The 115,163-nt window shown below is 43.8% G+C and overlaps 2 protein-coding genes across 2 annotated transcripts; one reads left to right on the top strand and one right to left on the bottom strand.

Moving 5' to 3' along the window:
• The first annotated feature begins 14,462 nt into the window (after positions 1–14,462).
• Positions 14,463–18,893, top strand: LOC147905584 (protein phosphatase 2C 50-like). The gene is made up of 4 exons (XM_087373517.1): positions 14,463–16,705; positions 16,777–17,109; positions 17,415–17,520; positions 17,871–18,893. Exons 1-4 carry the CDS (start codon positions 15,716–15,718, stop codon positions 18,179–18,181), a joined length of 1,740 nt encoding a protein of 579 aa, XP_087229643.1. The 5' UTR covers positions 14,463–15,715; the 3' UTR covers positions 18,182–18,893.
• Positions 18,894–42,298: 23,405 nt separating this feature from the next.
• LOC147905583 (neuroblastoma-amplified sequence protein) lies at positions 42,299–114,019 on the bottom strand. Its single transcript, XM_087373504.1, has 11 exons — positions 113,860–114,019; positions 113,726–113,768; positions 113,487–113,648; positions 99,090–99,294; positions 98,694–98,914; positions 83,776–84,904; positions 80,852–82,085; positions 68,804–69,163; positions 65,424–66,696; positions 64,009–64,268; positions 42,299–44,671 (listed from the first exon to the last, which is right to left on the bottom strand). Exons 1-11 carry the CDS (start codon positions 113,968–113,970, stop codon positions 42,299–42,301), a joined length of 7,371 nt encoding a protein of 2,456 aa, XP_087229630.1. The 5' UTR covers positions 113,971–114,019.
• Between the last annotated feature and the right edge of the window lie 1,144 nt (positions 114,020–115,163).

Below are 115,163 nucleotides of genomic sequence, written 5' to 3'. Positions count from 1 at the left end.
GCATATCACAGCTAAGTATCTCTAAAATCTGCATTGCCCAAAAAACCTTGTAATTGTTCCACATTCTTTGGTGGGTTTGCCTTTTGAATGACATAGAATTTCTTAGGATCAATTTCCATCCCTCTTGTGATATGATATGTCCTAGTAGTACTCCTCTTTTGACAGCAAATGCACATTTTATAGGGTTAAGGCTGAGCCTAGCCAACCTGCATTTTTCAAAGCATAGTCTTAATTGATCAAGGTGTTCATGCCTTTTTCCAAACACTAAAAAATCATCCAAAAATACTCTCATGAAAGTTGTTAAGTATTCTGCAAATACATTTTGGATGTACTTTTGGAAAGTAGGTGGTGCATTTTTTAGTCCAAATGTCATCACATTAGATGCAAAGACTTCTCACTCAGTTACAAATGTTGTTTTATCTTTGTCCTCAGGATTCATTGTAATCCTATTGTAGCCACTAAATCCATCAAGGAAATTATAAAGTTCATGGCCTATAACAACATCTAGTAATGAGTCACAAAATGGGAGTGGAAATGGATCAGTGATTGTGGAAGCATTCAATTTCCTATAATCCACACATATTCTAAGTTTTCCATTCTTTTTTGGTACAATGACAATTGGTGATAACCATGTTACATGGTCCAAGGGATGTATGAATCCAACTTTGAGTAGTTTGTCTAGTTCCTCCTTCACTTGTCTGGCATAATGGGGGCCCATCTTGTATCTATGTTGTATCATTGGGGTTGCATCTTTTTTGAGATTGATTCTATGTTGGCAAAATCTTGGGTCTACACCCTTCATGTCTCTATAGTTCCATGCAAACACATCTTTGTATTCGACCAACAATTTCTAGAGTTCTTCGAATGAACTATTGAGGCCAGTGCTTACAAGCACTGTTTTAGGGTTATCATAGTCTCCAAGATTCATTTCTTCTCGATCATCTTCTTTTGAACTTTTGCTTACCTTTTCTAATCGTGATTCTCTCAGCTCCCCAGTCTTATTTCACTCTTGCAACTCTCGAGTCTCAGCCAAGGCCTTCCTAATAGCACGGAGTAGGAACTGTCTTTTTCTTCCATTATGAGTACAACAAATGTCACAATGAAACTTAATCCCCATATGCTAATTTCTTGGCCTTTGAGGATACCAAGTAGCTCGATTCTTCTTTGATCAACCATTCTCACTTGAAATGGTGTTGGAGCTAACTCATTGTAGCATAATTTCTAGAATAACTCCTTAAATAATATGTTAACACCACATCCTCCATCAATTAGGACATCTCATATTCTTTGCCTTTTGTACTCAACATTAATTGTTGGAACTCTATAATCAACCTCTTCTATTGTTGATGTATAGATTTCTGGAGATTCCTCTTCATCCTCTTCAAGCATAGCTTGTGGTGCTTTTTTTTGTTTGTCTCCTTCCAAACCTTGAAACAATTGTTCCTTGAAAGCTCGTACAAGATTTAATAGTTGGTCCAATGTGATTTTTCACTTTTGAGTGTAATAGCTCTTTAAACAAAGTATCAAGATGCCCTAGGCTTTTTGCCTTTTGGATGGTCTCCTTCCTCAGTATTAGGTGTTATCATACATATTAGATACATCCTCTTCCACATTATGTTGTAATTGCCCTTTGCTACTGCATTCTGGTTGTTGGACGGAATCCGATTGGATTTTGACATGAATTTTGATATCTGCTTTAGGAGGATCTGCTTTGGTGGTCCAGACTCTTGCTTTCTTGTTGTGCATCAAATGTATCAGCTACTACTGATCTCCTATGGTTTGTCTTTTTTGCATATCTATCATCATTTCCATCCTTTTGTATTTCTATAATTCCTTGCAACACATCTTTCTGATTGCAGTCAAACTATTTTGCTGTTGTAGTCATATCTGCTCTTGCTTTGCCTTTTCTGTGTTATTGAGCCTCTTTTGCCTCTTTTGCTATGCATCTAGCAAAGGGAATGAATAATTGAAAGAAAGATCCAAGGATTAGAAAAACATCCCATGAAGGTAAAAAAGACTTCTAAATAGAGGTAGCAGAAGTAGAATTGGATTTCCAACAAAGGCTCCAAGCAAAAGATGCGGAGGTTGAAGCCTACAATAGAGAACTATAAGAAAAATTCCAAGCCACCATCAAGTAAAAGCAAAGTATAAAAGAACTTGATGACAAAGTGAAAGCATTGGATGAGGAGACAAATAACCCAACAAGTGCCCCACCCGAGAACATATGAGAAAAGGAGTGGAGTACATAGGAGGGCATTTTTCACTTCACTAATGTCAATGCAAATGGTCTAACTAACGGTTCTAACAACAATTATCCCACAAGAAAATAGACATTATTAGAAAAGGGCACTAGACCTTGCACTTACAAGGCCACCCCACCTCCATTTTTTCACACACCAAGCAGTCTGTCCTAACCACCTTCCACTTTTGCTTCACAATTTTCCATAATAACCACATCTTTTGATATTCCACACACTAGCACCCCTGAAGTCATAAAAATGTAGGGAGGAGTGTTAAAAGAGGTGATTAAATCAATATTTTTGGATATGTGTTTCTCTGTTCGAACAAATGGTGGATATAGTTTACCTGGAAACTAAACAAAAATTGTATGGTGCCAAGGCTATACCGCAGGATTGACTGGCACGACACAAGTTCCACAGCCACTGGACTGCATGCATGGCAACCCAAGTACGTACTCACAATAAGCCAGAACCCAAGGATGGGTAATAAAATGGATCTAGGAGTATGTTGTCTCAGTGCCAACATGGACTTAGGTAGTACAGAATGTGTGTGTAGAGTAGCGACAAAGCTCCGCTTGTACTAGGATCCTCCTTCTAACCCTGGAACCTCTTCTAAACTCTGGAACCTCCTTCTAAACTTTGGAACCTCTTCTAAACTGTGGAACCTCCTTCTAAAACTTGGAACCTCCTTCTAAACCCTAAACCTCCCTCTAACCCTTAAACTTCTCCTAAACCCTGCAACCCCCAATGAAGGCAAAAGCCTTCATTACCTCAACCATGATGATGCACGTTCCTTTCACACATGCATGCACTATGTTTGGTTACCACACTTAAGCCTACATCTCTCACCGAAAAACGACTCGAGGTCCTAAGCTACACGTATACTACAAATGACAATCCCGATATATCTGTAGGTGACAAAAAGCCTTGGAACCTTGCATATTGAGAATATCCTGCTCTTTCTACGGAAGCCGTGGGAAAGAGCCAACAACAACTTCCCCCACATTCTAGGTGATGAGGTAGTAGTAGTCATCACCATGTGTGAGAGAATGGATGATTTTATCATGAAGCATTGTAAAGTTTTTGATGTAGCAATGATGCCCACTATGAGGTTTATTTGGATCATCATAATTTGGATAAAAGGAAGCCCACTGACAAGAAAAGAGATCAAGCATATCGACAGATGCCTAAGACTAAAGCAAATGGTGCGGCTTTACTTCTGACTTTGGAATCTCAATGGGCATCATATCATCAACTTTGAAGACATTCTAGAGACCTCCTTGAGACTCAATTTTGGAATCCACACTGAGTCCACACTACACAATTTTGTAGAATTGTTCACATGCTATTGGCATGGCACATGTTTATAATAAGACGACAATCCACTCCAATGGACATGAGTGATCCAAGGGACTAGATTGACCTTAGGAAGGGGAGCATGTTAGCCACATTGATTGACATTGCTAAATACAGTGTATATTTGTGAAAATTTCTTGTAATATCATTTATTGAAAGAGCCAACTACATTCTTCCCTCCACTAGAACTAGCTAGGATGAAGCTACAAGCCCACATTGGACTTAGTGAGTGAGATTAAGGCTTAGTGGAGAATCAAGGTTAAAGATTCCTATGTATAAAAGCTAAGTATTAAAGCTTTTGGCTCATTACACATTTTGGTAGAACACAAGAAACCTTGCTTGCCAACTTGGTCTTGTTTTCTTTCTTCCTTTTTCCTCTTCTTCCAGCCTCAAAACTAGGAGGTAGGCTTCTCACCTCTTCAAAAATTCTTCATGAGTGATGTAGTCAATATTGCCCACTTATATCTAAGTACATTGGTCTGCTTTACATCCTAAACCTTTGTAAGACCTTCCAAAAAAGTTGGAAGAACCTATAGCCACCTGTCCTCCATATGTAGGTTTAAAGTTACACATCAATGTTTCAATGCCAAAGAAATTGGAAGAACCTACAACCACCTATCCTCCATGAGCAAATTCAAAGATACACATTAATGCTTGAATGCCAAAAGATAATATTGAGAGTTCTTATCCATGTGCCCACAAACATGGGAATATCCACTATATTAAAAGAAATTTCAAAAACAACAAGAAGGTGTGAAAAATCAACAAGTATCTCTTATGATCAGGGATGTCGTTACCGTATAGTTGAGATCACTCCCCAGGGGTCATGCCGAATAGCCACCCTTGATGGAACAAAAATGGATGGCTACCTAAACGAGAGAAAATTAAAAAATACTACTGACCACTCACTCTCTCCACCCTTCAAGCCATGCATAAAGAAAAAGAACTCAAGGCAGAGTTGGCTAGGATGGAGCACCAGGCCATCGAGGAAGCCAGAATTCATAATGCTAAGATCCGGCAGCATAGACAAATGACCCTACATAAGGCAACGATTGAATAGATGCAACTAAGAGATGAGCTAATAGTAGAGCTAGCCAGGTTGCTTGTTTAGCTACAGGTTCCACGCATGCACATCAAAGCACTCATGGACCGAGGAGCAAGCCACAACTTCATCTCTCGAGAGGTAAGGGAAAAGCTACAGGTACCCCCTAACCCTCACCGTCTCTTCAATAAGCGCTATAAATGGCCAACTTCTACAAACCTTGGGTTATGCAAATCTAAGTCTAATGGTTGTTCAGCAAGCTGTGGATATACGCTTTTATGTTCTCCCTACAAAAGCAACCAAAGAATTGATTATTCTTGGAAGAACTTGGTGCTACGCCATCAACTGTCAAATCCACTGGCATTCCTGAAATACTTCACTTACTAATGGTGGTGAAATGGAGGTAGTTCCATTGTGCAGACCAAGCCCCCCCTCCTTGGCTCCAACCTCTCTAATCAAAGCAAAGGAACCTAGAAAAAAATCAAAAACTAAAATAGGACAACACCATGGAGATACTCTTAACGACATATTAAACCCACAAGTAAGAAGGAAACACACATGGGGAAGAATGACACTCAAAAGGTGGGTCCTACGTTCTCGAGTTGAATCAAGTGTGAAAGACATAATTTTATCATTGCTTTTGGTGATCTTTAAGATGGGTGGAAGTATAGCTTCACTCATGTTAAAGAAACACATGACAGAGCTAGCTTCACAAGTCAGTGTGGCACTTTTGATGTCCCACTCGCACCTTTAACTAACCAAATTGACTTGAGAAGGAGAAAGGAGAAGTATGCAAGTTGGCATGTTGAGGGAAACCCAAGGATTCAATATTTGAAGTAGATGCCCATGAGACTAAGTTGTAAATAGATTTTGTGCACTTTATAGACCTTGAGTAAGGACTACAGCAAGCCCCTCCTCTAAAATACTCCAAGCTAGAATTTGAAGGGTGGAAACAGAGGAATGGCTTTCACCATGTCCATTATATTTGGGAGCTTAAGCTTGAACTGAAAGGCTCAAATTTGTGGAAGAACATGTGGAAAATTTCAAGGAGCATATGTGCTAAATGGCATTGATGACATCAAGATTTTGGGACTTTGCTAGGATGGGGACTACAAGACATGTATCGCTAACAAGTTGGGGGAGTTGTTTACCTTGCACCATATGCTTGATGAGAGACGACTTTCATGATTCTGTCTCACATATGCTCAATACCAAATGTCACTCATAGGCTCTAGAGAATTGATAGGAACGTTTTTGTGGGAGGAAGGGCTTGGAAGGTGTCCTACATGGCATGTGGGTAGTGTTCACGAAAGACAAAGGTTTACTCTCATGTGAATGGAAAATTTTAGAAATTAACCTTCAAATTTGAAAATAGAAGGTTTTTAAAAGCCAAGGCATTTTACATATACTTTTGCTTAAAACCTGCAAAATTTCAAATGAAAATCCTTAATATTTAGGTTTTTATATAAGGAAGCCTATAGAAGGTTTTTTGTTTTCTCAACACTCATGAAGTCACTGTTGAGATATGGTGCCATGAGCACATAGATTAAAGGCTAAGGTATGGTATAGGAATGTATTAAAGTAGCCACCCTAAGATGTGGACTACATGATGTGGAGATGTGGATCAAGGATATCCACAAGAAGAGATGTGGATCAGAGGATCCCACAAGTGTTGACTATTCCAAGGGCACTCTCTATATAAGAGGCCTATCATGTATTGTTGAGTAGAGAAATGAGTCCAAGCTAATCTATCTTGGAACCTAATTGACTTGAGGTACATGTCATGAGCACTCTCTTCATCATGTTTCCACACAGGTTCCATCCACCTTAGAGTGCTCCATAGGTCCTGAGGCACACATGTTTTCTCATTGTATCAGAGCTTAGGTCTAGTATCCTAGATTAGTTATATGCACGCCTTAGGAACTCATGAGTTCTCCCAGGTTGGTTTTAGTTTTAGAGTGAGAGATTTATGTTCTCTTCATGATTGAGAGATTCGTGAGGAGTTCTTCTTCTTCTTAGGGAGAGAGAGATAGTTTTGTCCTATACTTCTCAAAAGAGGGAGAGGGATTCATCGCCTATCTACACAAAGCTTGCCTCACAAACAAAGCGGCAGACTTTGACAACTTCAACAAGCAAGCAGTGCTACTAGCAAAGCACCTACAACACTAGCAGCCACCAATCAAGCAAGCAAGCGAGCAGCGAGCTCAGCAACATCAGAAGCCGTCAACTTACTAAGACGAACAATGGCTCCCGCGATGCCATCAACACCCGTGAGCAGTGCTATCCCTTGCTTTGGGCATCAAAAGCCAAAAACAGCCAAGACTGGCTGCTCCTTCATGCTCGATGGCCCTTTTATAGCCTCTCCTCCAAAGGTGCAATGCCATCCACAAGCCACCTCAACGAGCCAAGTGCTACTCCATCTGCCTCACGAGATGACCTTGAAGCCTCTAAGTCCTACAGACCGCTAGTCACGACCTCCATCTATGACGCGTGAGCAGTATCTACACGGACTGCCTCTACAACAACCACCAAACGTATAAGCCCTTCTATAAGCTCCACCTCCTGCAACGACCTCTCCAACAATGGGCGGCTACACAGCTAGCTTCTATGACCCGGGAAGGCTTAGCCTAGCTCCATCGACGCCCATGCTTTGTCCCACAACAGAGGCACCTCTAGCCCGCAAAGCTTAGCGCCAACTACATGTGACCGTGGACGCACGGGCACCTCCATTGCTCCAAGTCCCATAGAATTGCAACAAAGCTATGCCCATCAACTATCTCATAGCAGCTTCAGCGAGTGACGCCTCTCCACAACCTTCAGTAGCAGAACTTCAGCTATGTAGCAAAGGCACTCCAAGGCTCCAAGACTCTCGACTATTGGCTCCAACGAGCCACAACGCCATAGCCAACGACCACCTACAAGCTTTCGTCAACAAGTAGCATCTCCAAGCGTAATTGCGCTCCCAAGCTCTTCTAGACCTTACGTTCCTGCTACTCCAACAGTGCTCGTAGCGCTCGAGACTTTACAAGCATGGAGATCTTGACAGTAGGGTCATTGTAACTCATCATTGTCGTCGCCCCGACGTCCCTGTTACAAACAAGTTTCCTTCAAAAAGGTTGACTTGACACAGGTAGATAGGGCTAGTTAGATAAATAAGGCTAGGTTTGGTTAGTGGTCAATGCATTGACATGTGGCAGATAAGCCAGTCAACATGACCTCTGGGTTAAGTTACCCCACCCTTATTTGCCATGTCATCCATGACACGTGTCAAGATATGAAGTGACCATGGTTAGGTTTGTTTTTAACTTGGATAAACTCATTTGGGATTGAAGATTACCATGTGGCATAAGTGCTACCTAAGAACATAGCCCCTACCAAGCACAATTTCGAATTCAACATATGAATCCCTGTGCCACATCATCATCAAAAGCCTCTTCTCAAATAAAATCTTCAACAAGCCGTAACTTCCAATCCAGGAAGAATTCGCACGCACTCCAAAAATGAAAAGTGATCGTCTTTTTGAGATCTATGTGCCTGTCAAATCAAAATCATTGTTAGTAATTAGACACTACCAATATTAAAAGAAATCAATTGGTAAAACCTTTGCAACAAATGACAAATCAAAGCATGAATGCACAAAGCATGCCAAAAGCACAAGTGCATGAGATGACCATAGCATAGAACGTGGCATCCACACATAAAGCATCATGCATCAAGCTACATCAAGTGAAGAAGACAACGACATCAACAACATGTATTGAGAAGCAACATCCTTGCCACCTTCAGCCCATATGTTTTGTAAATCAAACCTGACCACCTGAGAGTAGCCATGTAAACACCCAGGGGAGCATTTGATCTTGTAATACCCACACTTGACCACCTTAAGTAGCAATGTATGCACTAAGGGGAGGTGATGGAATTTAACTCACATCTGACCACCTTGCAGTAGCCAAAGGATCATGGCACCAAGGGGAGGTGTTGAGATATGGTGCCATGAGCACATAGATTAAAGGCTAAGGTATGGTATAGGAATGTATTAAAGTAGCCACCCTAAGATGTGGACTACATGATGTGGAGATGTGGATCAAGGATATCCACAAGAAGAGATGTGGATCAGAGGATCCCACAAGTGTTGACTATTCCAAGGGCACTCTCTATATAAGAGGCCTATCATGTATTGTTGAGTAGAGAAATGAGTCCAAGCTAATCTATCTTGGAACCTAATTGACTTGAGGTACATGTCATGAGCACTCTCTTCATCATGTTTCCACACAGGTTCCATCCACCTTAGAGTGCTCCATAGGTCTTGAGGCACACATGTTTTCTCAGCCACTTGGCACCTGCACTTTCAATTAAAGCCTTGGCTCCAAATTTGCAATCTCCAAGTCACCCCAGCTTTTCACACGAGAAGAAACTGTTTCTGGTAGTTGAAGCTTCGAGCTGCTTTTGAGCAATAGCCCCTTGCATGGAAAGGCAAGAATCGATGTGCTATAAGGCATCCAATATGGATGCAGATGCATAGCCACTTTTGTCAAGCGAGCGTCAAGCCGCCAGACGGTTTGCTACATTGGGCAAGAGCAAGCGATTGCTGTGAGCTTACTAGGAATTATTAACACTTGCCACCATAGCCAAGCTTGGTATCTCGGAGATTCGCTACTGCAGCTTGTTGCTCTTTGGATGCTATCTCAGCCATTCGATAAGTTTCTTTCTAGTTGCTCTGGTCCTAAGTGAATCCAACGCTAGAGATTCGAGCGGTTGGAGTGATTGGCATACTAGCATCAACACAGATTTCTTTAACACCTAGCCAACTTGTAGGAAGCCTTGATGACCCTCTCAATCTAAGGTCATAGGAAGCCAGCTTGATCAACCTCCGTGTGAGGGAAAGAGAGAATGCCCAAGAGACGAGAAAAGTTCCAGAGGCACGCCTCTTATCACTTCCTTTTATTTTGCACATCACTTCCATGGCACGTATAGCTTCATAAAAGGATAATCACTTCCCTAGTGTCTCAGAGCTACATCTCTTGCCATGATCCTATGCCTTTCTAGCTAGAGCTTTAGTTGCATCGATTTGAAACAAGTCTGGTTGACATGGATCTCAAGAAGGTAAGCATAAAGCCTCTAGTTACGACCAAGCACATATGCGACAATTGGTCCTAAACAAAGTATCAGATGATGACAAGCTCGTCGAGTATGACATGCTACTTAGAGTATTGTTGTGACAATCCCTTATTCTTGAAGATCTCCATGGCAAAAACGTGAAGGAGATGGTAATTTGTGTATTCATCTTGGATGTTTGAGAAAGTTGCGACGTTCACCTAAAAAAGTAGCTTGGCTTGACCCGCCTGTCTTGAAGGCTCTTGTTACCACTCATCAGTTCTATGTCTTTTCCAAGTTCAAAAGTGTTATGAGGTTGCAGGAGAGTACAATAGCCCCGAGGGTCACTTTGTTCGATCTGGAAAGACAGAGGAGTTACAAAAGGTCCTGATCAGCATGGATGAGGGAATGAATTGTCACCTCCTTGCCCTTAGAAGTGCTACCTAAACTATGTGGTGCCTCTACTTGATGTTGGGCTCCTTCCATCGAGCCTAGAGGAGTACATTCCAAGCCCACGTGTTGCAAGGAAATGCTTCCTGAAGTTGCCAACACTAAAAATTTGCTAACCAAGTAAGTTGGGAGGCTACTTCAAATTGTGTCATTGGAGCTTTCGTGTTCATATAAAGAAGAACCAACTTTTGAGATTGAATTTGCGCACAGAGTAGTTTGTGTACTAGTGTCGTGTGGGTGTACTTTGGATTTAGCAGCCATGTTAACGGCAGTGGAGGTTATTGAATGGTTTGACGTGCATGAAAAGCTTGCTAAATGGTTTCCGTTATTGGAGTGGAGTTGAAGTGGTGCGTTCAAAATTATACAAAGATCGAAGTTACTTCAAGTGAGGTTAATGTTTTCGTCTCTTCTTTTAAATGACAATTCCATTGCTCTAAGTTAATGTTGGGTGGTGCTCTAAGTTATACTTCGGTGGTTATCTAGGCATTGGTTTATATGGTAGAACTCTGGAGGGAAGAACTTTGGTGAAGCAGTAGTTATAGGTAAGAGGCACAACACTATACTCCGGCCATTCAACCCATTGAGTAGTTTTGACAACTACAAGATTCAACACTAGGGGTAGGGGGGGACCACTAGGGAGAATATGTACGTGGGTAGTGCATGGAGAGATTTGAGTCTAGAAGCAGTAGTGCAGGCGTGGGTGCATGGGTGGAGGTCAAAGAGCACTATTCACATGTGAGCAATCCTTGTATGGACAGAACCTCGAAGTGTAGTCACTATACACAAGTCATATGGCGAGATTCAACAAAGGTAGCCTACGTCCCAATTGTCGTAAGCTACCAGCAGCCTCTCTTAGAATCATAGACTTCGCTCCAGGCATGATCAGTGGTAGGCAATAAGATAACATAAAAGGAATGGGCAGCAAAATCAACGTCCATGGAGATGGTCGTGTCGCTACACAATGTGCATTCTAGCTTGAGACAACATAATCTGATGAAGCATGTGTTGAGACGAAGTGCGTAATTTTTGTTTGTCATGGTAAATAGATGAAACTATGAAAGAATCTAGTCAATTAGATGCTCCCTAGTTCATGAAGCATGATATTGATACAGTAGGCTTATTGTGTTATTTCTTATTATATTTATTCGTAAGTTTCTAATGCTATCCTTTGTTCACAGATTAGGACCGAACTAGACATCATCAGTCCTGTCTCACAATGCTTGCTCATACCTTTCATCACGTGACAAACATTCGAAAAGGTAATCTACTTTCCTCAGCTATTCCACTAGTTTAACAATTCAAACCGATGGACCAAAACCAATGGACTGATGGATCATTACATCGATACATCATGAGGAAAGGGCCCATTCCTGGTTTTTTTAGCTCTCGAAGAGGAAGCGCCCAACCTCTTCAACCAGACTATGTGTGGCTATATAATACTACATAAATAAACTCATATTAATTTATATATATTTAATACTAAGAAATATTTAATACTAATAAACTCATATTAATTTAGATATATTTAATACTAAGAAACTACACTCAATTATCCAATCTCAGCTCTATCTTATGTTGATTACTTTATTCTTGCTACTTTAACATGGAGATTGTAACAATAAGTGGAATTTTTGTGCTAGAGTGAACCATTGCAGGACCGTTGCACAGATCGCATCTCTCTTCAAGATGAATCTCGGTATGGAAGAGGTATTTCTCTATGGCTATCTTTGAACTTCAAAGATCGCACATCATTTCCTCTCATAATCCTCCGCTTATCCCCCCGCCATCCATAGCCCCAAATCCTCGAAAACAAAATACAAAAAATCAAAATTCATTTCACGTTTATGAAGGACACCTTGATGAATGTCAAAAACTAATTTAAACAGGTGTCAAGTACTACTTGATAAGGACCAAACTTGCAAACTATATACAATGAACTTAAACCATTCTCATTTTCACATGTAAAAAATATTTTCTCAATTTTGTAAAATCTGCAAAATATTAAGCAATGTAGTTATATATATATATATATATATATATATATATTTTTTTTTTGCCGAAAAAACAGTGCTAATTATATTACTTCGAAAACAAGATACAAGAGGTCAGCATTGTAGCTGACGGGCTGCGTTCACAAATTGGACGCAGCCCAAAAGGTAACAAAAAGTAAAGCTCTCTCTCACGGAGGGATCAAGCGAGTGTGAATGAACAGCCAGAGAGGTGGTGAGTAGCGCCACTGAAGGCCCTACGAAGCCTGCTCGAAGAAGAGGCCCTGTGTGTCCCAAACCCGGAGGAAACGTCTCCGCTTCTCCCGACCGGCCCGGGAGTCCCCCTGTATCTGGTCCCACTGGCCTCTGAGGGTGTGTATAATCTCACTCCAGATGTCAGTCATGATCTGGGCAGTCGATAAGGAGGTGCCACCGAGGATCTGCGCGCAGCGCGAGGTCCAAATGTGCCATCTTGCGATGCTGCTAATAATCTCCCAGACTGGCTGCCTCTCCTGAGCTCCTGGGCCAGCCTCTGCCAGGTGCGGCGGGATGCTCTCGAGTGGCCCCCACGTCCCCTGTGTGATAAGGAATGTGGGGTCCTGCTGACATGCCTCGAATAAGTGATGAAAACTAGGTGCGATGCTGCACCAGCAGAATGCGCCTCAAGTGATCAATCCTAGCTCTGGTGCTGCGCGCGAGTAAGGATCCCGAAAGTCCACGTCCACACTTCCTGGGCGCGAGTGCAACTCCATAGGCAGTGTTTTGGTGACTCCTCGTCCTCATGACAGATCTGACAACGTCCGTCCTGGCCTATCTGCCGCAACCAGCTCCCCACTGGAAGACCTTTGTGGGCAAGAAGCCACAGGAAGTAGGAGATCTTCCGCGGCCGCCAGCTCTACCACAAGGCCTTCCAGAAGGCCTGCAAAAAGAACCTGGAGATACCCTGTGCATACCAACTGGGCCGCTGGGTGGGAGGGCGGCTCTGCATCCTCCCGAGAACTCGCCTGCCCAATGTTGTGCTGTAGGCAAAGAAAGAGGTCGGCCCCTAACCTGTCATAATCTCTGATCATCTCCACTCTCCTAGGTCCCAATCAAGCTCTGACAAGGCCCGCCCCTCCCAGAGCCAGAGTCGCCAAAGCTGCAGCTGATCCTGCTCTATGCTAGGATCGGTCCGCCAAACCTTCCCCACGAGGCCTACGACCCGAACCCTCTGCCATGGGAGTAGGGGGTCGATGAGCACATCCTCTCTCCTGAGTCGGCCATCCCCCATAACCGCGAAGAAGGAAACAGAGGAGTCGTCCATCCGCCCTGCGACCACCAGTGGGATGCCACGGGGGGTGAACTGTCCCAGCCAACGGTCATCACCAGGCATGAGGATCTGAAGCTCGGGTGGAACCAACCAATCAGCTGGAATCGCGCCGTCGATCTCCGTACGTCTCGCCTGGGCTCCACGGGCACCTCCAGCTGCGTCTGCAAGATCAGCCGTCTCCAAATGTCTGTACGTGTCCCTCCAAACTCGAAGGGACTGGGCTAGCCCCCGCATCCAGCCGTCCCACCTGATGTGTGATCTCTCCCCCAACTGAAGGCCCTCGGCATCTCTGACCTGATCGTTCTAGATAAGCGGGTGGCGATCGATCTTCTCCTGGCAGCTAGGAGGGGACTGTATGAGACTGAGGTGGAGCCGCCTGCAAACCATGAGGAGGCTACGAACGAGTGGGGAGCGGGGCTGAGTGAGCGGGGCAGAAGTGAAGATCCACCTGAGGGACGGTAGCCACTCTCCACCTCGGCGCGGGACACAAGAACCGACCCCCTACTGAAGTAACATCTTCCACGTTTGCCCCCCCAGGGTCAAACCGCGGATAACTAGCTTGCCCAACAGGGCTTGACTCTGAAGCTCTGGATCGATGACCCCCAGGCCACCCTCAGCCTGCGGAAGAATGACTGTCTGCCAAGCAACCCTGGCTCTGGTATCTCTGAGGCCATCCTCCCCTGACCATAGGAAGTTCCGAACCAACCTCCTAAGCTGTGCCACGCTGGATCTCGAGAAACACCAACAGGAAGCCACATACCAAGCCGTGGCTAGGAGGACCTGGTTGGCTACCAGGGCACGACCAATGTAGTTATATTTTAGCTGAAACATCCGCAAATTCTGAAGAGAAACCTTCGAAATTTTGAAACCCAAGTTTTGTGATTTGTTGAGAAAAATGTTTTCTTGTGAACATTGTAAGGACCCTCGACTTTTACATTTACATGAATGTCAACAACTGATGTAAACACGTGTCAAGCACAAGGACTACTTTAGATGGATGCAACCTTGAAATTCAAACGATGCGTTGGGCCATTCAGGTTCTTGTGTGAAGAATTGTTTTTGGGTAGAAATCGACCTTCAAATGCGAAAATAGGTGGTGGTAAAATGAAAGGCATGTTGTGCAAAATGTGAAAAGGAAAAACTTGATAAAATGCAAGCTGTGGGTTGAGAAAATTGTATTGTGAGGGAGGCTGTGGGATGTTGCCAAATATGAATGAATGAAGCAAAGGGGAAGCCGCCAAAGGCTTCCACGGCACTTACAAGAAAAGCAAAAGTTTTTAGTATAATACGGGAAAGCGGGCAGAAATCCGGCAGATGGCGAGCTTGGAGACGTGGTATTCTGTCGCGTGGAAGTTGCATAGACGTAGTCTGTTTTTGGGAGTAGCTGGTTTGCGAGGTAAAGGTGCTGCTTTGCGACAGCGACCCGGCTGAGAAGACGGAAGGCGTGCTGGAGTAGAATGTAGCGTGGAGGACGAAGAATTGCTTGTGAGTTACCCATAGCCTTTTAGAGAGCAGTGGGATCTTGAGAAGTTTACACTTGCCGTTCATTCTTCGCGACTTCGCCTGTTTGGTAGCGGAATTTTGGAAATGAGGCACATGGCGGGCGTCGAGACGTGGTGCGTACGAACTATGTAGCGTGGAGGGTGCAGAGAAGGGTAGCGAAGAGGGGTTTGTAGTCTGTTTCCGAGGCAGGAGGACTGTAGAGTAGTTGGTTTTTTTGGGGGGTTAAAGCTGAAGCTGCTGCGTCTGCGTCTGCTGCTTTGAGACAGCGACAAGGCTGATGAGAAGGCGGGAGGCGTGCTGGGGTAGGATGCAGCGTGGAAGCTGTGCAGAAGAGGAGGAGCGACTTGGAAGAAGGAGAGCTACGGCCGCTGCTGCTACTGCTGCTGGGGTGAGACAGCGACAAGGCTGATGAGAAGGCGGGAGGAGGATGTAGAGAGGAAGCGGTGCAGAAGAGGAGGAGGAGGAGGAGGAGCGACTTGGAAGGAGAGGTGTTGCTTGTGCTATCGGAAGACAGCTGGGGCGAGAGACGTCCAGGACTCAAGCAGAGGAGGTGTAGTGCTCGGTGATGGAAGGCCGATCACGTCCTGTCCGATGATGGCGATGACACAAAGCCCACGGGAGGTAGAAGAAGAAGGGTAGATCAACAGAAACCAGCAGAGAAAGAGAAGAGAAGCAAGAGTGCAACGAGAGAGAGAGAGAGACACAGAAACCTGCTGCTTGAATTCTTTGCGACATGGATCCGGAGTATGCTTCCGATTCATGTGGAACCTCCACCGCTCGACTCATCTTCGATGCAGCAGTGGTTTCCCGACGCACGCCCATTTTTTCCTTCTCCCACAGCTCGCAGCTCAAGCGCTCTCGCCCCCTCAGCACTGGCCTCGGCGACAGTGAGCTCCACAATCGCCCTCGCCTTTCCAAGGCCAAGACTGACGGAGACTTGGCCCTCGCATGCCAGTTCCTCGCTGATATCACGACCCAGGATGTCTTCGCCCACATCTCGTTGGGCAATGATACCCTCCCACGGCGTGCAGCAGCAGGTGCTGGCCTGGTCAGGTCGAAGTCCGTTCCCCTTGAGGGCTGGAAGAGCAGGCAGTGCATTCTCCAGATCAACAGCAAGGCGAGCACATCGTGTTCTGCTGCTGGAGTCGAGGGCCGCTGCGTTACTGTGGTCAATGAGGAGCATGACAGCCTCTCGAAGGACGTCCCGGCAGGCTTCGGGGAGGCGTGGATGGCTGAAGCCACAACTACGTTTGTAGAAGAAAAAGAGCGACTCGAAAAAAATCAAGAGACAGCAGAGAGCACTTTTCACGCTGTAGTTAAGCCTTCGGAGCTCATTCCAGAGATTTCTTCAGCTGTCTCCAAATTCTCCAATCAAGTAGTTGTTGAGGTTGTGCCCAGTGATGTCTTGCCGGAGGATCTTCAAACAAGCGAGGTAGCCCCGAAGGCTACTCCCAATACTGTGATCGAAGGGGTCTCGTCCACCGCTTCTGATAGTAAACCCTCTTTCGGTCGTTGTTTGAGAGCTAAGAAATGCCCTCCCAGTGGAAAACTGCTCTTGTGTGGCAGGCGCAGAGAAATGGAAGATACAGCTGCGATCGTCCCATCTTTTGCAGTTCTCCCTGGCTCTTGGATGGGAGGCTGTCCGTGTGACAAGGAGCCACAGACTCGAACATCTCCCGACTTGCACTTTTTTGCTGTGTACGATGGCCATGGCGGTTCTCAGGTGAGAATTTGTTCAAAGTCCCTTCAGAATTGCCTGTATGCCTACAGCTTACGGTTTTACAAAAAATGCAGGCATCCAAATACTGTGTACAGAGGCTTCACAAGGCCCTTGCCGATGAGATTAGAATTTCAGGAGAGAACGCTGGCTCCAATTGGGAGAAGGTGCTGACAGAATGCTTCTACAGAATGGACAAAGAAGTAGGTGGGGTATGTCCAAATGGCGAGTGTGTCGACGTAGATAGCACCTCTACTTGCTGTGGGAATGCCATTGCCCCAGAGAATGTTGGAACAACTGCTACAGTGGCAGTGATAAGCTCCTGTCAGATCATCGTTGCAAACTGTGGAGATTCTAGAGCCATTCTGTCACGACGTGGGAAGACTATCCCCCTCTCCAAGGATCACAAGGTGCATATTATCATGTGCTTGAGTATGTTTGCTATCTTAGTTGTATAGGAGTTCTGCTACCGCATAGGTTCATGTGCTTGAGCATGTATGCTATCTTCGTTGTATAGGAATTCTGTTACTGCAGGCCTTTTCCCAATCTCTGAATTGAGCTGCACGGAATAAGCTAGCCTTTATAGATGGGAATAGATGGGTAGATTGGTTAAACTAGTCGGTGACTTATAGCTATTCAGATACGTGAAGCTCTTGAGCTCCTTCTTCATTGATCCCATGAACGTTTCTTATTTTCTTTCTTTGTTGTTGCTCAGCCAGAGAGAGATGATGAGACTAGCCGCATCGAGGCTGCTGGTGGGCGTGTTATATACTGGGATGGCTACAGAGTGGGAGGCCTTCTTGCACTGTCCAGGGCAATAGGTTCATTCTCATTCCCCGAGTGCTATGTTTTTGTCCCTGCTATAAGGGATTATGGGAAGATGGTTGGTTTTTTGTTCCAAAGGGCCTTCTATGTTTTGTGCTATGTTTTTGTCCCTGCTATATGGGATTATGGGAACACGGTTGATTTTTTGGTCCAAAGGGCCTTCCATGTTTTTCGTTTGTATTTGGTCAAGCTGAGTTTGTTAAGGAGGCCATTAGTGTTTTCTTCTGGCTATCCATGTACTCGTCCTTTTAGGTTAAACGCTTTATTAAAAGCAGGGCAATAGTGGTTTTGCCACCTTGGTTTTTGCAGATTTTTTACAATTGTGGATTATTGATGTACAATGCAGGGGATCGTTATTTGAAGCGTTACGTTGTGTCAGAACCTGAGGTAACCTGCCTACAACGGACAGAAGAGGATGAGTGCTTGATTCTGGCAACTGATGGTTTATGGGATGTTCTCAGTAACGATTTTGCTTGTAAAGTTGCAAGGAAATGCTTGGCCTCTGCTGCAAAGAAGTCTGTTTCGGGAGATGCGTCCCCTCCTGAGGACCAAGCATCTGCTTCAGCTGCTGCACTTCTAGTGAAGCTGGCCTATGGCAGGGGAAGCAAAGATAATATCAGTGTGGTAGTTGTTGACTTAAGGGCCAGGCATACATAACTGATTCAAATGACAGTAGCTCTTGCATTTGGAAGTTCTGATGAAGCGAAGGAGCTCTCAACTTCCGAGAGACTCTCTCTCCCAAGTGCTTTGCTAGAATGGTGGTAGCCTGTTGGCAATTGGGGGAGGTTTGTAAAGGTGACTAGTGCTTCAGAAAAAAGGGAGGCACTTCGCACAAGGATTGGAGTGTTACCCTGGAGTGCACAGTGTCACAAAGAAATTGCTCTAATCGATGTCTTATTTGTCCCAAACATGCAAGAAGTTGCGTGTTTGCTATTCAGCCTTCTGAGCTCTCCCAACTCGTCTCCTTTAGATATTTTAAATGTTTTCCTTTTAAAAGAACAGATCACCTTTCGAGTTTTCTGGACTGTTTGTAGATGAAGGTACTTGTCTTCTCCTCATTGTTGGCTAATGGTATTCTCATAAGGCTTCCATTTGTTGACAATGTAAAAAACGTATCTCATTTTCTTTGGGGAGAGATTTGGAGCCCGATCTCCACTACTGTTTGACCTCTCCGAGGCATTTTGTGTTGTGTTCTTGACTAAGAATGGCGATGTTCTTATCTAGATAATGTAGGGACATGCGTGAATGTGTAAGCACCCATGTTGGCAAAGCTCCAAACGACAGCAAGGGATGGGAGCCTCAATATCTTTTGGCAGCAAGCTGTTGACAGGTTGTTGAATTTGTTATCTACCGTTGGACAATGCATCCTCTAATGGTTCTATGGGCAGGCTACAAATGTAGAAAAACTTACCTCAAGTTTCATGACCTTCTGCACATACAGTCTAAGGATTCTAGGAAAGGTTTCAAGTTTTATGATTTTCTACACGTGATAAAAAACCTTAAAGGGCCCTAAGGAAGGAAGATCCCTTTCTAGACGAGATCAAGGTCTGAATGGAAGATTCTTTTCACATAATATTTGAACTAGTAGATGTGATTTTCCAATTAATGATAGGCTTTTCCTTAAAATGCCACACCCTTCCAAGAGTTGAATGACCTAGTTTGGTCACTCAAATTTTGCTTTTTTGCATATTCTAGAATCTAAATTTCCAATGTTGTAACCCTGTCATCCCATAGATTGTTAAACTTGCATCTACTATCATAGTTGTATACATTACATCAGCTTTTTGCTAGCTTAGAATTAACAACATTTGTGTTAGCTCTAGGTCAACAACACAAGTACATTATGATTGGCCACTTGGCCTTTCATTTTGTATACTTCTATCTCAATGAAGTGCATCTTCTACCTTCTTCTTCACATAAGCATACGAGTTGGATAGAGTTCAAGCTCAATGAAGTTCATGTTGACTAGTTTGTAACTCATTTGCACCAAGGCTAACTTTCCTATTAGTATCTATAATACTATCTCAACCAAGTGAAGGTCTTTTTTCTTTGGCCAATATTTTGATCAATGAGGTTGAAGGCATCTAAAGCAGAAGCCTCATTTTTTCTCTCCTTCACTCAAAAAGTAAGACTTTATCCATGCTCATGTTATTTTAACTGCAACTTCTTTGTTATTTTGATAGCTGGATGCTTACATGCTATGTTGTTATTGTCCTAACCTAGGCGCTTGGCTACTTCCTAACGATCTTCTTTACATGTTTTCATTGATATTGGTTTCTTTGAAATCACTTGCAAAGTGAGGTGTAAATTGCTACACTTGAATCTAACCTCCTCATAATTGAAAGCTATAGTGACAGCTCCATCCAAAGTGGTGCCACAAACATGTCGTCTTTGAATTATTATCACTTAACAAAGTTTAAGTGGGTATTCCATGAATTCTATGCTTATGTTTAACAAAGATCTTTACTCATCTAAAGCACAAAGCTTATTAATTAGGTCGGCGAAACTATGTCAATGTTTTGCTTTAGTGGTCCAAAGTTGGTGGTGCTATGCCATCGTTCTTTGCTTAAGGAGATACAAAATTTCATTTGAGATTCATTAAGAATCCTCAAACAATTGTGCACAGGACCAAGTGTTGGGGTCAATTGGCACTTGGAGTTGGCATTAATCAGACAATCTCGATCCCATACGTGACATAAATTTAATACCTAAAATTACTTTCCACGATTATGCTAGCATAGCTCTAGTGTGTGTCTAGGATCATAATTGAGGGTAGGTTTATTGGTGGTAAATCATCAATTATAGTTCTAATGAGGATGGTAAACCACCACTTAGATTCTAGTTCTAATGAGGAAGAATGATTGCGTACACACCAAGAACTAAAATAATATTTCTAACATCATCAACATCATGATAGAAAATCACATACTTCAAAACGAGGAACAAGAAATAACACAAAGTATGTACACCATAAGCTGCCTCTTTATTCATGAGAACAGAGCATAGAGCTCTCTACTATAAACAATGCTTTCTCTCATACATAGACTCACTGCACACAAAATGCTTATTGCATTGTTTTGCTTCCAAGTATAGAGACAACACGGCCTTTTTTCTATGCATTCTAATGGTTGAAGATGCTACTCTATTTCTCCGACTAAACTTTGTTAAAACATTTCATATCTAAAGAATGCTTATGCAGATTTTCCCCCTGTGGCAATTATGCAGATTTGTACCCCTTTGGCGATTAAGAGTTATGTCCATCAAAATTATTGATGCTTTTACCCCTTTGGCAATTATGAGGGTTATCTCCTTTTGAATTAATGACGCTTTTACCACTCCCAGTGTTTTTAGGTGGGTATAAAGATGTAAGTGTTGACTATGCTATCAACACTTTTGGTACTTTCAGTGGATTGGATGTAATGAAGTATGAACCCCTTATTGGCAAAGTAGTATGCGGCCATCAAAAGCCCAAACTTTCATTGATTCCTTTGAGTTGAAGAGTGTTAAAGTGGGAGCTTGGATGTTTCTATGAATATTAAGTCTAAAGCCAAAGAATAGAATGGGATCAATAATCAGCCCAAGTAGACATACTAAAAGATAAATCAAATGAAAAAGCATCAAAAGGTGTTAGGGGAGTTATGTAGGAAAAATGAGAGAAAGGCTTGCCTTGGATAGAATTTCATGCACCATGTACAACCAAGTTCAACCTCAAAACCACAAAGTAAAGTGAACTCTATACATATTGCATCCCAAAAATAGTGAGCTGGTATAAAATGATCCTCTATAGGGTTCCGACAAAGTGGAGGAAACACTACTACACTAGAACTCTTACTCCACACACCTCAATGAGAGGTCTTAATAGGTAGAGGCAGGCAAGAACAAAGGGGATAGGCATTGGAAGTGGGGGGGAGAAGTGGCAGAAGAGGCAAGCGTGGAGAATTATTTATAGGGGCTAGAACAACCCCTTAGTTGGCCAACTAGACTAGTTCAAGGCTGACCCTACTTGGGGTTTGGCCAACCTATTTAGCCAACCAAAAGATGACCAACTAGTCTATTGCTAGCCGACTGCTCACTTGCCTATGAAAGGCCTACTGCTGGGTTAGTTTCCGTCACAGTGGGGGCTGTTATACTATAGCTTCCAAGATCTACTATTGCAACTGAATTTGGGCTAATAGCCTTGAAAACTAATCCTAATAAGGATCTCTTTGTAGCCCTAGTGCCTATCCCAAAACAGAACATAATAACACCAATATAGAATTTCCCAAGCAAGCCTAATCTCCTCTCTTGAGACTCACAAGCAAGCATTGTTGTTTTCAATACCCCTCTCAGTGCTTGGTTGTGGGACTATACCCACACGCAGAAGAAGCTACTCAAGCCTCTCTTGAAAAAGTGCCTACTTAAGAAGATCAGCCACATTCTCCTTCGATTAACAATGAATAAGCTCCACCATGCCATCCTAAGTCCATCTCAATATCGTTTATGCGTTCATGGAACAATGGATTGTGAGCTATAGCAATGCAACTCTTGCCATCACACTGGATCAATGAAGGATCATCTTGTGTGTGCCCCAAGCTTACCAACAATTGACTAGAGCCAAACAACCTTGCAAGAAGATAACCTTGCTATTGGTTCTTGCTTAACTACCAAGAAATGAGTTTTGATCCAAGCAAAAATAGTATCATGTAGTAGATTCTCACAAATTGACATCTCCCCACCAATTTGAGTTAGTGTATCTTTGAATCTAAGGGTCCCTAGCGATTTTAATTCTTTTAATATTTTTCTTAGGGATGTGACTGTTTGGAGTGTTCATTATCATTCTTTAGCAAAAGATGGGACGTCCGCTCTACAATGAGCAGTTTTGTGCTCAATTTTTGTTAAATCTGTGGTGGAAGGCTTCAAGGTCTATTATTCCTTGGGAGATTTTTTACTTTTACCAATTTTTGGGCACCTTTTTAAATGCCAACTTAAGAAGGTGCAAGTAGTGAAAGAGCCTTTTCTATTTCCTTGAGCATGTGCTGCTTAATGTAATATTCTTGCTCTTTACAAGAATATTTTGGTAAAGATACCAGACCAGACTGTCACAACACTAGAACTGGCAATTTCTCTAATACTAAAACTAGCACCCACTTTGCCTCGCACAATAATAGTTGTTGGAGGTTGCTAAACAACAAGCCCCATTGTGAGGGAAAGCATGCCTTGTATAGGCTAATGAGCCAATTGGCCACCAATAGACTAGTTGGTTGTCTTTGTTTGGTTGAATAAGTTATCCAAGCCCTCAGCTCAGAATAGGGTTAGTCATGTGCTTTAGGGGCTCTTCCAAGCCCTATAAATATTGCTCCATTGAAGCCTCTCCTATGACTTCTCCCCCCAGTTCCAATGCTTATCCTCTTTTGCTTTTACCTAACTCTGCCTATTGAGACCTCTCCCTAAGGTGTGTGGAGTAGGAGTTTTGGTGCTACAATATTTTACCACTTTGTGGGAACCCTATAGTAAATCATTGTTTATAGCTTCACTATTTTGGTGCTGCAATTTGTTGCTACAATCCATATGTAGTACAGTTCACAATGTGCTTTAAGAGTCAATTGTTGAGTTGAACTTGTGTATTGAATGGTGTGTGAACATTCTATCTTGTGAAAGTCTTTCTTTCTATTTTTCTACATGGTATTAGAGCCAAGAGTGTTCATGTAGCACTTAGTCCAGCACTCAGTCCAACTAGTTTCGCAAAGCTAGCCCCTCTTTCCTCTTTTCTCTATCTTGGAGCTTTATGTGGAGTGTAGGGTATTTTGTGGTAGCTCTGACATCATCTCTTGCAAGTATGAACATCATAGAAGCAAGCAAGACTAGTGGAACAAACTATCCTTGGTGGAAGTTCAAGGTAAAGACTTCGTTCATAGCAAAGAAGCTATAGAAGGTGGTGGTCAATGAGGATAAGGCTCCTTCCCCTACTTCCATTACTCCAAAGAAGGAGATTCTCAACTATAAAGATGAAGATGACACTGAGGTGTTGGATTGGCAAGACAAGGATGCAAAAAGTTTTGGTTATCATTGGGATGAAGTAGATAGTGTATATACTTATTTTTCATGAGTGAATTCATCTTTGATTGCATAGCATACTCCCACTTGCGCTGATCCTCGCACATCATAGCCTCCCTATAGCAAGAAGGCTCCTCGCAATTAGTAAGCATCACATAGTCTGCCCCTCAAACAAATCTCTCAGGCGGTCTAGACACTCTAGTTGATCTTCTCAAGGGAATTTCAGCTTGTTGTCCCACCTGCATATTAGCCACATTTGGTCATCATTTCCAGCAATAGATGATCCATCATCTGCCCTTAATTGTGTACCTATGGGAGTACCAGATGGCACCATTTCTTGCACATTCGGTGCATGGGCAGCTTGTTGTCTATCAACATATGCAAGTCGATTCACATCCTAGAAAGTGATTCTCTTCATTTTCACATCCCTCATGGGTGTCTTATGCATCTTCTTCTCATTGAAGACCACATCATGGCTTTGTATGATCTTCTTTTCTTCTGAATCCCAGAGACGATGACCCATCTCTCCACTTTCACCATAACCCAAAAAGATGCATTTCCTAGACTTCGGATCTAGCTTCTTCCAAAGCTCATGTGCATATGCCTCACACCCAAATATACGCAAATGAGAGCAAGAGGGCTTCTTGCCACTCCATGCCTCTTAAGGAATACCACCATCCAAACTCTTACTAGGTGATCTACTGATCACATGCACTGCAGTCTTCAGTGCCTCAGCCCAAAAACCACCAGAAGATTTGCTTTGGAAAGCATACATTGCAACCTTGTCTGAATGGTGCGGCTCATTTGTTCCGCAACTGGATTTTGGTATGGAGTACGAGGGGACGTGAGCTCCCTCTTGATCCCACATGTATCACAGAAATGCTGAAAGTCATGAGAGAGATACTCTCTACCATTCTTAGTTCGTAGGCATTTAAGCGTTTTACCTGACTGATTTTCAACCAAAGCCAACCATTTCTAAAATACCTGGAACACATTGCTCTTCTGAGCTATAGCATAAGCCCACACTTTCCTAGTTGCATCATCAAATGTCACATAGTATTCAGCCCCGCCTAATGACCGTGTAGGCATGGGACCACATACATCTGAATGCACCAAATCAAAGCCTTTCAAGCTCTTTCTTTCCCCTTCTTTTATGGGCTGATTTAGTCTTCTTCCCATAGAGACAATGCTCACAAAATTCAAAATAAAAAAAAACTCAAATGTGGTACATAACCCATACGGCATAAGAGTTTCATTCCATTATGGCTCATGGGGCAATGCCACAAAGAAGTACTTGGATGTTCGGTTATTGCAACAACATGATCAGACACCCTTGATACATGTAAGGGATACAATCTCCCACACTAAGCACCCCTTGCCAAAACCATAGAGCCCTTTTGAATTTTCCAACTTTGAAAGCCAAAGGTGAGCTAAACGTGGACTGAAAACCAGCATCATCTAGCCGGCCCACTGAAATGAGACTCTTGCTTAGCTTAAGCATATGTCTCACATTTTTCAAAACAAATGCGGACCCATTTGCAAAAGAAAACATTATGTCGCATGCTCCCACTATGTCACATGCATAGTTATTTCCAAGATGCACACAACCTGTCTTTCCACTATCATAAGTGTAGAACCATTCCCTATGGGGTGCAACATGGAATGAAGCACTAGAATCCAAAATCCAATCCTAGGAATATGCATCATCTGAACTGGTAAGCAACTCTGCAGGTAGACTGGACATGAAGAGAATGTCATTGTCACTATCATTAGTGACTGCATTGATCTCCTCGATCTTCACTTTTCCTTTGTCCTCACTGGGACTCTCTTACTTCTTATTTGTACCCCAATTTGCATTCTTTTCTTATCCTTTTGCTCTCTTTTTAGCTTGTAGCAATCCTTTTTCATGTGGCCCTTCTTGCCACAATGGTAACACTCAATGTTCCGTGCCCTAGATTTGCTACGAGACTTCCCTCTTTCTTGCGACTTCCCCTAAACTATGATCTACCCCTTTGCACATTTAAGACTACATCCTTCTTGTTGCCATCCATACACTTTCGTCTAATCTCCTCGGCCAACAAGCTACCCACAACATCGTCAAACTTCAGTACTCCACCCGCTGTAGATTATTGACAGCTATACGGAAGGTATCCCATGAGGATGATGGCAATGAACATAATAGGAATATTGCGTTTGTCTCTGTGTCAAAATTCAGCTTTTGAGCCTGGCTAAAAATAATATTGAATTCATTCAAGTGAGAAGCAATGGAGACTGCTTCCTTGAATTGAAGCTCAAACAATCTCTCTTTTTTTTTCCCAAAGAAAGCAACCTTCTATTAATGCATGAAAGACTTCATACAAAACAGCAGCCCCGAAGGTGCTGAGTATGGAAAAACTAGAAAATGGATGAAAGAAGATAAAACCAACCTGTTCCATAGAAACCTAGCTCACTACCTAGGGGATCTCTGGTACAAAGTGCTAACAAGAAGGTGGGAGGACTATACAACCAGCGAGTCCATCATAGAGTGAATATGTAAAAAATTCCTGCAGGCCAAGCCTTGTAGAATCGAGCATGCCTCGCGACAGTCGCCCTAGAACTTGGGGTCCCATGCCCCCAAGTGGAGCGGAGGATGTAGATGATATCCTGCGAGATGGCGACCAAGGTAGCTGAGGGTGGAACCGAATGCTCACCCATCACCAGACTATAGCGAGCAACCCAAATGTTCTACGCTGTGATACTGGCTACTACCTCCCATACGCTGTCCTCTGGAGGAGAATGAGGAACGAGGCTATCAAGAGGGACCACCTCATGGAGCTCTATCCTCTGAATGCTTTCATCAACCTAGAATGTGTCTCCTTCCTCAGTCAACCAGGCCACCATCCCCCATGTGTAGTCCCTCTGAAGGCTTTGCATACGAGTCATAATCTTGAGGGCTCCCATCCAAATCTTGGTTGTGCTACAATAGCTCCAGAGGGAGTGAGGGGTTATCTCCAGAAAACTAGCAGAGCAACAATGACACTACCCCTCCACCCGCATTTGCTCCAACCATGGGCTGATGGGCAAGCCTCCATGGGCTTCCAGCTAGAATAAGTAGGAGATCTTCCTAGGCGACACACTAGACCATAACTGCATCCAATACCTAGAACGAACCTCCTAGGCCACTTTCTAGTCCACCCAATGCCTCTCCCTCTGAGGGGTCCAAATTGAAGAGTCCATCTGAAGCTTGCTACCAATCCATATGGTGTAGGAAAAGAAGGGCATTGCATCCACCTGCTCGACAAGGTCGCCCCTGGAGGGCCAAAACCACTTTCCCAGATCCCACTGGAACTCCCTCAAGGGCCTACCCTCCCAAAGCTAGAGGTGCCATCTGGGGGCATCCTGCTTTGGGATACTAGGAGGATCAATGTGCCACTCCCTCCCCAAACGTCCCACCACTCTAATCATCTACCAATGAATCCCATCCAGACTCCCATCCATCTCTGGGTCTCTCTGACTGAGTGCCTAGAGTAGGCCTCTAGGTCCTACATGAAAAAAATGAGGCTGCGTGCTGCCTTGGTGCATCATCATCCTCAAGGGGACCTCGGTTTGAGAAAATTAACCAATCATTTGCTGTCCATCCACACACAAAGTACCTCCCACAAGGACTCAGGGATGGCTAGGTCAATCTCTCTCATCCGCTACCTTGCCCCTCGTAAATGCGCTAAGGTGCCAAGCATCGCCTCTTCCTTCATGGGTAATCTACTCCATTTGCCAATGGAACCAGCCAGTCCACTGTCCCACTATGACCAAACAATGTGAGTCCGTTGCTCGAGTATATGTCCATCCTGATCCCTAATCGCCAGGTGCCAAATAAGGGGTTGACGCTTGAACTCCTCTCTGCATTGGGTCCGAGCACGAATGAGGCCCCTTGCTAATCTCTGCTAGACCCTATGGAGGCTCCTGAGTCAAGGGGGAACCCTTCCCCGTGAGGGGGGCCTTTGAGAAGATCCATTTGTGTGAATGCTGCCATTGCCCCCTAGTGTGTGGGGTATTCTTGAGACGCCCTCACTATAAGAGGAGCTTCCAAGGCTTTACACCTAGGGTGAGTTTGAGATCATATTTCATGTTCTCTAACGTTATTCCATTTCATTGAAAGCAATTGTTTGAATATCACCATTAATTTTCAAGTTTTCAAAAGACCAAAATGATTATCTCAACATTTCATTCCCTCCAAAGCTGAATTACTAGCACCAATTTCATGGTATTTTCTTCTTTTGATTTCTCCTTCTTTATAGTAAAGGGATTTAGCCTTTGAAATCTTTCTCTTTGGGCATTGAGTCATCTTTATCTCAAAATTTTCTATATCTACTTTTAATCTGTTTTGAAATTTAATGCTTTTTAATGTTTATACTTTCTTTCCTTCTTTGGATTTACTTTTGTTTTGTTAGGATAGGGTGACCTAAATGGGTGGTTTGATAAAGTTTAGGGTTTCTTTTTGTTATGTATGATTTGATTACCATAATTCATTTGTATGAATGTTTTATTTGTAAGTAGTAGGCCTAAAGCTATTTTGCACCTCAATGATTTTAGGCACTAGGGAGTAGAATAGTTTTAGAGGGAGTATTTTCATTTTTACTTTGTGAGAAAAGTGTGATGGGAAAGAGCTCTGTGATTGGTGTTTAGAATCTTTGTTTAAAGAGTAATCTTGTTTGTTTAAAGAGTATTATTATTTGTAAAGTTTAGAGCAAAGTAAGGCACACTATCATAAGCTTCTACATAGACTCAAAAATTCGCCTCCACATAGACCAAGATGTCATTTGGTTCCTTCAATATAAGGTACAATAGAAGAGAGGAATTGATATTTGCAAAAAAGACTCATGTGGAAGTTGAAGAAGGTAAGACTAGGGACATAAGCAGTCACACTTGTGGAAGTTGGAGGGATTGAGATGGCAATTATGACAGTAGCATGTCCACCATCTTGATGGACCTTATAACCCCAGATGTTGCATCATAGCATCTTCTTTTTTAAGGGTGAGGTCCAATAACTTAAATGGCATGCTAGATCTAGTCCTCATTTGGATTATTCAACTACATGCTAAATGAGGACTACCTGCCAAATGTAGTCCTCATTCTAATTTGGTGCACTATTATCAACTCTACATAGACTCACATATTTGCCTCCACATAGATCAAGATGCCATTTTGTACCTTTAACACTATTTTTAATCAAGAAGAGGCCATTGTGATTTGCAAGAGATACTCATATGAAAGTTACAAAGGATGAGATTTAGGACATAAGCGTGGAAGTTGGAGAGATGGAGATGGAAATTCTTGATAGTAGCACACCCACCATCTCGACAGCCCTTACAAAGGTAGATGCATCAAAACATGGCCACAACACACCATTACCATTTGCATTTTTCAGGGTGAAGTCAAAAAAGTTAAATGAGGACTACATACCAGATGTTCCATTGGTATCATAATAGGATAGGTAAGGCCTTTTATTTTAGTATTTATATGTTGCACTTTTTCCTTTCAAGAGAAATTATTGGTTTCATGGTGGGATCATCAAGGATGGAAAATGGTTTTGTTATGGGTAAGTTGAGTTTTGTATGGTACATTTTGGCATAGTTTATGGCAGGTATATCCAAGAGAAAACACTTTTTATAGCAATGAGATATGTGCTCTCTTTTCATGAATAAAGAGGAAGTTTTAGGGTAAAGGATTTGTGTTATTTATTCTTTCTAGTTCTAAAGTTTCATTGGTTGATGATGTTATATCCTTCTAGATCTTTGTGCATACACAATGGTCCTTTCTTGTTAGAGCTAGAATCTAAGAGGTGGTTTACTGCCACCAACACTTCTTAGCAAGCCTCCTAAGGAAAAAAATTTGCAAAATTTTTGAGGCACCAAAGACGGAATGAAAGTTGATGGAAAAGTTTCACCCTCGAAGCATATGACTACCAACCCTACAAATATTGACTAGAATGGAATGTTTGAAATAATGCGATCAAAGAGTGAGAATGATAAGAATTCCTACAACTAAGTTTGTAGTTCTACGAAACAAAGAAATTCAAGCAAGAAGCTAATCATACTTATAATATGGTGAATTTACCTCTAGAAGCTCATAATATTTGTAATATGGTGAATTTTCCTCAACATAATGGGACAATCAAGGTGTCCTTATCTCACGACAAAAAGATTTATTGAATGGGATGCCCTCAAAAATTCATTTCTTGAGGGCCTTGAGCTAATAAGACAACAATTATTGCAAAAGTTATATACCATAACAAAATTAGAACAAACAAGTCACTAGGGTACATTATGCCAAGAGACTCAAAATTCTTTCAAACCAAATTGACAAGTATTCTCGACCCCATAACACCTTGATGTTGAATTGAGTCATGCTTTATCTTTTAAAGGTATCCTAGTGACCGTAGATATAGAGAAGATTGATGACATCACCTCCCACATAGAAATCACGAAGACTATGGAGTGGGAAACTGTTGTTACAAGGCTTGTAGAAAAAGATGCCGGGAATAGCCAAGAGGCTTTACAAGGCTCAATTTGAGTGCACAATGCTAGAAAAATAGCCGATAGGCTTTACAATGATGGCATATGTGTAAACTCAAACCATGTGCAATATGCCCACTGTGATCAATTGGCCAATGCCTCTAAACACTTTGAATTCTGCTCATCGAAATGATCGTAGTTGGGTTTCAAGAAATGTAATGATGGAATATAATGGTGTGAAACTGCATGTGAGCGAAGGGCTGACTTCGAGTAGGGACTATTTGGAAATTTTAGGGCATGGCTTCGAGTCGCTTCTTTGGAGTTCTCTCCTCTTAGGATGATCTAATCTACTATGATCTAGATTTAGACCAATTGTTGAGCAATGAAAAAGCATCAAATAATTCATTTTCTTTGTTTGTTTCATTTGTTGGGTCAGATCCGTAGATGTAGAGGCTGATAGTGGCTTTGGATGGCCTTGCTCCAGTTGCTTCAATGGCGCATTCATCACATTGATAGCTAGTGGGTCCTTGCCTTTGTCTTTAAGCTATGATTGACGAGATCGCTAAGAGAGTCTTGGAGCTTCTTGTCCCTTACATTGTTGTTGGCCTTGCTCTACTAGTTTGGCTAGAGGCTTTGATCTCTTGGGGTTTGATCAAGGGATTTATAAAACAAACCCTCTAGTACATTCATCTTCAGGTCATTGGCTTGGGGTTTCATCATCCCTCCATGTAAGGAGGCACATATGTGTCCCAACCCAATCTGCTCATTACTTCCCTATCTTTATCTACATCATTTGGTCATTAATTTGTGTCACCATAAGCTTGGCCTATTATACAGTTTCTCTATTTACCACTTTGAGTATTGTTTACACTAACATCCTCGGCATGTTAGTGTCCACGGTCTTTAGTTGGATTCGCATTGAGAGAAATCAAAAGAATCCTTATTTTTGTTCATAACATGTCCTTACGCTAGCATCCATGCATTATTATTGAATAGTAGGTCACATTCGATTGCCAAGGGGTCATGCTCATTGGGCACCTTAAAGATTGATGCGACTTTCGCATTATTGATCATCACCTACTTACCCTATGTGTGGATTATGTTCATAATATAAGTTGATTGCTTCAATTTTCACTTTGTGGTTGAAGGTTGCATTCCATGGGAGCTCAAAGAAGTAGTTGAGGGTCATGAGATGAAGCCAATTGATAGCTACTAGTGCTAGGTTAATCTCTGGATCTTTTAGCTTTTCAGCATTCATATTTTAGTAGTGGCCCTTCACCCTTATCAATGCCCCTTATCTTTGATTGGGTGGAAGCCATTCGATCTAGTAGTTGAAGGCTATGGGACTTGGAGGTGATGAGAGTTGAAGAGGCAAGAGCATGTGTCGGGCTAAGAATTTGAATGAGAAAAGTGAGCCCAAATTTTCTAGAATCCTTATGTATTAAGGAATTTAGGGTTTCTTGCAACATGTTCTCATTAATTGCCAGCTCACTGCTTGCTTCACATCCCTCCTTTCCATCATTATATTCTCCCTCAATATGGAATCACAGACATTTAATGTTGCATGTTTTTGGGAATACGTGGATCTATTTTGCACTTCTCTTAGTCATGATTCCACCTAATTCCACCTAATTGAACCATTAATCTTGATTTTATGCGTAACGATCATTGGGACTGGTGCTCATCAGATACTCTTCATTGGTACCTCGGTTAATTCTATCCCAACAAACTATGCCTAGGGCAAAAATAATTCTTCATCCTATTGATCCATTTTGGCTATTCATTTCCTTCTAGATCTACCAAAGTGATGGTCCCATTATTGAAGCACTCCTTGATTTGGTATATGACCCACACCTATGGAAGTTTTCTTCATTGCTCATAGTGGGACACTATATAGCAACACGAATATCCTCCTATCTTTGAATGCTCTCTTTTTATGCGGTAACAATGCCATGCCTTTCTCCTCCATTGGTTTATGCTTTTCATGCAAGATGCCCTTAGTTACAAGTTCAACTATCTTGGATAATTCATTCAATCATGTTTGGAGTGCTTCCCCTCAACCATTCATATGTCGAATGACCACTCTTATACTCAGCACAAGGAGTTTCACAAGTATGGTTGCATTAAGACCAACTGCTAGCCAGAAAGGAGTGCACTTCATGGTGACTTTGAATGATGTTCAGTATACCCATACCATCGTCTAGATCTTGCAATACCAATCATTTCATTGCTCAAATACCATCTTCTGAAGAATTGTTTTGAACACTTTGTTGGTTGCTTTGGCTTGACCATTCGCTTGGAGATTGTACATACTCAATTTCTTTGTTGAATCAAGAATTCCTTCATTATGATTTAATCACCGAAATGATAAAGTGAATTACTTGGTTGGACATGATTTCAATAGGACACCTAAATCTACATATGATTCACATAGGTTTTTTTTTCAAGCCATTTCGTGACATAAATCAATCGCCACCACAATGTAGTTGTCTTTTCTAGAATGCATGGAAACTTTGAATGAATCAATGAAATCCAATCCCGCTTCGAAAAAGGTTCCCATGAGCAGGTTGGCGATAATGGCATTTGATATTGAAAGGTGGTCCTTTTGACTCATTAGCATGCATCACAATTCTTGTAGTGTTTTGCGACATCTATGTAGAGGGTACTCCAACATAGCCATACACTTAAAAATTACACTTAGGATATTTTTGACTAAGAATTTGGTGGGAAAACGACACTGGCCACACGTTGGTGTGCTTCATGCGTGACAATTGGTCTATTGTGTGGAAAGACACATCGTCGGAGGACCATGTCCCCCCTTTGCAATATAAGTGGCCATCGATTGCATGTACTTCTAGGATTTAAGTGCTATCCTCATCATTTATTTACGGTCACATCTTTGAGGAATGTTGCCATAGAGAGGTACTATATGATCTCCTCATGTTATATTAACACTGCAAGCAATCTAGCAATAGATAGACTATCATCCATCCCTTTGATATCTTTCATGTCTTTGGTGCAAGATAAGTAATTCGTGCCACAATGAGATGAACGAGGGATTGTGGATGATTTTGAAGTTTAATTCCCATAACGGTAGCATCCGTCTGCTCAATTGTGGCTTCATGATTGATTTCTTGATTAGATAGAGCAACGCTTGGATGTCCACATGGAAACAAAGGGGTTGCCCATCATTCGAGGCATAATTGTTTTGAGGTAGCTTTCCTGAGCGTATATCACCCTGCTTTTTTCTGCATTCATATGCATGTCCTGCGATTCCACAATAGTTGCAAGACCCATGCTTTCTACCTTGTCCACGGCCTCCACCATGGCCTTGAGTGCTCCCCCTTCCTCTTACAAATCCGCCACGATTTTGCTGATTTTGGAGCTGATTTTGCTGCCCTTGGAAGCCACCACGGCCTTGACGTTGGCCTCTATCTGCATTGCCGCCACCACGGCCTCTTCCACAACCACCTGTGGCCAATGTTCCTGCTTGCTCGAAGTACTACTGATGTTGGGAATGGTTCCTTCCTTGATAAGCCTTGTCTCTTCACTTATCAACAAGGGGATAAGATCATTAAATGATAGAATATTCTCTCTTACAGAAATGCTGGTCACAAAGGACTGGTACTCTCTACCGAGCCCATGTAAGCATGCAGCCACTAAATCGTCATCATCTACTTTTGCACCAATGCTTCCCAACTGATCACAAATGCTGCGAATCTTGAGCACATAGTCCTGGACACTAGAAGACTTTCTCTCTACATCCTGTGCAGTTGTCTTACACTGTCCTCGATCGTGATGGAAATATAATGAATTGCTTGATGTGTTTTCTTCTTCCAGGCATTAACATCTGCATCTCCATCATACCCTCGGGTTTTTCTTCAGTCCCATCGACAATATTCCACAGATCCTTGCCTATTAGAAAATTCTTAATGCGAAAACACCATGATGGATAGTTGTTCTTGCCCAACTTCTCACCAGTAATAACTGAAACATTTGCATTATCAGTAGCCATCTCTAAACAATTACTGCAAGAGCACACAATTTCCCAAATGCAACACCAATAATAGCATCAAAATCTGAATCTTATTTGTGAATGTATGGCATCAACATTGTCCACATTATGGCATTAACCAAGCATCAACAACGATTCTGAAATATACTGTCACTGTGTATGCAGGCCACTTTCCAATGAGAGCATTTACTTCACTAAATGCTTCCAAAGCTGAAAAAACATGTATCACAATCTGCCTATCTTAGGCATAAGGCATATGAGATCCTGCTTTCACTGAGCATAAGAAATGCAAACATGACTGCTCCAACTTTGGGCATATATTGTCTGCAATTTTCAGCGAGTACCCTCTCAAATAACAAATTCAATAAGTAGTCAAATGTATCTAGTAGCTGCTCTTGCTGAGCATATATACAGCATGTACCTCTGCCTCAACACATGCATACGCAGGCATAAATCTTACTTCTAAAGGTTGTCCACTGTGTGTTCGAATATATTTTGATGTACCTGCAAAAACAACCTCACTCCCCCACTTTCCTTGCCCTTATGGAAATCGATGTTTCATCAAGAGATAAATAAGCAAAAGTAAGGTTATGTACCTGCTGTATATTACAGCATATGTAGCCTCAAGGTAAGTCGCCTCTGTTGTGGACTGTACAGAGACCTGTTACACTTCGAAAGTCAGATCTGTAGTCACATGAACTTAAAGAGCTTGTTTTGCTCTTCGATTTGAGCACTAGAACTCCCCAAGCGGACATCAGGTGCAAAACTTATGAAGAAAACAATGTACTGTTGTCAAGCTGCCTAGTGCTGCCTTATGTATCTTGATTCTACTGCTTCCAAGTGATCAGAAAAGGAGAGCGACCACCAATCTTGAGCTGAAGCTACTCTAGTACTCTCTCTTGAAAGGACGAATTCAAAGAAATCTATGTTTCTGAAGTAGTAGTGGTGAGGATGCTTTCTGCATACAGCTCATTTTCCTGCCCCAAGAGTTATGGTAACACAGAAACCGCTCAATGAGCTTGTGGAGTGACAGATTAGAAGCTCTGGAGTCTTCCTAGAACTGCTACAATGAAAAACGACCTGCTCTTGTAGAAAAGATATTTCACAAGCTTTACATATCTCCCAACGAAACTGCTATAGAAGGTGTAGCATGAAGTGTCTCCACCAACACTATCTGTTGAAGTGGATGTAGTGTGGCAGCTTCCTCTCACCAAGGGATTGCTCCAAATGCCTAGATGAAGTCTCCACCGACGCAAGAGGTCAATGTGAAAGGGGTGAGGGAGACAATGTAGAACCTAGAAGCTCTGATACCATATCAAGAGAATGGAAGAGAAAGGTAACTTGCACACTCAAACAACAAGCAGCAGGAGTGGTGGAAGAGAGCTTCTCGAGCTATTCTAACTTACTCTAAGTGTGCTACAATGGGAAAAGACCAAGTGTGCCATATATACATGGGCACTGAAAAGAAACAATAACACTATCTAGAAAGGGGGTTAAGATGCGTGTCCCCTTTATTGGTCACCGGTGTGCTATGTATCTCCACACATCTCAACAATTCCAACACAACTCTATTGTCTTTCTCCATGATTTGGTCCAATGACCACTCCAATTTCTTGAAGATGATTATTATTGTATCTTCACTATTTCCTTTTCCCAAAACTAGTACCCTACACCAATCTTTGAAGGTTTACCTGCATAAGCAATAATTTGTTTGACTTCGAATAGTGTTGAAATTCCTAAGAATCCATGTATTCATGGATCCTCCAACTAAACATTTTAAAATTGACCTTGCAAGCTCGAGAAGGGACAAGGATTGGATCCTCATAGTCGACTTTGATGAGTTTCTACCTACGAAGGACCATGCAATAGCATCAATCATAAGATTTTTGAGATCTTATAATGATCCTACAAGAGTGTGTGTTGCCTATCGTTTCAAAAGTGGTATTCTTCCATCATCTGGATGCCCAGCGGAATTCAATCCAAAGCTTAAACTATCAAAAAATTGTACTAAATCAATCATCAAGATCCTCACGCCTTGTTCTTCGTCTTAAAATCTAAATCTATTTAGTATCCCATTTTTCTTTTACTTCATTTTCAATATTTTTTCAGAGATTTTTTATGCGAGAAAAAGTAAATTCTTCTTGCAAGCAACTTGTAGTAGAATACTTCCCCAAGGAAAGTGCTTGATAAGGGATAAGCCAATTTTTCACGAAAACTTTTCTTTTCTTTAAATCTTCAAGGAAACTTTTATGTACAAAGTGCTTTTTAAGGGGAAGCAAAAATCAACTAATTTTATAAAGCAAGGAAAATGCAATTCTTTTTCTTCTCAAACATTAAGATAAATTTCATAGGATTTTCCTAGTTTCCAAAAGATTACCTTTTTGAGATCACTCATCAATAAACCATCATAAAAGTAAGAAATTATAGATGAGAGTCTCCAAAGGACAATTACATAGATAAAAAGTTTTATATTCCAAAAATTGTAAAGATGATGCATTCCTTTTAGTTTGTTGGACAATGATATAAAAAATCCAAATAGTTTCCAAAGTGGTACCAAAATATCCAAAAAACCAAAAGCCTTTTTTTTTAACTTAGACTTTAAGGGAGAAATAAATTGCACATAAGTAGGGCCAACAATACACAAAATCCTTCTATAAGACCTTGATAAGCATCCTCAAAAGGCAAAGCATTGGGAGAAGCACATAGACTCACTTACATCCATCCAAATAAGGACAAGTTAGAACAAAAATCCTAAGAAATTAATAATAAATTACTAATTAATAAATAGTAAGTAATATAAATTAATTATTACTTAACTAAATATTTAATTAGTAGTAGTTAATTAATCAATTTGGTACTAGTAAAAATTAAGTAATAATCAATTAAAGTGTGTGGTTGTTATCCTTGCCACTTTTATTAGCCAAACTTAAAGAGGACAAGTTCTAAAAGGATCCATTAATGATGAAACTATTCTAAAAAGAAAAGTGAGTAGTTTTTAGGGGCACTAGAAATGTGGGAGTTAAAACCTTTCTTGATCCAAAAGGCCTTGACCTTAGAAGCAAATATGTGCTTATGAAAGGAAAAGTTCATAAAATAAGATCAATTAAACTAAAACTTCTCATTAGTTTATAGGGTTTGTTGCTTAAATGTACATAGGAAAGGATATGTAAAAAACACTAATTTTTTGGAGTTGCAGTACCCCTTGTTTACAAAAAGAGAAAATTTCTATTAATGTTTGGAAAAATCAACCATACAAGTCAGCTATCCCCGAGGCACTGATAATGGGAAACATAATTAAGAAACACCAGCTGAAAGAAGGCCAGCCTGATTAAGTTCTGTTGGGTCCCTTGCATCCAAGCAACAATCAGTAGGGATCCCAGCCAAACTCTCTAAGCATTGGGATAGCTCCATAAGCAATGTGGGATCATCTCCAAACCTCCATCCACAGAGCATGGCACCTCCCATCCACCCGCATCTTCTCTAGCCAAGGGCTTGTGGGAAAACCCTAATGGGTGACCTGTTAGAAGATGTACAAGATCTTCCCTAGCCATAGGCTGGACCATAATCATGTCCAGGATCTGGATTTCACCTCTTGGGGCACCCGCTACTCAGCCAAGTGATGCTCTTTCGAAGAAGTCTGTGCCGATGCCTCCATTTGGAGCTACTGTCCTATCCATATTGTGTATGAAAAGAATGCCACCTCCTCCACTCATTCTAAATGGCCTACTCTAGATGGCCAAAACTACTCTCCTAGATCCCAGTGGACCTCTCAAAGGGGCAAGCCTTCCCAGGCCAAAGGCGCCATCAAGGGATAGCCCTCCTCTAGCACTTTTTAAATCTCGAACAGGAGATACAGATGCCCAAAAGGACTTTATTACTGCTAAAAAGGATCTCAAGAGACAAGAGCCTAGTTGGCCATGAGAGCGCTACCCACTAAGCATAATTTGGTCAAGATCTAGTACAGAATCTTGCACCAAACACTCACTAGAATGGGGTGCTATGTTATATCTATATTCACCTGATAGCCGAGGTACCTCACTGTCTGCTCTCAAAGAATCCACCAAAAGCCAAAGATAGCCGCCAAGTTCCGGATCTCCTGGGCCTCCTCTGTCCCTATGAAGAAGCCAATAGATTTGGTCTAGTTGATCTGGGCTCCTAGGCCTCACAATACACAGCCAATGGTCCCCTGACCATCTCTATGCTCACTGCTTTGCCCTCCACACATAGGGCCGCATCATCTATGAACTCAAAGTCCAACAGTTCCTCCTGTTTTGATCAAAAGTGTCATCCCAGTGAGGCTATAGCCTGTGAGGGAAAAAAATTGCCAAGCGCCTCTGCTACAAAAAGAAAGATTTACCTGTCTTAGAAGCCCAATCTATGCATGGTTCCTTCTAGGAAGGACCTCTCCAACCTATCATAAGCCTCCTCAAATTCCAAGAAAATAATAGCTAGAGGCTGTGACTACTCTTGATCCCAATCCACTACCTCCCAAAAGGTAAAAAAATGTTGTCCAAGATGCACTGCTCTTGAACAAAACTTGTTTGTGTGTTGTGAATAATATTTGAGAGCTAGGGTCTCCATTGCAAGATCAGGACCTTGGCTAAGATTTTGTATGCAGTGTCCACTAAGGTGATCAGTCTCCACTACTGGATGCATGCCTTGTCCCTCCCCCCCTTCAAGATTAAGCAAATCTAGCCCTGACTCCATGACCGAGGAAGTGAGCCTGAGTCGAAAATCTCCTAACAAGCCTGCTACATTAGTGGGTGAGAAGTCTCCCAGAAGCTCCAATCCATCCCTTGCAGGGCACTTTCTGGGGTGAGAGGGCCTTGAGGGCCTCCCCGATCTCCTCATCAATGAACAGAGCCTCTAGCTTCCTGCTCAATCTTGCTAGGACCCCTATCAAAATCTAATTCCACACTACCTCTAGGGCTACCAAAACCACAAGGGATGACTCCTCGGATTGGAACAACAATTGATAGAAGTTCTTGATCATCTCTAGAATCTCATGAGGGCCCGTGTTTGCCTACCTATAGGGCTACCAGAACCATGAGGGATGACTCCTCGGACTAGAGCAATAACCGATATAAGTTCATGATCAACTCTAGAATCTCTTGAGGGTTTGTGTTCATCTTCCTTTGTGTGTTTTCAGCCACTAAAGCTACGATTGAGCATGACCCAACTACCTAAAAGAACTATCTGGTCATCCCCATTTGGATCTAGAGTGGTTCTCCATTGTTAATTGTGCATTGTCCTTAGAGTGTGCACACATTCAAGTCCCCAATAAGAATGATAAAAAACCTTACAAACTTAAGTCCCTTGATCATCCAATTCATCCAAAAGAGTTAATTATGATTAAGCTACTATGCTCCTTTGATATTGAGCTACCATCCTGACTCTTTGATGCGTACATCGCCCAAATTCATCCATTTTAACCACCTCTCTTTGCATCTTGTCGTTATCCTACACCATAAATGTCAATGAGGATCAGACTTGGGTACCCACCACCAAAAGTAAGATCTCATGTCTTGTAAAATACCCAAACATGAATGAGCATATGCAACATGTGGCTCTTGAATTGCTCTGCAATCCTCAAAGACTCCACTCTCAATCTCCTCTATCATGAGCTTAGATCCTCAAGTCCGTGAACTCTCTACCTTTAAGCAAGTGGGGGCAACTTTGTGAAAGAAAACCACTCTCCCACAGTGTTGGCCGCTGTTCGAGCAAAACCTCCCCAAGAGAGGTTGGGTGTTTTCTCAATGGTGTGTCTCGTCATTGATCTAATAAAATTGTTGAAAAGGAGGGGTGTCGGCTCCTCTCTTCAAACAATGTGGGATGCCTTTGATAAAGTGTCACATTTCATCCCAAGCCTTGAGAATAGATGCAACAAATTTCAACTCTGAACTCCTACCCAAGCAAGTACCTCATCCTAGAAAAAATCCACCTAGTATAAGGGCCTCCCATGGAGTTTGTGAGGGAGTATCTACTTCCATAGCTCACTGGCAGGCAACATGCCTCTGCCAATAAGCTTCACGAGCAACTCTGTGCTTTGGCACTCTACGTCCACAATGCCTAGCCCTCCTCTAGATTGTGGCTAAATAATGACGTCCCAATCCACCTTCGCCCTAGCTGGGCAGCCATCGCCTCTTGAATGCATCTACTCTTCATAAAGTATCACTCCTAAAATTTGTAATTTTCTCATGCACTCTAGATGATGATCAGTCCTTGCTGTTGTTACTCATGCAAGTCCTACCTATTTCATGTACAATTTGTAGCAACAAGATTTAAGTCCAATTGGCATCTTTTGTAGCCTTCAAGTTCAATTCGAATCATCGTGATTGGAGGTGTTTAGAGTCGAGTGCTTGACTCTAGCATGCTTGCTTTGTTCTTTGGAGTCATGTATTGGCCATGTAGAGCCAGGGGGTTCTCTATCTGGATCAGTAGCTCAAAATGAATGGAATAAAAGTCTGCATGTTTGAATAAGTTGCTCTGCCTTGGAGCTTGAGATTGTCAAGAGTAAGAGAGGGCCTTATAGTCAAGATATCCTAACTCTAAGCTGCGCGTGACCGTTGGGAATGGGGTCTTGGTATAGAAGCTAGGAATCTTGACGTCCAAGACCACATTTTCTACTTGAGAAAGAGTCTAAAGTTGGCCTCACGGATTCGATCTGCTAGAGGTATAGGAATCCACGCCAAGGTGATCTAGTCCATCTGTTGCTGTTTAAAATGGGGGTTGTTAACATTGAGCTCTTGGTCGTGTGTATTTGTGTGAGTGTGGTTAAAGAGTGATGTTTGCTTAAGTGAGCTTTGTGAAGTTCATTGGGGGTGAGAGATAATGTAATTAGGAGAGACTAGATTCACAATAATACACTAAATGATGTGTGGTTGCATGACCTAAGGGATGATGTTAAAGAAAGGAAGCCCATAGGGCTATAAATGCATATATGTAGGTCCTACTAAACAAATTGGAAAGAGAGCATTTGTGTACGAAGCATTTTGCTCATTCTCTCCCCCTCGTTGAGATGTTTCCTTTCAATCTCCTTGAGCCTTCCCCTTTTTAAACACCGTCCATAAGGATTTTATATACCCTATATGGAACTTGAATTGTGAAAGTATTGTCCTCTCATTTCTTAAGGTGTGCCACTAATGTGGATATGATCCTTAACGTTTTAATTAGATCTCAAACTAGAAGATCATTGTTTCTACTATATCATATAAGTAGTCTAGTATGTCGCCACGTTGCATCATTGAAAGTTGGATATTGGTTACACAAGTGACACTCAACAACAGGTCAACTTGGTAAAGTAATTTGCTCATTTTGGCTGCCAATGTAATGCATAGTATCCTCTTTTCCTTACTTTTAGCATGCCACCTTATCTTTTTGCATTTAGGCTCCCGATGGCCTTCAACCCCTTTAAACAAAAGATTGAGATCTACTATTTACTTTAAATCATAGTGGAATCAAACAATCATCCAATTAGGACATGAAAGGTATGACTTTGGCAAAATAACAGCTTTTCTACCATTTTGAAAAAGTGCACCCAAATTTGATTTAAAAAACTACACCAAGGTCATAACAAAACACTGCACACTGGTAGCATTCCAACCAACTTCTTTGTAAGCTTCTCCATCATTCATCGATTATTTCTCATGCATAATAAATGGGGGCATGCATGCCTGCATGAAGTAATGCCTACACAAACACACCCACATGTAATCACGAGCATACGCATGTGCCTACACAAACACACCCATACATCCACATGAAAACCTGCACACGCACATGCACACAATGATAAACATAAACGTACACACGTGTGTAGTCACACACACACACATTTTAACTAGCACATAATACTATTATACATTAAGCTTCTACAAACATAATACAGACCTCGTTATGTTCAATGAAGCAATATGGTTTTTAACTAAGATGCAATGTTTTGACTAAAGGTATCATGATAATGTGACCACACAAAAGAATATCCTTTCTCATGATAATGTCCTTCTATGTGCCCGCCTATGCATGTATTATGTGTCCTTCTATGTGCACACCTATGCACATGTGCATATGCATGTGTGTGCAAATGAGTGGGTGCGTGGGGCCGTGTGTGTGTGGGTGGGTGGGTGGGTAGGGGGGGGGGGTGTGTGGTTGTGGGTGTGGGTGTGGGTGTGGGTGCGCGTGCATGCGTGCGTGCATGAGAGAGAGAGAGAGAGAGAGAGAGAGAGAGACCAGTTTCTACATAACATTTATTGAAAGAAAATTTGAAGCTGAGCTTAAGGTATCTCTCAGCCGGCTTTGGAGGCACTGTACAGTGTTAATGATGCAGGAAAGAGATCCTTCTCCTTGTTCTATTTTACAAGAGCTATCATGGAACCTATTGTCCAACAGTGATAGTTTAGCATTCAGAAAGTGATAAAGTGCTGCATTTGAAGCATTCCATGTGATTAGAGCAGGATGAACCTGCATGAATTGCATTATCAAGGCACTTGCAACAGTTTGATAACCTGTCTGTGTTAAGGTCGCCACAAAAAATGGGAAAATGAGTTCTTGTACAGTACTTTTCTCCTCCATCTGAAACCTATTTGGTTCAGAATAGAAAAGTGCAACCTCCCGAACAGAAGATGCCATTTGCGCACAGAGCAATGAGAATGTAAGTGAAAATTTTGGGTCAACGGCTATTGTAGAAAGGCAGCCCGACCCTAACACCAGAGTCAAAAGACAATAATCAACCGCCACAACATCATTAGTTTCTGAGCTGCCTTCAGTTTTACTAGTGATATCCCGTCCTTCAAATTCTCTTGTTTTGTTTTGTTGTACATTTGTGGAGCTTGAGGATCTTATTCTCATCTCAAAAGACTCTAGAGCCAGATTATGCACGTCTACGTATGGTAGTAGAAGAGAGAGTTTGAAAGCCGACATGGGGCTTTTTTGTGCAAGAGAAGAAACAAGCTCAATACTCTCCTCCTTCGACAAGAGTGTCTTCCCGTTTCTTGGTGACATTTTGTCAAGTACAGTGAGTATTTCTTCTAAACTGCCATACAACTCCAGTTTTTCAAAAGCAATTTTCCAGCATGCATGAAGTGCATGCACAGTGCAACCAGCATCCCTAATAATTGGGCTACTCTTGTCTGTGGTCTCTTCAGTCTCTTCCCAAACATCATCCCAATCATCTTGGCCCCATCCATCTTGGTCCGTATTCTCCAGTGTAGGATTGGTCCTTGTGGAAAACTCTACAGATTCATCCAAAGTTAGATCATTTTGAGATCCAAAAATACCTTCCCATTCTTCCAACAGGCTTTTCAGCAAAGCTGCATGCCGTGGGAGATTTACCCTAGCTGCCAAAGAAACAAATACCGAAGTTGCTTCTTCAACAGATAGAAGGTCTTCTGCCTTGACTTTAACATCTGACCATTCAGAGGATAAAAGTTCTGTGGATTTTAGAGCCACTACAAGATTTTTTATCCTTGGAAAAGGGAATGTAATTTCACCTGAAACGATGGTTTTCTCCCAACCAGCCCATGCTAGTGAATAATTTTTCACAGACTTTGCAAAACTGCTGAGTTTGTCTGCTGAATCTTGCTGACAAATGATAGCTTCCAGAAGCTTTAACAAGCATAATCTCAGGCAAGGAGGAACATCCAAACTTTCAGCGAAATCACACAGCTTTTTCCATACAATCAGTCGAACTTCATGCAACATTTGGTAAGCTGGAGACTGAATTTGTTGCAACTCCCCATCTATCTCAAAATTGCTACCCAGAGACGATACTGCTTTGATTGTTGATTTGAGCTCGGCAGCATAATCCTCCACAAGAGTTGCTTTGCAAGACATAAGAAGGCATGATTCAATAGATGAGCTTACAACTTGTGCATAAATCTCCAAGATCTCTGAGGTATTTGTGTGCAGTTGAGATGGTTTTTCTTCCATTAAATCTGAGCTAGACCTCTCAGCCAAGCAGTTTTCTTCTCCCTCGTATAAACATGCTACACTTGATTGAGATTCCCACAATTCATTCTTTTCGCTTCCATCTCTATCCAAATCTTTGAAATCAAAGAATCCTACTGATCCTGCTACCTCCCTGAGAGTACCTTCCCAAACTGCCCAGACTGCTAGAAAGGGGCATCCAGATGATATCATTGTTTTCAGGAACCATGACTTTTGATCTCCACAGGTTGATGAGCTTGTAACCTCGGCAATTACCTCCTGAGCTTGTATGTCTTGAACTTTCTTTCCCCGCAATAATATGTTGAAAATCTTGCAACAGCTTTTCAACTCCAACAATGACCGTAATGTCTGCCTTGAGTCAGCAGCTTCCAGATCCCTATCTGCATATCCCAAAATATCTCCCAAAACATTCACCCAGAAATCTAGCAACCCACACAAAGTTGAAACAGGAGTTAACCCATGGTCATTCACACAGTCATTCCCTTGTTTGTTCTCCAGCACAGTTCCAGCAGTTATATGCAATATAATTTGGACAGCTCCCCATTGATTCTTGATGCTAAGGTACTTAAGATACTTTTTGAATGAATTATAGTTCTCTTGAAGCACAGGCATGCTTAACTTATGGTGCTCTCTCCTATCAGTCTCCACCCTCACACTTAAGCTCTGCAACACACAATGGCACAAGAAGCACAGCATCAAATAATATTGATTAACATTCCAATTACTATCTCAAGAGGAAGTCCTCTTTCTCCTATGCTGCAATCACCACACATGCCTAGCAAGTTTGTTTCCAGAGGGGAGAAGGAGAGTCTCAAGAAACAAGATCAGGAGAAGACACTAAATTCTTTCAGATCTAACTTCAAGAAGACTGGACAGTGTACACACTGACAAAAATGCTATAGTCTATATCCTTGATCAGCTTTCTCTTATGACAGACAGACCATGAGCAACCTAAGTGCGTGCTAACTTCGCAATGCACAGCATGACAGGATCAAAAATAAGATGGAAATACCACATGAATAGAAAACGAGTTCCAACAAAGAAGAATAATAAGAAAAAAGAAACACTTCTGTTGAAACAACAAAAGCAGTATTACAGCTTTTGATGTGATACCCCATTACACTTTTGCAGAAACTACATGCAAGTGAATGTGAGTTCAACAAGGCAAAATAAGCGGCCATGATATGTTTCATAAGAGATCTCTCTCAGAAACAGACAGAAGGGCAAACAAGAAATCAATTTTGGCTGTATGCATTCGGATTTTTCTTCAGCATAGAACAGGTGGACAGACACAATATATTTTTGCAGCTCACAGGAGAGCCACCATGGCACTTGGTTATGTGTTTTGCCTCTGAAATTGAGTACTAGTTTTGAGTTTTTGAGTTTTGAGTTTAGTTTAGCATAGTACTCAGCAAAGGGCCTTAGCGACCCCTTTGCTTCAGCCTAGAGTGGCTTGTATGAGATACTCTTGGATTGTACTTTGTCTCATATGCCCGCAAAGTTCCCAAAGATGATAATACATCTCTCTCTCTCTCTCTCTCTCTCTCTCTCTCTCTCTCTCTCTCGCAAAGTTCCCAAAGATGATAATACATCTCTCTCTCTCTCTCTCTCTATCTCGATGTTGATCTAGATGAGGCTGGGATGTCCTGAGTCTCCACGGACAAGCGAACCTCAGTCACATCCTATGGGCATGCACTGTTGGACACGCAGGATACATGATCTTTTCATCTATACTGGCCTGGATTGCTGGCCCTCCTCAAGTGGTTTCACTTGTTTTCCACGTGACGGGGGCGGGGACGGCTCCAGCATAATGGACTATCTCATGGGATCCCCCACCTCCACTTCACATATCATGGATTTTATGTCTCACCACCACTTCCAGGAGTGGATCACGCCTATCTGTTTTATAGTATATCCATCCCACGGCTTATGATGCACAACATGACATCACTCACGCACACTACCTATCACAACACACTTTGATTTTAACCGTTCACCTGAGTACTCTGCACGCCTCTCCACTCTACTCACATACATCAACCATATAATGCTCCTAGAGGATCAAGCCGCCCTGATCACATGCTCTCTTCATGAAGCTTCCCTCCACATTTTTCACAAACCACCCGTTCCACTCGCCCACCGCCTTTTGGCTCAGTACCCTGTAACAGCAGGTATGATGACAAGTGTAAGGCTTTATATCAACAACTTCGATTCGAGGCTAAGCATCATCTTCCGAGTGAGGCAGAGACGATACACGAGAACCGTTGTCTAGTACGCTAGAAGAAGCAGACTTTCGTTCTCTAGAATGAGAAGTTAATAAACATTTTATTTAGTAACAATTCTAAAGAATTCTAGTGGACATTCCTTCAGTGGCAAGCACCATCCCCTCTCACAGACACTAGACTCTGGTACTCCTATGCACATACACTATCTAATGTCCGTAACCAGCCAGCACCCAATCTCTCACATGCATGGCGTCCTACATCATGCACACTTTTCACAACTAGTGGTGTCAAACATGCAGCCCTAAAGCTTCACCACGGCCAAGCGAAAGATCATGAGGGCCTACGTACTGAGTTCATTCTATATGGAATAAATATTTTGGCATGATCTTAGCAAAGCTGTTTAACGAAGCGATTTGCAACGATTTCCCTCATACCTAGACCCCTAACACCATCACTCCCATTCACAAGGCACGGGATCACATAAGCCCCTAGAAAACAATAGTACCATCATGATTGGACATGTTATGTCCAAGATCTATGCATCATTGCTCAACACAGAGGTTAGTCGGCTTGTAGAGCTTTAGGGACTTGAAGCAGTGGGACAGGTAGGCTTCCAGAGAGATCAGGGGACCTAGATCACATACACGCTCAGATGTGCCAATGAGGAGGCTACAGGCGTCTGAGAGCTCAGCTCATTAGACGTCTACAAGAGTTAGAATATGATCAGGAGATCATTTGGGCCAACATGGGACTTTATTAGAGAGTCTCAAGCAAGGTTGAGACTAGTCCAGTCATGGCACTTTATTAGAGAGTCTCGAGCAAGATTCAAACAAGTGCAAGACGAACAAAGAAGATTATGAGCGCTATTGGGGTCAAATAAGGTTGTCCATTATCAACAATCTCATTTGGCCTCTATATAGATGTGCTCAAGACTTTCATTGGGACCCTGGGGGAGCTCACTGCTCTCCAGCCAGATCCTTGCTCCATATTCTCTTATATGCAAATGACGTGGTCCTACTCTCATCCTCAACAGAGGGGCTCCAATGCACTTTATATTTTCTGTGAGACACATGACTTGAAGGTCAACCTTGTTAAAACTAAGGTCATGATCTTCAATACATCCCGGCAGTCTTGCATGGAGAGCACTTCACACTAGATAGGTTGGCAGTAGAGGTGGTTGCATCCTGCATATACTTGAAGGTCCTTTTCTCTGGCCCCATCTTCACGATGAGACCAGCATTGCAGGGTTGAGGGAGCACGGAATATGCAGTGCTTGTGTCATGTGCACGGATCGGTATCTGACGTGTACTAGGTACACAGAACTAGCTCAGGTTAGCCTGGGGAGGCTTAGAGCTAGGCAGGCTTGATTCTCGGGTTGAGTGGCAAGGGTACGAACTATTTATAGGTCTTCGCTATTTTTGGCGCCAGGGCCCGAGTCTATAAAAGGGGCCCAGGGGGTTCAGTTCTCAGTGTGCAGTTGGGAGCAAGTCTCGTTCCCAGGTGCTAGGTCTGATCCTGGATTGTGTCGCGGACGCGCGCCTGCATCTTAGCGTAGCCCAAGGCCTAGTGGCAGATCCAGGGCTTCACAGCGCCACCTGGTGGTATGGGACACCAGGCTGGTTGGGATCTGATTGGGAGTTCGTGCCAGTAGCTCAGCTCGTGGCTCGGGGGGACATCTTCTGATTCGGGATCATATCCCGTAGATGTCACGGTTGGGTGGTGAGCAGCCTGCTCAGTTCTGATGTTGTGTGTGGTTATTTTGCAGATCAGGGGTTTCAGGAGTGCTGGGATGTGTCAGTTGGTATCAGAGCCAACTCCTGAGGTAGGAACTTCTGATGCGAGAAATTTGACGGATTTCTCTTCCAGGTATGCCCTAAAATTCGAGATTTTCTGCTGCGTTTTTGCTGTCTACCTGGGGTAGAAGGGGTGAAGAAATATCTGGGAAAGGAAGAAGAAGAGGAGTGAAATAGAAACGAAAATTCTGAAGGCTACGGAGAGAAGTTCTGAGGGAGGAGAAGGAGAGCCGAAAGGGAGGAGAGTAGGGCAGGAAATAAGCAGCCAGGGAGTAGAGGATGCGGGGTGTAGAAAGGGACGCAGTAGGCGAGGCTGTAGGGGCAGGACAGCCTGCGCAATAGGCTGTCCACAGCCTGCGCAACAGGCTGCGAACAGCCTGCGCCTAGGGCTGCGTGCAGCCTGCGCAGGAGGAAGGGCAGGAGGAAGGTGCTTTTTTGCGAAAAAAGCACCCCTCCAAAGTTGGAGGGGCTCAGGTGCTTTTTTCGCAAAAGCACCCCTCCAAAGCTGGAGGGGCTCAGCCTTCTTTGGAAGCCTAGCTTCCAAATTAGGCCGCCCTGCACCCTATATAGGTGGGGGCTGGGTGCTAGGCAACCCACAAGCAGCCCCAGATTCGAGATCTTACCTCGAGATCTGTGCCAGCCGCCTCGCCCTTCAGCAGCGCCTCGTTCGAGCAGTTTCCCTGCATCCGCCTTGCTTGCGTCAGCCCTGCACAGCTCCCAAAGTTCCGTACCAGCCCGTACAGCTGCAGCGACAGCCGTACAGCCTGTACGGACTGTACCGACTGCTTCTGTACCTGCTGCTGCTCCGTACAGCAGCTGCGCCTACACCTGCAGCCACCGAACGGACTGCGTCAGCAGCCGTACAGGCCACGTCAGCAGTCCGTACAGCCTCTATCGTTGACTGCGCATCCGGTTGCAGATTCGGGGAGGCACCAGGGCTCGTGGTCTTCCAGATTTCAGCATCCTTTCTGTCAGATTTATCTGGGACGGTTTTCTTCTACTCCATCTCCCTCCGTGCTCCGTTTCAGTTATTTATTTCTCTCCGTTTGTAATCGAATCAGTATTCAGCCATGTCTGATGCTCCGAATCCCGAGTTCACTATGGGGGAGCAGGAATTAGACTACACTCCAGTGGGGGAGGATGATCAGGGTCTCTATGACGACCTGATCACTAAGAAAGCCTTCAGTGAGTTCACGACTGCTCTAGATGGTAAATTTGAGCAGGTCAACACTAATCAATCGGGGTTGACACAGCAACTCCAAGGGATACAAGCTACTTTGACTCTTCTGGCTAGCACGGTTCAGGCACTCACGCATGTGGATGCCATGGCCTCCGTGCTAGGCCCGAATATCACTCCGGATCCCTTTCCAGGTGACCAGAAATCAAGAACAAAGGAGGTGGTTGACACTTGGCTGCACAAGTGGCAAATTCACTTCCAATTTCACCCCTATCCAGACGAGAAAAAGATTCAGCTAGCAGCAGGGTTTATGTCAGGTAAAGCCTTGCTTTGGTGGAAAGAACTTCAGCCTAAGCCTGACACTTGGACAGAATTTGAGGGTATCTTCAGGAAGGAGTTCCTGAAGAAGGAAGATGACTACGATATCGTCGGCAAGCTCAAAGCCCTCGATATGTCAAAATTGAACTTAACTTTTGAAGTCTATCTTCAGAGATTTAGGGATCTGCAAACCAGGGCCACCAAAATGGATCCTGTAACCTTGTTAGGTTTTTCGTGGATGGTTTGCCAGACTCCTATAAGTTACAGATTAAGAATAACAAGTGCACAACATTGCAGGAGGCCATGACATATGCACGCATATATGATGATACCATGGCCGGAACCAAGGCAACCACAGTTACCGAGACCAGCGGAAAGAACAAACGCAAGTTCTTTCAGCATGCGACTGGTATTGGGGAGACGAAGTCTACGGACAACGCCTCCAGGAAAAGCTTAACTCCTGCGAAGAATGGTAAGGCCCGTTTCCTTCGCACTCTCAGGCTCAAGAAAGAGGGCCGGTGTTTTTATTGCGAGGAGCGGGGCCACACAAAGAATGAGTGTCCTAAGCGGAAGAACCAGAAATTGGTGCTAGGACCAAAGCTCCAGGCAGGTCCGCGTACCGCAGCCAAGGGAGCCAACCAGGTTACGATGACAGGTATTTCAGTAAATGTCATTACCTGCCCCCTTTCTTGCAATTGTACCTTTAATACTTCGTTGTTTGGTTCCCATGATCTTTTCCGAGTTTATGGAGAAGTTAGGGACCAACGGGTTCACATTCTCTTTGATCCGGGCAGCTCTCACAATTTTGTTAATTACAAATTTGTGCAGAAGATGGGGCTGTCCACAGTACCTAGCGACCACACCTACGAGGTGCAGCTTCCAGCCGGGAAGCAGTTTTGGGATCGCAAGGTTGAAGCGCTTCCCATCCGGATTCAAGCCTATACGGGAGCTCTCACATGTTATGTTATGCATTTAGAGCATGTAGACTTGCTGATCGGGATAGAGTGGTTTAAAACCCACAATATCCAGATCGGATGGACGGAGCATACCCTTTCTTTTGAAGACAAAGGCACCCAATTTTGTATTCAGTGTGATAAGATTATCCCTTCTCAGGGGCCTATTGTATCTGCGATGCAGCTTCGGAATATATTGAACACTTCTCATTATGATGTCTATCAATGTGTTTTGATTCCACTATCTTCATTTATTGTTTCGGTAATTAACAAAAATGAATTAAGTGTGTTTGAACACCGAGAATTGAGAACGTTGTTAGATAATTTTAAGGACGTATTCCCAGCTCAACTGCCGGAAGGGTTACCTCCAGAAAGGGCAGTAGATCATCGCATAGACTTAGTCCCAGGGGCTCAACCTATCAGTGTACCACCGTATAGGATGAGCCAGGTAGAGGAGGATGAGTTAGCTATCTAGCTTCAGGATTACCTGAATATGGGCTATATCCGCCCAAGTAAATCTCCTTGGGGTGCACCTGTCCTCTTAAGAAAGAAGAAGGATTCTTCCTGGAGGATGTGTATAGATTATAAATGACTAAATAAAGTTACAATTAAGAACCGCTATCCTTTACCTCGTTCTGATGATTTGATAGACCGTTTGGCCGGAGCGAAGTATTTCACTAAGATTGATTTGCGTACGGGTTATCATCAAATCCGTATCTATGCTAAACACATAGATAGGACCGCATTCCGGACTAGGTATGGTCATTACGAGTTCCTCGTATTACCTTTTGGTTTGACCAATGCTCCTGCTACATTTCAGCAGATGATGAACGATTTGTTCAGAGACTATCTGGGTAAATTTGTTGTCGTGTTCTTAGATGATATCTTGGTATATAGTAAAACGCTTGAGGATCATATAGGACACCTCCGGGTTGTCTTACTTGTTCTAAGACAGCATCAGCTTTATGCCAAGATGAGTAAATGTGACTTCTTTATGAAGGAGATCATTTACTTAGGACACAAGATTTCTTCTGAAGGTATTAGCATTGATCTGGATCGTATCCAGAAGGTTTTAGAATGGCCTATCCCTCAGACTGTGAAACAACTTCGTTCTTTCCTAGGATTTACGGTATTTCTTCGGAAGTCAGTCCGTGATTATTCACAAATCACGGTACCCTTGACCAACATATTGAAAGGTCGTGGACGCAGGTCTACTCAGCCGATCCCTTGGAATGATGCAATGAACAAGGCTTTTGAAACCTTGAAATTATCTATCAAGGAAGCACCCGTTCTTGCATTACCCGATCCTACCCGGCCTTATGTTTTAGAGGCCGATGCGAGTGATTATGCGATTGGGGCCGCTCTATTCCAAGAGGGCAGACCTGTAGCTTTTGAGAGTAAGAAGCTAGACGACACTCAGTATCGTTGGCCCACACTGGAGAAGGAACTTTATGCAGTAGTGTATGCTCTCAGGGTTTGGAGACACTACTTGTATGGTTCAAAGTTCCTTGTATTGACTGATCACCAGTCAATCAAGTATGTGTGTGATGGATCAGAATTGAGAGGAAGGAAAGCTAGATGGGCAGAGTTAATGCAGGATTTTGATTTCGAAATACGTTATCGTAAGGGTTCGTTGAATAGTGTGGCGGATGCCTTAAGTCGAGTTAAGTTTGTAAATGCTTTGTCATTTACGGAAATATCCTCAGACCTATTTCAATCCTTGAGAGGGCTATACGCAACTAATAGTCATTTCAGTTCTTATTGGCAGAGAGTCCAGGATGGGAGCTCCATGGTTGACCAGGACTCAGGGATTGTGCCACCTAGGATACAGGCGGCGGGAGGTCAGTGGATGATTAGGAACGGCTTGCTGTTCCGGAATGAAAAGATTTGTGTGCCTGATGTTCTGGACCTTAAATCCAAGATTCTCTGGGAGTGTCATGATGCTCCTAGTGCGGGACATCCAGGTATACATCGGACTCTGTCTCTTGTGAAGCATACCTTTTATTCGCCTAAGATGCGTGCATTCGTAGAGAACTATGTGGTAGGTTGCCGAGTTTGTCAGGTTACTAAGGCTGAACGCCTTAGGAGCGCGGGCTTATTACAGCCATTACAGATTCCAGGTAATAAGTGGGAAAGTATTTCCATGGATTTTATTACTGGTTTGCCTCGAACGCGCAAGGGTCATGACTCTATTTGGGTCATAGTCGACCATTTGACAAAAATGGCTCGATTCTTACCTACAAGAACAACTATTTCAGCTGTTCAGCTGGCTCACGAGTTTGTGGACCACTTGTTCAAGCTGTATGGTTTGCCATCTGACATAGTCAGTGACAGGGACTCAAAGTTTACAAGTAACTTTTGGACACTTGTATTTGAGAAGTTGGAAACTACTCTAAGTATGAGTTCCTCGGATCATGCACAATCCGATGGCAGTACAGAGAAGGTCAACCAGTTGGTTGAAGACATGCTTCGGGCATATGTATCTAAGAGACAGTCTTCGTGGGAAGATTATCTACCCATGATTGAATTTGCTTACAACAGTGCAAAGCATTCTAGTACAGGTTATAGTCCTTTTATGCTTATGTACGGGTTTCAACCTAAGTCACCAGTTATGGTTGGATTAAAAGGGATTCAAAATGATGCTGCTAAGAACTTCTTGCAAGACATGCAGGAAATGTTGCAGTTTGCCAAGGAGTCTATTAGAAGTGCCCAAGATCGGGACAGATTTTATGCTAATAGACATCGTTCACCTAGAGAGTTCTCTGAAGGAACGATGGTATATTTGAGAATTCCTAAGGAATCCAAGAGCCTAAGTACTGGTTTGGTTCCGAAATTATCCCCCAGATATTGTGGCCCATTCAAGGTCATTAAAAGAATTGGACCAGTTGCATATCGACTAGAATTGCCTCCTGATGTTAAAGTACATCCAGTCTTTCATGTCAGTAGACTGAAAGAAGTATTGGGTGCAGATGATCAAATTGTTTCTCCTCATGAGATTATAGAAGTTACAGATTTAACTTTTATTCCTCACGAACCTGAATCTATTCTTGAATTTCGTGAAAGACAGATTCGAAATCGTACTATCACGGAATACAAGATTAAGTGGAAGGATCATGTTGAGGAGGATGCAACATGGGAGACATTACAAAACCTCCAAAGAACATTTCCCGATTTCTTAGCGAACTCAGGAGTGAGTTCTTAGAGGAGGGGGAGTATGTCATGTGCACGGATCGGTATCTGACGTGTACTAGGTACACAGAACTAGCTCAGGTTAGCCTGGGGAGGCTTAGAGCTAGGCAGGCTTGATTCTCGGGTTGAGTGGCAAGGGTACGAACTATTTATAGGTCTTCGCTATTTTTGGCGCCGGGGCCCGAGTCTATAAAAGGGGCCCAGGGGGTTCAGTTCTCAGTGTGCAGTTGGGAGCAGTTGGGAGCAAGTCTCGTTCCCAGGTGCTAGGTCTGATCCTGAATTGTGTCGCGGACGCGCGCCTGCATCTTAGCGTAGCCCAAGGCCCAGTGGCAGATCCAGGGCTTCACAGCGCCACCTGGTGGTATGGGACACCAGGCTGGTTGGGATCTGATTGGGAGTTCGTGCCAGTAGCTCAGCTCGTGGCTCGGGGGGACATCTTCTGATTCGGGATCATATCCCGTAGATGTCACGGTTGGGTGGTGAGCAGCCTGCTCAGTTCTGATGTTGTGTGTGGTTATTTTGCAGATCAGGGGTTTCAGGAGTGCTGGGATGTGTCAGCTTGCTAGACTCGAGTGGTAGTGCTTTCACTCTCAATTGTTGGGGGGCAGACCTATTAGAGAAAAATTGAGGCTCGAGTGGAGAGGCTTCAGGTTCTTTTCTTTCACAGATGATCCATAGAAAGCTTTCAGTCCCACATTAGATGGTCATGGCTGAGTTCGAAGCATCCCCACTACAGCTTGATGCAGCATTCCAAGTTATCATGTACCTCTACCGCATCATGGAGCATGGCTCTTGCACTACGGGCAATGCAAGATACCATGGATGGCCCTATTGCCATCCATGGCTTTGGCAAGTGAGGGTGACTAAAGGTTCTGGTATGCACATACATGCACATGGTTTGAGAGTCTAGGGACAAATTACCCCCCTTCTAGTACAACATTGAGGCCCCTTCCGTCCTGCTCATATATCACGAGGTAACCAGGTTATCCAAGAGGATCTCTTAAGCTTCACACATTCAGGACCTAGTTTTGCGAGCTTCCTCTAAAGCTCAGCTTGTACAAAGACCACTACTTGCAGATTTCAACAAAAGGCTTCATTGATTCACCACGATACACACAGATTCATCTCCCCCACTCCTTGAGAATATCAATCAGGCAATTCACGTTTCATCACACCAGTTGAGGGCATACTCACAGAGGGTCGTATTTGCACTTTATGTGATCAACAGGAGATCGAGTCAGAGGAGCACTTCGCTTTTAGATGCCATGTATACTATGAGATCCGAAGGTTGCTATAACTGCCTCTTCAAGGATGGTTTCAACTGCTATCTAGTTTCTTGTCCTAACCCAATTAGAGATGCCTAGCAACTTTCATCCATGAGGCCGTCTGACATTGGAAGCATTTGCTTAGAACATGTAAGCAAGATCAAGATATACAACCAGACTCCACTACACAGCCTGATCACTGAGTTTTTTCAGCGTGACAACATTGACCACCAAGGCCCAAGGAGAGTGTGGATTCTAGGACCATAGTCACATGAAAACCCGTTTCGTCCTCTTCGAAACCTCGAAACGCGAAACAGACGAAACGTTTCGAAATAGGACGAAACGCTCTCAACGAAACCTTTGTTTTGCCCAAATCAAAATAAACATTTTTGCCCTGTTTTTTCTAGAATCCAAGGTGTTTATGTTTTGAATTTCCTTTTAGTATCTTGACTTTATATTTCTCTTTGTTCACTCTAACTTAAATATAACATATCTTTTTGTACCTATAAGGGTATATATTAAGTATCAATTCGAAACCTATCCGTTTCGTCTAACAACACGAAACGAAACGAAACAAAACCTGTCGAAACAACGAAACGGCAAAACAGACGAAACGTTTCTTGTGACTATGCCTAGGACCAAAGCAAGAGGCACGACAGACTCGCTAGGAGTTGAGGCACAAATCAGACTAGGGGACTTCCCTCCACGCTCACCAAATTAGGGGATTGCCAATGGGGGTGACAGTGGCACTTGTTTATTGCAAGGCCATAGCTAGGAGATCACAACGGACCACACATACCGACAGCCTCAGGGCTCTATCACAGGCTTTATTCCACCACAACCTCATACATCGCGACCCCCTCTTAGGCTTGACCTCTCCGCTAGCTTCTAAATGATCGCCAAAGTGCTGCCAACCCCCATCTTCTTCATGAGCTCAGAGACTTCTCTTTGTGTATTGGTATCTTTATGATTATGGCTTTGTAGTATTCGTCACGAGTGTTTATGCCTGCTTAGAGGCTCCACGCTTTTAGGTCTTTTTACTTTCCTTTCTCTCATCGTAACCTGTCCCAAGTCCGTCCCCCCTCCCCTCCCTCCCAACCCCTCCCCCTCCCGTCGCAACTCCCTCCCCCTCTCGTAGGTGGCTCCCATGTGCCCCTACTTTCTTCAACTCCGCTCTACCTGCTCTCCCTCCCAATCCACCCCCTATCCTCGCAACTCCCACCCCAACCATCTCCCTTCGTCGCAGCTCACCCTTCACCATGTTCTCTCCTGCCATGCCTGCTCTCCCTCTCCTATTCCATCTCCTCCACCCCCTACCTCTACATATCCTGTTGTAGCTCCCCCCATTCCCCGACCTTACCTCCATGCTGGACTTTGCGGGACCCCGCTGAGGATGGGTCACTAGCCCAGGCCCACCTACATTCAAGTAGGAAATCTGAAAGAGCAAGCACACGACACAGGGCTGCATAGAGGACACATGGTCAGAAACAGGCCCATGAATAGATCATGGCCACTTTCTTGGCCGAAACACCGCATAAGGCCACATCTGATGTCCTCACGCATATTTAAAAAATCTTCTTGTTTTGATCAGGAGATTGATTGCCTGAAAGTCGCAAGCATGGCATTGAAAGGTGAGAAAGCACAAGTGGACAAACTCCTAGCTGAGGTTAAGAACCAAGGGGGGAAGATACCAGACGAATGAAGAAAGGAGAAAAATAAAAGAGTAAGATTGGGAGAAAGAGCTGGAAAGGACCAGTGCAAAGGGAAAGATGCAATGGAAGCTGAGTTGAAGAAACTCAACAACATGAAGGGATCACACAGGCTACATGCAATGCAATGAAGGAAATAAAATCAGAAAATGCAGAACTCAAACAGCAAATGGAAGCAATGAGGACTATGTAGGGAAACACGACGAGCTCGTGAAGAGGAAAGCAGATAAACATGTTGAATTCTTGCAGCAGATCACCGAGGGAAACTAGAAATGGGAGAGTGGAAAGGTTGGTCACAAAAGGCAATTCGGCCCCCAAAAAAGAGTTCATATCATATGCTTACAGGAAGATAAGAGGAGGAACAGCAAATACTTGAATGTACTCGTCAGAGGCTGGCAGTGGGTAACACCCTGATGGGGGACGTTAAAGCTTGGTTAACAAAATGGGTATAAATCTGAATTTTGAGGCAGCCGGGAGAGTAGGCAAGGCTGACGCATAAGCAAGGACAATGGTGACCAAATTCAGAAACGCAGTCAACTTTCATGGGAATGAGGCAGCACTGAAGGGGACTAGGGCATACCTAGATGATGACTTCACACTCTTGCACCAAGAGCATAGAAGGGAGAAAGAAGAAAGCTTATTAAAGTCTTCAGAAGACCGATGGGTCTATGAGACTATCGGAATTCTGATACAAACAAACTGTGAGGGTGGAGCTACTAAACGAGCATCCACACCAATGCAGAATGCAAAAAGCTAGTGCTAAGTACTACATAGTCATGTCAGAGTGATCAACTGCACATCATCATCATCATCATCACCATCATCAGGTCATCCAAGTGGATGAGACAGTGGAAGCATGAAGTCGGCGATAGAGTGCTGTCGGCTGCTCGCGAGCGTGGTCTGGTGTCGTCTCCTAGTCATAGCTCTATGCCTAACAAGAGCTATAGTGACCCGTGTCGGTCGAGCCCTAACTCTGAACAGAGAGGGGATATCCCCAAGTGTAATCTGTGCATCAACCCTTTGTCTGAGCTGTCATGTCGTTGGATCTGGATCCCAATCATGTCGGGCCCTCGTAGTATGGGGGTCCACATGCTCTGGTGAGAAGAACTCAGTGACCGAGCTCTGAGAAGGGTCTACCAAGGAGGAGGTCTGCTCTTGTCTCCATGATCAAAGTAGACGCTTGCCGTGCCTGACTACATCATGGATGAAAGCCGCCAAGCATCTCTGGTCTGGATAGGAGAGAAATCGGAACAACACCCCAGAACTGTCCCTGAAGAGGCAGTAGAAACGTCCTCGGATCTCAGAGTAAACTGGGCACCTGAAAATGAAATGCTCCTCCAACTCGACCTCCTGTATGTCACATAATGTGCATATGTGCCTCTCTCGAGGTAGACCCTCTGCCTTGCCACTCTCAATGCACAGTCTATGTGAAGAGACCCGAAACTGCCCAATAGAGATCCTCAGCGCGTGGGGTAAGTGGACCTGCGCATATCCTGGTGGGTCAATGAAACCCTCCTCTATGATATGTAAACAATGATCCCTGTAGAAGTTGAGCTTCACTAGAAGCTCACTCGGTCCCAACCAAGTCCGGAATGTGTATAGCTGTAAAAGATCCTCGCAGATGACCTGATTGACCTCGTGTGACAAGAGAGGAGAGAACGGCATATCAATGCTATACTGGAAGGGAGGGAGTCTATCCATGTGGAGCCCCAGTTGCTCAAACCATCTCTCTGTGCGTGCATACCGGCATCTCTGGTCACCTATTGCTGATAGTGCCATAGAAGAGGACAATCCTAGCCATGGTAATCTGTTGCGCCCAGAAGTGCAATCCCCGTACCCCTTGACCCGTTATAGGTAGGTGATAACCTGAAATACTGCATCCAGCTGTAGTGGGGATGACCCAAACTCAGCCTGAATAATCTGGTGAGGGACGGACGGCTTACCGTAGGTCATCCGTGATAGCATGAAAACTATAGCCACTCCACACGAGCCCACTCCTAGGCTGGATTGTTGAGCTCACCCCCTCGAGGCGACAGATTCTCTCTCCAGACCCGTGCCTTCACGCAAGAAGGTGCTCCCTTGCAGCAGGCCTCGGGCCCCCTCTTCCCAGGCGTAGCATAGTCCGGGTGCATCCTCCTCCACACAGCAGAGCTCAGGCGGTCTGTTTTTGCAGCTTCCAAGTCCCAAGCCTCGTCCAGGACAGCCTCTACCTAGAGAGTTCTGGCCGTGGAACTATCTTGAGATCCCTGACAGATACCCGACGCTAGGGGTGTTTGTCCTGATTTTGCAGCCCCGAGGAGGCTCTATAGGAGTGTTTGGCTCACGGTCGCACCCTTTCTGAGGGTTTCTCTTCGTGGCGTCTGGAGAATAGCAATGGACTCCCACACTGTTTGACCTTATGGTGCAGCAGCAGGTGTTTGATATGATGAAGGAGTGGCTTGGCCCCCAAGGGAGGGAGATGTGGGTCACCCATGGTCACACCGCCACTTTTCAGCTTGGCTTCTCAACTGACTGCCGGGAGCTGGGTGTTGCAGTTTGTGTGCTTCGCCTGGGACTAGCAGGCCATGTATTGGAATCTACAGCTTTGTGCAGACAGATTAGGGGTTGATTCCTCATTTCTGAGATAGTGGGCCACCAAGGTAGGCATTGAACCAATTATGCCCTTGGTGCGACGCCGTACTGACACAAATTACTCTCCATCTAAACTCGTAGCGAAGTCTTAGAGGTCTCAGGTTGAAGTACAGGCTCCCACTCATAGGCGAGCTCTGTTCTCCACTCCCCCTACCTTCCCATGAGTTGGACCATGGTGAGTTGGAACGTGCACGAGCTCCACGACCGCGTGCGTCAACAACCGCAGCATCTGTTACTTCGATAGGAGTTGCAGAAGGCAGTGGTTGGGTGGACAGTGGACTTCCTCTTTATCAAGGAGCATGTGTTTTCAGCCGCACATGTTCGACATAGACAGCATCTCCTTCTAGGGAGAGGTCCTGAGGTATGGTCCCCAGCGGCTGGCAGGAGTGGGAGGTCTGCATTTTGGTGTCCCAATCCGTTGGAGCGGATGTGTACGATTAGGGCGAGCTCATCCCAAGCAGAGCAGTATGGATGGGCTTGAGGGTTGGGGACTCCAAGATTGGGATTCTCAATGTGTATGCCCCAGCTTGTAGACAGCAGCGACCCGCCTTCTGGAGGCGGTTGACAGAGTCCCTCCCAAATGTGGACTCATGGATTGTTGGAGGTGACTTGAACAATCTCGAGTTTAAGGAGGACAAGCATGGGGGTGCTTCTTATTCTGGGATGCCGGCTTCGGAAAGAAGCACTTGGGAGCAGTTCATTTTCTCGATCTGCGGTCGGGACCCCTGAAGGGAACCGGAGTTCTCTAGGTCTCCTAGCAGTCTCAGCTTCTCCTTTGGGCAGCGGCGGCAGGATGGTCTACTTGAGAGACTAGACAAATTCTATGTCGGAGATTGGGCCATGCATAGGGGTGGAGCCACCGGTATTCTAGCAAGGACTACCCTCTCGGACCACTCTCCTATCATTCTTCACCTAGAGCAGCCCCGTCGTGGCCTACCGCAAAGAGGGTTCCGCATTCCAGATGCTTTGCTCCTGGAGGAGGAGGTACAGCAGAGTATTATAGCTATTTGGCAGCAACCTGAGTCCCCCCCGTAGGGAAGGTGGGCCGTGTGGGCAGCTGAGGTGATTCAGCAGAGCAGTGAGAAGCTTCGCATCTATGCTCTGCACCGCCGTCATACTCTTCAGGAGAGAGAGAGGGATTTGCGGCGGGACTTGGCCTACATTGAATGTCTTCGGGAGCAAGATTCCGAGTCGTAGTGGTTAGCAGACCGGTATGAGTGCGCTCGCTTGGAGCTTCAGGATACTGAGGTGAGACGGGATGAGTACTCCTACCATTCCTCTAGATCTCGGTGGGTACAACAGGGTGACAAGATGACCAAGCAGTTCTTTCAGGCCACTGGCCCTAGATCAGCTGGCGCATAGTTGCAGAGATCGAGAGACTCTAGTGGGTAGATGCACTCAGATCCGTAGGAGATCTAGGAGTTGACCTCGGATTTCTATCGGCGCTTGTTCCACGCCGAGGAGTCGTCCCTGCAGGTCTTGGCAGCCTGAGATTCAGTTTGGACGCACGTTCCGGAGGTGGTCTCCCGGAGTGTGAGTAGCCAGTTAGATGCGCCTTTTTCGAATGCGGAGCTTTGGGAGGCCCTTCGGGCTCTTCCATCCCAAAAGTGCCCCAGGGAGGACGGGTTGTCTCCGGCTTTCTTTAGGTGCTTCTAGGAGTGCATTCATACCCCCCTCCGCTTGGCTTTTCAGGAGATCTTCGACTCGGGCTCTCTCCCTTCGACCCTGAGTCGTGGCTGGATATGCTTGATCCCGAAGGGAGGGGGATCGCTTGGACCTGAGACAGTGGAGACCGATCACTCTCTTGGACACTGTGTACAAGATCTTGGCCAAGGTCTTGAGCTTGCGGCTTCGCCCTCACCTAGTGGACATCATTCATGACACGTAGACAAGTTTTGTCTAGGAACGTAGCATCCTGGACAACATCTTTACTTTCTGGGAGGCACTAGATTGGACCAGAGAGAAGTCTCAGCCTCTCGCGATTTTGCTTTTGGATTTCGAGAAGGCCTATGAGAGTGTGGAGTGGTCTTTCTTGGAGGGCACCATGCAGAGGCTTGGCTTTTCGGATCGCTGGATCAGACGTGTCTCAGCCCTCTATGCAGGTAATTTGAGCTAGATACTTATTGGTGGCTACACGAGGGAGGCCTTTTCGCTTTCCCACTCGGTTCGGCAAAGGTGTCCCCTTGCCCCTTTCTTATTTCCGCTCGGTTCGGGAGAGAGTCTATGTTGGTAAATTGAAAGGAAAGCACGAAGTGAACATAAACTCAGAATACTTGCATATAGAATGAAGAAGAGTGAGGTCCTTATGTAGGCACCTCTTACATGCTCACTGACATCACTGATGACTTTAGAGCTCCACAATCATCTCCTCAATCTGCTCCTAGATTCTCTCAATCATCCTATGTGGCTTACCACCACCTAACTGTGCTTATGGGCACCTAACTGTGCCTCTAGCACTCACACATAGAAACTAAGGTGTGCTTGAGACATACACCTTGAGATATCCCAACAAACCCCCCCTCAAGGGAATGCCTCAGGCTATGTCAAGGATACAACTAGCATAAGGTGTCTCATGCCATCTCATGGTAGTCATGGATCTATCAATGGCTAGGATCTCAAGCTAGCAAGGGTTCCCATGGGTGTAAGGTAAACAAAAGGGATACAAAAGACCTTCCAATGGTTATCTTCCCTGCATGTACATGCACACAATGTCTGCAGGAGGTACCATGGAGCAAAAGCACATACACATGGCCTACATCATAAGGTGACCAGAGGTGTTTACAAAACACACAAAACACAATAGTTTATTTCATTCATTTTGGAGGACTATCCAGGCTGATTACCTTGACTCAACATAAAAAGAGAGATCTGGAGCAGACATAGAGATGATTTAAAAAGCATAATCTTCAAAGGATGCCTCATCTTGTGGAGGCACATCAACTGAAAGTAGATTGGCATTTTCTGTCTTTGAAGTTACTTCCTTTTTGGCAACCATTATCTTGGCAATCTTCAACAAGGAAGCCATGTTGGCATTTTCTTCCTTTATAGCATAACAAGACATTGCTTTATGTTTAGGCTTTTCACATATTTTGAATAAGCAAGCCATGAGAGGGTCTAACCCAAGTATTGGGCAGTGTCTTCTCTCTTACAAGGCTAGAATAACAACTGAAAAGCTACAGAATATAAGCATTAGCAAAGTCTTGTGACCAAATTTCAATCAATGATGCTTTCACTTATATGCTTCACAGAGGTGGCTAAATGAAAGCTTTCCAATCAAAACCAGGTATAGCAACTCAAAGCAAAGCTGAAGCCACAGTTGTACTGATGCTATTGAAAACTTCAAAAACTCAGAAATGCTAAAGTAGCATCTTATGTAGCATCACTTTCAAAAACTTTGTCAAAACTGTCAAAAACAAAGGACTGAACTTGGAGGGCTTGTATCTCACTCTCCAAAGCAAAGAAAAAGGGGGTTTCTGAGGCAAAAGAAGGCTCATATACCACAGAAGGTCCACTGAGGAGAAGGGGCGCAAATCCGCGTCAAAGCACCATAGCTTGCCTCTTCATTTTCGACTGGTTTTTCTCTGTTTTCAGCTTGAATATGCAGCCATTGCTGCTCAGATTTCAGCACAGGATAGCTCAAGGTATGGAGAAGCTCCCTCTAAAAGGAATTAGAGAAGCATGGAGCAGTCTCAGAGAAAACGCAGGAAAGAGAGTCGCCGATTTTCGTGCAATGTCGTTGAGCAGAGGTGATGATACGTTAATTCCTTGCAGCCAAGGGTTCGCCCCTTCGAGATATATCTCCAGCAGGAAGGGTGTGGAGAATGGCAGAGAAACGGAAGAGATGGCGAAGAAGAAGATGGAGAAGAAGATGATGATGTGGCAGAAATGGGATCAAGGGGGATCAAATGGCTCTGATACCATGTTGGTAAACTGAAAGGAAAGCACGGAGTGAACACAAACTCAGAATACTTGCATATAGAATGAAGAAGAGTGAGGTCCTTATGTAGGCACCTCTTACATGCTCACTGACATCACTGATGACTCAGAGCTCCTCAATCATCTCCTCAATTCTCTCAATCATCCTATGTGGCTTACCACCACCTAACTGTGCTTATGGGCACCTAACTGTGCCTCTAGCACTCACACATAGAAACCAAGGTGTGCTTGAGGTATACACCTTGAGATATCCCAACAGTCTACACATGCTTCGTAGACTTTCGAAAGGCCTTAGAGTTCCACGATCCCGCATGATCAGGAGACTACAGGAGATGCAGATCCCAGAGATGCTGATTTGGGGTGTGATGAGCTTATATGAGTCAGTCAAAGGCAGGGTCCGTGCCCCAGGCGGTCTATCGGATTGGGTCGAGAGCACCATTGGGATGAAGCAGGGCTTCACAAGATCGGTATTCACAATGGTCCAAGTAGCCAAGGCATGGCTTATGCAAGGTCAAGGATCTTTGGCACAACTACAAAGACAATGCTTTCAAGCACACTTCCAGGATCCCCCAACGAAGGGGTGGTTCTTTGATACCATGTATGCACTTTTGCAGGAGTGATCTCTCAACAGCTGAGTGGAGGAGGTTTGAGATGCTACACGTGATGATGGGATGCAATGTATCCTAAATTAAACCTCCCCAGATACAAGACAATGCAACCGACAACTCGTCTCCTGAATTTATGTAAGAGTTGCATATAGACATCCAAGACATATCTAGTGAGGTTAAAGAGATGAATTGGCACCTGATATTGATCAACCCTACTGACTTGGGCAAGCTCACTTCCCTCTTTCATCTTAGCTGATTCTACCAATGATGTAACAGCATGCTTTATATAGTCCTCATCACCACTAACAAATCGATCCATCTCAAAGCTGGGAATGATCTTTTCAAGCTCAACAGCCTGTTGAGCTGCATGCAGCTTTTGTAAGACCTGTAACTGCCACTCTTTTATACATGTTGATGCCGATGTTGGTATTCTTTCTGGATAGGCTTCTGAGCTTCCTGCAGAATATGAAGGCATTAGTCAAGAACACATGGTTATATCATTCTCATGAACAAAAGCAAAACAATGAAAGAAATAACATTCCATGCTTAAACAAAATTAGTCAACACAGGGATTTGGACCGAGCCAGAATAGCTACACAAAGGTGATATCAATTATCTACAAAACTACCACAAAGCAAATCTGATCTGATTTGTCAACACTGTAATATAGAGTTAAGCCAGGGCAGCTACACAAACATACATCAATTATGTACAAATTTACCATATAGCAATATCACATGTGAAGAGAAGCAGAAAAGAAGATCCAAAATTTTACCATATAGCAATATCACAAGCCTTGCCTAGAAGATCACAGTGAAGCACTACAACCACCAGAATGTTTGCCAAACTCAAAATTCAAGAAACATGTGGCCTATTACCCTTAGACCTGTCAATATCACAATTAATTAGATACACATTTTCTTCTGGAAATTCGTGTTGCTTGTCCTCACAATTCAGAACACCTTTCATTTTGTAATACAAGATTCAACTGAGGTTTTGAGTACTTCCATCACACCATTATTAAAGTCTTTGATTCTCCACCGACTTGTGCTCCATTCCTGTGATCAATGAAAACTAGCATGGCCTCAGGGGGCAGGAGGTCAGCCTTGCCATGTTAGTGCAAAACTATCACACTCCTAAATACTTGTATGCATTTTGCATAGACTAGAAGCGAAAGCATAAATTTTTGGAAATGGAAGCATTCAAGTTGAAGGAAAACGACTAAGAACAAGGGGGCCACAAAGAAGTCTATATCCTTTTACTTCGTCAAGGGATGTGGAAAACCTGCGGAATAAACTATTGATGTGTCATGTGGGCATTTGTAATAGACAGCTACCTGACATGCACAGCATAGAGAGCTTGCTACCTATTGAGTCACGAATAAGAATAAGGCTATTTGCACACAGATTACAAGAGCCTGTGCTAACTTGAAATCAAATCTTAATAACTGCCATTGGCCATATATCCTAACTCAACTTTCAAAACAAAAAAGTGGACACCAGCCCAAATACATATAAGAGAGCTTTTATTGTAGATATTAAACACTATGTTTTAAAACATTTTTAGCTAATAGATACATGATCTTCAAAGCCTATCTGCATATAATTTCACCTGAAACTGGAGTGTAGTTTGACTCCCTCAAGGTCATCAACAACCTGTCTCTCCTCTGCTTTGGGCCTTTCAAAGCTGAAGCAGCATCATGCAATGAAGTATATTTCAAAGCCATCTTCATTAATTCACATGATTTTTCAAGTTCTTGTCTGCATTTCATTTCCTCTTCAAATATTTCCAGACCTAAATGATAATCTGCAAGATTCAGCAGATAGCCACAGCTGATCATCTTACAACCTTCTTTTGATGGCTTCTGCATCATTTTGCACGCAACATGACAAATAAGTTCATCGCTGGGGAGAAGATCAGCATGTGCAAGCCCAAGAAGAATGATGGAAATTGACCATGAGCTCATATCCGTGCAAGTCTCCAGAAGGCCTGTGGTAGATCTGCCATATCTTGTCTTCGAGCTATCATTTTTGTCAAAACTATTTGTACGAATTGCTGACTCGATTTCCCTAATCCGCAAAAGCCATGGAAGGTGCCAGCAGAGGATATTTAAAAGTGATTTTCTTTCTTTTGAGAATCTCATTTCATCTGAATCATTGTGATTAGTCTCTCCCTCTAACACCTTTAACAATAGTTGTCGTGAACTTTCAGGTATTTCCCTCAAATGCCAATCTTTTGTACTATCTTCAAAATTGATTTCTTCTTCAAATCCTTCTAACTCCTCAAATTGCTTCATCGTGTCCTTGGAATCTTCAGCTGCAAAAGTCGCAACTTTTAGAGCCAGGGCCTCTTTGAAATCCATGCATCGTTTCAACAAATCAGTCTCTTTCCAGCTACTCAGAAGCTGCCCAATAGATTCTTCATCACAGTGACTTAAAGCAAAACCAAGAAGCTCCTTCCGTGACTTCAAACTTAGTCCTTCAAACTCTGGTCCTCTGGCAAGAGCGGCACATAGGTCCCAGATAGCTCCATATCCTTTCTTCATTAGACCAAGGCAAAGATTTAAAGCTAGCCCAATCTGCCCGGATGCTGCAGCCTCTCGTGCAATTGCCTCTTCCACCATTGCAATCTGATCCGATGTATTTATCCCTAACAGCCTTGCAACATCCAAAACCTCATCAACCTTTAAAGAACCCTTTGCACTGCTATTATTCAAGACCATTTTGACAATTTCCATGGGGTCTTTCACTTGCCGGACTTGCATTGGAAGCAATGAAACTCCAAGAGCAGGAAGTTTCACTACCACAGCATCAATGAGGTCCATTTCTGCAGTGACGGTCTTGCTTTCAGGTAATAGATTTAGACACAATCTGGCTTTTTCAATCTACAGAGAAAAAAGAGCATGCATCAAAACGCAGAACATAAGGTAGCTTAGAGCATACATGAAAGAAACTTGAAGCTTGCAATGATGCATTGCTTTCAGATTCCAATACAGCCAGTCTTTGAATGACGTGACAAGGAGGCTAGGAGCTGTGCAGTAAATTAAACAAACCATTAACATCAAGCAAGGCATGAATCTCTAATACTTACTGCGCTCTTGAATTCAAAATTCAGAAATGGTTAAAAACAATTGTCCTCTGCATGATTGAATCTGGAGAGAGAACAAGAGGCATCTCAAGCACATGGCCAAAACCATGAATTAGTCGACTATACACACGTATGCGCAGCACATGCCCAGTGTGTTATTTCTCACGTTAAGCCTTTGTAATTAGGACATTCATTCAAAATGAGATTATACAATGGCTCCTCCCATATGGGCATGTTAAATCTCCACCAAATAACCATACATGCAAAGACTATTTGAGAATTTCCAAAAAACAAATTAAAATCATGGACAATAGGCATATTTGAGGCACTACAGCCAGAACACACACACACACACACATATATATAGAGGAGAGAGAGATATGTACAAACATACATACATACCATAGATTTATATCACAGTCTCTTCTTGCTATCACCACCTTGGGTGTCGGACAGGGCCAATCAGATTTGGGCTTTACACCATCCTGTCAAATGGTGGAGAAAAAGATTAAAACAGATTTGGCACTCCAAGGTTCCACTACGCCAACAGGTCTTTCTATGGCGTGTCTATTGGGGGTTGTTCCGTCTGGACAGCTTTTTTAACCCATGAGAGGTTAGTCAAATGCATGCATTCTAGTTCTTGGACTATTCCTAGTCCCTTGTGGGCATCCCCGCAGTGTTTACTAACCCATGCCATGCAAAGGAAAAGGAAACTGAGTCTCGTTAACCTGGCTGCACAGCAGCTGTTGTTTGAATGGCAGCTCTTGCGCCCTGCTTCGCTGTTGCTCTTGCCTGCCTTCCTGGCAGCCTAGTTGGCCCAAGGCAATTATATTATTCCAAAGATACATTTTTAAAACTGCATCTCATTCATTGAGAGATCGATTCCAAACTTGGATAAATATGCTAAGCACTACAGTATTGTGGAATGTGATTCCTTCCATTGTTCAAGATAAACAGTTACTTACCAAAAGGAATACTTGGATGTTGGAGGTGATATCCAAAGCTGAATGAAAAAGTATCACGAAAAATGATCCGCTTTTGCAAGGCTTTCAACAAGATTTTTTCTTCGCATAGAGCTCTATCAAAGACAACTACAGATTCCAGAAAGGATTGGCAGCACATCGTACAACAAATTTGCTAAGTATAATCATCAATTCAAATTTCCAAGGCAAATTAACTGCGCTACCTAAACAACTCTTTCTTGCAGCTGAAAACATGTTACTGAAAGCTTGTAGAAGGATATCTACAGTGCCTACTTTGACTTTTTGTAGATGCCCATTTGAAGGCCCATGCCTTTAATGGCTTTCAGGAAATTCCCAACAAATTTCCTTGAGAGCATGTAGATCCAAGTAATAATGAGTAAGCGTCTCTTGACTTGGCCACCAGCAAAATACCAACTTTTACACAATGCTTTCCCAAAATAGCATGTAATTGCACGTCACAGCATACACTTCAACATCACACTCCACCTGCCTCCACTACAACTTATTCCAAGTCTGACCTAGTCAGATAATTCAGCATGAAACTTGTGATTCCATAAAATACGGTTTCAAAATTGGGAAGAACCCGACCCCAAAATAAAAACATTGATAGCGTGACAACTAGATTCTGCCTTCATGGAAAGTATGTGTGAAGATGATTGCAGCACTCTAGTATCAAACCAAGTATTATCTTGAGATGAGCAGTATTCCAAAGTCGCTCATGGCTTCAGAGTACTCAAGTACAGCATGCATAGAAATTTTACACAGCATCAGCACTACCTGCCACACCACCACATCTTTGTGCACACAAATAAAAGCATAAAAAGCCCACTAACCCATTAATTATCCCTCAGTTTATAGTATCCTTGGCAAGAATTCCTTAGACCTAGATCATTAATTAGTTTGGAAAAGGTATACTTATACCTCTGGGGAGTCCAAGCTTGAAGCAGAATAAAAGTATTCCCGTGCAGCTTGGATGATCACTGTTTCTGCTCTTTCCACTATCAATGGGCCAGTTCCAAAAATTTTCAATTGAGATTTTGCTGACGAGAACTTTCCAGCCTTTAGAAGGCCACGATAATACTCTAAGAACAGAATTTGTTTGTTTAAAAAAGGAAATGCTCTAGCCTGAAGTTTCTGTAGGTCCTCCCACATCATAGTCCAATCAGAATCTGACCTTGCTGGCTGTCGTCGACCAAATTTGCTGAGTAGCAAATGAATAAGTTGCTTAACACTTTTTTCATCATTCTTCGCGCTCTCGAAAAATCCAAGAGGCTTTGGAACCTGCATGTCAAAATTCAAACTTGGTTACACAACTACCCCTGCTAAATGTTTCTAAAGATAAAGTCTATAAATGTGGGTGCATTGACCAAAAAAGACCATGCAACATTACATCATTGGGTTTTTGTGCAACCAAGGCAAGTGTTGATTGAATAAAGTAAAAAGAACCAAACCATTTATATTTTTCCCACCCAAAAAACCAACAAACAAACAAACAAAGAGACAACAAACAGCATTTTTTGCATTAGGATCAGATAGTTGGCATGTAATTGACCTGTGTCTTGCCATCACACCCATTTATTAACTCTACCGCAAAGAACAGGCCAAGGCACAAATGCACAATCCTGAAAAATGGATTGTCCTCTTCCATCATACTTAAGAGTAGTGAGGATGGAGCAATGGAAGGGGTTTGAATACGAGGGACAAGGCTGCAACTTTTGTGCAATGGGCAACTTCTATGTGTTGACAGTATTCTCTTTTGTGTTACTTATTGGAGATTGACAATATCTTTGAAACTCACCATGGAGAAAGATATCAATTGAATAACTATTGCAATATTGAAACCACGACATGCAAAAGTTTACCTAGCTAGAATAAGCGTGAGTCGGTGGTTTCATCAGGAGAAGGATACACTGCAAGATGGATGAAGCTCCATAGTCTCCTCAGACCTATGGGCCTTGTTGGAGCTTGCTTCTACAGCAAATTCAACAACTGATCACAACTCACAACCTCAATGACTAACATCAACAATAATCACAGGAAACGATACAAAACTACAGCACACTGCCCTTACTACAAAATCATACAGATGCAAATCTTAGAGCAGATAATCACGATCATCAGCATTATACAACACATGCTGCCACCTCCTCAGTTGCATCATTCTCCTTCGCCATCCCTGCTGTCTCTACTGCCTTCAAGCTTTCTTGAGGCATTCTCTGTGAGAGAAGTCACCATGCATATAATGCACAACATCAGAAGCAGTATCTAACCAAGAAAGTTCACACATGAGAGAGATGTATAAACACAGCCCAATCAGGCTGAAACTGGGGTGCTGATGTGGCATATAGCTACATGGAAATACGGATGATGATATGGTATTTTATGTAGATGCTGACATAACAGTTGGGCCAGGATGGTTATGGAGGCTATCACATCAGCACTGTACTGATCTGTACAGTGCCACATGTCCCGATGGCTACGCCATTACCTAGGGGTGGTCTCCACATCACCAAAATGCCCACATCATCATCCACATTCTGCATCCTTTTGAATGCAAGAAGATGATTTGGAAAGCCACATGCATCTCATCTTCATCATGCCCATGGCTGCTCCTCATTTGGGGACCTTGCAAGTGAGGAGCTAAGCTATGGTGAAGGATAACAAAGGTTAGAGCATTGATCTCTGTCCCTCCTCCTCAATGTTCACACTCGAGTACTGTTGATCCAATGCTAAGAGGCAGATTGTATTTAGAATTTTGACTATTTGTTTATAGCCTGATCCTATTGGAAAGAGAGTGCCTTGTGCCAACAGTTCTCCATGCCCTGTGAAGGGAATTGAGAAGATTTTGCTGTCATTGATTGAACGAACTGATTTGTGCCTTCCAAATGCCATTCATGTGCTAGGGATAAAGAGGAGTTTACTATCACTTTTTGGGAGAAGAGGTTTTGCTGTCATTTTTAAAGATAATAAGTGCATTGTTAGGGATAGAGAAAAGGACTATCAGATAGTCAAAGCAGGGTTTGTCCTTGGCAACAATCACTCCTGCAATGAAAAAATAAAGGATTATGGAAATGAAAGATTTGGCCATGTGAACTATGCAAGTTATTGTAATTGCAAAGACATAGGATGGTATAGAATATGACTTCTTTGGAGACTCCTCCAAGACATGTCTGTGAAAGTGCATTTTGGAAAGACGCGCAGAATGCCTTTCCGAGAGATGGATAAATTACAGCTGAAGAAAATTCCAGCTCATACAGTGATGTGTGTGGTCCTCTAAGGACACCATCTCATGGATTGATCCCTTTATTAAAAAAATCAGATGTATTCCAATGTTTCAAGCAATTTGTGCTTGTCACAGGGACATGAATTTTGTAAGCAAATAAGCTATGACTAAGTTTGTAACCAGTTTGGCCATGGGGGACTGGCCTAGAGGAGCAGTGAGTTCCTGAAAGCCCCTAGTGTTAGCATCTAATTGGACACACTGGCTAGACCTAACTGTTAGAATCAAGGAATGGCATCACTTTGACCTCGCGGAGGGGTGTGACGGAGCTAGGAAGTTTGCCCCCAGATAGATTCCCAAGTTTCACGTGGGAAGAGGGGTTAAAAAGGATTAAAAGGTTGCCCCTAGACAGTACCAATGTTTGTCGTTGGTTGGTGGGGTTAGAGCCTTTAAAAGTTGCTCCTAGGAAACCAACGTTTCCTTGGTACAGGGGGTTAGGGGCATTAATGTGCCGCGTGTCAAAAGTTGCCCCTAGGAAACCAACGTTTCCTTGATACAGGGGGTTAGGGGCATTAATATGCCACGTGTCAGGCATGCAACCTACCAGCTCCACTTTTAGCATCTTTTCCCCTCCTTTAGGGCAGATGACGTCCAAATCAAGGGCCTGCTCTAGAATTCGCCCACTTCTACATCTTCTCCTGCTCCTCCTTGCTGCGCCAGACCTTCCAGAGGTTGCTGGTCGCTGTTTTGCTGCTGTTTTTCTCTGTTTCCTTGCATCCAGCCTTGTTGCATGCAGCCCGAGTCAAGGAGCACCTTCTGCAACTGACAAACAGTCCATACAGACTGTACGGACCCTGTTTCAGGCGTCCGGTGCTTGCACGCAGCCTGAGGCTGGTTTCTCTTGCTGCGAATTAGGGTTTCTGGCTGTGAAACTCTGCTTGGAGGTCTTTGGCAGGAATCTGGATACCTCGGGGACATGCTCTTGCGAGGAGCAGGTGTTTTTGGTTGCAGCCCGTGCTGTGGGCGTGCAATCCCAGTTTCTCTTTGTTTTCACTGTGGGATTGGTTTCTAGTTCTCTGTTTTAAGATTCTCTACGGGATTCCCTGGATCTGTTGCAATCACCTAGTGACAGAGGGTGAACCCAGGTTGAGACCAAGTTGTTGAGGTTAGAGGATGCCTATGCCTTGCTCTAGCAGTTGGGATGCACAGTTTGCCAGTTTGATGCAGTGTGTGCCTAGAGTGGGTTGGTGAACAGTGGTAGCCAGTGGGAACGGTTCAGGGTGCGCCCTGGTTGTAAGATTGCTATTATTTTTCACTAAAGAAGAATAAAGAAATACCGCAAGGGGCACCAAGTATTTGGGACCAATCGGTGTCGTTGTGTGATCATTGAGCAGGGGCATTCTAGCCTCACCTGTACTTTCTTTTATGCTATTTGATGTGGTGTGATTAATTGGGAGCTAAGTGGCTGTAATTGACGGTGTGTTCAGAGATAGTTGTGGTTTACCACCCTTTGGGGTTCCGAAGGCCGGTTACAATGCTTCTGGTTGAGAAGTGCAAAGTGCACTTTGTTGACTAAACAGTGAGAGTAAAGCTTACCGTCTCTAAAATCCCCAGACTAAGAAGTTTCTTTTTAATAGAGATGTGGTTTTTGCAGAAAACTCAGATCAGTCCATGATTGAGTTTGATAGACAGCTGCACAGGTTCGCACAATGTGCTTTAATGGTTGCTTCCACTTGCTATTGAGGGGACTTCTGAACAGCCAGTAGAAGATCAGCAATTACAGCCTGCACATGCTGATGCACAGCAGCCTTTGGATGCTCCCAATCAGGTCCTGGATCAGCCTATCACACTTGCTGATGTTGAAGAAATTGTCAGAGAGGAGAGAGCTGCTCACAGGAAGCTAGAAAAGCCCCCCTGCGGTTGATTTGAACTCTGCAAGAAGCAGACTTTCAGCCCCGTCTCCAGTAGGACAAGGGCTGGTTCAAGAGGGACAGAAACTATGCTGATACAGCTTGTATGCGTTCATTGTGTGATACAAAAGAACCTAACAACTTTGAGGATGCTCAAGACGATGAGCATTGGATGAGAGATGAAGCCAGAGTAGGATTCTACCCAAAAAGACAACACATGGGATTTCGTGGATGTGCCCATTGGAAAGAAAGCTATTAGGGCAAAGTGCGTGTACAAGACAAAAAGAAAATCCAATGGTACCATTGACAAGCACAAGGCGCACAAGGCAAGGTTAGTTGCCAAAGGGCATTCTCACAAAAAAGAGAGCGAATATCACGAAACCTTTGCACCCCCTTCCAGCATGACCACCATCAGATGTGTTGTTTCATTGGCTGCTGATTTTGGGAGGAAAGTACATGGCTTTCAAGTACTTGGTCAAGAAGATAAGGTAAGCAAGCCATGTAAGGCACGTTATGGGCTCAAACAAGCTGCATGAGCCTGGTATGAGAAATTCATATAGATGTGACCAGTCAGGGTCTACAAATTCATCCAACTGAAAGTACCCTAGAGGTCAAGAAGGACAAAAGGGATTTGCTTATTGTCATCCTTTATGTAGCTGATATCCTGTTTACAGGCACAAGAGAAGAGAAAATTGTCGATTTCAAGAATAATCTTGAAGCTTCATTTGAGATGTCTAATATGGTCCAATGAGGGCATTGCTCTTAAAGAATCCAAATACATATTGGGACTATTACAAAGTTCAATTTTCAGGACTGGGAGCCCATTTCTACTCCAATGGAGCCCGGGCTGAGGCTGTCCATGCATAATACACATGAACAATTTGCTATCGTTAGGGCTCTGAAATACCCCTCCCGATATTCAGTTCAGTGTATTGCAGTTGAGCAAGTATATGCACAACCAAAAGACACAGCATTGGAGTACTGTAAAGCGTTTTTTTCAAATATTTACAGGGTACTAAGTCTCTTGGTTTGTTCTATACCACAATGTGTATGACTCAGAAGATTGATAGCAAATCTTTGTGGCGGTTTGCATCCATCTACTCACATTCTCACTAACAGTCAGAGTGCTACTTCAATGGCATTGAATCCTGTGTTTCATGTAGAAGCGATCAGTTTGACCCACTGCCCTATACATCGGAATGTTCCAGATCTGCTAACTGAGGCATTACTCCGAGAAAAGTTTGAAGCTTTCCGTAAAGTTTTGGGCCTATTTCCATTCAGTGACTTATCTGTCACCTTGTACGTGTTCACACTATCACCACAAAGAAATTCGTAAGATGTTAGTAGTGGGACACCTTACCACACGGGCATTATTAGAACACTTAAACATAGTCAATAGTTCATGTCTTTCTATACTTGTCAAGAGATAACATAAACCTCCTACCCTAATTCTTTTTATACTTTTTGACGACCCGAAGCCTTAAATTTTGCTTGTTTGAGAAGAGGTTTACTAGCTTGACCAGGTTGAAGACATGACTTTCAACTACAGTTAATCATCATTTAAGATGTAGTAGTGGGTTAGTGTCAAAACCTTACCCTAGGGCCATTTTTATCCCTAGTTAGAGGCTTTTTTTCCTAAGGGCTTTCATTTTGGATTGAGGGTACATAACCCTAATTTTTGTTGTGCTCTTTCATGCTAGCAATAACAGTTCTTGGACTCTCTTTGTGTTTTGCTCACTCCACTCTCTGTTCTCCGTCCACGTTTCCATCAATCATAGATCTTAGCAAATCTAATAGCATCATCTTATGAGCTTTGGACATAGATTCTACCTTGTAGTCAACTATCTTTAGGACCACATATAAAACCCCTGATCCTATAAAACTCAATGAGGTCTTCTCAAAATACCTAGCAAAATAATGATTCATGGAAACTTCACCATACATAAAGAATCTTATGCCTCCCATGAATTTTCTCGTCTATTCTCTATAGGGAATTCCTTGATAGAAATTTGCTCAAACTCCAACTGGATATTAGCTTGCTATCATGCACGCTCATCCACCAATTGTAAGCTTTGCTAGCTACAGACAAACTTGCCATCACCACAGTGAGTCTCGAGAGAGTCAGGGGTGCCCTGGCTATCTACTGTGAGGCCTCGGGTGCAAGGATCAACTGGACAAAATCCATAGGTTTCTTCACAGGCTTTGAGGAGACACAAGAGATCCGTGAGTGGGGGAGTGACTTTGGCTTCAGATGGATACCGCGGGGCCATACAACGAGATACCTCGGGTGCCAAGTTGGTATTGACATTACAGTAGAGCAGCAGATCGCCCCGGTCCTTGAGAGTGTTCGGCACAAGCTTCTCTAGTGGAGCTCGGCCAAACTCTCTCTAGCAGGTCGCGCCTTAGTGGCAAACCAGGTCCTTCTTGCCATGGCTTGGCATATCGCCTCCTGTTGGTGCCTTCACAGAGGATGCGTTGGGCAGCTCCAACGGTTGGTTCGGAACTTGCTTTGGGCAGGTTTGGACAAAACACAAGGAACACTAGGGCCCGGGAAGCTTGGCAGACGGTGATCATGCCGCAGGCATTGGGAGGCTTGGGTATCATTGATCCGAAGATGCAGAACAAAGCCCTCCTGGGCAAGTTGGTTGTTCACGGCCTCACCCTGGGTGCAGAGCCTTGGAAGCTCATCTTACAGCGAGGGCTTCTAAGGAACACTCCATGCACCGGGGGACAGTGGCAACCTTCACACAGATGGATCTTCTGAAAGACCCCCCTTACAGGGAAGGGCTCCCCCTTGATGAGGAGCCTCCACAGGGTCTGGCAGGGGGTCTCATTCGTGCTCCACCTAGATGCAGAGAGGAGTTTGAGCGTCAACCCCTTATGTGGCACCCAGAGATCAGAGATTAGGAGGGGCGTATGCTCGGACAGCGAACTCACATTGGGTTGGGCACAGTGGGACAGTGGCCCGGCCGGGTCCTTTGGCCGTTGGAGCAAATTACCCATCAAGGGAGAGGCAAGGCTTGATGCCCTAGCGCATCTACGAGGCTCAGGGTAGCGGATGAGCAAGATTGACTTAGCCATTCCTGAGTCCTGGTGGGAGGGACTTCGTGTATGGAGAGACAGCAAATGGTTGGGGCAGTTTTCTCGTACTGGTGTCCCCTTGAGGATGTTGATGCAGCGAGGCAGCACGCACCCTGGCTTCTTCCATATAGGACCTGGAGGCCTACTTCAGCCACTCACTGAGAGAGACCATGAGATGGATGGGAGTCTTGATGGGATTCACTGGGAGATGATCAGAGTGGTGGGACGTTTGGGGAAGGAGTGGCACATTGACCCTCCCACTATCTCAAAGCAGGATGCCCCTAGATGGCGCCTTTGGCTGTGGGAGGGTAGACCCTTGAGGGAGGTCTAGTGGGATCCGAGAGAGTGGTTTTGGCCTTCCAGGGGCGGCATAGCCGAGCAGGTGGATGAGGTGCCCTTCGTTTCCTACACCACATGGATTGGCAAGAGGCTTCAGATGGACACATCGAGGTGGACCCCCTTGAGGAAGAGACATTGGGTGACCCAGAGAGTGCCCCGGGATGTTCATTCCAAGTTTTGGATGCAGTTATGGTCCAGTTTGTGGCCGAGGAAGATATCCTACTTCTTCTTGCTGGCCGCCCATGGAGGCTTGCCCATTAGACGCTGGTTGGAGCAAATGTGAGTGGAGGGGCAGTGCCATTGTTGCCCCGATGGTCTCCTAGAGACTATCCCGCATTGCTTGTGGAGCTGTCGTAGTGCAGCGAGGATTTGGATGGGAGCCCTCAGGATCATGACACGTATGCAGAGTCTTCAGAGAGACTACACCTGGAGGATGATGGCCTGGTTGACAGAGGGAGGACACGCGTTTCAGATTGATGAGATCTCCCCAGCCTACCAGATACAGGGTTAGAGCATCCAGAGGATAGCACTCCATGAGGCACTCCCTCCTGACGGCCTAGCTCCTCCTTTTCCTAGGGAGGACAACGTTTGGGAGGTGGTAGCTAGCATCACAGCGTGGAACATTTGGGTAGCTCGTTGCAGTCTTGTGATGGGGGTGAGTACCCGGTTCCACCTTCGGCTACCCTAGTCGCCATTTGGCAGAACATCATATACACACTACGATCCACTTGCGAGTGTGGGACTCCAGGCTCCAGGGCGACTATCGAGAGGCATGCTCGTTTCTGCAAGGCTTGGCCTGCAGGAGTTTTCTACATCTTCACCCTGTGAGGGATTCACTGGTTGTATAGGCCCCCCACTTGGCTGTTAGCCCCAGTACCAGAGATACCCTAGGCAGTGAGCTCGAGTGAGCTGGGTTTCTCTGGAACAGGCCGGTTTTTCTTTCATCCTTTTCCGGTTTTTTTCCATACTCAGCATCTTCGCGGTTGTCATGTATGAAATCTTTCAAGCATTAATAGAAGGTTTCTTTCTTGGGGGGGGGAAAAAAAGAGACAAACTTGCCACAGTCAGAGCATAGATTTCAACCTATTGAAATTTGCAGAGAAAAGTTTATTTAGTAATGTTAGAACTCTGCTAGCCCCACTACCATACGACTATGATGGAAAGTGTAGGAGTTGCCACCGTGCCTCAACGATGTCATCTAATGATCTCCCAACTCTGGAACCCACCACATGCACCCAAAGCGTCCCCCCAAGCCCAGTGGTGGATACTTTCTATTACTACACTAGTCCACTAAGGATACTTAGCACACAAGGACTTAGGAGTCGTTCTAATTGTACTAGCAGTCCTAGCTAGGCACTAACCAACCTCTAGGCTCTACTCAAACCCACTATAAATCCAATGTCTTTAACGCCTAGTTTCCTAACGTAAGACACCCCCTCCAGGAATAATGTCACACATTACATGGGCTGAAATTAGCATATTGAAGTAAAGTCTCCAAAGCCTCAAACGAAAACACATGTTGACAAAGACTGAAATCGATACAGCACTTCTGCTCTAGGTTGGTTGCCCACGGCACTATTCAGTACTCAACACATGGGTGCCACTCAGCTCCTTATATCCAAGCCAACACAACGGCAGCATACACGAATTAGTCAAGCTCCTGGAGACTAACCCGCACTGCCTGTGGACCTGTCGTAGTGCAGTGAGGATTTGGATGGGAGCCGTCAGGATCATGACACGTATGCAGAATCTTCAGAGAGACTCCACCTAGGGGATGGTGGCCTAGTTGACAAAGGGAGGACACGCGTTTCAGATTGATGAGATCTCCCCAGCCTACCCGATACAGGGTCAGAGCATCCAGAGGATAGCACTCCATGAGGCACTCCCTCCTGACAGCCTAGCTCCTCCTTTTCCTAGGGAGGACAACGTTTGGGAGGTGGTAGCCAGCATCACAGCGTGGAACATTTGGGTAGCTCGTTGCAGTCTTGTGATGGGGGTGAGTATCCCGTTCCACCTTCGGCTACCCTAGTCGCCATCTGGAAGGACATCATATACACACTACGATCCACCTGGGAGCGTGGGACTCCAGGCTCCAGGGCGACTATCGAGAGGCATGCTCGTTTCTGCGAGGCTTGGCCTACAGGAGTTTTCTACATCTTCACCCTGTGAGGGATTCGCTGGTTGTATAGTCCCCCCACTTGGCTATTAGCCCTAGTACCAGAGATCCCCTACGCAGTGAGCTGGAGTGAGCTGGGTTTCTCATGAACAAGCCGGTTTTTCTTTCATCCTTTTCCATACTCAGCGTCTTCGGGGCTGTCTTGTATGAAATCTTTCAAGCATTAATAGAAGGTTCCTTTCTTGGGGGGGGGAAAAAAAAGAGAGAAACTTGCCACAGTCAGAGCATAGATTTCAACCTATGGAAATCTTGTCATCTGCAGAGAAAAGTTTAAATAGTAATGTTAGAACTCTACTAGCCCCACTACCAGACGACTATGATGGAAAGTGTAGGAGTTGCCACCGTGCCTCGACGATGTCATCTAATGATCTCCCAACTCTGGAACCCACCAGATGCACCCAAAGCATCCCCCCAAGCCCAGTGGTGGGTACTTTCTATTACTACACTGGTCCACTAAGGATACTTAGCACACAAGGACTTAGGAGTAGTTCTAATTGTACTAGCAGTCCTAGCTAGGCACTAACCAACCTCTAGGCTCTACTCAAACCCACTATAAATCCAATGTCTTTAACGCCTAGTTTCCTAACGTAAGACACCCCCCCCAGGAATAATGTCACACATTACATGGGCTGAAACTAGCATATTGAAGTAAAGTCTCCAAAGCCTCAAATGATGACACATGTTGACAAAGACTGAAATCGATACAGCACTTCTGCTCTAGGTTGGTTGCCCACGGCACTATTCAGTACTCAACACATGGGTGCCACTCAGCTCCTTATATCCAAGCCAACACAACAGCAGCATACACGAATCAGTCAAGCTATGCAACTTGCACAAGCACACTGTAATTCCAGACTCTGGCAGCAAACCGAGCAAACCGAGCAACCACAAAACAGTACACAGTTGCTGCAAACAGCTGGCTGCTGCTAATATAGAGACAGGAGCTATAGTAAACTTCAGCAATGGAACTTGATATGGACTTCAGCTTCCCCCCAACAGCTGCACTAACCCCCTAGCAGGGGCAATCAGGTGCACCCCAGCCAGGAGCAAGGTGGGGGAGCTTCTGGCTTCTATGGAGAGAGAGAGAGAGAGAGAGAGAGAGAGAGAGGACACAAAAGAAAATATACCTTTGTAAGACTAGAATAAGTCCAATCATACAAATTTAGATTTTTTGTTGTTCTAAAGATAAAAAATCTACACAAAAAATAAAAGAGAATATGAAAGAGAAGAAAAAAGAGATAAACAAAAACTTTTAAGAAAAACAAAAGGAAGACATACTTAGCAAGCAAAGCAACACTTATGTCGTCATCAGTGCCCAAGCATAAGCAGCTATACTGGGTTTCTAAAGACTCGCGGAGTCTCTTGGACAAACCCAGTGCTTACTAAAATACATCAAATAAACAAAAGAGAAAGAAAACAAGAAATAAAGAAGAAAGGAAGCAGGTGACTAAGCAAAAATAAACAAGCAAGTCAAGAAACAAAAAACAAAATCTTCCAAAAAACTGGAATATCGCTCTCTCTCTCTCTCACTCTCACTCTCACTCTCACTCTTATTTAAAACGTAAAAAGCTAAATGGTCCTTTACACTTATGTATTGTTTCCTACAAAGAGTCAAAAATACATTTCTAACTTAGAAAGCACAAGCATACTCAAACAAACTCTCTTTTGAAACTAAAAGAAAAACGGGCTATTCAGCTCCCCGCTTTTTGTTTTCAGCTTATGTTCAATCATTCTAAACATACCTAAGGCCGATACACCATAGATAAAAGACTTCATATCTAAGATTGTGCGTACTTTTTTCATTATTTTCCTTGGATTATACCTCTTGTGTAATAGTAAAGTGATCAAATTACTACATTGAGTGATAAAAGACTCCTTAGTTGTACAAAGGCGGGAAAATCTATGGAATTGGGAAGAAATGACTCCATATTTTGCCAAATCAGAAATGTTTGAGTCAATGTGAGGCATTTTTATAATGTGTAAACCACTATATTCAGGTTGTTCATGTTTATCGTATATATCAACCTCTAATCCTATGGTAGATTGAGAAATTCTAAGATCTAAGAAAACACAAGAATCCCCTCTTGAAGTGCAATTCAGTTCACAAGAGTCATGAGGGTAGATTCCTTCTCCAAAAGCACTAGCAAGCACTGCTTACACTCTCGTCAATGCCCAATAATCCCTCTTTCCTGCACCTCTCAAGATGCTGAAAAGGACACAGAACTTGGTCACGGATATGTTACCTGATATTGTGATAGCAGCCGTCCTGCTTCAACGTGGTCGATGGCCTGCTGAATTCTCATATACAAGGCTCCGTAGATTCCTTCTTTTATTGAAGGTCCTCGACCCATTTCTGAGGTTGACAAATTCAGCCCTGTAAATGATGCATCATTGGTTGACTTACTACTGTTAGGAAGCTTAGTTCCTCGGAGGAAGCCTCTTCCAACACGTTTCCCGGAAGAGGATATTTCTGCTCCAATTCCTGGTTGTGCTTGAAGACATATGAATGAGAGCTTTGACAAGACAGTCGCCATCAAATCCCATTGGTCCACTCTGCTGCAAGAGTATATGCAATCCAGCCCAACTTGAATACATTCTATATCACTTTCAAATAACCAATTACCAAATGGAATTTTGCATGCTTCGAAGAAAATGGCCGCACAGATTTGCAAATTATTTTTATGTGCAAGAACCTTTAGCCATTTAACAAGGAAAGATTCCTGTTGTTGTTCATCAGCATTATAATCTTCACTCAAAACTATGTTTTTTTTGTTGTGTTTCCTGTTCATGAATGGAATAGCCTGCTCTTTCAGCCTGTCCAAGACATTGGACTCATTCACACCCTTAAGTATCGTTTGGAATTTTTCGTAGTCACTCAGCTGCTGCCACTCCACCAGGCTTAAATGAATTTCTGTATCATCAGTGGCAATATTGCGGTACATCACTTGATAAAAACTAGCTATATCTTCCCATAAATTTTCCAAACCTGTTAATCCCTTTTGTTTGCCCAGATCCAGCAATGATAGACTATTTTCAAGCTGCCCACTAACTCTGTCTATAGTCCTTGCACGAATCTTGTACCACTCCATGATTTCTTCTTCAGGGGGCCAATAAAAACCACGGCAGAGTCTTACCATATGCTCCGTGCTGTCCTGTAGTGGTACCGAGTGATTTTCCTCCTCAATTTCATTCCCTTCATTTATCACTGTTAGCATGTTCTCGTCCTCAATCCAGTCTCTTTCTCGTCCAGCAATATAAGCCTGTGGTGGATGAGACTGTGGTAACAACTGGATATAATTATGAGGTGATACCGTCTCTGGGATTGCATCTAATATCTTAAAAAGATATAGGTTTAAAGAATGCATATGCCGCTTATAAAGAAAACTGAGGGCTCCTATTTTCCCTAGCTCAGCCAACCTTACAGCAACATCGCACAAAGGTGAAGTCCGGAAATTTTTGTAATCCTTTGGGCTGTACCTGAAACATAAAGAAGCCTTTTCAGCTGTTTTATTAAGATAGTTCAAGATACTCAATCACTAACGCTAGAGTTTCTTTCAATCCTAGCTTGAAGAGGAAATTGGACAATACATGAAGGCCAACAGCTCCATGATCAATGCAGATCCACATTACAAGCCTGCTCATTTCTAATGATTAGCCCTGAAACTGGTAAAGTTACACAGACATTGAAAAACACCCTGATAAAAACTTATCACAGATTTATTCATACAATATCATTGACGCAGTATGCACCAGCCCATCACATCTATCTCCAACATATGGCAGGTCTAACATGAACTATGCATGCACCACACGGCTGCATACATATAAAGACATACAAGCTAAACAAATGCGACATACTTCTGGAAACAACCAGAAATCTTGAAATCTTGCCTCAAAAATCCCTGAAAATTACAGTATAATGGCACTAAAGACAATCTACTTTGGTGCATGAGCACTTTCGTTTAATCACCATTTGTAGTGAGTTTTCAGCTTGCACACTACAACAGCTATTCAATCCTTATTAGTTCCTAAACTGTACAACCATGACCATCAAGCCACTCAAAATAAACTCTTGCATAAGCTCCACCCACATCGCCTCTATCTGATATACAAGGGGTGGAGACAAAAGGAAATATGCTCATAAGATGCCGAAGCATCCTCCATACTCATGTCTACATACTGTCAGGCTGTAAAACATCTTGCTTCTTAAGGGAATTTGAATCTGAAATATTTACCTATTCAGTGATACTTTTCAGAAATAAAATTTTATAAAGGTCTACTTCATTCCAAACCTTGACACAATAAATTATAAATTCTGCAAACCCAGTAACAGGTCTACTTCATTCCAAACCTTGACACAATAAATTATAAAACAGGAACTGGTCATGACTTCTTCTTAAGGGTATAGTCTAAAATTTTGAAATCACCATCTCCATCCTGAGCAGTGAGAACTGCTGTGAGGTCCCTCTCACTCATGTTTATATGAAAAGTATATGCATGGCGCCCTCGTATCTTAGAGAGGCAACACCAACGCCTTCAGATTCTATTATTACGCCCAAGATGAAGGACAATACTTATCCATAAAAAGACACCTCTTAAGAGACAGCTATTCCAATCACCCCTTACTTTCTTGTGATGGGGGCTGGAACTAGATGAATAACTGATCCACATCCTTCCTCATCTTCTCACACCACCAGAGGAAAAAAGCTGAAGAGGTGGTGCCTGCAAGAGGAAGGGAAACTGAAAAACAAAAGAGTGCATTTAATTCTGAACTGGTAACCTCAACCATTGCTGTAAATTTTCTAGAATGATCTAAGGGCTTGTGCACATACAAAACGTATAACCTAGAGAGCTGGCTGTCAAGGCTCTAAGGGGTGGCCACCATGTAAAGAAGCTCATCTTCCTCCTTCCTCTACATTGTCCAAAAGCTTTGAACTTGGGTAGAGCCTTCATGAAGAGATCTGCTAAGTTATCTGCCAATGAGCCTCTATGTGCTTGGTACGCGCATGAAAGACAGGGTTGCGAAGCACTATGGCTGTGGATGTAGATGATAGTAGCACTACCTCGCACAATAAATATTGCCCTTCAAAAAGGAAACTCTGCAGATTATGATTTTTTAATCACTCTATTCATGGGTCTTCCGATACAATTTAAAGGAATGACAAACCTGCCCATGCTCAAGCCAAGGTATGTTTCGAGCCTGTCTTTATACTGCAACAGACGGAGCCGCCTTGCATAAAAACGTATATTTTGATGGTCTTGAGCAGCACCTTTCGCACTTCTATGATCCACACAAGACTCAACAAGGAATAATCCATGCTGCAAAAGGCCATTCATTGCTTCAATACTTGGAGACACCCTTTCAGAGCACTCCTTTAGAACCCACAGTCTATCACCAATTTTAGGTAAATTTTGATGCAATGCTTCTAATCCATAATCTGACTGCATCCAACGGGCTTTGTATACAATTTCACTTTGAAGATTGTATCTCCTAGCGAGCGAGAGTGCAGATTCAAATTCTGCACTGTCTATTAATATTTTGTAAAGTCCTGTCACAGAGTGTTCTTCCAAGGAAGTTAACGTCCAACCACTTCTTTCAGTCTTCTCACAAGCCACTTTCAAAGAATCCTGATCAGAGCCTGTCATCTCTTCAAGAGGGAAACCTTGAATATCTTCGAGTACAAACATATGCCTTCTTGGTAAGCCATGACAAATGTCCAAATTGTCACAGGACAAACTCACTGCAAGTTCTAAAACAACCTTTAGGTCCCGGACAGTAACTATAGTTAATAACCCACTTCTCTTGAGTAAAACAAGGGTGTCCTCAGACCACCAGCATGCACCTCTGATATCATCCAGGGTCTCAAAACGGGCTCCCTTACCCTGTTCGTCAGCAGCTTCCACATCGGAATCCAGCTCCAAATAGCAGCAGTTACTGTGCGAACTAAAATTTGCATCTCTTCTACACAAATTCGCACCACGCAGACAAGATACCTCAATGCCTTTAGAGGTCACGGCATCTGATCTTTCAACCTGGTTCTTGACAGGGAAGTGCACTTTTTGGAGAGTCCACACATGAGCTTCGTTCAAACTGACTAGTTGCATTCTTCCTCTGCAATCTAGAAGGCCTGCATAATTAAGGCCAGGTGACATGATCAGTTTGAAAGGCACGTAATTTGAGGTATCAGCTGCCATCCATGGTGAAGGATAAAATCCATCCAGCTGAGCACAATACCCAAGCAGTTCCACAGACTCCAACAAATTTGCAGTTCGCCAAATAGAAATGCAGTATTTCCCTGCCCACAGACATTTTCAGATAGCTTAGCTCCAATTTTCTTGAAACAATTCAAAATCCACAAAGACAACCCTCTGCAGAGCAGGAGAAGAATATATAATTGACAATGCAAAGTTCATCAATTTTCATTTCAACCTTCCGCAGCACAAAGACTTTGCGCGCACTTCAAGAATTCCAAACAAATCTTTCAATTAAGGGAGCCCAATAGTAGGAATCCACATGCATGTGTTGAGCATTGTAGGTCTGATGCATCTTATATTGGTATTAGAGCACATTTCAATTCTAGGCAGAGAGAAGATGTAGTGAACCAATCCACTAGAATCTGAGACGATCACAAGGATCCAAGAATGAATCACCTTCCATCCCACACGTCCTGCTCAACACTACTTCTGCAACATTCCAGCTAGGACTGTTTCGTGTCAAATCGTTTTTTATTTTTATACACACTTTTTTTTGGGGTGAAAAGTTTGTTACTTTATATTACAGAATCACTATCCCAAAACAGGATGTGGAAAAATACATCATGAGAAGATCTCAGTATAAGATAGATACACATCAGGATCTATGTACTTAGTTTGCAAGCAATTGCTGTAGAGAGTGCCTGAAGAAAGGAAAAAGTGAAAAAGTAGGATCACCAAAGACTCTATGATTTCTATCCTTCCATAGAGTCCAAAGTGCCCAGTAGCGAACCCAAACAAAAACAAATCGAAATCCTGGCTAGGTGGGTGTATCCCAAAGAGCCAGAAAAACTTTCCAAAGGTAGCATTTGGAAAGCGGGCTCACAAACGCTGCCCAAGGAGATTTAAAACATCATGAGTATGGGAGCAATGCCAAAGGAGATGAGGCACTGACTCCCGTGGAGCCAAACGTTTGCGACAAATAGCCGGAGCAATATTCCTATGTAACAAAAGTTGCCCAGATGGAAAAACTCCCAACAAAACTCACCAAAAGAAAACCTGTTGTCGGAGTGGAATTTTGGAATCCCAAATCTGTCTCAGTCTCTTCCGCCACCACTTGGCAGTGCGATTCATTTGCTAAAGCTGATTCGCCTTGTGAGAAACCCATGGTGGAGGCAAAAGCAATTTATATAAAGAAGAGACGGTAACATGTGACAGACTCAAAGGGCGAGAAGATGACCCTGGAGAAGAAAGTATCGTGTCCTGAAGACAATCCTCAAGCTCTAAAGGCAGAATGGGCTGAAAAGGCTGAAGCATTCCAATAATAGTTTGCCACATGAATCTATAATGCATACCAAGACCAAATTTTGCTGTAGCCAAAGGAAAAGAAAGGGAAATCCCATTATCATGAATGACATCTACAACAGAGTGGATCCCCTTCAAGCTAAGGAAGTATGAGCGTCTAGGCTCCTGCACTGCCAATGGAGGGACAAAGGCCTTTGACCAATGTATGCTCGCTGCTTTGAGAGAGTTTCCCTGCAAAGAATCCCTACCATGCCATTCCAAATGAGAGAGGACATGCTTCCAATCTAGTAACATAGGAGAGACCAAAGGACAGCCTTTGATCTTGCCATCAACACAACCCAAAATGAAATCCCAGTATAGGTTGCCAATATCCAAAAGCAGGAGTGGTGAGCTATAAAAGCAAATGGCGTATCATAGCAGCCCAAGGCTAAGACCCTTGCAAGAACTGCAGCATCATTTTTCCCTTGTGGGCAAGAATATGCACTTGAATGTTAAGGATATTCAACCCCCCGTACATTTTTGGCGAACAGAGATGTTGTAGCGAGAGTAATCTCAAACTCTTCTTGCCAAATTTCGAATGCCAAAAAGACATAAAAGAGGAAATTTTTACCTTGCTAAACATTATCAGAGGCAAGTAAAACTGAATATATGCCACCAGAATCGATTGAACAATTCATAACCTGACATGTAAATGCCATGTTGCCAACTTTCAATATTCAAGCTTTTTTTTCAGTTTTGCTAATATCCAGTCAGCTTGTTGGCGAAGAGTAATCGACCAACCCAAAGGATAACCCAAATGACAAACCATCTGATTGGGTGGAACAATTTTCCCCGGCCATAAAAGAATATCACACACTTTTTTTTTTTGTGAAATCTTATATTTCTGTATGGGAAACCCCAAAAAAGAGGTAAAAACCCACCAATAAGTACAAAGGAAAATAAAATAGTATCACTTTTTTTGGTGAAATCTTTGATTGATTATATTATATGAGTAGCAACCTCAAAATAAGGTACTACAATTACATCAGTATATGCCAAAAAGACCTCATGATCTATGCAGCGGGTTTGCAAGCAATCAAAGAAAGATTGCTGCAGAGAACGCCTAAAAAAGCCAAACAAAGAGAAAGTAGGATCACCAAAGACTTTACAATTCCTATATGTCCATAAAGTCCATAGTGCCCAGTAGCGAACGCAAACGAAGAAAAGATGAAACTCCGGTTTGGATGGATGAAACCCAAATAGCCAGAAGAACTTCCCAAACAGAACAAATGGAAATCTCGCTCGCAGGCGCTATCGAAGCAGATCAAAAAACTCACGAGAGCACGGACAATGCACACACACACATACACCCCATTCTAGTTCATGACATCCCCAACATTCCCTGAGCCCTTCCCATGCAAAAAGGTTTGCCAAGATCAGGGCCAAGATACATAGTTCATATGCAATGTATTCAGTACGCAGCCCCTCGTGATCTTTGGCTCTGCCATTCTATAGCTTCAAAGCTGCGTGCCTGACCTCACCAAGTGGTAGCTGTTAGAGGCCAAGTGGTGGCTGGTTAGGGATGGCATATAGCGTGTGTGGAGTGCAAAGTTTGGTGGTGTGAGAGGAAAAGGGGCTCACTGCTTGAGAAACTTTCACCAGAAATCTTTGGTGTTGCATGATCCTTGGGTATCGACCTTCTCTTAGGGTGAGAGATGGTTAACACCCAGCGATCGCATAGAGTAGCCCAGCATTGCTATGAACGATGCCTAGAAACATGAGGTCGTAAACATGAGCCAAGATTAAAAATCTTTTGCTGACTTCAATTCAATCCACCTGGTCAAGAAAATGTGAGGGAAAGAGAGAGGGAGTGGAACAATGGAGACAGAGAGAGGGAGACACAAGAAGTGTGGGTGTGTAAAAGTGTTGAGCCACACCACAAACTCATAGAGTTTTATTAGGATTAGGGATTCACCCTATGACTGTCTTAAGACAGTCATAGGTGTCATAACTTTAAAAGGGTGGCAATGTGCCTTTACCCCAACAACCTCCCACCTAAAGGCCAATGTGCCTAAAGGGGAGAAAAGAATAAAAATTACAGCAATATATAGTTACTGTATACAAGACCATAAAATAAGAATGGTCTCATCCTAATCCCATGATGTGGCGACAATGTGCAAACCGCTCTGTAGGCAAGCTCTTAGTGAGCAAATCTGCAGGATTATCATCAGTATGCACCTTCACAAGCTCAAGTCGCTTGTCTTCCAGTACCTCCCTGATGAAATGGTATTTCACATCTATGTGCTTGGTCTTCTGATGAAAGACCGGATTCTTTGCCAACATGATAGCACTCTGACTATCACAATGCAAAACTGGCATATCTCCTGTAATGCCCAAATCTCCCACCAGCCGAGTAAGCCATATTGCTTCCTTGCAAGCCTCAGTGGCTGCAACATATTCAGCTTCAGTGGTTGACAGTGCAATGCATTTCTGCAACCGAGACACCCATGATATAGCACCTCCTGCAAATGTGAAAATATAACCGGTAGTAGACTTCCGGTTATCTGCATTTCCTGCGTAGTCTGAATCTGTAAAACCATGCACCAATGCATCCTGCCTACCATAGCATATGCACAAGTCTTTGGTACCCTTGAGATACCTCAAGACGCCTTTCACTGCTTCCCAGTGCCGCTTGCCTGGATTTGCCATATACCTGCTGATGACTCCCACCGCAAAAGCAATATCCGGATGAGTGGCAACCATGGCATACATCAAAGAACCAACTGCAGATGCGTACGGAACCTTGGCCATCTCAGCCTTATCATCATCTGATCTGGGGCTGTCCTTACTGCTGAGTTTTAAATGTGGAGGCAACGGGGTACTAATAGACTTCCCCCCCTCCATTTTAAACCTCTGCAGTACTTTGTCAATGTACTCCTTCTGTGACAGAAACAAAAGTCCCTTGGACCTGTCACGAATAATCCGCATACCAAGAATATGGTTTGCATCACCCAAGTCTTTCATGTCAAAAGACTTATGCAGTTGCTTCTTCAAAGCACTAATCTCCTGCTGAGATTTGCTGGCAATCAGCATGTCATCCACATATAGAATGAGTAGCATCAAACTGCCATCCTTTGCCCGTTTGGTGTACAAGCAGTGATCGGTCTCACACCTATGATACCCTTGGGACTGCATGAAGGCATCAAACTTCTGGTACCATTCTCTTGGCGCCTGCTTGAGTCAATACAAGCTCCTCTTGAGCTTACACACAAGCTGCTCTTTCCCTTTAACAGCATATCCCTCTGGCTGACTCATATAGATCTCATCATGGAGATCTCCGTGAAGAAAAGCAGTCTTCACATCCATCTGACATAAATCCATGTCCTCATGAGCAACAAGAGCTAACACTGCTCTCAAAGTAGTCATCTTGACTACAGGGGAAAAGATCTCATCAAAGTCAATGCCCTTCTCCTGCTTAAATCCCTTGGCAACCAATCTGGCCTTATACCTCGGTAAAGCATTTGAATCCACTTTGACTTTGTAAACCCACTTGCACGGCAAAACCTTTCTACCTGCAGGTAGCTGCACCAAGTCCCATGTATCATTTTGAAGTAGGGAGTCCATTTCTGACTGCATGGCTTGCTCCCACTTCTTTTTCTCTGTTCTTCCCATAGCTTCCTTGAAGCTGGAAGGCTCACCACAATCTGTCAGCATGATAAAATCAGCCACATTATTGGCTCCTGGAACAAACCTGTCAGGAGGCCGTTGTACACGGGTGCTCCTCCTAACAAAATGTTCCGTAATAGGCTTGTGTCTAGCCTGTTCGTCATGCATGACGGGTGGCTGTACCACCATATTTGGCTGTTCTACAGTGCCATTTGCTGGCATATCCAGTGGTGCATCATTGGCAAAATTGTCTGGCTGATTTTCAGCCTATATACCCTCTTGAACAGGGTTATCTACAGCAGCCTGCTGCTGCATATTAATGGGCATTCTTTGCTGTCCGACATCATCATAAACAACCCTCCTGTATTCCACAGGTTGCACGGGTTCTTTGTGTACACAATCCTCTTTAAAGATGATGTCATTGCTGCGTATAATCTTCCGTTTGACAGGATCCCATAATCTGTACCCCATTTCACCTTCGTCACCGTAACCCATGAAGATGCATCTGAAAGACTTTGGCTCCAGTTTGATGCGTAGTTCTTTGCGTACATGAGCAAAGCACTCGCAGCCAAACACACGTAAGTGCTTATATGAAGGTGGTTTGCCAGACCACACCTCCTCTGGCACTTTCAACTCCAAAGCCTTGTTCGGCGACCTGTTAATTAGGTGAACTGCTGTCTGCACGGCTTCTGCCCAAAAGCCATGGGGCAATGCAGCATAAGACAACATACATCGAACTTTCTCTTGGATAGTTCGATTCTTCCGCTTACTCACACCATTTTGAGATGCATTATGAGGGGCTGTGAGTTCCTGTTTAATGCCCTTAGCTTCGCAAAACTGTACAAAAGCATGTGACACATACTCACCCCCATTATCGGATCTGAGGCATTTCAGCCTGCGTCCTGTCCGATTCTCAACCTGAGCGACAAACTTCTTGAAAGCATCTAAGGCATCGCTCTTATGCTTCAAGAAATAGACCCACACTTTGCGTGTGGCATCATCAATAAAAGTAATGAAATACTTTGCACCCCCTAGTGATAGCTGTGGCATCTCACACAAATCAGTGTGCACTAGATCAAGCGGTGCTCTATTCTGGGGAGTTCTCCTCTTATGAGGAGTCATAGAATGCTTGCCAAATATGCAATGATCACAAGTAGGCAAATCTGAAAATGAAAGAGACGGCAGATAACCCAAACGTGACAGTTCTTGCATTCCTTTAACGGACATGTGTCCCAACCGGCTATGCCACAATGAAACCTTCGGCAGCTCGGTTATGGCAATAACATGATTACCTACACTAGAAACATAAAGAGGGTACAAGATATCACTCTTATAACCCTCAACCACTACAACCTGGCCATCAGTAATCACCCATTTGGAATCCCCAAATGTGGTGTGGTAACCACTGTCATCCAACAAGCCAGTGCTAATCAGATTTTTCTTGATTTGCGGCACATGGCGAACACCATCAAGCATAAATATGCGTCCATCAGGGAATACTGTCTATATACTGCCAATCCCTGCAATCTGACATGCATTAGTTGTTCCCAAGGTGAACAACTCCATGAGTACCTGTGTAGGAAGTAAACCACTCCCTATGAGGAGTAACATGAAAAGAAGCACCTGAATCCAAGAGCCAGGTATGCATGTCAAGGCCATCAACAACCAATGTATGTGCAATTACAGCAGAAGAGCATAAAACATCATGTCTGTCACTGTCACTGTCCTCTGCTGCAACATTCACTGCATCCAAGTCATCTGCCTTGGCCTTGCCTTTGCCTTTGCTTCCACTGCCTGCATCCTTTGTCTCAGCCTTCTTGGCTTTCTGATCCCGTATAAACTTGAAGCACTTAGACTTCACATGTCCCTTCTTGCCACAGTAAAAGCATTCAATATCCTTTTTGCCACGGGACTGACTGCGGGATTTGGACTTGCCAGCAGATCTCCCCTTCTGCTGAGTCCTACCTCTTTCCTGTACCTGCAAAGCATTGGAAGACTTGTTGCCCATATTATTCTTCCTGCTCATCTCCTCCATAAGCAGAGAGCTCTCCACATCAGCATACATAAGAGTGACATTTGAATTTGACAGAGTGGTCTTGAAAGTGTCCCAACTCTCAGGGAGGGTACACAACAAGAAAGTAGCCTTGAACTCCTCATCAAGGTTCAATCCCTGTGCAATAAGCTGTGTAAAGATGGCATTGAACTCACTCAAGTGTGAGGTCATAGCTGTACCTTCCTTCATGCGAAGGTCAACAAGCTTCTTCAACCAATAAACCTTACTGGCTGAGCTCTTTTGGGCATACAACTCTTCTAGCCTCTGCCATAGGCCATAAGAGGTCTTTTCTGCCTGAACATTGAACACAAGAGAATCATTGAGAGTAAGCATGATAGCAGCCCTTGCGGACAAATCAAGCTCCTCCCACTCATCATCTGCCATCCCAGATGGCTTGACACCCTTCACCCTTATGGGCTTAGAAATCTTCTTTAGCAAAAGTACATTCAAACACTGTTCTGCCCATAATGCATAATTGTGTGCCCCTTCCAATTTCTTTATGTTCAGTATTGAAGATTCACTTCCCCCTGATGCCATATTAGATAAGGAAAGTGCCCGACTCCCTGTAAGTCGAAAAATGACTAAATGAAATTCTGATTTCTCAGAAAACCTGCTCTATCAAGAGCCAGGAGCACTCACAATAGTGCTGTTTTTACTGTCAAAAAATCTGCAGCAAAACAGAAAATTTTCCCTCCAGTCACTGTACCTTCTGACACACTGTACCGTGCTCAAATAGGCATAAAACAGTAACTTCAGAATGCTGCAGCTGTTCCACAAGTGCTTTATCAGTGCATCATCATCTGACGAAGCACAAAACACTGCTGTCCTAGACACTTCTCCCACCTCAGATGAGGTATTGCACTGATTTTATATGCATAAACCACTTGTCATACACTGTTTTGTCCACTGAAAAAGGCTCCAAACACCTCAGCCTGTCACAAACCTGCAACAAAGTATGGGACAAATCCCAAACAATCACCCCTCTGCCAAGGGGATAAAAGGCATCTGAAGTTCTCAAACAGTAACTCAAGTGCTCACAAGCAAAATCTGGGCAAAAGCCCCTTGATTTGACACCTGTACCAAGTGAAAAACACCTCAACACTGAGGTAGCATACAAAATACAGCGCTCTCCTGGCACTTTCACCTGACAAAGTAATGCATAAACGGCCCTGTGTACACAGTAACAACACAGATCCCAACGTACAAACACCGAAAAAGAAAATCTTTTGAGCACTGTCAACGATGGACACTTAGGGACCGAGTAAACTCGATGCGCCCTGGCCAAGCGTGGCTCAACTGAGATTTTCAAAGTGTCGTACACAGAATGTGACCTGCAAGAAATGTCACTGAGTGCACTGCGGAAACAAGACCAATGTGGGCACCCTGGCTCCACACTACCTCAAGGCATACACTGCATACACTTCCAGGCAAAAGCCCTATGAAATTGTCACCCGAAAACTGAGATTTGCACTCAACAAAAGCATAAAAGCCCTCTGCAAAATCAAGGCATCTGACCTTCCCGAAACAAAATAACTGTGCAACCACCACACACTGTGGCACTAGTCACCTCAAGCACGAGGGACACGAGTGTACTTGCTGTACGTCAAACACACAGTTGTAGAACTGAAAAATTCCGGGAATGCAGAGCAAAGTGCTCTCTCTTTTCCTTCTTCCCCCAAAAGAAAATATGTGCCTGCTGTACCTTCTGTACTTGCGCAGGGTACCTGTTGTACCCTGTACCTGCGAGGGCACGGATCCCCAAAAAAAAATTCGACCTGTACCTGCTTGTCGAGGCGTCCGTACAGCCGGTACGGTACGACTGCCTGTACGGCTTCCGTACAGCCGGTACGGCTGTACGTACCTGTCGCGGCTGGTCGCTCCGGTACGGCTGCCTGTGCAACCTGGTTGCGCGGCTGGTGCTGCGCGCTGCGCGCGGCCGGTGCTGTGCGGTACGCGCGCTGGCTGCGCCCGCCTGGTAGCGGGTAGCAGCTAGCTGCTGCTGCAGCTATAGCTGCCCACGCGCGACCTGCTCCTGCGCGCTGCGTGCGCGCTCTGCTACCCCGCTCGCTGCTGCCGCTGCTGAGGGCACGAGGCCCGAGGGGAGAGGGAGGGGTAGACTGGAGAGAGAGGGAGAGAGTGGCTCTGATACCACTTGTGAAGGAAAGAGAGAGGGAGTGGAACGATGGAGACAGAGAGAGGGAGACACAAGAAGTGTGGGTGTGTAAAAGTGTTGAGCCACACCACAAACTCGTAGAGTTTTATTAGGATTAGGGATTCACCCTATGACTGTCTTAAGACAGTCATAGGTGTCATAACTTTAAAAGGGTGGCATAGGGATTCACCCTATGACTGTCTTAAGACAGTCATAGGTGTCATAACTTTAAAAGGGTGGCAATGTGCCTTTACCCCAACAGAAATTTGGGTTTAGAGCTACAGGCATGGCCGGCGGTTCAACTAGTTTTGGTGGGTCAAGAAGAATCAAATACCACCAGTGGAACTGAAAGTTTAAGTAAAGCTGGCTCCCTAGCCTTCCCACCCTTCATTCTTTCTTGTGTTTGAAATTATTTGCACTCAAGGCACCAAAAAGGAAGAACCAAGAAGCTGGAATGACAAATAGAATCTGGCCCAAATGTTGGATGTACTTACTAACTCGATCAAACAATTTCAAAATGCTCCACCAAAGATGGACTGTAAACTGCTCGGAACTACCACCAACTAGCTTGTAGATGGCACAAATGAATCACCCCATTCCCTAATCCTCCCAGATCCTTATGCTAAGTTCAAAGTTAAACGCCACCACCTCTTGAATGGCTGAGTGCAAGTTTTATCTCCTGTAGACAAGACTCAAATATGTACGCTTTTCATTCCAAGCAAACCTTCATGGTTTGGTTGAGAGTGCAAAAACATCAGGCCAAACTAATCTTAAGTATTATTAATGCTGACATTGATACGATGAAATATCATGTTACCTCAAGTGACTTTCCAAAGGTAATCACAACTTTGTGTAAAATTGTTGGGATCTAGCGGTCGCCTAGGCAAAAGCAAGTGCCAACATTAGGAGTCCAATCGGTTTTATTGGATGAAGAACTAAGAACACAAGCACTTCGAGCCAAAAAAGGCCAAACAAGTGAACAAGCTTTTGCAGCCTCCAATAGAGGTAAAGGATGAGGCAGATCCACATATAGAAGCAATCGACATCAGCAACATAATCAGCATCAACTACAAGACAAAAACCATGGCAATTATCAGCATCCAAGAGGAAATCATTGACACACAGGAAATTTCCAAGGCAAAGGAAATTCTTCAAGAAATATATCAAACATGTAATGCAACTATTGTCACAAATTCAAGCATTATCAAAGAAATTGCAGAAACAAGCAGTTTGATCAAAATAGTCAACACAACTCCAATAGAGGAAATTTCTGAAGTAGAGGAAAGTCTCATGGACATAGCCTGCAAGTCATCAAAGTGACACTTATGATGAACCTAAATTGATCAAAATAGTCAACACAACTCCAACAGAGGAAATTTCCGAGGCAGAGGAAAGTCTCATGGACATAACCTGCAAGTCATCAAAGTGACACTTATGATGAACCTAAAAGCCAACGCACGTACATTATCTCCTCGAAGAGAAAGCCTTCCGCGGCTCCTGCCCAACCATAGATTCCCTAGTCAATAAAGTAAAACTTTTGCAATTACTACTTGGATCAAAGATACTCAGTCCATCCTCATGCACCGGGAGGATCAAGACCTCCCAAGCCACTCTACTTCTAGTATCTTCTGACTCATCTAGCCCACTGCATACAAAATTCCTTATAGGCCTCTCAAGCTGTGCAATGCAACCTCAATGTGAATGGCACCGACACAAGGAAAAAAACCAGCCAGTAGCTAAGAGCACTTGGTTGACTACCGCCACTCTAGAGGCAACATTCAGGCTTGCTGAGCTCCAAAATAGACGCTTCCTTTTAACTCTCTCCAAAATAAGAGCAAGCTGCTGCAGGAGGGAGATATGTATGTGAGCCTGAGAGCCCAAGTATCTGACTGATGCACCTCTCTCAATCCTGATGAAAGTAGTGTCATCCCCCGATGTGAGGCTCATCGCTGACCCAGAAACCATCAGATTTTTTGCAATTAATATTGGCTCCTGCTGCCAGACAAAAAGCATCCAAAACGAACCTAAAAGAGGTGAGTGTATGTGGTGAGGCATGTAAATCATTGCCGTATCATCAGCTAGTTCACTCTCTAACAATTCCTGCTCAGAAGTCTATAACCTCCAAGTGAGATCTGAGAAAAAAACTCATTGCCTCAGCCATGAGTAAATATAGAAAAGAAGCAAGTGGACATCCTTGCCGAACTGATTTAGAAATGTGAAATATGTCTCCTCTGACTCCTCCAATAAGAACCTGGCAGTGGGCTGATCTGTAAATTGCTGAAACTTCTCTAAAGCAGGCATATGAGAGCCCCAACCAAGTATATCATAGGCTTTCTCAAAATCCCGAAGAAGAATAGCGATGTCTTGGTCATAATGCCTCGTCCATTCTGAGGCAATAGCTGGAAACAAAGGCTGATTGCCCAATAGATTGACTAGTTTCCATAGTGTAATCAAAGCCCCATTCCCCACCTTGGGGATGACCTGAATGAGGTGTGGTTAGCAATATCAACCCACAAAGAAATGCGAAACGAGGGAGTTGGTCCATCTAAACCTGGACATTTACGCTACTGCAAAGCATATAGGGCACCCTGAAATTCCTTGTTGGTGAAAGGTGCATCAGGAGATATCCTCGTCTCATGGTCACCCACAAAGGAACCGTATCCCAAACCCTCAACAAATGGCTGTCTCAGTCACGAGTATCACACTCCACTATAAGAAGTGAGGCACATTGCCAGCTATGGATCTCACTGCAAAACACCCTGAGAATCAAGTGGTTGTCTCACACTTCCCTGCCATGTCAAGGTCCTAGTGCGGTGTTTAATGCTAAATGGCCACTCCTTGCCTCAAAACGTCACGCTTCCTAGTCCTGGCAACAAAGTGATAAAAAACACTAGTGTGCATAAGAGTTGTTGCTAGGGTAGGGCTAGAGCACAAGCCCTGCTACAAATAAGAATTCCAGATCCCGAAAATCGGGTTGGTCCCTGGCTGCATATAGGGATACTGGTGTGGAGCACAAGGATGTATGCGGCACTAAGAGGTGAGCATAACCGAGAAACAATCAGATGTGGAGACCCTAAGGGAAATACAAACAATGCCACCTCTATCCAAGGCCTAATCATCAACATAAAATATGTCAATAGGAGCATGGATGGCCCTCAAATCCAGCACATTGAAGCCCCCCCAATGATCCATGAATCTACCCCTGGGATCCAAGACAGCAATTCCTTCCTAAATCCCCGTTCTTCCCTATAGTTGGGTGCAACGATGCATATAAGTTAAGAAGACCAATCTTGCACCCATCAATCAAAAGCATACCCCGGTGGGCTCTAAAGGGATAATAAGATCATGTCACACAACTAGCGGGAGTGTAGAAGCTGAACCTAAAATGCATGTCCCTCCTCTAGAGCCAATCGCATCAAACCAAAAAGGTACAACTAACCAAACTATATCTGCTAATTAATATTCCTATAATTAATGTTCCTACAAACTATATCTGCTAATTAATGTTCCTATAATTAAAGAATATCCATGGGCCCACCTAAAACCCGAGATGAAGACGATTGCGGATCAAGTGTGTATGGCAACAATGAGGAACGCCGCCTGAACAGTGTTCTAGCTAACAATCCTCATCTATGGGCTGTGTGAGACTAGAACTCCTTCCCCAACCTAGTGGTGGAAGCGCTTGCCACTATACTTGATCCCTTGGCATGAGTGAGAGCCAGGAAACTCCACTAGCGATGAAAGATCAACCTTGTGAGGACAATCAGTGACTGGAGAACTAGCATCTGAAGGTGAAAATTTGTGGGCTTGCCTATCAACAAAAGATAACTCTACAAAGTCCCCACAGTTTGCTAAAAGAGTGAATGCATTACTCCGCACAATCTAACGTATCCTGTCAACCCAATTGGAAAAACCCTACACTCAGTTATCCTCCAATAGGAGGAATAATCTGCGGTAAAGAAGAAGACAGAGGCGAGGCTCTAAGTGTGCTGGATCTGGAACTGGAATCCTACCATCTCTAACTACTACCTATCTTGAGAAGGAGGCACAAAAGAAAAAGGAGGATCATGGTAACCCTAGTGATTTCAAGAGAAAAAACCTTTCTCTTCTTCCTTTTTGGATGCCTTTTCTTCTTTGGGCATGGTCATCTAACCAAGGTGGATGAGAGTTTGCAGATCCTGGCTTACCTTAAATGCAAGATACCTTGAATCCATTAGACATTTATTGTCAAAAAGATCCCTGTATTGTGGTACCGAATTACATATAATTGCATCTCCGAGCAAAAAATCACATATAAATGCAAGATAAAACTTTGGTATCCTTGAATCCATTAGACATTTATTGTCAGAAAGATCCCTGTATTGCGGTACCGAATTACATATAATTGCATCTCTGCAATTAAGCTAATGAGCAAAAAATCACATATAATTGCATCTCCATTGATTTTTTATATAATGAGATGTAGATAAACAAAAGAATTATGCCAAACTTCTTCAATGGAGAGAGTTATAAACCACAAGCAAGTAAATCATGTTGAGCCAGACCTGGCACAGTAGAGCATCCTAACAGTGCAAAAAAGCTAATGATGATGTTGCAACAAGTTGAAAGAGCCAAAGTATCTTAGACTCCCACGGAATATTAAAGTTTTCAATCATGCTTAGGCTGGCACCTCTGCCAAACCCATGGATTATAACTCATTTCTATCTCAGAAAATATTTACTGAGAGTTTAATTATTACCTGCAGATCTTGAAATTCTGCCGACACTTGAAGGTCCAGCCAGTGCCAGCATGGATTTTTCTGAATTGTAATTATGACACACGACTCCATGTGGATGAATTTTTTTCAACTCATTGTGCACAATGGTCTTAATGTCCTTCATATCTGCCTCACAAAAGACTTCAGAACTAATTCCAATATGATGGAGAGAGCAATCAGAGGTAAGAATTACCAAGCTAAGCCTGCAAAACAAAATTACCTTTGTCATCAACCATTATTTTTGTTGATACTGGAAGCCATTATCAGAAGATGAGATACTTCCATTGAAACCCAAAAAAAAACCCCAAAGGAAACAATCTTTTTTAATTCTGAAGTCTGCGTTCACCTTTCTTCCAGGAACACACAACCAGTCATTACCTTTTCCCACTTACTGTATGTGGCATTTGTTTTGTAAACATCCCAACAATATGCCCTTTAGCCTTCCACTGATTCATGGAAATACTGTACAGCTCCTTTCCAGTGACGTCCAGAAAAACAATCCATTTATTACTGGTTGCAGCAGCAAAGATATTGATTTCATCTATCCAAACTCCACAGGTGTAAAACCCAGCCTCCAACAAGCCTGAACAATATGGTCAATTAGCAATCATGAAGTTAAACAAACTAAATCTTTGTCCACAACCATTCCAAATACAATCAGCTTACCGTACCAATGTGAAGTGGAAACTGTTATTGCATTGGAAAGAACTAAAGAAAGTTGGGCTGCAGCCTCGCTGCTAAAAATAAGTAACAATAGAGCTAAACCTATAGCAGAAGGATACAAAAAAGGGCATAAATGAGTCCTGAAAAGAATCACAACCTTTGCTGTTCACGTAATTATCCCTGTCGTTTCTGTGAAATAAACCCTTTATTGAGAGAATTGCTGAGCAAATATATGGGGACAGATACCTGCATGTTTCTCACAGCTTTGCCAAAAGTGTTTCCAATCCAGACCCTTGTCTCACTGAGGTCAAGAGATTGTGAATGTCAGCGATGTCTGATCCAATGGTTCAAGGTTGTGTTTTGGAGAGCTTTGTGGCCCCTCGTCTATCCAATCTGCACTATAACGGCGGCACATCTTCTATGTGAAACCCAGAGCCCCAAGTCAAGTGACCACCTAGGCATAACGATAGCCAGACATCTTTCGCTGGAGTGCTCCATGAAGAAGCTAGGGCTTCAGCACCTTCCTGTGTGGCACTAACACGGTGTGCCCACTTGAAACACATCAAAACCCATGCATAGGTGTAAGGTCTCTCCTCCTCTGCTCTAGAATGTGAGTGATGGTGAGTGAGGGCCAATGTGACATATGGCAAAGGCACATACAACTGACCAAAGATATGGTGCATCTGGCACATATCCCTTCCATGGAAGATGTATGTTGACATATGGAAAAGGAATGTAAGACTGACCAAAGATATGGTGCCATGTGGCACCTATCCCTTCCATGGCAAATGTATGTCTTGTCAATAACGTAAAATCATGACATGGTCTATCCTAGGTCTAACCTACCACTCTAGGAACCTTTTAATAATCCAAACCATCGAACCACCCAAGGTGAACCAATGCCCCGTTGAAAAAGCTCTCTTGCTTAACCTTTGCAAAAATGTTTGTATAGACATATGCCACCGGATCCTCTGTTGGACAATAAGCTAACCCTATTTCATTGCTTAGCACTCTCTCGCGTACAAAATCATATTGTACTTCTATGTGTTTGGTACGAGCAACAAATAAAGGACCTTTAGCTAGCTTGATAGAGCTCAAATTACCTATAAATAAATAGGTTACCTCTTTTTGTTCAAGCCCACAGTCCTTCAAGTTTGCAGTTAACCCAATAGCCTCACAACCTGCATTTGTAGCTGTTCTCTATTCAGCTGTAGATGATAAGAGGTTAAAAATATCTGTAATGAGGGCTTCAGTGAAATGCCAAAATGACCCAGCAGATGGGTCTTTATATAGGGGGCACCCTACAGACCAGGCCAACTAGGTCTATAAATAGGCCAACCAAGTGGGGTCTGTTTGACGCGATCAGGTGGTTTGTTCTAGGCGACCTGATGGCCGTCTAGAAGGCCCTAGATACCTATAAAAGGCCCAGACCAGGGCCTGTACTAGCCCTTCTGCTCTACATAAAAATTGCTGCAATATGCAGCCTGCAGGTACCTATGATCAGCCTTGGACTGAGGCCTGTTGCACTTGTTTGTTCCACATGTTGGTGTTGCTGAATCAGCCTCTAACTGAGGCGTGCTGCATCTGTTTGTGGACAGTAATCTCTAACACCAGGACCTGCACCCATACGCCATCCAAGCATGGAACGTCAGGTTCTTTGCGATCGTGATGCAACTCTGGTTGTCGCAATAAATCTCCAAGCTTCCTCTTGGAGTACCTTCATGTTCTCCAAGATCTATCCAAGCCATAAGGATTCACATGATGCCATGCAAGCCCTCTATACTCCACCTCCATGGATGACAAAGCGGCTGTACGTGGCTTCTTGTTGAGCCGTGAAATGGCCCCTGACCCAGCAAGGAACAATAGCCAAAAGTAGAATGTGGAGTGTTCCCATCAACAATCAAGGATCCTGTTCACACTGATGCAAACAATCAAGAAGGGAGTGATTGTAGAGGAGGAATAATAGAAAGGAAAATAAAACTGACATTCAGGATAAAATTGAAGAGCTCAAAACAGAATGCAAACCTAGGGCCACACTGAAGGGGACCATGACCTTTTTGGCCGATGATCTCACCCTCCTACAACAGGAACATCGAAGGAAGGGAATGGTGAAAGTCATGGCAGCAAGACAAAAAGGGAAATGGACTATATGAAGAGATGGTAAAGTGATAATTTACGAGAGAGCAGAAAGACCAGAATGAGAAGAGAGGGAGGAAGGTGAAATGGACAGTACATGATATTGTCGGGGTTTAGAGATCAGAACACAAAGCATAGTCAGCCCCAGGACACAACGGAGTGGAGGAGGAGGAGCTAGCCGACATGAGAGCAGTCTGGATTAGCAGCTGACACGGTACCGCCGAGAGAGGGACACAGAGACCACATGCGCGACAGAGAGTGCCCAGAGTGTCACGACACAATTTTGTAGTCTAGAATGTATTAGGCTAGCATGATCAACTGTATTAATTAGAAGGTATGCTAGGTAGGTTTAAATGGCTAAATGCCATATGGATAATGTATTGGATATGTTAATTGATATGGAATAAATGGTGCATTCACACATGTAGGTCTTAGGATAGGAATGGGATGGAATGCATAGGTGCATTAATAAATGGTAGGCATAAAAGATTCATAGGCTAAGGGTGGAATAATGGGGTATGCCCAAGGGATGGATCCCAAGAGGCATAAGAGGTTGTGACCTCTCGTATGCATGGAATGTGTGCATGAGGCATTATGCATTCATATGTGGTTTACGGATTGCATGAGCATGGAAGAGTAGTCAATAGCAAAAATGCACTCACGTGGGCACTCCTTCCACCCCATTTGGAGGGCCAATACTTCCCAATTTATGCACCATTCCCTCACACATGTGCATCCTTCAACCGGTACGTGACAAGTGGTATCAGAGCAGTGATTCTCTGATTGTGTGGACCTGCCATGTGGAAGTTGTTACAAATGCCGACATCAGCATAGCATCATTACCCAGGGAGCTTTCTTCTCTTTCTTCTTTAGCATTGTCAATTCCGTGAGAAAACAATGGGAAACAATAGAAGAGAGAAACAATGGGGTAAAGGAAATCAGTAGAAGAGAGAAATAATAGCACAGCGAAGCAGCGAGGCCTTTGAATTGTTTTCCTCGCCCATTAATTAATAGGGGGTCATAGAATTTCGTGTGATGCATTGTCCCCCCGTATTCGTGTCTCCGAAGTCTATGCATCGACTTGCAGTCACTGCACCCCGTTGCCTGTGCGTCCCTGTATGCCATGTGGCATGCCGCAATTTGCGCCACGATTCGAATCGGCCGTTGCCTCTGGCCCTCTGCCCCACCAGTCGCCCAGCTCTTTAATTAGGGGAGGCAATGACTTTTGTATTAATAGGGGGGGGCAGTCCCCTGTGACCCCGTTGTTGCGCATCCCTTGTCGGCTCTGCCGCGTGGTGCTGTGATCCGCGCCGCGTTGCGTGCCGTGATTCGCCCCGCCGTCAACAACCTCTGCACAGTGCAATGTCTGCTGCACCCCACATGGGCCACACCCCGCAGACCTCCCGCGCCGCCATCATGAAGGCACCACCGACGGTGCCAGTCTGTCTCTGGCCACCACATGGCAATGCTGCCACGAGTGCAGCCGCATCTACCTCTCTGCAACCTCTGCCTACCGGCGCGTTAGCCTGCAGCCGTTGGCCGCCTTAACCTCTTTTTTTCCCCCCTCCTCTAAGTACCCCCTCGTATTTCAAACCCCCCCTCCCCTCTCCTTAGTCCCCTTCCCCTCGTACTTCAAAAATCACCCCCCTTCCCTCGGATTTTCAAATCCCCCTTCCCCCTCATTAGTTAGCCCCCTCTCCTTAGTTAGCCCCTCTCCTGGGTTAGATCCCTCTCCTCCTTAGTCCTCTCTAAGTCCTCATTTTCCTCTAAGGCTCTAAGCACCCCCTCTCTTTACTACTACTACTTAGTCTTAGTCTGAATAATACTTAGTCCCTCTTAGTTTTTTTTTAAATTTCCCCCCTGTAAAAGACGGCATGAAAAAGAAAAAAAGATAAAAGATAAAAGATTTTTTTTTTAAAAAAATTAAGAGGAAAAGATAGAATTAAAAGGAGTTAAAACAAGGAGCTTAAAGAAAATTCAGATTAAAAGAATATAAAGGAGTAGAGATTAGATAATATTTAAAGGGGTAAGAAAAGAAAAATAAGAAAGCAAAAGATTGATGAGATTTTTTTTTTTTTTTAAAGGAGTTAGACATATATGAAGTAGATTGACGAAGCGTGGTCACTTCGCAAAAGAAGAGGGAGAGAAAAGGCAATATAATACTACAAAAGTGGAGGAAACTCGAATGAAGGCTACAAAAGTAACTCGTCATCTAGAAAAGAATGGAAAAGACAATTGCGTGATGATGACAAGGGTCAAAGGATTGATCTACTTAAACTTAAGATGAGCATTTAGGATAATGAATTAGTAATGCATTTGCATGTAGGCTAATGAAGTAATAAATGCATTTGCATGTAGGATCATACACTTGGGGTAGAAAAAAAACTCAAGAATTAAGCACATGCACAATTATTACCTTGGAAATATACACAATGGTATCGTACAGAGACGTTGGCCTTTGGAAAGCATCCATGGTGCTAAGAGTCTTGAAGTTGGAGTACTAGAGATGGTTAAGTCATTCTCTTAGGTTGGGTTGATGAGCCAAGGTAGTACTTGAGCAAGAGGGTGTTATACATGGCCATAGGTGGTGGATATGTAAGCGCTTGGTCAGGTTTGGTGACCTTGGAGAGATGTCAAGTACTTGGTAAGTCATGGACCCATGACTATGGGTGGATCCACAATTAGACCCGGTGGTCTAGAATGAGTACTCGTTAAGATCTGGTGATCTTGATCTTGTAAGTTTTGGGTCTGATCAACCTAGAACTAATGGTTCCAAACTAGTCACTTGGAACTTGGACCAATGCATGCATATGAGAGAGAGAGATAAGGAAATGGTATCTTTGGAAAGGAAAAGTAGAACGGAAATGGATTCCTACTAACCCTAATGGATAAAGTCGAATTAGTCTTTGTAGGAATGTCCAAAGTAAAGGAGTACATGGACAACACAACATGAAAGATAATTACTATCTTTCTTACTTATTTATTTAAAATTTTGATTTGAAGGAACATACTAATGTTAGACTTGTTGGCAAGAGTACCAAACATGAAGATGAAAGATTGAAGTTGTTGTATGGAAGTTTATACAGGAACCTAAACAGTGGTAAAGTTCATGAAGTCAAAGAAGAGTACCTGATAGATGAGGACATCTATGTCCCAAGCAAGAGGGCATGTCACGACACAATTTTGTGGTCTAGAATGTTTTAGGCTAGCATGATCAACTGTATTAATTAGAAGGTAGGCTAGGTAGGTTTAAATGGCTAAATGCCATATGGATAATGTATTGGATATGTTAATTGATATGGAATAAATGGTGCATTCACACATGTAGGTCTTAGGATAGGAATAGGTAGGAATGCATGGGTGCATTAATAAATGGTAGGCATAAAAGATGCATAAAAGATTCATAGGCTAAGGGTAGAATAATGGGGTATGCCCAAGGGATGGATCCCAAGAGGCATGAGAGGTTGTGACCTCTCATGTGCATGGAATGTGTGCATGGGCATTATGCATTCATATGTGGTTTGTGGATTGCATGAGCATGGTAGAGTAGTCAATAGCAAAAATACACTCACATGGGCACTCCTTTTGGAGGGCCAATACTTCCCAATTTATGCATCATTCCCTCACACATGTGCATCCTTCAACCGATACGTGACACAGAGCACATTCCATTGAGGTCCCACCTATCACAACTTTCCTCAAGGGGGACCGACAGAGACAAGGGGTCACTCTGGACATAGCCCAGAGAGTTCAAAGAGCGAGGAGATCCCGTCCCCCACAGCAGCACGAGACAGCTCGACAGACGCAGATACGAGATATCTTCGCAGCCCATCAGAGAGCCATCACTGTGCCAGGATTCGATTTCTGATTCCGATTCTAATTCTAAGTCCCAGCTCCGAGACTGACTTGTTTTTCAGTTTGTACCTGATACTGGATAGATTGATCTTGGTCCACTATGCAGCTGCAGTTGACTATTTCTATTCATGATTATGATTTTGTCAGCATAGATTAGTACTCAGTAAGGGCCCTAGCACGCCCTTTGCTTCAGCCCACTGAGGCTTGTATGAGTCCGCTTTTCTCTATACTTTGTCTCATAGGCCCGTGAGGCCTCTTGTGGACGTTAATACATCTCTCTGTCTCTCTCTCTCTCTCTCTCTCTCTCTCTCTCTCTCTACTTCCAACAAGAACTCAGAGATGCAAAGCTCCACATTGCTTCCCTGAAGAAAACAGTTTCAGAAATAAAGAATGAAGGCACACGGGAGGTAATCCAAGAAGTCCTACAGCAATGCAATATTGCAACTCCTACACCACAGCTTGTAGCCAAGGTCCAAGAAATGGTCACCACTCAGCTCAAATCCATGGGACAGGAAATTACAGCAACAACACATAACAAGATCGACAAATGTGGTTTATACAGAGGTAAGAGAGCAGCAAGCCATAGCAAGTAACAATAACATTTTACGTATTGGGGGATTGCAAGATAGTTGCCTTAGCTATTTTGAAATGGAAGAGGAAGAGGAATGTATTGATGAGGAAAAGATTATCCAACTCAAGAAGGCAGTGCCACAGATCGGTTGGGATGAAAATGGCATAAGTCTCATCACTCGAAAGGGAAAACAAGCACAGATTTATTTCAAAAAAAGGACTCTAAGAACCAAGATTCTTAGACAAACCAACAAGCTCAAGGGCACTAGGATTTAGATATCTGAAGAGCTCACTTCGACCCAACTCAAACAAAGGGCAAATGAGCTTATCAAAGTGAAAGAAGCAAGGAAAGAAGGTAAATGGGCGGTTTATCGAGACGGGCAAGCACTCATTAGAGATTTCATACCTAAACCCAAAGACTCTCAGTCTTAAACTGATGTTATTCAAACCACCTTTAATATAGTACTTGAATGTAGTTATGCTATAATAATTTGGGGCTGAGCTGCTATACTCCCCCATAGACTCTCAGTCTCTAACTGATGTTGATGATTTTGGTGTGCATTTTGTCCCATAGACCCGTGAGGTCTCCTATGGACGTCTCTCTCTCTCTCTCTCTCTCTCTCTCTCTCTCTCTCTCTCAATGAGACCACATCCTTCATCAACCGCCTAGGAGGCGAGGGATCATTGTTGGCCAACCTCATGAAACAGATATTGCTATACGCTGATGACATAGTCCTTATATCATTTTCTACGGAAGGGCTGCAGAGACATCTGAAGGCCCTAGAGGTGTTTTGCAGAGAGAGACTTGACAGTCAACCTTGGGAAAACCAAGGTTATGGTCTCCAACACCTCACGAGTCACTGCTCTGCCAACTCATCTTCACTTATCGTGGGGAGTCAGTGGAGATAGTATAGTCTTACACGTATATGGGAGCAATCTTTACAGGACCCCTCCTCACGATGACCCATGCAGCCCAGGACCCCGATCTTAGCACAGATGTTCAACCATGTCATATGCCACAGCTTCCCCACCATTGTGGGGATCCCATGGATGCTGGGAACTACCGCACTCTCATGAGTGGCCACACACTGGCCAAGATTTGCAGGTCAGTACTAGAGAGAGAGATCAATACCTACACAGAGGCACAGGGGCAGTATGCTTTAGGACAAGCTGGATTCCGGAGACAGCAATTTACTCTAAACCGCATCTTCACTCTACGGGCCATCATCAAAGAGGCGAGATCGAGAGCCCAGAAAGTCTGCAATTGCTTTGTAAACTTTCGGAAGGCCTTTGATATAGTTCCACGATCGCATGTGATAAGGGGACTTCAGGAGATGCAAATCCCAGAAGTCATGATCTGGGGGGTGATGAATCTATATGAGTTAGCTAGAGGGAGAGTATGTGCCCCAAGAGGCCAATCAGATTGGATTGAGAGGATGATCACAGTGAAGCATGGATGCACCCTCTCACCAATACTTTTTGGGCTGTACATGATGAGATCACGACTTTCATTGACCGCCTAGGAGGTGAGGGGTCACTGCTTGCTGACCTGATGATACACGTATTATTATACTCAAATGATACAGTCCGCATATCCCCCTCAACAGCAGACTTATAGAGACATCTAGATGCCCTCGAGGTGTTTTGCAGGAAGAGAGAATTGATTATCAACCTTGGTACTTGAATGCACAGTAAAGCTGAATTGCCTCTCCTCTAATTGCATTTTGGTGGAAGGTCCCAAGAGTCTAGCTACATTTCTGATGCATTGACATGTCATGTATGAATTCAAACCTTTAGTTACATAAAAGAAAATAGCTACATTGAGACATGAATAATTCAACTGAATAGCTTGGCTGAGTGCACTCAAAATAATATTGCAATGGATGTACATCGTGCATATCCAGTTGCTAGATGCTCTGAGAGACCGGTGTATTGTTTCAATAATAACTCTCTTAAATGTACAAGCATGTAAACAAATCAAGTGCATGTATAGCTCACTACTACCATATACCTAGATGAGTCCAAGAACATGCCCAAACTCATCCTCTAAAAACACAACATAGTGCAGTTTCAATCTCATGATAGTCACTCATAAGGTTGAAAACCATAAACTCCATCACTCCATCACGCATAGCATGGACTAGCTGTTAAGCAACTACAATTCCCAATTTTAAGGGCAAACATACCAGCTTGCAGCGCTCCCTATTTTAGGGGCATCAAAGGCACAAAAGGGCACAAAACAGGGCTGGCTGACCAGCTGCCAGAATCAGGCCGACCAGCTGGTCTCGCCAACCTGGAACTGGCTGACCAGCTGGCCGACCTGGAACTGGCCGACCAGCTGGCCGGCCCACCGACCTAGGAACTGACCGACCAGCTGGCCGACCAGCTGGCCAACCTCCTAGGTCAGGCCTATAAAACACTCCCTACCCCCTCACTCTCATGGGACAGGACCTGCAGCTGCTCCTCACCTCCTCCATCCTTTACTGCAGCCCCTCCTGCTCTAGATCTGGATATTATGCCTGCTCCATCCTCTGCCCCTCTATTCCTCTCCACCAGATCTAGCCCTTCATCATCTTCGTCATCATCGAGCTACACAGAGGACTGCGTTTCGCTCCCTCTGCTGCTATCTTTTCTACCGTTTCTCTACATGGTATCATCTTTCTGATCCGCCTCAGCCACAGTCCTTGAGACACGATGGCTTGAGGTTCTTGTATTCAGTTTTTCATATTACCGACAGGCACTATGTTTTCTGAGTTCCGTTCTTCAGTTGTGTCTGAGTATCGTCTATTTTTAATCGCTCCACTGCAAACCCTATCGTTTCTCTATATGGTATCAGAGCCATGGTGATCTAAAGACCCCAGATCTATGGTGATCTAAAGATCCTGCTTCTTCATGGAGGCCATAGGTACAGGGAGCATCACTCCTATGAACATATCAGTTTCGTCTTCATTCCGCGGCGCACTACGGGAGAGAACTCCATCTTCTACTCCCATCCCTCCCTCCCTTTCTAAACTCCATCTTCTACTCCCATCCCTCCCTCCCTTTTCCGTTTCACGCTTGACACTCCTTCGAACAAGGAGGTCATGATTCTTCACCTCTACCAGATCTCCATCGGCATCGACTTCCAAGATCTACAAGTTCTCCCTAGGCAAGACCCTTTCTGTTCAGATGTATCTTGATGACTTGTTTCTTCTACATTCATGGAGGCGGGGATAGACTCCTCTCTCCCAAGGTCCAAGATCGGGCACACACTGGCTCACTGTTCAGCTACGACCTCTTCCTTTGGCGGAATCCCACCATCTCTAGATTATCAGTGCTGCTACGAGATATTTGGTCTTTACCTTTGTTTTTCCTCCACCTTTCGGCGGTGAGAGGGGGTGGCTTATTCTCTCGAGCTTCACAGTGTTCTTACTTCGGCTGATCATACGTGTAACTCAGGCACTTGAGGAAGTGAACAATTCCCTTGCAAGGGCACTCCTCTTATGACCTTCTCTGCATTTTTGCATTGCATCCCTTGGGCATTTCGCAGGGATAGCCACCACCACCGTCGACATCTCTACACGAAGCTCCAAGCACACAATGTCTGCCCCTCCAAATTGGCAATTGAGAGGGGGTGTTAAGCAACTACAATTCCCAATTTTAGGGGCAAACATACCAGCTTGCAGCGCTCCCTATTTTAGGGGCATCAAAGGCACAAAAGGGCACAAAACAGGGCTGGCCGACCAGCTGCCAGAATCAGGCCGACCAGCTGGTCTGGCCAACCTGGGACTGGCCGACCAGCTTGCCAACCAGCTGGCCGACCTGGAACTAGCCGACCAGCTGGCCGGCCCACCGACCTAGGAACTGACCGACCAGCTGGCCGACCAGCTAGCAAACCTCCTAGATCAGGCCTATAAAACACTCCCTACCCCCACTCTCATGGGACAGGACCTGCAGCTGCTCCTCGCCTCCTCCATCCTTAACTGCAGCCCCTCCTGCTCCAGATCTGGCTATTATGCCTGCTCCATCCTCTACCCCTCTATTCCTCTCCGCCAGATCTAGCCCTTCATCATCTTCATCATCATCGAGCTACACGGAGGACTGCGTTTCGCTCCCTCTGCTGCTATCTTTTCTACCGTTTCTCTACATGGTATCATCTTTCTGATTCGCCTCAGCCACAGTCCTTGAGACACGACGGCTTGAGGTTCTTGTATTTAATTTTTCATATTACCGACAGGCACTATGTTTTCTGAGTTCCGTTCTTCAGTTGTGTCTGAGTATCGTCTATTTTTTATCGCTCCACTGCAAACCCTATCGTTTCTCTATACTAGCTACTATGACATCCCCATCCACTAATGTCATGAGTGCCCAATAGTGGGTGTAGACCGTAGTATAAGCTCTCACACATACAAGTCCACACACCCACACATACTTGAGCATCCATTTATACAAAGTCTTCGTACTGAGTTTCTGTCGGCACTCCGGAGGTGAAGGGCAGACTCAGCTAGGACGAAGGCTAGCACTAAAGGATAAGGCTAATCAAAAGGTAGTCCAAAATCTCTTCATTCAAGCTACAACTGTTTGTGAAGACTAAACGATTTCATTTTAGTCTCTCCCAAACAGCATCTAAATCTAGCTAATAGGGCAATGCACCACTTAAGATACCTCACTACTACCATGCTTAAATTGTGTGAAATGATTCTCTGAGTCTAGAATCGTCTTCCTTAGAACCTTGTAAGGACATGTACCTTCAATGAAGTATGTTGACTTTTAAACTTTTGCACATTTCCCTCCTATGCAAGGCTGCATATGAATAAATATACACCAAAGGAGTGTTTGTAGTTCTATTGAGTGAGATGAGTTAATTAATAGAATAAGTGTCGCATGTCCAAATTTGATGCCGTCTGAAGCAATGGCTCCAACTCGACTAGTTCTATGAGCCACCATCTGCTATATCCTGAATAGTTAGCACTAAAAATATAGCTACCTTGAGGGCATTTGATGCTTTATTAATTATCTTTTACTTGAGGTAATGCTTCGCTTTTAAAAGTGTTCCCTATGATGTACGTTTGAAGTTTTATGGAAACAGCAATATTCAATTTATCAATTCATAGATACCTTTGTAAAACTAGAATATATACAATCGTAGAGATTCAGATTTTTGTTGTTCTAAAGTCCAAATTCTACAATGAAAATAAAAGAGAAGAAAAATGAGCTAACCCAAAAGATACACACTCCTGTAGGAGATGGGATTCCATCAATTTGATACGTTGCTCTAGTTGGATCTCGCAGATTGTGACATTTTTGCATCTCTGTTTTGGTCCCATGTCCCATAGGCCATATTTGGCCTCCGTCGATGGTCATACCATCATCATCATCATCTTCACACATCTCTCTCTCTCTCTCTCTCTCTCTCTCTCTCTCTCTCTCTCTCTCTCTTCAGCGGAGGGGCTGCAAAGACATCTAGAGGCCCTAGATGTGTTCTGTAGAGAGAGACTTAACAGTCAGCCTTGGGAAGACCAAGGTTATGATCTTCAACACCTCGCGCGCAGTGCTTCACTGACATAGCTTCATTTACCGAGGTGAGCCACTAGAGATAGTGCAGTCCTACACATACTTGGGAGCCGTCTTCATAAGACCCATCTTCGCGATGACTCAGGCAGCCAAGACACGACTCACACGAAGGTGGAGTGCTTTGGCCCGGCTAAAGAGACAATGCTTTCAGGCGCACTTTCAGGATCCAACGACGAAGGGCTAGCTTTTCGACACTTTAGTGAGGCCGACTGCCATGTATGCAGCACCCTTCTACCAGCATGATCTCTGAGCGACAAAGTGGACATTTGAGCGGCACAGGTGACTATGTGGTCTAGGATGATTCAGAGTAAGCCCACAATGACATTCATCCACAGAATTTGGACCTTACCTCACTGGAGACTACCAAGCTGGCTTTAAAGTCATCTAGACAGCTAAGAGAGAGTGAGGCAGATATATGTATGCACGTATATCTGCATGGTTTGCCAGGCACGGTATTCAAATGGATAGGCTTACCCCCTTTCAGTACAGCATGGATGCAACACTTTGAGTCGATCCCACGAGACGGGATTAACCACATCATACGATTAGATCTCCTCCAACTCCATACAACTCGGACTGGGGGAAAAGGAGTTTCCCACCAAGATCCAGTTCTGTCGCAACCACTTCCTAAGAGTATAGGAGAAGGGATTCATCATCAGACCCCAGTATCTCGAGGACATAGGAGTCTCACATGCACTAAGGATCGCCATTAGACAAATGCAAGTCTTGTCCCATCAGCTGAGGATTGAGGCGAGGAGAGCTGCAGGTATACCCAAAGAGCAACGGATTTGTAAGTTATGCACATTGGGGGTGGTTGAGATAGAGGAGCATATTCTATGTGCTTGCCTAGACTACTGCAAGATCCGGGGGTGATACCACTCACTGCCTCTTTCAGGAGGGGAGTGACTTCGGTCCACTCTCACGACTGATCCACTTCCATGACCAGCTCTATATTAGGCTCTATCTGATTGAGATGCGGCGACACAAGGAGGGGAGACACTATTGTAACAAATTAGAGAGCAACAGGAAGTGACCAAGCCACAGGATACAGAGGTAGACCGGACACAGCGATGCGTCACAGACTTCTATGCATTTGAGTCAGCTCCAGGACATGGTGGAGTGGAGGAGGAGGAGCTAGCTGATATGAGGGCAGTTTGGATCAGCAGAGAGAGCCGACACAATGCTACTGAGAGAGGGACACAGAGACCACACGCGACACGAGAGCAACTAGAGCATACACTATCAAGGTGCGCCCTATCTCAGCTTCCCTCAAAGGAGACCGCCAGAGACGAGGAGTGACTCTGGACATAGCTCAGGGATCAGAGATCGAAGAGACCATGTCCGTCGCCAGAGCATGAGACAACTCAACAGATGCAAATCCAATATATTTTCACACCTCATTAGAGAGCCACCAAGATGCCGGGCTTCGGCTTTTGAGTCCCAGCTCTCAATTTATCATCAGTTTGTATTTGATTTTGTTTGAGCTCTTGAGCTTCAAATAGCTTAGTACTCAACAAGGACACTAGCGCCCTTTGCTTCTGTATGAGTTTTCTCTCTTGGTGTACTTTGTCACATAGGCCCGCGAGGCCTCCAAGGACGTCTCTCTCTCTCTCTCTCTCTCTCTCTCTCTCTCTCAACATGAGCTGGGAAGAGGCGGGCTCAAAGTATTGCGCATGGACATCACGTAGTGCAAAGATGGCATATCACAGCAAAGCCAACGCTCATAATTTATGAAGCCTCGCACTCTTTTCAACCTTTTGAATTGCCCCTACCGAACTAACGATAAAATGGATAATTTGGAGCTAGAATTGTGTGGGCGTTCAGTTTCGTTTTAAGAGCTTGTGACTTGGAAAATTATAGCAGAAACCTCTACTATCCACGTGAAAAGCTCTGATAAAAGAAACCATGGCTGAGTGTTCGTGCAAATGTTTTTCATAATACGAAGCGCAATTAGAACAATCACATTTGATAATTTCCGGAGCAGAGTTTGAACATTACCTCTGCTTGACCCGATTGCCTCCTTGAACCCATTCGCACTTGTCAGAAAGGTTGCGTCAAATCTGTCTAAGACTGCTATATATTTACCAGTAGCGGAGATCACCAAGGATCGGCAACACTGCCCGTCGTTTTGTTTCCAGGAACTCCACCGTTTCCTCAAACCTGTCAATTATCAGCATTATACTTTAAATGACTATATCCTTCGCAACGGAATGCCCAAAGGAGAGAATGGACTCTACCTGTGAAAAAGTTTCCATCCGTGGTATTCCGGGATGCGTCGATCTGGCAGAGGCCATGCTGGGCGATTAGTGGGGGGCAGCTCTCCGATTCTGTTCCATAGAGAAAATCAGAGGCGAGGCCAGAAGATACGTACCGGATCGCGTTGAAATTGGTCACGCAAGACAGATGCATGCGTAGAGAGACGAAGAAGCCGTGGCGAATTAGCGTCCATGGCAGAGTGCGATCCCGACGAAGCAGCAGCCATTCTTTTGCAGTTACTGCCCTCCTCCTTCTTTTAGCACAGAAGCGATACACTCCTCGTACGCCAAATGCTTCACAAAGTCTTTTTACTCCATCAGACTTTATATATTACAATGAGCGTTCACAATTCACAACATGAGAAAATAGATTAATAAACAAGGTGGGGATCCCACTATGGCCCTGCCTTTTGGAGTGTTCTAATAACTTGTGAAAGGAAACCATAGGTGTAAATTGGAAGGAAAGGAAAAGAGAAAAAGCAAGTGAAAGTGAAGGAATATGGGGAAAGGTAGATGTGAAAGAGAGGAGAGAAAAGAGGTAAAAAGGTGTATGTGTGTGTGTGTGGTGGATGGGCCATTAAATAAAAGTGGGGACGTGCTTATTTTGGCAAGAGTAATATAAAATGTGGTGTCATACAAGAGACAAAGAGAGCCTCCATCTTTAGAGAGAAATACTTAACAAAAGACAAAAGCTTTACGATGAAAGACAAAAGCATTAGGACCTCCATAAGCAAACAAAAACCTTAAACCCTAAACACATTAGAAGCCCTTAAGCTTCTACTAACCCACCTTTAAGCCTCATACCAACCATAATTTGCAAGGTCAAATTGACCAAATGAACTAACTTCAAAACTATGGCCCTTGATTAGCAACTCACTACCCATCATCCCTTAGGACCCTTGAAAGGCCAAAAAGGTGAATTTCATTCATTGGAATGACAAAGTTGCAACAATTTGCTATTTAGGGGCAAGCACTTGAGAGTGCTCGGACTAGTAAACAAAGTTTATGCTGGTTTTCGCGGTGCCTGTTTTGATGTTTGTCCATATATTGTCTAAGTTTGATCAGTGAATAGTTGTTGGTTGATGAATGAGTTTTTCCATTTGGTCTCGCAACATGTACTGTTTAAGTTGTTCTTTGTTTTCTGATGGAATATTGTAATCTATGTTGAAATCACCCAAGCTCATTGTTGGTGTTGACTTTGGTATGTTTTTGCTGACCTTTTGTAGCATTTGAAGTAGTGCTTGTGCAGATGTCTTCTGGTTCTTGTAAACATTTATGATGGCAATTAGTTGAGTGCCACTATGTTTGAATAATGTGAGGGGACATTGCAACCCTTGCTCAAATATGAAAGCTTCTAATAAAGCATGTTGTGATGCCAACACCTTTTAGCCTTGTCAACTAGATCCAGACAAGTAGCTGT

The sequence above is a fragment of the Dipteris shenzhenensis genome, chromosome 1, assembly GCF_047967505.1.
Source record: "Dipteris shenzhenensis isolate YYH24624 ecotype China chromosome 1, Dip_SZ_1.0, whole genome shotgun sequence".
NCBI lineage: Eukaryota > Viridiplantae > Streptophyta > Polypodiopsida > Gleicheniales > Dipteridaceae > Dipteris > Dipteris shenzhenensis.
The sequence above is the reverse complement of the archived record's forward strand: the minus strand, read 5'-3'. Positions and strand labels throughout refer to the sequence as shown.

Bases quoted from the DNA above. Each gene is read 5' to 3' on its own strand.
- LOC147905584 (XM_087373517.1), top strand. From the start codon at position 15,716: ATGGATCCGGAGTATGCTTCCGATTCATGTGGAACCTCCACCGCTCGA. The intron at 16,706-16,776 runs GTGAGAATTTGT...CAAAAAATGCAG, and splicing joins ATGGCCATGGCGGTTCTCAG to GCATCCAAATACTGTGTACA. The intron at 17,110-17,414 runs GTGCATATTATC...GTTGTTGCTCAG, and splicing joins CCCTCTCCAAGGATCACAAG to CCAGAGAGAGATGATGAGAC.
- LOC147905583 (XM_087373504.1), bottom strand. From the start codon at position 113,970: ATGGCTGCTGCTTCGTCGGGATCGCACTCTGCCATGGACGCTAATTCG. The intron at 113,769-113,859 runs GTACGTATCTTC...GGCCTCTGCCAG, and splicing joins ACCAATTTCAACGCGATCCG to ATCGACGCATCCCGGAATAC. The intron at 64,269-65,423 runs GTGAAATTATAT...CATATTCTGCAG, and splicing joins AAACTACACTCCAGTTTCAG to GAAGCTCAGAAGCCTATCCA.